The sequence below is a fragment of the Chlamydotis macqueenii genome, chromosome Z (genome assembly GCF_036417535.1).
Source record: "Chlamydotis macqueenii isolate bChlMac1 chromosome Z, bChlMac1.mat, whole genome shotgun sequence".
In the NCBI taxonomy this organism is placed as follows: Eukaryota; Metazoa; Chordata; class Aves; order Otidiformes; family Otididae; genus Chlamydotis; species Chlamydotis macqueenii.
Window position 1 is genome coordinate 52943222 of NC_141593.1, and position 121896 is coordinate 53065117.

At 46.2% G+C, this 121896-nt stretch overlaps 2 protein-coding genes across 4 annotated transcripts; both read right to left on the reverse strand.

The window, feature by feature from the left end:
• Positions 1–27285: 27285 nt before the first annotated feature.
• Positions 27286–27969, reverse strand: LOC147596348 (cytochrome c oxidase subunit 6B1-like). The gene is made up of 3 exons (XM_086771027.1): positions 27864–27969; positions 27716–27754; positions 27286–27404 (listed from the first exon to the last, which is right to left on the reverse strand). The coding sequence occupies exons 1-3, from the start codon at positions 27967–27969 to the stop codon at positions 27286–27288; spliced, it is 264 nt and encodes an 87-aa protein (XP_086627153.1).
• Positions 27970–74394: 46425 nt separating this feature from the next.
• LOC104473273 (serine palmitoyltransferase 1) lies at positions 74395–114592 on the reverse strand. 3 transcript variants are annotated; one of them, XR_015261440.1, is made up of 16 exons: positions 114500–114592; positions 112478–112585; positions 105725–105819; positions 102081–102174; positions 101524–101596; positions 89681–89813; positions 87900–88029; positions 85995–86084; positions 85171–85278; positions 83670–83765; positions 83262–83358; positions 81934–81988; positions 78986–79103; positions 78047–78120; positions 77315–77596; positions 74395–75862 (listed from the first exon to the last, which is right to left on the reverse strand). XR_015261440.1 is itself a non-coding variant. In XM_086770476.1 (15 exons), exons 1-15 carry the CDS (start codon positions 114557–114559, stop codon positions 77503–77505), a joined length of 1425 nt encoding a protein of 474 aa, XP_086626602.1. In that variant the 5' UTR covers positions 114560–114592; the 3' UTR covers positions 76961–77502. The 3 variants fall into 3 exon arrangements, 2 of the variants coding, with proteins under 2 accessions (XP_086626602.1, XP_086626603.1); XM_086770476.1 differs by lacking the exon at positions 74395–75862 and having other exon boundaries at positions 76961–77596; XM_086770477.1 differs by lacking the exons at positions 74395–75862; positions 87900–88029 and adding an exon at positions 89448–89523 and having other exon boundaries at positions 76961–77596.
• Between the last annotated feature and the right edge of the window lie 7304 nt (positions 114593–121896).

Genomic DNA, 121896 nt, shown 5'->3' on the forward strand with positions numbered 1-121896 from the left:
TAGTTGTATTAGGTTCCTGGTTTTGTGTCGTATTGCGTTGCTGCTGCGGTATTTTATTGCTTGTATTGTACTGCTGGTACGTTTTTGTGTCTGTATGATATGGTATTGCAGGTATTGTATGGTACGGTGCTGTTCTGTGTATATATATATAATGGTATGGAAGGATTGTATTTGATATTGTATGGCATGTTTCGTATTGCATTTTATGTAGTGCATTTTGTATTGTGTTTTGTGATGCATTTTCTATTGTGATTTGTATTAAATTTAACGTGTTGTATTGCACGTGTTGTATTTTCTGTATTGTCTGTTATGCTGTTTATTGTGTTGCACACTGCAATGTATTTTGTACAGCATTGTATTTTTTTCCTATTTTTGCTGTATCTTGTAATGTGTTTTGTAATTTATGTTGTATTGGGATGTGTTTGCATTGTACTTTGGATTTTATTGTCATTTGTGTTTTAGTGTAATTGGTGTTGTATTTCCTCTTGTGTTTTCTGTGCTGTACGGCTGGAATTGCACGGCTGGTACTGCGCTGCAGCGTGTTGTGCATTGCACTGCAGCATTGTACAAGATTTTGTATCGCACTGCGCCCCACCCAGTGCAGCTCCGGCACCCTCCAACACCTCCTCCCAGCAGGCTCCAGCACACAGCCCTGCTCGGGAGCCAACCCCACCGAGAGCAGGCGAGCGCCCGCCCGGCCCAGCTGCTGCTCCGGGCCCAAAGCTCTGCTCTTCGGTTGCCTCCAGGGCCCGTGTGTGTGGAAAAAGTTCCGATAGTGTAGTCTTTTGTAATATATTGCGTTTTGGTCATGTACATCATATGGTGTGGTATCATATGGTGTGGTATGACGTGAATGGTACTTATTATATAATACTGTATCGTATCTATTCTGTTATATTGGACAATACATCATATGATTGATTCTGTGGTATAGTGTTTTATAGTATTTATCATATGGTATTGTATTTACTGAGTTGTGTTTGTTGTATGGTATGGATTGCCTAGTATGGTATGGATTTTGTGGTATGGTCTTTATTATATTTATTCTATCAGTTCTATTGTATGTTTTGTACGTAGTGTATGGTATGTAATGCATCCTATGGTATTCTGTTGTATTGTGTGTGTTGTATTTCGTACAGTATTGTGTGTAGTGCCCGGTGCTGTATGTATTCTGTGATATGTATGGTATGTGGTGTACGTTATAGTACGTATGGAAGGGCACGTATTGCGGGGGTTCAACCCCCCCGTACTCCTGAGGCAGTCGGTGCTTGGTGCAATTCCTCTTTTGCTGGGCCTCACACGGACCCAGGGCGAGTGAGGAACCCACCGTGAGGGCGCTGAACCGGAGCTTTAAGGCGTAAATAGCAGGAGGCTGTGGTTGTTGCTGGTTTGATGACCTGTGAGCAAAATTTTCTTAATAAATGTTTGAGCCACAGCTTCTGGTCCTCAACTCTGTGCCTTTTATGTACACTTTCTACACTGCGTATTTGCCAGATGTACACTGAGTGATTTTCCTCTCATGTACAGGCATTATTTAAACTGCCTAAACAATCCATGGGAGCACTTATCAAAATAAGCTGGGATGACTTCTAGGCTCTAAAATCTTGCACATCTGCACCCGACACAGATTTACGGCCTCCCCTTGACCAACGTGTCTTGGAGAGAGGTGCTGCCGAAGGAAATCTGAGTTCTCCTTGTAATGCACAGTAAGCCCAGCTGGAGACACAGAGAAGGCCTGGATCAGTTTTCTCAATTTGGGTTTTAAAAAGTGCATAGATAACTTGCAGGCTGAGCTATTTTCTGTAAGTAAGGGAAGTAAGTCTGTAAGCAATCGGATTTCATATTTTCACATTGCAGGCTGCATATTCTGTACTTTACATGGTTTTCACTTCCCTGAGGGAGAGATTTGGAAGATGCATAAAGAAAATGCAACTTCTTCCTGCCTCTTTCATTACCTCTTTCTTGCTGCGTACCTGCTCCTGCGTATCTGCCATCCGGAGTGTCCCTGCAAAACGGGGAGGGAGAGCTGCTGAAAGAGTGGGGGCCGTTCAGCCTGGAGAAGAGAAGGCTGCGGGGAGACCTTTGAATCCAGCCTTTCATTCTTTCCTTCTCTCCTCTGCACATACCTACTAACACACAGCTCGCGTCTGACCCACTTGTGCACTTTACAAGATTTCAAGCTGTTTACTTTGAAAGCTAGATTTTTTTTGTCCCCCAGTCTTCCCGTCCTAGAAGGGATGGCTATGGTGGAGAAGGAGGTGCTCTCTTCTCAGGCATGCACAGAGACAGGACAAGAGGCAACAGGCACAAGTTGCTTCAGGGGAAGCTCCCTCTGGATGGATTCTCCTCACCATGAGAATGACTAAACCCTGGAAGAGGTTTCTCGTAGAGTGTCCCTCGCATGAAAGACATGCAGAAAGACACCCAAAAAGAACATGGTATATGAAAAGTCTCGCAGTCAGGCAAAATCCTTCACAGACTCCTTCTCCCATCTTGTCACAGCATCAGCGGCAGTGAGTGTCTCAGTTACTGCAGCCCAAGGTGCAACCCATGGTGAGGCCGGCTGTCCCCCTGCAGCCCATGGAGGCCCACGCAGGAGCAGAGATCCACCTGCAGCCTGTGGGGAACCCCACGCCGGGGCAGGCGGATGCCTGAAGGAGGATGTGGCCCGTGGAGGACCCACGCTGGGGCAGCCGTTCTGGAGGGGCGGCACCCCATGGAAAAGGACCCCACTCTGGAGCAGTTTGTGAAGGACTGTAGCCCGTGGGAGGGACCCCAGGCTGGAGCAGGGGAAGAACGCGAGGAGGTCTTTCCCTGAGGAGGAAGGAACAGCAGAAAACAATGTGTGATGAACTGACCATAACCCCTATTCCCTATTCTCCCCATGTGCTGCTTGAGCTGGGGAGGAGGTGGAGATAGTCCACCTCCTAGTTAAGCCCGGGAAGAGGGCAGGGGTGGGGGGAAGATTTTTTCCCCTCTCTCATTATCCTGCTTTGGTCTTATTATTAATAGATGGAAATAGTTTTCCCCAAGTCGAGTCTGTTTTACCCATCGCGGTAACTTATAGAATCATAGAATCATAGAATGGTTAGGGTTGGAAGGGACCTTCAAAAGTCATCTAGTCCAACCCCCCTGCAAGGAGCAGGGACATCCCCAACTAGATCAGGTTGCTCAGAGCCTCATCCGGGCTGGCCTTGAACGTTTCCAGAGATGGAGCCTCCACCACCTTTCTGGGCAACCTGTTCCAGTGTTCTATAACTCGCATCGTAAAAAATTTTTTCCTAATTTCTAATCTAAATCTACCCCCCTCTATTTTAAAAGCATTACCTCTCGTCCTATCGCAACAGGCCCTACTAAACAGCCTTTCCCCATCTTTCTTGTAGGCCCCCTTGAATGATCTCTCCCTGTCCTTATCTCAAACCTGGAGCTTTTAGTTATATTCTCTCTCCCTCATTCCCTTGGAGGGTGGGGGAGCGAGTGAGAACCTGAATAGCTTGGTCCGGAGTGGGGCTAAACCACAACAAGTGTATTCAATTATTTGTGTACACTGGAATTAGAAAGCGAGGACAAGAAAGCCTTTTGCTTTGTAGCCCCGAGTCTTGTTAGTTCCTACCACTACAAGTAAACAGCGTAACCTGTAACAGCTTTGTCGTCTTCAGCCCATAGGTCGTTCTAAACAAACCTTCAGCTAAAACCACTGAACATCTGTTTTGATCTGATAGGCCATTGGCAGATAATTAAATTACTATATAGTATGACTGTAACTCAATACCATTAGATCTTGTCCCAGTTGCAGGTCTCTGCTTTCTCCAAGGAGCACACAAGAAGTCTTGATTTTCATTTTAGGTGTGCTGGTATTTCTCTTCTAAAGAGCTAGAGAAGGCCAGGTTGGATGAGGCTCTGAGCAACCTGATCTAGTCAGGGATGTCCCTGCTCCTTGCAGGGGGGTTGGACTAGATGACCTTTGAAGGTCTCTTCCAACCCTAACCATTCTATGATTCTATGATTTTTTGGTTAACCTCTTTGGTTTTATTTTTTCACAGATAGATTGGCAAGTCAAAGATAATTTATTAAGTTCTGCAGTCGTGTAAGTTCAAAGAAAAAGCCAGGACAAAACGGTATCATAATCAAAGTAAACCTTGTAGAAGTCCTGCTAGCCTTTCTGGCTTGGTGCTAAATAAGCAGTGATAGGGTTTGCATTTCTGCAGTGCCTTTCGTCCCAGAGATCTTAACAAAACTGGATGGATACACACAGCAAGCTCCTGAACTCAGCAGCTGCTCCTGAGAGCTTTGCTAGCAGACGCAGCGTGAGTTCGGTTACACCAGGACTAGGATTAGCTCTGGCACCAAATACAACATCCTTTTACCGACGGAACGCACAAAGACCCTGACACATAAAGTATCACTCAAAGTGCTGAAAGCCGTGAGGCTAAAGGACGGAATTTACTGAGTCTCCTTTCCTGTGACTGCCCAGATATTTATCTGTTCACGTACTTGGAACGCTCTCTCTTATAACAGAGCTAGAAGTCTTGATGTCCAAATACAAATCAACACTATACACTTTTGGAAAAAGTACAGTCAGACTAAGAAAGGGTGTTTGAAAAAGGAACAAACTGCAGCAGGGGAATAAACAGGTTCAGCAAAACCCATGAGAATGTTCAGCTTTCTCCTGAGGCGGTCATGCTGAAGGTCCAGCGACCTCCCAAGCAGCGAGTTGAACTTTGTGTGTGCGTCTGCAGGGCCCAGGTTCACCTAAATGCAGATCTGGGCTGAAAGCTTCCGTTGCGAATCCTGCCTGGTTTCCCCTCTTGTGCAAGTGGGCAGAACCTAAGTGTGTACAGCTCTGTCTGGGAGGCTCCTAAGACACTTTAGAGCACAAATCGTGTTTTTATCTGAAAACGATCCAAGCTCAGACAGCTGTGTGTAGAGGTTCCCGGTCTACATTTTAGCAGTGATGGGCTGCGTGGCCTTCCAGTTGCACCCAGTAGGATCTTCTCCATCATTTCTCCAGGTACTGAGCTTAGACTATGAGGTCTGTAGTTTCCTGGCTCTTCCCTCACACCCTTCTTGGAAATGGGAATCACGTTGGCCAGCTTCCAGTCAGTGGAACGTCCCTAGAGCTCAACTGGTCTGGCACCACAGTGGACTAAAGGATCGTGATTGAAGAGTTTGTATCAAAAACGCATAAAAGTTCTGGTGACTGCCTCAGAAACGGAATTACATAGGATGTACCATCCAAATTACTGATAGACGCCAGCCCCTCTGACCATTTTGTGACGGTGTACTCCAAAGCCCCTCCCCAAGCTGACCGCTTTTCCCAGAACCCTGCTCACGTGACAGAGATAACCAGCAGTGGCATCTGCCAGGTCCTCATGGCACTGGTGGCATCTGACTCAAAGTGGATTTGAGGGAGACAGAGAACAACACAATAGCCAAGGGGTGGCGGTGCACCCCCCGAACCACAGTGCTGGTCAATGTCTCACTCAGACCAAATCTGGGAGCAACCAATGTCTCCAGGCGGTGTGCAAATCTGACTGTGAGTCCATTGTCTTACCCCCTAGAGCATGAGCAGCCCAGGAACCCTTTGAGCTCTCCTGCATGGCAGTGGGCTGCACGTCGGGGTCTCCCGGTGGGTGGGGACGCCTCTCAGGCATCTCTCTCCTTGAGGCTGAGAGATTCCTTGCCCCCAGAGATGCTTGGGGAGTGGCTCAGAGCACGCTAAACTGTGAAATCTGGGCTAAGTGATTGAAAGGCCTGGTATATAGGCTTCTTCCAATTATAACACATACAACTCATTACAGTAGTATGTATTTTTACCACCACATCAGTGAGATGCTGGGAATTTACATAGCTCGGTATTTTTTCCGTAGACGAATATGTTCAAGAAATAGCTGAGATCATGAAGGAAGCAAAAGTAACACTTCTCATTTTATTAGTAATCAGGACATTTTCAGGGAAAACAGCTAAGACAGAGTACAGTTTATAAATACTCTTTCTGTTATTAAAAAATACCTGAAGGTTAGAAAGCAGCTGGTAGGCTTATGGAATGAGTGTGTATATATATCTCTCTTTATAATTGTATTTGTATTTTTGTATCTATAACTTAGATGATCATAAAATGATAACAATTTTCCAGAAAGCAGGTTTGTATGCTAGGCAGTTTAAGAATCTTCACTTAACTTTCCTAGCGAGCCCCTCAGCGTTGCATATTACCTGGCGCAGGAAGCTGTACATACTTGCAAATTGTAAAATGTCTTTTAACATGAAACACAACACATATTTTGAAAAGAAAAACATATATCCTACATTTGGAATATTTGGATTCTTTTTTTTTTTAATTTCACTATCACCTTTGTACAGTTTAAATTAAATACAAGCAGATTTGACCTAAGGGCCTCTCTGTACCATTGACATCATTTTCAGACTTCTGTTATTGTTCAAAGGACCTAATTAGAGAAGATCTTGAACTGCTAACAACTCCATCCAACACTAATTCCAGGCAGGATGTGGCACAGTTACTGAAATGTCATCCTGACAGATTTCAGGGATGTTTTCTTCTACTGTGTCAAAATTATTGCTTCTGTTCTGCATTAGAACTTAAACGGATAAATGATTGCAAATGTACTCGTGAAACCTGATGTTTATTTCAGAGGCCAAAATCATGCCTTCCTTTCACAAATCCACTTGAAAACTCAGGGCAATGCAATATTTTCTCAAGATCTCTTCATTCAATTTCCTGTTATATAGTTTTATCATTCTAGAGGAGTTGGTTACTAAGCCTTGCACAGAATATCTAACAGCTCAAACCTGAAAGACATTATTGTCATCATTGACTATTGCTATATGTACGCATTAGTACTGGTGACAACAACACTACGTAGCTATTAGCACATAAGCCTATCCGTTAACTTCTCATTAGGGCCAAGTCCCCACGGAGCTCTGCAATGATGTCGCTAACCTGCTTGGTACTCAGTGCAGTCAGTTTAAAGCAAGCTCAGCTATCTCTACTAAGCTCAGGTATCTCTACTATGTTGCTGTCATTTTCCTTCATGGAAGGATCATCTGATACATAGCTGTCAAAAAAAAAAAAATAAAAGCATCTTCTTTCTTCTCATTCATGCACATGGACACCAACCCATTTCTCTGCCCTCTTCCCCTTTGTTTTCTTACATTTGCCTGTCAAGTTGCTCTGGGATTTCTTGCTCCAGTACTGTTGCCTCCGTCCCAGCCACAACAGGTTGTCAATCGCTCACTCTGAAATGGCAGTTCTCATCTGAATGTATCTGGAAAACAACGTCAGCTAGCAGAGGCTACTTGTCGTTTCAATACCTAAGGCAAATCCCTGAAATACGGGTGCAAAATTAGCACGCGTGGGATGTGGCATATGAAATCAGCACCTCCAGCATTACCAATACGTAAATGCAACAACCAACAGATATTTCTGGAAGTGTTTCACAGGCTGGGCTGCTTTTGGGCAGCACGCCCTAGTTAAGTCCTCCTTTCACCTGTATAGCCAAACTTCCACCCCAATTCAGTCCAGCTAACATCCTTTCTACTTCTCTGCGTGTTTTAGGTATACTTTACTCAACAAGAAACACTGCTTATTGCTTATATCGCATGCTCAAGACCAAGACTCAGAGGCCTGTGCTGCTGGAACAAAATCCATTACCTAGGACTTCTGTTGTTGGAGCCCTGCTGAGCATCGAAAATTTGGTGGCTCGCAAAACAGAACCACACCGATGTTTCCATTTCTTTCCAAGTAGAGCACTGATCTGTGGAGTGCTTTCTCAGTGTAGGAATATTACTAGATAGGCTGTGAAACAAACTGTAGTGATTTTAGAGTTGGCTTGAAAAGAATAAATAAAACAATGGAGTGCAAGCAATGGCATCATTTGTAATTATGCCACTGCCTGACTTTTGTGACAGGTGTGGCAGGATTTTGTCAAAATGCCATGAGTGACAGTGACACTCAAAGGTGTCACAGAGCACCTTCCCCATCCCCACCCCTGGTACCAGGAGCCAGGTACACAGGGGCCCAGAAGATGTGACACTGGAAGGTGCTCAGAATACTGTCTCCTTATTGAGAGTCATCTGCACTAGCAGAAAGAGAGGTGCGTAGGGCCTCCAGAAGTGACTAGCAGGGCCCTCATTTCAGAACCAAATTGAAACAACACATCTTAGGTTTCTAAACTTCAGGAGACCAGGCTGGCAAAGCCCTACCTGAGGCACTACTTGAGGTCCAGGTCAATTAGATTCTTGTAATCCATATTGTTGGATTCTGCAAGAAGCTGCTGGAAGTTCCCCCTTTGTCTGGTGGACTCGGCCGGGCCTAGGGCGGACCCGCTGCTGGGCAGGGCCAAGCCAAATGGTGTTGGAATGTCCCCTGACAAGGCCTCTGCCATAACATATTTAAGAATGGGAAAAACAGAAAAAAAAAAAAAGGAGATGTGAAGACATTGAGTGGGGACAGAGGGGGAGGCGCGAGCCTGGTGGGCCTTGCGGCCCTCACCCTCTGGGCTCCTGCCAGGCGCCATCTGGGCCCAACTCGGCCCGGCCCGGCTGCAAGAAGTGGAGAGGAGATGAGATGTGAAGAGATCCTGAGAGGCGTCTGCCTGAGCCGGTTGTGAAAAATTTCTTGTGAGAGGAACAGCTGCAGACGCCAAGGTCAGTGACGAAGGAGGGGGAGCAGTAATGCTGCCCCTGGCCAAGATTCCCCTGCAGCCCAAGGTGCAGCCCATGGTGGAGCAGGTTGTTCCCCTCTGTCCCCTGTTCCCTCGCACGGTGGGGGCAGTGAGAGACAGACTGCGTAGTCTGGTCCCCAGCGGAGCTAAACTACAACAGCATGTAAAATGTCCTGGCACATGCCAAACCTGTTGGCCCGCTTGTGCAGGAAGAAATCCGTGGGCAACTGCATGCATGCAAAATTCCCCAGCGCATACGCGTGTGCAAACCCCATCCCTGTCCTACATGCACATCCAAGGTGGGCGGCCAGCGCTACACGTTGCCACTGGCGACAGAGGACAGAAAGCTACAGATTGGCCAAGAATGGACAACATCATCCTCCAGACCGCCGCCAGCCTCTGGCTCCTCTACAATGTGGTCACCTACCTCCTTGTCACCATTCCTGACACCTGCTGGGGCCGTGTGTGCAGACTGGGTGGTAACTACAATGGCGATCCCGGTGATGACTTCCAACTGCCTGGCAGGTGCCTGGTGCAGAGCACCAAGAAATTTGTCACCTCCTGGAAGATGCTGGAGGAGGACAGACCATGCACTGACAGCTGCAATGGCAAAGTCCACCGCGTGTATGATGCCACTGACACTGCTCCCTATGGTGCCAGCGACTCCTGCAGGCTCATCTGGGACCCAGCAGGACCTCTCAGGCCATGTCACCCACGGGTGAGCCTGGTGGAGTATTTCAGCCACTGCCTTTACAACGTCTGTGCTGCCGATGGTGCCTGTGAGGTCCTGTGCCATAGCCTCCAAGCCTCCATGCTTAAACACCCCCAAAATCAATCAAATACCCAGAAATAATTTTTAAACCTCCTCCAAAACCTCATTCTGGGGCTTCAATCACCTCTTTCACACCAAAAACACTCTGGAAAAAGAAATTCCAGCTCACCACCTCCAAAATAGCAATATTTCTGTCAAATTAGTTCAAAAGAGGTGTCCCTCTATTTTGCCTTGAAGTGATTAACAATATGCAAATGCTTTAACTTGGATGTTAAAAGCAGGATTTGGTTGGTTTAGCATCTTTTGGAGCCACCAAAGATGCCCATTGGCTGCCCATGGGTCTCCTGTCACCCACAGGCATGCCACACTGGATCCAGAAAAAGACAGTCACAATTTTTGGGGGGTAAAACCGGTATTTCTCCCTTTTTTCCAGCCCTCTCTGGCCCACCCCACAGCCACGATGAGCTCTGCATCCATACCTGCGACTTCACCTGCGCCAGCCTCTCTGTGTCGGCCCTGTGCAGGTGGACCTGCTTCAAGGGTTGCCAGTGCGACGATGGGTACCTCTTCGACGGAGAAGCCTGTGTGTCCCTGGAGCAGTGCGCCTGCACTGCACCAGGGATGGTATTTCAAGGTGAGGTTGGCCATCAAGGCTTAGCATTGGCGTTTTTGGTGGAAATCAAGTTGAGAAAGGATTGTAGGGTGAGTTGTCCCATCCCAATGATGCAAGTGGTTTGTGGCCTCAATTTTTGATGAGCTGGCTGGTCCCATTGAGTCAATGCAACTAGCTTGGGGTCTCACTCTTCAGTGAGGTGGCTTGTCCCATCTAGATGATGCAATGGATTTGGGGAGTCCATCTTTGATGAGGTTGGTTGTCTCCCTTAGTCAACGCAACTGGTTTTGGGACTCAATGTTGATGAGGGGGGTTGCCACTTCACTTTAAGGACACATGTCTGAAATAATGCAATTAACAGCATCCTAAAATGCATATTTTGCTCTGCTGGACCAGGGGAAAAAGGAGAATTAATTTGCTAAATTGCACAAACTCCACCAAATCCACCTCATGGTTGTTCTTTCTCTCTCTGGGATTTCTTCCCCCCTGTTGAAGAAAGGAAATTCCCCTAAAATTTGGAGACGGTGCCCATGTGGATTGACCTCTGAGCCTTTCCTTTCCAGGTGGGCGAGACCATCACCTCCAGCAACTGCTCCACAAAATGCAATTGCCACCTGTCCCAGGGACTTGTCTATGAGGACATACGGTGTCCCCCGGATTAAGTCTGCACCACGCAGGACAGGGCACAGCGGTGCGGCAAGCAGGAAGGCCAGTGCCGCGGCTTAATTTGTTCAACCCTCCGTAATTAATTACCTGAATAATTGGGGGTTTCTGTGATATATATATGTGTAGTGATTTTGCCAAATAATGAGCAGTCTTGTCCAATATAGAGCCCTTTTGCCCAATATAGAGCCATTTTGACAAACCCCAAAGCCACCGCCCAAGGTGGTGGATCAGAATCAGAAGATTCCTCCAAGGGCCATCCCAGCTCCACCTTCTGCTCGCTTGCCCGCACACCACGGCCTTGTGCGCCCACGGGCCTGCCCTTGCTCCACCGCCTTCCGCAGCCCCTCCGCCACAGCACTGCCTGTCCTGCACGGCACCTCCACACCAACGCCTAACACTCAGACGTGCCGTAACACAACCATTTAACCCCTACGTCCCCTCTGCTGCTGGCTACAAAGATGGCCCGGAGGGAGATCGGACAAGGTTGCAACAACGAGGTGGTGGGGTGGGGAGGGAACTGCAATTTTTTGGCGACATCCGTGATGCGTAAGATGAAGCCAACAACACCATAAAGCAGTAGCCAGGCTTGGAAACATTTTGAGCGCAATCCCATGCACGGGGACAGGATCAGCCCTGTGAAAACATGGTTGCATTGAGCAAAACTCACCCTTTAGGAAGGGGACCGTGTAATTTTCTGCCTCTCCGCAGGGATGCGATGATGAGGGTGAGGAAGGGCTGTTGCTTCCTCTTCAAAAAGGGGGATCCTGAACGCCGCCTGCCTTTCATCTCTTCCAGCCACGCCTCCAACCTCGTACGGATGGAAGTGGAAGCCCCGGTCTCCGCTATGCAGTAGGCGAAACCAAGCGGAGACGGATGGTGAGAGAACAGTTTCCGTGCGCACACGCAACACCAGTTCATGCACTTCTTGTAAATACTCCTGCAGAGGTCTTCATGCCTCTAGAGGCATCAACCGGCATCTCAGGTTGAGTTTCTGCAAGGGCACAAGGAAAACCAGCACTGAGCTATGATGGACGTCCACAGTAGCAGGTCGCACAGCCTCAAAGACCTGCAAAATAAAAAAAGTGCAAGTGCTTGATCTGGATGGATGGATGGATGTAGGAATCGTTAGATGGATGACTGGATGTCTGGAGGGATTGTTGGAGGGATGGAGCAATTGTTGTATGGATGATTGGATGGTTGGAGGGTCGGTTGGATGGATCACTGGATTGTTGGATTGTTGGATGGTTGGACGGATGGTTGAATGGTTGGAGGATTGTTGGATGGGATCATTGGAGGGGTCCGGGACAGACAGACGGACGACGCGCCATTGGGTGGATGGAGGCACCACCAGCAGGGATGTCCCTCCAACCCCCCATCACCACTCTGCTGGCGCCAACCCAGCCCCGGATGGATCCAGCCCCAGATCTTATCTCTGCCCTCCCCTCCCCCACCTCGGGTTCCATCCCTTTCACATGGAACAATGGGGCAGCACGGCAGGGGCGGAGCCAGAACACCACTGGTGGATTCCACCTCCCATTGCTATCTACAAAAACCCCAAAGTCCTCAGAGGAGAGGCAGCACTGAGATGGTGAGTCCCTTGCTATGGGGTAACCTGGAAACCTGGGTCCCCTGTGGGATCTATGGGGCAGGGTGGGCCCCGGATATCTGGGTCCCCTGCCTCGCTATGGGGCAGAGTGGGTCCCAGATGCCAGGGTCCCCTCCCTGCCCCCTAACTGAAGATCTCTTTCTCCCACGTGTGGGGCAGATGCGGTCTCTGTGGTGGCTGTTGCTCTTGACGTGCTTGCTGTGGCAGTGCGGTGAGTCCCGTTGACCAAAATCCCCATTTCTCCACCCAAATTCCACCCAGCTCCTCCTTCCCTTGCCCTGTCCCACCTCTACCTTTTCCCCTCCAGCCCCAAATTTGGCGTTTGCAGACCCAAATCCACCCACGCTTTCCTCGCAGTTCTCTCTTTCCATGCGCAACCCCAGATTCAGCATTTCTAGCCCCAAATCCATGCACCCTTTCATTCCGCCTCTCGCTTGCCATCTCCAACCCCAAATTTGGTGTTTCCAGCCCCAAATCCATGCACCTTTTCCTTGCACCTCTCCCTTTCCAGGTCTAACAACAAATTTGACATGTCCTACCCCAAACTGACGCACCTTTTCCATACACATGTCCTTTTCCATTCCTGACCTCAAATTCAGCATTTTCAGCCTCAAAGACACACCTTGTACCTCTCGAGCCCCAAATTTGGCATTTTCACACCCAAATCCACCCATGCTTTCCTCGCAGCTCTCCCTTTTCCTCTCCAACCCCAAATTCATCATTTCTAGCCACAAATCCACCCATGCTTTCCTTGCAGCTCTCCCTTTTCCTCTCCAACCCCAAATTCATCATTTCTAGCCACAAATCCACCCACTCCTTCATTCCACCTCTACCTTTCTTTCTGCAACCCTAAATTTTGGCAATTTTGTCCCCATATCCACCCATCCTTTCTTTGCAGCTCTCCCTGTTTCCCTCCAACCCCAAATTTTGCATTTCTAGCCCCAAATCCACCCACCCTTTCACTCCACCTCTCCCTTTTCCTTACCAACCCCAAATTTGGCATTTTCACCCCAAATCGCCCACTCGTTCATTCTACCTCTCCTTCTCCAACCTAAAATCTGCTGTTTCCAGCCCCAGATCCACACACCTTCTCATTCCACCTCTCCCTTTGCCCCTCCAACCCCAGTTTTGGCATTTCCAGCCCTAAATCCATACGCCTTTTCCTTGCACATCTCCCTCTGCCTCTCAAACCCCACATTCAGCATTTCCAGCCTCAAATTCCCTTTAGAATGCGCAGCAGTGCTTGCTCAACACCTATGCAAGCCCCTGGAGAATCCCCACCCTTAAATCCTCCTCTCATCATGGACCAAAAAAAGGAACCACTGGGTCTGAGTGGGGAAATTCTGCCTCACAGGAGAAGAAAGAAGCTGCCCCACCCAGCAGTGGATTCTCTGCTGTCTGATAAGGGGTTGGGCTGTCGCTCACTGAGGCCCTGGTTCTATTCCGCAGGGGCTGAACCGCAAGGCGCCAAGCTCTGCCTTGGGATGCAATGCGGATCAGGCAGCACATGCGTCGTGCTGGCCACAGGACCCAAATGCATCCCATTGCCCTCGTGCAAAAACTACCGGTGCAGGAAGGGGACGCAGTGCAAGATGGTGGACGGCTGGCCCAAGTGCATCCCCACGCCCTCGTGTCGCCACCTCCGCTGCCACGAGGGCATACAATGCAAGATTGTGGGTGGTTGGCCGAAAGGCGTCCACCTCTTGCCCTCCTGCCAGCCCATTCTCTGCCCGAAGGGGACCCAATGCACGATGGTGGATGGTTGGCCGAGACACGTGCACAAGAAAGTCTTCCAGAGGGAAGCGCCACCAACTCCAGGGCCTCACGTGCCACCTTCAAGCCACCATCATCCCTGTACCAAAGAGTCCATGTGTGAGGTGGTTGATGGTTGGCCTCGGTGCGTCCCAATCAAGGCATCCTCAAGACAAACTTCTTGCAGTGACATCCACTGCCCTAAAAGGACCACATGCAAAATAATGGACAGTTGGCAAAAATCTGTCCACATTGGACCCTCCTGCGAGGCTATCCAATGCCAGACGGGTAATGACTGGACATGGTGTGTCCAAATCAAGACTTCCATTATGACACACTCTTACAGTGACTTCCAGGGTCCCAAAGGGACCAAGTGCAAGATCACAAATGAGCAACAACGGAGTGTCTACAGGCCGGATTCCTGCAGAGACATCCAGTGCCAGGAGGGAACCACCTGCCAGATCATAAATGGTGGGCCACAATGCAGCCAAGTCACGACCTCCAGTATGACACACACTGGCAGTGGCCTCCAGTGTCCCAAGGGGACCAGGTGGAAGATCATAAATGACCAACCACGATGTGTCTACAGCCCACCCTCCTGCACAGACACCCAGTGCCAGGTGGGAACCACCTGCCAGATCATTAATGGTTGGCCACGATGCAATCAAATCAAGACCTCTAATATGACACCCACTTGCAGCGATGTCCAGTGTCTGAAAGGGACCAGGTGCCGGATCATAAATGAACAAATGCGGTGTGTCTACAGGCCGGCCTCCTGTAGAGACACCCAGTGCCATGTGGGAACCACCTGCCAGATCATTAATGGTTGGCCACGATGCGCCCAAATCGCGACCTCCATAATGACACACACTTGCAGCAACGTCCAGTGTTCCAAAGGGACGAGGTGCAAGATCATAAATGACGAACCACGGTGTGTCTACAGCCCACCGTCCTGCAGAGACATCCAGTGCCAGGTGGGAACCACCTGCCAGATCATTAATGGTTGGCCTCGGTGCGTCGAAACCAAGTCCCCTCATGAAAGATCCACATGCAGTGACCTCCAGTGTTTCAAAGGGACAAAGTGCAAGATCATAAATGACAGTCCACGGTGTGTCTACAGCCCAGCCTCCTGCAAAGACATACAGTGCCTGGTTGGAACCACCTGCCAGATCATTAATGGCTGGCCACGATGCAGCCAAATCGCGACCTCCAGTATGACACACACTTCCAGTGATGTCCAGTGTCCCACGGGGACCAAGTGGAAGATCATAAATGACCAACCACGATGTGTCTACAGCCCACCCTCCTGCACAGACATCCAGTGCCAAGTGGGAACCACCTGCCGGATCATTAATGGTTGGCCACGATGCAATCAAATCAAGACCTCTATTATGACACCCACTTGCAGCCATGCTCAGTGTCCGAAAGGGACCGGGTGCAAGATCATAAATGAACAAATGCGGTGTGTCTACAGGCCGGCCTCCTGTAGAGACACCCAGTGCCAGGTGGGAACCACCTGCCAGATCATTAATGGTTGGCCACGATGCAGACAAACCGCGACCTCCAGTATGACACACACTTCCAGTGATGTCCAGTGTCCCAAGGGGACCAGGTGGAAGATCATAAATGACCAACCACGATGTGTCTACAGAACGGCCTCCTGTAGAGACACCCAGTGCCAGGTGGGAACCACCTGCCAGATCATAAATGGTTGGCCAAGATGCAGTCAAGTCAAGTCCACCATTATGAGATTGACTTGTAGTGGCCTCCAGTGCCCAAAACGGACCAAGTGCAAGATCATAAATGACCAATTGCGGTGTGTCTACAGCCCAGGCTACTGCACAGACATCCAGTGCCAGGTGGGAACCACCTGCCAGATCATAAATGGTTGGCCTCGGTGCGTCAAAACCAAGTCCTCCCGTGGAAGATACACATGCAGTGACCTCCAGTGTTTCAAAGGGACAAAGTGCAAGATGATAAATGACAGTCCACGGTGTGTCTACAGCCCGGCCTCCTGCAAAGACATACAGTGCCTGGTTGGAACCACCTGCCAGATCATTAATGGCTGGCCACAATGCAGCCAAATCGCAACCTCCAGTATGACACACACTTCCAGTGATGTCCAGTGTCCCAAGGGGACCAGGTGGAAGATCATAAATGACCAACCACGATGTGTCTACAGCCCACCCTCCTGCACAGACATCCAGTGCCAGGTGGGAACCACCTGCCGGATCATTAATGGTTGGCCACGATGCAATCAAATCAAGACCTCTATTATGACACCCACTTGCAGCCATGCTCAGTGTCCGAAAGGGACCAGGTGCAAGATCATAAATGAACAAATGCGGTGTGTCTACAGGCCGGCCTCCTGTAGAGACACCCAGTGCCAGGTGGGAACCACCTGCCAGATCATTAATGGCTGGCCACGATGCAGCCAAATCGCGACCTCGAGTATGACCAACACTTCCAGTGATGTCCAGTGTCCCAAGGGGACCAGGTGGAAGATCATAAATGACCAGCCACGATGTGTCTACAGAACGGCCTCCTGTAGAGACACGCAGTGCCACATGGGAACCACCTGCCAGATCATTAATGGTTGGCCAAGATGCAGTCAAGTCAAGTCCACCATTATGAGACTGACTTGCAGTGGCCTCCAGTGCCCGAAACGGACCAAGTGCAAGATCATAAATGACGAACCACGGTGTGTCTACAGCCCAGGCTACTGCACAGACATCCAGTGCCAGGTGGGAACCACCTGCCAGATCATAAATGGTTGGCCTCGGTGCGTCGAAACCAAGTCCTCCCATGGAAGATCCACATGTAGTGACCTCCAGTGTTTCAAAGGGACAAAGTGCAAGATGATAAATGACAGTCCACGGTGTGTCTACAGCCCGGCCTCCTGCAAAGACATACAGTGCCTGGTTGGAACCACCTGCCAGATCATTAATGGCTGGCCACGATGCAGCCAAATCGCGACCTCCAGTATGACACACACTTCCAGTGATGTCCAGTGTCCCAAGGGGACCAGGTGGAACATCATAAATGACCAACCACGATGTGTCTACAGCCCACCCTCTTGCAGAGACATCCAGTGCCAGGTGGGAACCACCTGCCAGATCATTAATGGTTGGCCACGATGCTGTCAAGTCAAGCCCACCATTATGAGACTCACTTGGAGTGGCCTCCAGTGCCCAAAACGGACCAAGTGCAAGATCATAAATGACCAATTGCAGTGTGCCTACAGCCCGGCCTACTGCACAGACATCCAGTGCCAGGTGGGAACCACCTGCCAGATCATTAATGATTGGCCTCGGTGCGTCAAAACCAAGTCCTCCCATGGAAGATCCACATGCAGTGACCTCCAGTGTTCCAAAGGGACAAAGTGCAAGATCATAAATGACCAGCCACGGTGTGTCTACAGCCCGGCCTCCTGCACAGACATCCAGTGCCAGGTGGAAACCACCTGCCAGATCATTAATGGTTGGCCACGATGCAGCCAAGTCAAGACCTCCAATATGACACACACTTGCAGTGTCCTCCAGTGTCCCAAAGGGACCAAGTGCAAGATCATAAATGACCAGCCACGATGTGTCTACAGCCCACCCTCCTGCACAGACATCCAGTGCCAGGTGGGAACCACCTGCCAGATCATAAATGGTTGGCCACGATGCAGTCAAGTCAAGCCCTCCGTTGTGAGACACACTTGCAGTGCCCTGCAGTGCCCAAAACGGACCAAGTGCAAGATCATAAATGACCAATTGCGGTGTGTCTACAGCCCAGCCTCCTGCACAGACATCCAGTGCCAGGTGGGAACCACCTGCCAGATCATTAACGGTTGGCCACGATGCACCCAAATCAAGATGTCCCTTATGACACACACTTGCAGTGGCCTCCAGTGTCCCAAAGGGACCAAGTGCAAGATCATAAATGACAGTCCACGGTGTGTCTACAGCCCGGCCTACTGCAGAGACGTCCAGTGCCAGGTGGGAACGACATGCCGGATCATTAACGGCTGGCCGCAATGCATCCAAAACAAGACCTCCTTTATGACACACACTTCCAGTGATGTCCAGTGTCCCAAAGGGACCAAGTGCAAAACCATAAAAGAGCGACCAGAGTGTGTCTACAGCCCGGCCTACTGCCGAGACATCAAGTGTCATGTGGGAACCATCTGCCAGATCATTAATGGTTGGACACGATGTGGTCAAATCAAAACCTCTATTATGACACGCACTTGCAGCCACTTCCAGTGTCCCAAAGGGAGCAAGTTCAAGATGACAGAGGAGTGGCCCCAGTGTGTCCACCACCACCCTTCCTACAGTAATGTCCAGTGTCCCAAAGGGACCATGTGTGACATCGTCAGTGGCTGGCCCCAGTGTGTTCACCACCAGCCTTGCTGCAGCGACAGCGAGTGCCAGAAGGGAAACACCTCCCACATGGTTGATCGTTGGCCCCAGTGCATCGAAACCAAGACCTCAACTGGAAGACCTTCTTGCAGTGACGTCCTGTGTCCCAAAGGGACCATGTGTGTCATGGTCAATGGTTGGCCCCAATGTGTCCAGAACCGATCATCCTGCAGTGACATCCACTGTCAGAAGGGAACCATGTGCCAGACGGCTGATGGTTGGCCACTGAGTGTCCAAAACAAGATCTCAATTTTGAGAGCCACTTGCAGCAACATCCAATGCCCTAAATGGACCACGTACAATAGGACAGATGGGCGGCCCCAGTGTGTCCCCCAACAGGCTTTCTGCAGCGACAGTGAGTGCCAGAAGGGAAACACCTCCTGGGTGGTTGCTGGTCGGCTCCAGTGCATCCAAACAAAGACCTCCATTGGAAGACCTCCTTGGAGCGACCTCCAGTATCCCAAAGGGACCACCTGCAGCATGGTCAATTGTTGGCCCCAGTGTGTCCAGAACCAATCATCCTGTCAGGACACCTGGTGCCAGATGGGAACAACCTGCCAGATGGTTGATGGTTGGCCTCGCTGTCTCCAAACCAAGACCTCCACTGGAAGACAGACTTGCAGCGACATCCAGTGTCCCAAAAGGATGAAGTGCAAGATCATAAATGAGCAACGAAGGTGTGTCGACCGCCAGTCCTCCTGCAACGACACACAGTGCCAGAAGGGAGACACCTCCCTGATGGTTGTTCCCTGGCCCCAGGGCATTGAAAACAAGACCTCAGCTGGAAGACCTTCTTGCAGTGACGTTCAGTGTTCCAAAGGGACCACGTGTGACACAGCTAGTTCTTGGCCCCAGTGCCTCAAAACCAAGACCTCCACTGGAACACATTCTTGGAGCGACCTCCAGTGTCCAAAAGGCAGCACCTGCAATTTGGTCAATTGTTGGCCCCAGTGTGTCCAGAACCAATCATCCTGTCAGGACATCTGGTGCCAGATGGGAACCACCTGCCAGATGGTTGATGGTTGGCCTCGCTGCGTCCAAACCAACGCCTCCAGTGGAAGACCCACTTGCAGCGACGTCCAGTGTCCCAAAGGGACCAAGTGCAAGATCATAAATGAGCAACCACGGTGTGTCCACCGCCACATCTCCTGCAGTGACATCCAGTGCCAGAAGGGAGACACCTCCCTGATGGTTGTTCCCTGGCCCCAGGGCATTGAAAACAAGACCTCAGCTGGAAGGCCTTCTTGCAGTGACGTCCAGTGTCCCCAAGGGACCACGTGTGACATGCCCAGTTGTCGGCCCCAGTGCATCCAAAACAACACCTCCACTGGAAGTCCTTCTTGGATCGACCTCCAGTGTTCCAAGGGGACCACCTGCAATTTGGTCAATTGTTGGCCCCAGTGTGTCCAGAACCAATCATCCTGTCAGGACATGCAGTGCCAGATGGGAACCACCTGCCAGATGGTTGATGGTTGGCCTCGCTGCGTCCAAACCAAGACCTCAGCTGGAAGACCTTCTTGCAGTGACGTTCAGTGTTCCAAAGGGACCACGTGTGACACAGTTAGTTCTTGGCCCCAGTACCTCAAAACCAAGACCTCCACTGGAAGACCTTCTTGGAGCGACCTCCAGTTTCACAAAGGCACCACCTGCAATTTGGTCAATTGTTGGCCCCAGTGTGTCCAGAACCAATCCTCCTGTCAGGACATCCAGTGCCAGATGGGAACCACCTGTCAGATGGTTGATGGTTGGCCTCGCTGTCTCCAAACCAAGGCCTCCACTGGAAGACCCACTTGCAGCGACGTCCAGTGTCCCAAAGGGACCAAGTGCAAGATCATAAATGAGCAACCACGGTGTGTCCACCACCAGCCCTCCTGCAGCGACTTCCAGTGCCAGAAGGGAGACACCTCCCTGACGGTTGTTCCCTGGCCCCAGGGCATTGAAAACCAGACCTCAGCTGGAAGACCTTCTTGCAGTGACGTCCAGTGTCCCCAAGGGACCACGTGTGACATGCACAATTGTCGGCCCCAGTGCATCCAAAACAACACCTCCACTGGAAGTCGTTCTTGGATCGACCTCCAGTGTTCCAAGGGGACCACCTGCAACTTGGTCAATTGTTGGCCCCAGTGTGTCCAGAACCAATCATCCTGTCAGGACATCCAGTGCCAGATGGGAACCACCTGCCAGATGGTTGATGGTTGGCCTCGCTGCGTCCAAACCAAGACCTCAGCTGGAAGACCTTCTTGCAGTGACGTTCAGTGTTCCAAAGGGACCATGTGTGACACAGTTAGTTCATGGCCCCAGTGCCTCAAAACCAAGACCTCCACTGGAAGACCTTCTTGGAGTGACCTCCAGTGTCCCAAAGGCACCACCTGCAATTTGGTCAATTGTTGGCCCCAGTGTGTCCAGAACCAATCCTCCTGTCAGGACATGCAGTGCCAGATGGGAACCACCTGCCAGATGGTTAATGGTTGGCCTCGCTGTCTCCAAACCAAGACCTCCACTGGAAGACAGACTTGCAGCGACGTCCAGTGTCCCAAAGGGACCAAGAGCAAGATCATAAATGAGCAACCACGGTGTGTCCACCGCCAGTCCTCCTGCAACCACATACAGTGCCAGAAGGGACACACATCCCTCATGGTTCTTCCTTGGCCCCAGGGCATTGAAAACAAGACCTCAGCTGGAATACCTTCTTGCAGTGACGTTCAGTGTTCCAAAGGGACCACGTGTGACACAGTTAGTTCTTGGCCCCAGTGGCTCAAAACCAAGACATCCACTGGAACACATTCTTGGAGCGACCTCCAGTGTCCCAAATGCACCACCTGCAACTTGGTCAATTGTTGGCCCCAGTGTGTCCAGAACCAATCATCCTGTCAGGACATCCAGTGCCAGATGGGAAGCACCTGCCAGATGGTTGATGGTTGGCCTCGCTGTCTCCAAACCAAGACCTCCACTGGAAGACCCACTTGCAGCGACGTCCAGTGTCCCAAAGGGACCAAGTGCAAGATCATAAATGAGCAACCACCGTGTGTCCACCGCCACATCTCCTGCAACAACTTCCAGTGCCAGAAGGGAGACACCTCCCTGATGGTTGTTCCCTGGCCCCAGGGCATTGAAAACAAGACCTCAGCTGGAAGGCCTTCTTGCAGTGACGTCCAGTGTCCCCAAGGGACCACGTATGACATGCCCAGTTGTCGGCCCCAGTGCATCCAAAACAACACCTCCACTGGAAGTCGTTCTTGGATCGACCTCCAGTGTTCCAAGGGGACCACCTGCAACTTGGTCAATTGTTGGCCCCAGTGTGTCCAGAACCAATCATCCTGTCAGGACATCCAGTGCCAGATGGGAACCACCTGCCAGATGGTTGATGGTTGGCCTCGCTGTCTCCAAACCAAGACCTCCACTGGAAGACCTTCTTGCAGTGACATTCAGTGTTCCAAAGGGACCACGTGTGACACAGTTAGTTCTTGGCAGCAGTGCCTCAAAACCAAGACCTCCACTGGAAGACCTTCTTGGAGCGACCTCCAGTGTCCCAAAGGCACCACCTGCAATTTGGTCAATTGTTGGCCCCAGTGTGTCCAGAACCAATCCTCCTGTCAGGACATGCAGTGCCAGATGGGAACCACCTGCCAGATGGTTGATGGTTGGCCTCGCTGTCTCCAAACCAAGACCTCCAGTGGAAGACCCACTTGCAGCGACGTCCAGTGTCCCAAAGGGACCAAGTGCAAGATCATAAATGAGCAACCACAGTGTGCCCACCACCAGCCCTCCTGCAGCGACTTCCAGTGCCAGAAGGGAAACACCTCCCAGAAGGCTGACCTTTGGGCCCAGTGCATCGAATCCAAGACCTCAGCTGGAAGACCTTCTTGCAGTGACGTCCAGTGTCACAAAGGGACCACGTGTGACATGGTCAATGGCTGGCCCCACTGTGTCAAGAACCAACCATCCTGCAGTGACATCCACTGCCAGAAGGGAACCACCTGCCACATGGTTGATGGTTGGCCACAGTGCATCCAAGCCGAGATCTCCATTGGAAAACCTTCCTGCAGCAACTTCCAATGTCCCAATGGCACAACCATGACAGATGGGGGGGCTCCCTGTCTTCCTGCCTATGCCGTCCTCGCAACTCTTCCCTGGAGCCACCATGCTTCCTTCTCCCCATTTTCCCCTGGCATCTCATCACCTCCCATGCCTCGCGTCAGCATCAACTGTATCACCAGCCCCGCATCCTGCCAGCACGTTGCCTGCAAACCTGGCACTGCTTGCGTGGTGGTGCACGGTCATCCTGCCTGTGTCTCCCAACCTTCCTGCAAGAACCTCCACTGCCAGGTGCGAATGAGCTGCAAAGTCCTGAATGGGTGGCCTCGTTGCATCCGTGTACGCTCCTGCGGTGACCTGCAATGTGCAAACGGGACAACGTGCCGGGTGGATCAAGGGTGGCCCAAGTGTGTGCAGATGAGAAGGAGCGTGACTGCAGCATCTTGCGTCGAGCTCTCCTGCAAGTCCGGGACTGTGTGTCATGTGGTAGAGGGCGTCCCTCACAGCGTGACCCGCACCACAGTGCATTGCTTAGAAGGTACCACGTGCCAGATGGTAGAAGGTTGCCCCAAATGCCTGCCCAACCAGCCCACCTGCAGCACCATCCGCTGCCCCATGGGCACCACCTGCCAGATGGTAGGAGGTTGGCCTACGTGCGTACCCATCAAGCCATCCTGCGGCACCATGCATTGCCCGCCTGGCACCACCTGCCAGATGGTGGAGGACTGGCCCGAATGCATGCCCAATAAGCCATCTTGCAGCGAGATACATTGCCCGGTGTGGACAACCTGCCAGATGGTGGAGGATTCGCCCGAATGCATGCCAAACAAGCCATCCTGCAGCGAGATTCACTGTCCGCCTGGCACCACCTGCCTGATGGTGGAGGACTGGCCCAAATGCATGCCCAACAGGCCATCATGCAATGACACATATTGCGCAGTGGGGACAACTTGCCAGTTGGTGGAGGACTGGCCCAAATGCATCCCCAACAAGCCATCATGCAAAGACCTGCATTTCCTGAAAGGCACAACCTGCCAGATGGTGAAGGGTTGGCCCAAATCTGTAGCCAGCAAGCCGTCCTTTAATGACCTGCATTGTCCATCTGGAACCACATGCCAGGTGGTGGAAACCTCCCCCAGATGCCTGTCCGTCTCGCAGCCCCGTCTCATCTGCCATGTCTTGGGGCATTGGTGCTACCAAGCCTTTGACGGGAAGAACTACGGCTTGACCGAACCTTGCACCCAGACGTTGGTGACCACCTGCGGCAGCCACTTGCTCACCCTCCAAGTCACGGCGAGTGGCCAAGTGGGCAGGGGACCAGCTGCCACCTTCAGCCACATCACGCTCCGTGGTGACAGCTACGAGGTGGTCCTGCTCCGCGGAGAGGAGACGATGGCAAGGGTGAGTATACAGCCTTTGGCAGAGCGTGGGGTGAAGGGTGTCTTCTCCAGGAGGGGACCCACGCATCTGGGGCTTCTTGCCACATTTCCAACCCCCAGACCCCATAACTGGGGAGGTGATCCAGACATCCAGGTGTCATAACCGCTGTCCCCTCCCTGCAGGTGACCGGGCGCCAGGCCCACCTGCCTCTTCCGCTGAAGGGAGGTTGGGTGCGCCTGGAACGTCAAGGGGGTCAGCGACGTGTGGCAATAGCCATGGACATGCAGGTGGTCTTCAGCAAGGACGGCGCAGTGATGGTAACAGCACCAGCGATGCTACAGGACCAACTCTGCAGGGTCTGCATCCAGCTTGAGGAGGGGCACAGCAGGGGACAGGGGATGCCATGCCGTGAGTGGGGCATTGCAACAGGGGACATGAGTGAGGGATGCGGGGAAGCGGTGGGAGGAACGGAGATGTGGGTGGTGGGATGGAGATATGCGTGAAGAAGGATGGATGGAGGGCTGGAGAAACAGTGGAAGGATGGTGAAGGGATGTAGAAATGGATGAAGAAGGATTTAGGGATGCATGGACAGTGGAAGAAGGATGAAGAGATGGAGAAGAGGCGAAGAAGGATTTAGGGATGGAGGAAGGGTGAAGAAGGATGGAGAAACAGTGGAAGAGGATGAAGGGATAGAGAGATGAAGAAATGGGTGAAGAAAGATGGATGGCTGGATTAATGGATGGAGAAACGGTGGAAGAAGAAGTACGAAGGGATGGAGAAACAGATGAAAAAGGACAAAGGGGTGGAAGGAGGGATGGAGAACTGGGTGAAGAAGGAGGGATGGAGAGATAAATGGGTGATGGTGGGGTGGAAGGATGGAGCGAGAGATGGAGGAACAGACTGAGGGATCATTGGAGGGACAGAGGGAGGGAGGGAGGGATGAAGAACCCTTTCAGAAGAACAACTCAACTAACCACTGCTCCTCCTGTCCCCACAGATCCATCCTGCTCATCCAAACACCCCCAGGAGCCCTGTGCCACCGCCCTCATCCCCACACCTGTCCCCAAACCTGTCCCCACGGCTGCCACGTGCTCCGCCCTGGGCATGGGTCACCTCCACACCTTCGACCGCCTCCACCGCGACTTCCCCGTCTCCTGCATCTACCTCCTGGCCAGGCTCTGCTCTGACGCCGGGAGCGCTGAATCCTTCAGCGACCTGGTGCAGGGCAGCCCCAGTGGCATTGTCAACATCGAGGTCCTCATACATGGCACGCACATGGGGCTGGAAGCCGGGCAGGTCATGGTGAGTAGCTCTAGGGGTGGGTAAAGGAAGAGCAGGGCATGAGTACGGCAGCACGAGGTTGGGGAGTGGGTAAGAGCTACGAGGATGGAGTTGTGAGAGTGGAGTAAGGGCAGGAGGAAGGCTTGGATGCTGAGTAGCACTTTCTGCCTGTGCTGGCAGCAAGTGGGGACACATTTGTTGGCCAAGTGATGAGTAGCAGGTGAGTAGTGGGCGTAAAGTGGTAGCTGGGCTGCATAGCTCAGGGAGTGAGTAGTAAGCAAGTACCAAGTAAGTAGTGGGTAACAAGTGAGCAGAAGAGCAAGCTGGGAAGATATAGAGCTGCCCAGGGATGTATATCGAGTTAAGAGTGAGTAGCGAGTGTGTAAGCAAGAGCTAAGAAGAGATTAAGTGGGAAAATGTTGTAAGGTGGAAGTGTTGAGTAGTGAGTGAGTAAGAGGGCTCAGTCCTGTCATTCCCACTGCAATCAGTGGCCAAATCGTGAGCTAAAGACAAGTGGTGAGTGAGTGAATAAAGTGAGTAAACTATGCATGGCAAGTGAGTAAACTACAAGTGGCAAGTGAAAAAACTATCAGCGGCGCATGATAAAATTACAAGTAGCTTGTCAGTACACCTTGCGTAAGAAGCGTGTAAACCATGAGTAGCAAGGAAATGAGCTCCAGGATGGCCAAAATGCAGATTCTATACTTTGTAACCCCCGTTCTCCACCATTTCCACCCTCCTAGGTAAATGATACGCCTACATGTCCATGAGGACCTCTCTGCGTCCATCTCCGATGTCCTCCACCTCTTTCTCCATCTGTGACAACCTTATGTGTCCCTCCACCGTGTCCCCTCTGTGGCTGTCCATCTGTGGTGTCATGTCTGACCAACCGTGACATCCCTATGTCCCTCCATGACATTCTCCATCTTTCCATCCCTCCGTGACATCGCTATGTGTCCTTGATGACCTCTCTGTACCTATCCACGGTGTTCCCCACCCGTGACATCCCTAGGCGTCCCTCCACAGTGTCGTCATTGTGTGTGTCCATCTGTGACACCTCCACATGGCCACCCATGATGTCCTCCACCTCTCTGTGCATCTGTGACATCCTCATGTCTCCCTCCACCATGTAAAAATCCATTGAGAAATGATAGAGATGGACGGTTGGGTGGATAGATGGTGAAACCACTGAAGATGGACAGGTGGAGAGATGGCTGGATGGAAGGAGAAGGAGAAACCACAGAAGATGGATGGACGGAGATGGAGAAACCACTGAAGATGGATGGCTGGATGGCTGGAGAAACCACTGAAGGTGGAGAGATGGGGAGATGGAAGATGGGGAGATGGATGGAGAAACCACAGAAGATGGATGGAGACACCATAGAAGACGGACAGATGGAAGAGGACGACAAGATGGAGATATGGATGAAGAAACATGGAGATGGATGGAGGGAAGGGATGGGGAGCAGGATGGAGATGGTGGGACACGGAGATGGCGAGATGGAGAAGAAACTCTGATGCCGTGTCCTCCCCACTGCGAGGCCTTGGCCAGATCCTGGTGCCCGTTCAAGAGGCCGTGGCCAGATCCTGGTGCCCCCCATTCTCCAGCCCCTCCAGGCTCTCCCCTTGGGCCCCTAGTCCCTCTGTCCCCAGCGAGCACTCACAATGGGGGACAACCCAGGCATCCAGGCAGTGGGTTGTCCCCCTCCCCAACACCACCACCCGCCCCCCGCCTCGATCATCCCACCACCGTTTTTAATGAATAAAAACCTTTTGAGTCCAGCTCAGGGAAGGGGTCTTTGATCTGTCCCCTCTCCCCACCAGGGGACCCCCACCTTCAGGAGAACTCCATCCCCCACTCCCCAGCAAAACCCATACCCAGGACCAGTTCAACCCTTTATTGGCCGGTGCCACTGGCCCGGTGACCACTGTGTCCCCTTCCCCATCCCAGTGACAGCCACATTCCCCCGCACCCCGGGGTGGGGGGTTGTTGTGTCACTCCCTCCCCTCAATGGGTGATGGCCGTGTCACCCCTTATCCCCACCTCCCGGTGACACGGGTGTTCCCTCCCCGGGGTGGAGGTTGGCAAAGTTCAGATCTCGCCAGGGAAGGTCCCCTCCTTGCGGTACTCGTCCCACACCGTCACCTGTGGGGTGACACCAGTGACAGCATGAGCGACAGGAAGGGACCAGGGACACCGTGATGTTGTGGGGTAGGAGGGGAGGCACGGTATCAGCACAGGGGATGCAGGGACCTCTGAGATATCATGGGGATGTGGTGACACCACAGAGATTGCAGGGATCACAGTGATGTCATGGCGGATTTGGTGACACCCTGAGGTAGGTGGTGACACCATGAGGGTAGTGGTGACACCAGGGGGGTACAAGGACTGCAGCGAGAAACCCGAGGACCGTAGGGACCCCAAGAGGGACGCAAAAACCATGGGGACACTGTGGGGATCCTGAGAGCTGCAGGGACACCATGGAGAGCTCGAGGGGACCCTGATGGCCATGGGGACACCACCCCCTTGGCTGCCATCGCCTTCTGACAGCAGTGGAAATCTGGGCTGGGGGGAGGGGACATGATGGGACAGGAACGGGGGGACCCAGGAGTCCCTCCCCCACCCAGAGGGGACCCTGGGGTCCAGAAAGGGCGGGGGAGGGGCAGCACCCAGGTAGTTCTGCCAGCAGCTCTTGGTCTGCTTCTGTGTGGGGAAGCAGCTGTCAAACGGGGCGGTCTTGTAACGCTCCAGCTTGGCCTTGATGTCCTCTGCCATGGCTGTGGAGTAATTAATGGGGTAATTAACCCCCCTCCAAAGTAATTACCCCCACTAGGATTAATTAAAACCCCCCCAGAGGTTAATTAAACTCCTCTGGTAAAAATTAATCCCCTCCAGGAAAGAGAAGAGGGATGCTAACACGCAAACAGTAACATGGGGGGAGTGTGGGGGAAAGAAAGCCCCTCAAAGGGATCATTAGTAAGGCTAATTAACCACCCCTGCAAATCATTAATATCCCCTGTGTTCTGGTTTTGTTAGTGAGGGGGGGCCTAAGGTGGTAGCTTCTCTAGGAAACTGTTAGAAGTTGCTCCCCTTTGTTCAGTGGACTCGGCCGGGCCTAGGGCGGACCCGCTGCTGGCTAAGGCCGAGCCAATTGGTAGCAGAATGTCCCGTGATAACGCCTCTGCGATAACGTATTTAAGTAGGGGAAAACAGGAAAAAGAGGAGGAGAACATGTGAAGCAGCTGAGCGGGGGGCAGAGAGGGGGAGGCGTGAGCCTCATGGGCCTTGCAGGCCTCACCCTCTGGCCTCCCGCCAGGCAGCCGACTGGGCCCAACTCGGCCCGGCCTGGCTGCAAGAAGTGGAGAGGAGATGAGAAGTGAATAAGATGTAAAAAGGATCCTGAGAGACGTCTGCCAGCCTGTTGTGAGGAACAGCTGCAGACGCCAAGGTCAGTTCAGAAGGAGGGGGAGGAGTAACGCGGCTCCTGGCCAAGATTCCTCTGCAACTCGTGGTGAAGACCATGGTGGAGCGGGTTGTCCTCCTGCAGCCCATGGAGGTCCACGGAGGGGCAGAGATCCACCTGCAGCCCGTGGAGGACCCCACGCCAGAGCAGGTGGAGGCCTGAAGGAGGCTGTGGCCTGTGGAGGGCCCGCTGGGACAGCTGTTCTAGAGGGACTGCACCCCGTGGAAGAGATGACCCACGCCGGAGCAGTTTCACGAAGGACTGTGGCCCGTGGGAGGGACCCCGCGCTGGAGCAGAGGAGGAATGCGAGGAGTTCTTCCCCTGACGATGATACAGCGGCGTAAAACAACGCGTGATGAACTGACCGCGACCCCCATTCCCTTTTCCCCCCCCGTGCCGCTCGGGACGGGAAGGTGGTAGAGATAATGTTAAGCCCGGGAAGAGGGAGGGGTGGGGGGAGGTTATCTTGTTCCCTGTCTCATTCTCCTGCTAATTTTAGAAATAAATGAATAGTTTTCCCCAAGTCGAGTCTGTTTTGCCCGTGACGGTAACTTTAAGGATTTCTCCCCGTCCTTATCTCAAACCTTGAGCTGTTTTTTTCCTTATATCATCTCCTCCTATTCTCTCGGAGGGTGGGGGGAGCGAGAGACAGACTGCGTAGTCTGGTCCCCGTTGGGGCTGAACTACGACACCCTGGGATTAATTAACCACTGCTGGGACTAATTAACCCTCCATGGGTACAGCATTGTATTTCCCCTTGCGTTTTCTGTGCTGTACGGCTGGAATTGCACGGCTGGTACTGCGCTGCAGCGTGTTGTGCATTGCCCTGCAGCATTGTACAAGATTTGGCATCAGACTGCGCCCCACCCAGCGCAGCTCCGGCGCCCTCCAACACCTCCTCCCAGCAGGCTCCAGCACACAGCCCTGCTCGGGAGCCAACCCCACCAAGAGCAGGCGAGCGCCTGCCCGGCCCAGCTGCTGCTCCGGGTCCACGTAAGGGCACAGTGGAGCTGCGGCCCCTCAGCATCCACCTCTGGTGCCCCCAGTAAACACCGTGACGCCTTCTGGCGCGCGTGTGTGTTTATGGAAAAAGTTCCAGTAGAGTGGTTGGTAATGCGTTTTTGTTTGTCATGTGTTGCGGTTTGTATCATATGCTACGGTACGACACGTGTGGTATGGTATCACATAACGTGTATGGTATTTATTGTATTTCTTCTATGAACCATATTGTGTGGTGTGTTTTGTGCACAGGGTACGTATGGTATGGTACGGTATGGTATGTATCGCATGGTACGGTGTGTATGGTACGGTAGGTACTGCATGTTACGTATCAATTGTACTGTTTCGAATTATCTATTTTTTCTCTTTTTTTTTTGTATTTTATTTATTGTATGAATTTTGTTGTATCTACTGTATTTTGTATGCATTGCATGTATTCCATTTAGTATGTGTTGCTTTTTATATTGTGTTGTATTTAATGTTGTGTGTGGTCTGTATTGTATTTTGTGTTGTAGCTGTTGCCTTTTGGGACGTCTGTTATGTGTTTTATTGTATGTCTTGTTTCGTATTGTGTGGTATTTTGTATTCTATTGTGTTTTCTATTGTATAATATTCTTCTGTATTGTATAATATGTATTGTATGCTATGGTATGGTACCTATAGTATTAAAGAGTATAGTGATTGTGTTCTGGTTTTATTTAGGGAGGGGGGGCCTAAAGTGGTAGCTTTTGTAGGAAACTGCTAGAAGTTTTTTCCCCTTTGCCCAGTGGACTCGGCCAGGCCTAGGGCGGACCCACTGCTGGGCAGGGACAAGCCAATTGGCAGCAGAATGTTCCCTGATAATACCTCTGTGATAGCGTATTTAAGAAGGGGAAAACAAAAAAAGGTAGAGAAGATGGGAAGGAGCTGAGCAAGGGTAGAGAGGGGGAGGCGCGAGCCTTGTGGGCCTTGCGGCCCTCACCCTCTGGGCTCCTGCCGGGTGCCATCTGGGCCCAACTCGGGCTGGCCCGGCTGCAAGAAGTGGAGAGGAGATGAGATGTGAAGAGATCCTGAGAGGCGTCTGCCTTAGCCAGTTGTGAAACATTTCTTGTGAGAGGAACGGCTGCAGATGCCAAGGTCAGTGATGAAGGAGCGGGAGCAGAAACGCTGCCCCTGGGCAAGATTCCCCTGCAGCCCGAGGTGCAGCCCATGGTGGAGCAGGTTGTCCCCCTGCAGCCCATGGAGGCCCACGCAGGAGCAGAGATCCACCTGCAGCCCATGAAGGACCCCATGCCAGGGGAGGTGGGTGCCTGAAGTCAGCTGTAGCCCATGGAGGGCCCACACTGGGGCAGCTGTTCTGGAGGGACTGCACCCCATGGAAGAGTTGACCCACGCCAGAGCAGTTCATGAAGGACTGTGGTGCGTGGGTGGGACCCCACGCTGGAGCAGGGGAGGAACGTGAGGAGTTCTTCCCCCAGCGATGAAGTAGTGGTGTAAAACGATGTGGGGTGGACTGACCGTAAGCCCCATTTCCTCTTCCCGCCTGTGCCGCTCAGGGGGGAAGGTGGTAGAGATAATGTTAAGTTCAGGAAGATGGAGTGGTGGGGAGAAGTTATCTTGTTCTCTGTTTCATTATCCCGCTGTTTTTAGTAATAAATGGTTTTTGTCAAGCCGCGTCTCTTTTGCCCAAAACGGTAACTTTAAGGGTTTCCCTCTGTCCTTATCTCAAACCTCGAGCTGTTTGTCTTGTATCATCTCCCCCTATTCCCTCGGAGGGCGGGGGGAGCGAGAGAGAGACTGCGTAGTCTGGTCCTGAGCAGGGCTGAACTCCGACAGTCAGGCCCCACTGCACAGCACCAGGATGTCAACGAAGCAGCCCGGTGCAGGAAGAAAGGGTGAGGGGCTCTCTATGTGTCCCCGGGCACATGGAACTTAGAATGATTGGTTTTCGACTTGCAGGGGCAACACAAAGCCGTCTGCACATTTTGCAACCGGCCTCGGAGACAGGGCAAGGCGCAGCAGCAGCCGGAACCAGCAGCGCAGGGCAGGTGAGCTCCCCCCCAACGCCCGGCCAAAAACAGGTCGGAGGACAAGAGGCGGGCCCGAGCCATGGGGCCCAGCCCTCTGATTGGATGAGACCGTAAGGGACAGAGCCAGCAAGGGACAGATCCGGTAATGGGCGGAGCTGAAATGGGTGGAGCCAGCAACAGGCAGAGCCGGGAGTGGGCGGAGCCAACAGCTTGTAGAACCAATACTGGACGGAGCCAGCACCGGGCGGAGCCGGCAATGGGCGGAGCCTGTGCCCGGTTGCCCGGGAGATGGAAGCAGCCAAAACAGTCACCACAGCTGATGCCAAGGGAGGTGGCCGCCTCGACACCCGGCTCCTGCAATGGTGCCTCCGCCGAAACTCGGGGGGCTTCCAGCACGGAGGAGCCTTCAAGGCACAAGGTGCGCGGGGGCCTGACGGGATCCGCCTCTCCCGGCGGGGAAACCGCATCCTGATGGATGGAGAGGGCTTGGAGCCAGAAGCCAGGGGGGCAGGGGACAGCGCAGGAGAGCTGAAGGAAAGCCCGGGGCTGGCATGGCACTGGCTCAGGGTGCCGGTGCTGCTGGGAACAGGGATGCCGCTCCCGGCGGCGTGGAGGGCTCCGGAGCACGGCTGAAACGCTTGTCCACCCAGGCAGGCAGCCTGAGAAACAGCGAGGAGGAGCTGGAAGCGCTGGGGGCTTCCCAGAGCTCTGCTGTGGCTGCTGAGACTGGGTGGCAGAAGTCCCACCAGTGGGCTCTGGGATGGAGGGCGGCAGGCCGTGTCCGATGGGTTGTCCTTTGCATGGGACTGTGTTTTTTTGTATGCGAGTGTTTGTATTGCATTGCACATCTTGTAGTTTCTATGCTGGTTTTTATTTGTTATTTATACGACGTGTGTATTTTACGTGTTGTAGTTTATTGTACAATGTGGTGTTTCTTCTATTGTCTGTGTTGTGATGTCTCGTATGTTTTGTGTTGCATTGTATTGTTTGTGTTTTGTCTTGGCTTGTTCTGTATTTTGTGTTGTCTTGTATTTTCTATTGTGTGGTTTGGTATGTGTGGTATGGTATTGTGGGTAGTTTATTGCTTTCTGTTGTGTGTATCACATGGTGTTGTATGTAGTGGGGGTATATATGTTTATAAGTGGGTATGTGTGTGTTTATTATTGTATTTTCTATTTTCTGTTGTGTTTTGTATTGCAATGTATACATTGCTTAGTATAGCATGCTGTTGTACTGTATGTATTGTGTTATTTTTTGTATTGTAATCTATTTTCTATTGTAATGTATTCTGCATTGTATGGTTTGAGTTCTATGTTTTGTATGGTACGGTATGTATGTTATTGTAGGGTATTTTGCATTTGGGACAGTATTTGGAACGGGGTGGTTTGTGGTTTATGGTATAGTATGGTGTTTATTGCGTTCTGTGTTGTATTTGTGGTATGGTATGCACTGTACAGATTGTATCTTATCTTGTATGTACGCATTGTATCATATTTTATGTCGTACGGTATGGTATGTGTCCTATGGATTGTGTGGTATTGTATGGTATGGTATTTATTGTATTGTACGTGTTGTCCATAATGTGTTGTATTGTATTTCATATTCTATTCTACGTATTGTATGTAGAATATAGTATGGTATGGTGTGTATTGTAGAATGTATTGTACGTAAGTTATTGTATTACATTTTGTCTCTTTCGTGCGTATTGTACTTTGTGTTGTGTATCCTTTGTTGTATTTTATTCTATTTTATATTGCATTGTATTGTTTGCATTGTGTGCTTTGTGTTCTATTCTATGGTATGGCATTTCAATTATTCTATGTATTGTATTCTATTGTACAATATGGTCAATTTTTTTAGATAGCGTATATATTGTATGATACGGGATGCTTTCCACGGTGTTTTATGCATTGCATATTGTATTGTTTGGTATGTATTGAATGGTATGTGTTGTAGGGTATGTATAGTATGGTAGGGCATGTATTGTACTGTATTTTGCATTGTGGTACTGTATTTTATGATGTATTTTGTGTTGCATTTTATCTATTGTATTTTATAAGTTTTCTTTAATGTGTTTTATGGTATGGCATTTATTTTATTGTATGTGTTGTATTGTGCATAATGTATAGTATGGTATTTATTGTATTGTATTTTCTGTTGTATTCTGTTTTCTATGGTATTGCCTCTTCTATTGTGTGCTTTTTATGTATTGTATGTAGTGTACTCTCTTCTAGGCCTTGTACGTAGCATCTCGTATGTATCGTCTCGCATGTGTTGGACTGTATTTATTGTATTGCATATATTGTATAGTGCATATGTACTGGGTTCTCTGTTGGTGTTTGTGTGGTACGTACTGTGCCTTGTGTGGGATGTACTGTCTTGTGTATATTACGCGGTTTGCGTGGTAGGTACTGTATTTTGTATTGTATGTAATAGATGTAGTGTAAGGTAAAGTACATCTTGAACTGTACGTATTCTGTTTTCTAGCGTAGTTTATTTTCTAGTCTATTTTCAAATTGTGTTGTCTGTATTGTCAGTATTATATTTTCAATTGTACGCATTGCGTGTGTTGTATGCTATATATTGTGTTGTATTTTGCATTGTACGGTATTTGTATTGTTGCGTGTGTACTGAGGGTATGGCATTCTGTGTAGTGTAAAGTATGTACTGTATGTTGTATTGTACTGAATGCTGTATTCCATTTTGGTTTGGCTTGCATTGTATTCTGTAGCGCGTGTGCGGTATTGTGTGTAGGATCTTGTGTGCATGGTGTTGCATGGTATTTTTGTATTGTATGGTACACGTTGTATGGTATGACATGGCACCTATTGTACGGTACTCTAGGGGATGTACTGTATTTTTTTCTATTGTATTTTATATTGCCCGTTAGGGATTGCATTTTATTTTATGTGTTGTCTTCAGTTTGTTGTATTGTATGCTCTGGTTTGGTATTTATTCTGTGTCTTTTACTGTGTGTCTTGTCTCTGTCGTATTTTGCGGTTTGTTGTACACGGTGAGGTGGCAGGGGCGGAACCTGTGCGAGCGCCCTCGCCGAGCTCGGCTGGACCAAGCCCGCGCCTCAAGAGCTGCAGTACGCCCAGCGCCGAGAAGAAACAACGGCGAGTTATGGTCATGGGCGACTGCCGCCAGAGGGGAAGGGAGGCCCCCATGTGCAGACCAGAGCCTCTTTTCGGGGAAGTTTGCTGTGTCCCTGGGGCCCCCGCACGACTGAGGAGCCCAGCGCAGCCTTCGGACTAGGACCCACTCCTGCTCTTTCCTGCGGGTGCTGATGAGGTGGCAGCGGTGTTGCGTTGTATTCTGTGTACTGCACGTGCTGTGTTGTACAAATTGTGTTGAGTATCTGTACACCATATGGCACAGTATTTATTCTGTCGGGTGTAGTGTATTGTATTTATTGTATTTTATTGTCTTGCGTTGTGATGCACATGCTTTATATCGTATAGCGTGTATAGTATGTATTACACTTTTAATAATTTTTTATTGTATTTTTGCATTGACTCTCTTTTAGTTTTATGTATTCTGTGTATTTCATCATATTAGTTACTGTATTCAATGTATTCTGTTGTATTATTTTGTTCATATGGGCTGTATCGTATTGCGTGTACCATAATGTATTTATTGTGTGTATCGTAATGTATTTTGTATTGTATTGAATGGTTTGGTATGTGTTGAGCGGTATATATTGTGTGGTTTGTATTGCACATGCTATGTATTTTGCTTTGTATTGTGCTGTGTGGGTTTTTTTTAAATGTTCTCTTTTTCATTATCTTGCACGCCTTCTATGTGTTGTCTTTTATTCTATGGCATGGTACGTATTCTATGGTTTGATATGGTTTGATGTTTATTGTACTGTATGGTAAGTTTTATGTTGTGTCATGTGTTGTATTTTGTATTCTGTTTTGTATTGTATTTCCGAAAGTATTTTATGTATTGTACTGCTTGTATTGTATTTCACGTATTCGATTTTATGTATTGTATTCTACTGTGTATTGTGCATCCTAGGTATTGTAGGACATATGACATTGTATTAATTCAAAGTTCTGTATTGTGTGTAGCTTATGGTAAACATTTCTCTTACTGTACAGTACGTGCTCTATTGCTTGTATTGTATTATATCCTTGTATCGTGTGGTATGTGTTCCACGTATTGTGTGGCTTGCACTGCATTGACTTGCTTGTGTTTGGTATTGTATTTATGATATGGTTATTGCAGGTATTCTACGGTACGGTGTTGTACTGTATATATTGTGCGGTATGGAATGGATTGTGTGTATTTTATTTTGTATGGCGTGTTTCGTATTGCATTTTATGTAGTGCATTTTGTATTGTGTTTTGTGTTGCATTTTCTATTACAAATTTCTATTACAAATAGATGCAATGCATTTTGTGTGTTTTACTCTATGTATTGTGTTCCCTGTATTGCATGTATTGTCTGGTATGCTATTTATTGTATTGTACCTTGTACTGTATTTTGTATCGTATTGTATTTTTGTTCTGTTGTACGACTTGCTTTGTATTGTGTTGTATTTTGTATTCTATTGTATTTTCTATTGTATAATATTCTTCTGTATTGTATGTTATGGTATGGTACGTATTGTATTAAATACTATGGTGATTGTTGTATTGTATTGTGTGCCACCTCTCTGGGCACCCTCTTCCAGTGTTCTACAACTCGCATTGTAAAAAATTTTTTCCTAATATCCAATCTAAATCTACCTCCCTCTACTTTAAAATCATTACCCCTCATCCTATCACAACAGGCCCTCCTGAACAGCCTCTCCCCATCTTTCTTGTAGGCCCCCTTGAGGTACTGGAAGACTGCTATAAGGACTCGCCGGAGCCTCCTCTTCTCCAGGCTGAACAGCACCAACTCTCTCAGCCTGTCCTCACAGGGAAGGTGCTCCAGCCCTTTTATTATCTTTGTGGCCCTCCTCTGGACCCTCTCCAACTGGTCCATGTCCTTCTTATGTTGGGGGCTCCAGAACTGGACACAGTACTCCAGGTGGGGTCTCAGCAGGGCAGAGCAGAAGGGGAGAATCACCTCCGTTGACCTGCTGGCCACACTCCTCTTGATGCAGCCCATGATGCGGTTGGCCTTCTGGGCCGCAAGGCCACATTGCCAGCTCATGTTGAGCTTCTTGTCCACCAGCACTCCCAAGTCCTTCTCCTCAGGGCTGCTCTCGATCCATCCTCCACCCAGCCTGTATTTGTGCCTGGGATTGCCACAACCCACATGCAGGACCTTGCACTTGGACTGGTTGAACTTCATGAGGTTGGCACAGGCCCACCTCTCCAGCCTGTAAAGGTCCCTCTGGATGGCATCCCTCCCTTCCAGCATGTCGATGGCACCATACAGCGTGGTGTCACCAGCGAACTTGCTGAGGGTGCGCTCTATCCCACTATCCATGTCGCCGACAAAGATGTTGAACAGGGCTGGGCCCAACACGGACCCCTGAGGGACGCCACTTGTGACCACTTGGACATCGAGCCGTTGACCACCGCTCTCTGAATGCAGCCATCCAGCCAACTCCTTATCCACCGAGTGGTCCATCCATCAAACCCGTGTCTCTCTAGTTTAGAGAGAAGGATGTCATGTGGGACAGTGTCAAAAGCTTTGCACAAGTCCAGGTAGATGATGTCCGTTGCTCGTCCCTTGTCCACCGATGCTGTCACCCCATCATAGAAGGCCACCAAATCGGTCAGGCACAATCTGCCCTTTGTGAAGCCATGTTGGCTGTCACCAACCACCCCCTTGCTCTCCATGTGCCTTAGCATGGTTTCCAGGAGAAGCATGGTTTCCAGGAGAGCTCTTTCTCCAAGAAACAAGTGCTAGGATGAGAGGAAATGGCCTGAAGTTGTGCCGGGGGAGGTTTAGGTTGGATATGAGGAAAAAGGTCTTCACCAAACGCGTTACCAATCATGGGAGCAGGCTGCTCAGGGAAGTGGTTGAGTCACCATCCCCGGAGGTATTTAAAAGAGGGGGAGATGTGGCACGCAGGGACACAGTTTAGGGGTGGATTTGGCAATGTTAGGTTAGTGGTTGGACTCGATGATCTTAAAGGTCTTTTCCAACCCACGTGATTTCAGGATTCTGTGATTCTGTATGGCATCACGTAGCTGGCCTCCAGACAGCTGCCCAGGCAGGTGGGACAGTGCTCCTCCAGCTGCGTGGCCATGCTCTCCTCTGGCTGTGGTGGGCTGGGGCCAGCTGGGGATGTGGAGCCGCTCCCTCTCACCGCTGCTGCAGCAGCAGGGATCACACTGGAAAAGGAAGAGGCCATTGTCTGGCCCGGGGAGAGGTGGAAGAAATGCCTCGCTTCCTCAACAAAGAAACTCTTCCCAGCTCTCCAGGCAGCTCACCCCTTCTGCTGCGAGCAGAGCTGCCTGTCCAGATGCTGGGGGACGCCCTTCAAAAATCGCAGGGCAACAATTGTGCAACAGCATGCACGTGTTGCTGTGCAATGGTGCAGCAGAGAGGCTCCCAGCCCCTCTGCTTCCCGAGGAGGGTCTCTTGCCCCCTGCCTCGCCCCCTGTGTCAGCCTTGCGAGATCCAGCGTGGACTAGCTCCCTGGCACCTCATCCACTGCCATTGGTGGGGGTCCCAGCAGCCACCCCTCTGCTCCCACCGCCAGACCTGCAGGCCCCGGTGGAGCCACAGGAGGCCGTGCCAGGACCCTCCACTTCCAGCCGGGGCAGTGAACGCTCCCCTGGGGGCCCACAGCCACCCCCAAAGAGGAGGACTGGCTGCTGCGAGGCCTCTCCAACCAAGAAGAGGCCAGCACCCTGTTGGTGACCCTGGAGGGCGCCTCGGGGGACAGCCAAACCAGGACCAGGCCATCAGCCGGGGTGTGTGCCAGCCCTCAAGGGCTCCTGGCGCTCCCAACCCAACTCTCCAAATAAAATAAACACGTGAAAAGTACAGAAAAAGTCTCCGTCTTACTAACAATGCTGGTGACCTTGCTATCTTTGCCCATTTTTGCTGGGAAGGGTGGGATGTTTACGCTGAGGGGTCCTTCTGCATGTGCCAGGTAAGATTTTGTTGCTCTCCCCGAAGGCAAGCGCTGCCCAGCTCCAGGCCTGCATCTCTGCAGCTGGTCCCGGGGCACATGTTTCCAGCCGGGGGTCTCCAGAGCCAGCGCGTGCCCACCGCTCATCACTCCTGGCCTGGCCTCCTCCTCACACTGTATTTGTCTACTTTGGAGAAAACAAGGCTGAGAGGCAACCTCATCACTCTCTACAGCTTCCTGAGGAGGGGAAGTGGAGAGGGAGGAGAAGGAAATGCTGATTTTCTTTTTCTTTTTTTTTTTACAGTGAGGGTGGTGAAACACTGGCACAGGTTGCCCTGAGAGGTGGTGCATGCCCCATCCCTGGAGACATTCAAGACCAGGTTGGATGGGGCTCTGAGCAACCTGATCTAGTGGAAGATGTCCCTGCTCACTGCAGGGGGGTTGGACTAAATGACCTTTAAAGGTCCCTTGCAACCCAAACTTACTACTTTTCAATACCATACACTCAGTGCTGTTTGCCTTTCTCCAGTTCTTTTATTTTTCACTGCCATAAACATTGTCTGATGAAAGAAGCCAAAACCTCTTCTTTTTTAAAGAAATCTCATTCTTCTGACAGAAAGCGAGAAAACAGACACAACTCTTTCCAGCCCCATACAACGCTTAGAGGCCATGTGTGTTGTCTAACTGCTGTGGTCTCTTGCCCAATACAGTTTTGCTGACATAAGTATTTTTGACATCTGCTCATTCACATTCACAGCAACCAGGCTTTTAAAACACGTGTGTCGCCAAGACCTTTGTTGAGAATGGGAACTCAATACTTTGGGCACATCAATTGGCTGTTGAGGTGACTCGTGTGGACGTAGAGTTTCACGCGTACTTCTAACTTCTGTGTCAGCCCTGGGGAGTTTAAGATTCACTTTTGTTCTCCTCTGAACTGCCTCTAGCATTTCTAAATCCTTAAAGGGAAGAAGGCCCAGCGAAAGGAACGCTCTGTTCTGCTGCAATGCCCCTCATTGCGTTTTATCGCCTTGTCAGTTATTGTAGATGGGACACTACCACGCTGTGGTATCTTCCGATTGTTACACAGACCATTGATGTCCTGGCTCTTAGGGCTGCGTGACACAAATCCGTGGGAATCAATGCAGTATGTCCTCAGTACATTTGTGGACATAATGTATTTCATATAGTAAACATACCGCGCGCAACAAGCAACGCATTGCACTTTATTTTGTCTTGAATTGTCAATTGTACGGTACGGCACGGCATGGTACGGTATTCATTGTATTCCAATTTTTATTTTACAGGCTGTATTGTCTGCATCGCATGGTGTTTATTGTATTGCACATATTGTATGGTACAATATGTAATCTATCTATTGTACTGTATGTATTGCATTTTGTATTGTACGTATTTATCGTATGCATCACAGTGTATGTGCTGTACGTCTGGTGTGGTATTGTGTGGTACGGGAGGCATTGCATTGCACTTGGCACTGTGCGGTACGGTACGTGTGGGATTGTATGTGCTGTATGGTGTGGTACGTACTGTATGCTATGGTACGTATTGTCTCGTGTTGGCTGCGTCTGATGACGGCATTGTCCTGGAAATGCCTTCCAGTAGCATCCAGTAGGATCTTCTCCATCATTTTTGCAGGGGCTGAGGTTAGACAAGCAGGTCTGTAGTTTCCCGGGTCTTCCCTCACGCCCTTCTTGGAAACGGGAGTCGCGTTGGCCAGCTTCCAGGCGGTGGCAACGTCCCTGGAGTTCAACGGTCTGGCACCAGAGCGGACCACAGGATTGTCATGGGAGAGATGGTACCAAAACCGCACGAAAGTTCTGGTGACTGCCGCAGAAACTGAAGGACACACAAAGTAGGGACTCAGTTACTGAGCTGGCAGCAGCCAGCCCCTCTGCCTGCTTGGATGGATGAAGGTCAGTGGAGAACCCCATTTGCCCTCTGGAGCCTGAATCGGGCTGAAGCCCACCTGGCAGCAGATGCAGGCGGGAGGACTTTGCTTTCAGATTCCCCTTGGTCTCCCCTCACTTTTACAGGACACCTTTTGTTGTTTGCAGAGGGAAAAACTGCACAGGGACGCAAGGCACAGGGGTGAAAGGCAAGGAGCTTGTTCTGCGCGCTGCCTAGAAACCGACTGCGCTGGTGTCCTCAGAGAGCTCCAGAACAGCCCGTTGTGGGGACGCGTCTGCTTCCTGCAGAGTCAGCAACAGGCAGAGCCGGCGAAGGGCGGTGCCGGCAGGGGGCGGGGCCAGGAGAGGGCGGTGCCGGCAAGGGGCGGGGCCAGGAAAGGGCGGGGCCGGGCGCAGGCAGAGCCGGCAACGGGTGGAGCCGCCAATGGGCGGAGCCAGCAACGGGCAGAGCCGGCAAGGGGCGGAGCCTGTGCCCGGTTGCCGGGGGGATGGGAGGGGCACAACAGTCACCACAGCTGATGCCAAGGGAGGGGGCAGCGCTGACACCCGGCTCCTGCAATGGTGCCTCTGCCGAAACTCGGGGGGCTTCAGCCGCGGAGGAGCCTTTGGTCGCTTCCCAGAGCTCTGCTGTGGCTGCTGAGACTGGGTGGCGTAAGTCCCCCCAGCGGAGCTCTGGGGTGGAGGGCTGCAGGCCGTATCCGACGGGCTGCGTTTTGTATGGGATTGTGGTTTTGTATCGTTTGTGTTGCGTTGTACGTCCTGCAGTGAGTACGCCGGGCTGCAGTGTGTGTGTTTTGTGTGTCGTGGTTTATGGCCCGGTATGGTTATTCCGTCTGTTGTCTCTCTTGTGATGCCGTGTCCTGTCTGGACTGTGTTGTGCTGTTTGCATCGTGTGTTGCTTTGTGTTGTATTTTGTGCCGTGCTTTGTATTGCATTTGTGTGGCACGGTTTGGCAGGTATGGTGTGGCCTTGTGAGTACTGTGGGTGGTTTAGAGCTTTGTACTGCGTGCGTCCTGTGGTATCGCACGTATTGTGGGTACACGTGGCATTTATTATTGTATTTTCTATTTTGTATTGTATTTGGTGTTGCATTGTACGCATTGTAGGGTATGATATCGTACTGTATGTGTCGTGTACCGCAATGGATTTTGTGCTGTATGGTTTTTGCTCCGTGTTTTGTATGGTACGGTATGTATGCTATGGTATGCTGTAGTTGGGCTGGTGTTTGCTATGGGGGGTTCCCAATACTATTTTATGGTATGGTTTACATCGGTTTGGGTTCTGTTCTACGGTATGGCAGTTCTTTATTGTATATACCGTATTGGACGGTATGGTAATTTTTTTTGTAGCTATTGTACGGTGCGGTATGCTGCATGCTATTCATTGTATTGCATTTTCTATTGTATTCCATTTTATGTTTTGTATCTATTGTGGTGGGTTTTTATGCACTGTATGTGTCATATTGTAGGTATGGTATTGCATGTCCTGTATGCCATGGAGGGTCTGGGTTGCGTACTGGTGTCTGTGTGGTACGTGCTGTGTACTCTGGGGTATGTATTGCCTTGTGTATATTACGTGGTTTTTGTTGTAGGTATTCTATTGTATATTTTATTGTGTTTTGTATCGTATGTAATACACGTAGTGTATGTGATGGTACGTATTGAACTGTATGGATCGAACAGTACATGTTCTTTGTTCTGTTTTATTTTTTAGTTGACTTGTATGTATCGTCTGTGTTGGCTTTTCTATTGTAGCTGCGGGATGTGTTGTATTTCCTACTGCACTGTTTTGCACGTGTTGTGTGCGTTGTATGGTTTTTATTGTGTTGTACAGCATGGAGTGTTTGGCATGCTAGCAGATCTCTTTTAATGTGTGTGGTGCATTTTATGTGTTGTAACATCTATACCGTATGTGTTGTGTTGTATTTTGCACGCTACGGTTTGGTATTATGTGTCTTTTAGTGTATGTCAGGTCTCTATTGCATGCTGTGTTTTATTGTGCAAAATGAGGTGGAAGGGGTGGAACCTGTGCGAGCGCCCTCGCCGAGCTCGGCTGGCCCAATCCCGCGCCTCAAGAGCTGCAGTACGCCCAGCGCCGAGAAGAAACAACGGCGAGTTATGGTCATGGGTGACTGCCGCCAGAGGGGAAGGGAGGCCCCCATCTACAGACCAGAGCCTCTTTTTGGGGAAGTTTGCTGTGTCCCTGGGGTGCCCGCACGACTGAGGAGCCCAGCGCAGCCTTCGGACTAGGACCCACTCCTGCTCTTTCCTGCGGGTGCTGATGAGGTGGCAGCGGTGTTGCGTTGTATTCTGTGTACTGCACGTGCTGTGTTGCACGAAGTGTGTTGCGTGTCTTGTCTTGTACTGTCGTTTCTTTGGTACTGACTATTGTATTGTTTATTGTATGGATGGTATGGCATGGTATTTATTCTCTTGTACGTACCGCACTGTACGTATCGTATCGTATTGTACGTATTGTATTGTATTTTCTGTTGTATTCCATTGTATCTGCTGTACTTTGTACTGGTTTGTGTATTGTATTTTTTGTGCTTTTTAATTATGTCTGCTATTTATTGTATCGTATGGTATTGACTGTACGGTATGTATTGTGTTTAATTGTTTTGTATGTACTGTGCTGTATTTTGTTTTTATGTATGATAACGCATTTTGTATTGTAATGTCTTTTGTATCATATTGTATAGCTTGGTATGTATTGCTGGTATATACTCTGTGGCATGTATTGCGTGGCATGTATTTTGGGGTGTATTGTGTGGTATAATTTTTCACATGTGCTTTGTCTTTCATTGTCCTGCACGTATTGGCTGTTGTTTTATGGTATGGTGGTTGTCGTATAGTTTGGTGTTTATTGTATGTATTGCCTTGGTTGGTAAGGTACCAACTTGCTGTATCGTGTGATATGTACGGTATGGTACGTATCCTTTGTACCACATGTACGTTATTGTTTGTAACGTATGTATCATATGGCTAATACGTATGGTCTTTGTAGCATTTTCTGTTGCATTTGGTACTGTATTGCATTTTGTATTTTGTATTGTAATTTGTATTGTATTTTTCTTCTGTATTTCGTGTGTTGTATTGTCTGTGTTTCGCGTACTCTACTTTTTGTTTTCTGTTTTGTATTGTGCACTGTGCGTATGGGGCTACATTTATTGTACTTTATTGCATGTATTGTATCTCCTGTATGTATCATCCTGTTTGTCGTGCACTGTACTGGGTTGCGTGGTGCGTATTGTAGGGCACGGTACGCACAGTACGCCATGTGCTGTACGGTGTGGTATTGTTTGTATTGTGTGTATTGCATGGCATAATATTTATCGTCTGTTACATATTGTATTAGTTCAAAGGCTTGCATTCTGTGTCGTTTCTGTAGTGTATGGTATGATATTTATCTTGTGGTACTACGGCGTGTATTATATGGTATGTGTTGTATCGCTGTAGTTGTATTAGGTTCCTGGTTTTGTGTCGTATTGCGTTGCTGCTGCGGTATTTTATTGCTTGTATTGTACTGCTGGTACGTTTTTGTGTCTGTATGATATGGTATTGCAGGTATTGTATGGTACGGTGCTGTTCTGTGTATATATATATAATGGTATGGAAGGATTGTATTTGATATTGTATGGCATGTTTCGTATTGCATTTTATGTAGTGCATTTTGTATTGTGTTTTGTGATGCATTTTCTATTGTGATTTGTATTAAATTTAACGTGTTGTATTGCACGTGTTGTATTTTCTGTATTGTCTGTTATGCTGTTTATTGTGTTGCACACTGCAATGTATTTTGTACAGCATTGTATTTTTTTCCTATTTTTGCTGTATCTTGTAATGTGTTTTGTAATTTATGTTGTATTGGGATGTGTTTGCATTGTACTTTGGATTTTATTGTCATTTGTGTTTTAGTGTAATTGGTGTTGTATTTCCTCTTGTGTTTTCTGTGCTGTACGGCTGGAATTGCACGGCTGGTACTGCGCTGCAGCGTGTTGTGCATTGCACTGCAGCATTGTACAAGATTTTGTATCGCACTGCGCCCCACCCAGTGCAGCTCCGGCACCCTCCAACACCTCCTCCCAGCAGGCTCCAGCACACAGCCCTGCTCGGGAGCCAACCCCACCGAGAGCAGGCGAGCGCCCGCCCGGCCCAGCTGCTGCTCCGGGCCCAAAGCTCTGCTCTTCGGTTGCCTCCAGGGCCCGTGTGTGTGGAAAAAGTTCCGATAGTGTAGTCTTTTGTAATATATTGCGTTTTGGTCATGTACATCATATGGTGTGGTATCATATGGTGTGGTATGACGTGAATGGTACTTATTATATAATACTGTATCGTATCTATTCTGTTATATTGGACAATACATCATATGATTGATTCTGTGGTATAGTGTTTTATAGTATTTATCATATGGTATTGTATTTACTGAGTTGTGTTTGTTGTATGGTATGGATTGCCTAGTATGGTATGGATTTTGTGGTATGGTCTTTATTATATTTATTCTATCAGTTCTATTGTATGTTTTGTACGTAGTGTATGGTATGTAATGCATCCTATGGTATTCTGTTGTATTGTGTGTGTTGTATTTCGTACAGTATTGTGTGTAGTGCCCGGTGCTGTATGTATTCTGTGATATGTATGGTATGTGGTGTACGTTATAGTACGTATGGAAGGGCACGTATTGCGGGGGTTCAACCCCCCCGTACTCCTGAGGCAGTCGGTGCTTGGTGCAATTCCTCTTTTGCTGGGCCTCACACGGACCCAGGGCGAGTGAGGAACCCACCGTGAGGGCGCTGAACCGGAGCTTTAAGGCGTAAATAGCAGGAGGCTGTGGTTGTTGCTGGTTTGATGACCTGTGAGCAAAATTTTCTTAATAAATGTTTGAGCCACAGCTTCTGGTCCTCAACTCTGTGCCTTTTATGTACACTTTCTACACTGCGTATTTGCCAGATGTACACTGAGTGATTTTCCTCTCATGTACAGGCATTATTTAAACTGCCTAAACAATCCATGGGAGCACTTATCAAAATAAGCTGGGATGACTTCTAGGCTCTAAAATCTTGCACATCTGCACCCGACACAGATTTACGGCCTCCCCTTGACCAACGTGTCTTGGAGAGAGGTGCTGCCGAAGGAAATCTGAGTTCTCCTTGTAATGCACAGTAAGCCCAGCTGGAGACACAGAGAAGGCCTGGATCAGTTTTCTCAATTTGGGTTTTAAAAAGTGCATAGATAACTTGCAGGCTGAGCTATTTTCTGTAAGTAAGGGAAGTAAGTCTGTAAGCAATCGGATTTCATATTTTCACATTGCAGGCTGCATATTCTGTACTTTACATGGTTTTCACTTCCCTGAGGGAGAGATTTGGAAGATGCATAAAGAAAATGCAACTTCTTCCTGCCTCTTTCATTACCTCTTTCTTGCTGCGTACCTGCTCCTGCGTATCTGCCATCCGGAGTGTCCCTGCAAAACGGGGAGGGAGAGCTGCTGAAAGAGTGGGGGCCGTTCAGCCTGGAGAAGAGAAGGCTGCGGGGAGACCTTTGAATCCAGCCTTTCATTCTTTCCTTCTCTCCTCTGCACATACCTACTAACACACAGCTCGCGTCTGACCCACTTGTGCACTTTACAAGATTTCAAGCTGTTTACTTTGAAAGCTAGATTTTTTTTGTCCCCCAGTCTTCCCGTCCTAGAAGGGATGGCTATGGTGGAGAAGGAGGTGCTCTCTTCTCAGGCATGCACAGAGACAGGACAAGAGGCAACAGGCACAAGTTGCTTCAGGGGAAGCTCCCTCTGGATGGATTCTCCTCACCATGAGAATGACTAAACCCTGGAAGAGGTTTCTCGTAGAGTGTCCCTCGCATGAAAGACATGCAGAAAGACACCCAAAAAGAACATGGTATATGAAAAGTCTCGCAGTCAGGCAAAATCCTTCACAGACTCCTTCTCCCATCTTGTCACAGCATCAGCGGCAGTGAGTGTCTCAGTTACTGCAGCCCAAGGTGCAACCCATGGTGAGGCCGGCTGTCCCCCTGCAGCCCATGGAGGCCCACGCAGGAGCAGAGATCCACCTGCAGCCTGTGGGGAACCCCACGCCGGGGCAGGCGGATGCCTGAAGGAGGATGTGGCCCGTGGAGGACCCACGCTGGGGCAGCCGTTCTGGAGGGGCGGCACCCCATGGAAAAGGACCCCACTCTGGAGCAGTTTGTGAAGGACTGTAGCCCGTGGGAGGGACCCCAGGCTGGAGCAGGGGAAGAACGCGAGGAGGTCTTTCCCTGAGGAGGAAGGAACAGCAGAAAACAATGTGTGATGAACTGACCATAACCCCTATTCCCTATTCTCCCCATGTGCTGCTTGAGCTGGGGAGGAGGTGGAGATAGTCCACCTCCTAGTTAAGCCCGGGAAGAGGGCAGGGGTGGGGGGAAGATTTTTTCCCCTCTCTCATTATCCTGCTTTGGTCTTATTATTAATAGATGGAAATAGTTTTCCCCAAGTCGAGTCTGTTTTACCCATCGCGGTAACTTATAGAATCATAGAATCATAGAATGGTTAGGGTTGGAAGGGACCTTCAAAAGTCATCTAGTCCAACCCCCCTGCAAGGAGCAGGGACATCCCCAACTAGATCAGGTTGCTCAGAGCCTCATCCGGGCTGGCCTTGAACGTTTCCAGAGATGGAGCCTCCACCACCTTTCTGGGCAACCTGTTCCAGTGTTCTATAACTCGCATCGTAAAAAATTTTTTCCTAATTTCTAATCTAAATCTACCCCCCTCTATTTTAAAAGCATTACCTCTCGTCCTATCGCAACAGGCCCTACTAAACAGCCTTTCCCCATCTTTCTTGTAGGCCCCCTTGAATGATCTCTCCCTGTCCTTATCTCAAACCTGGAGCTTTTAGTTATATTCTCTCTCCCTCATTCCCTTGGAGGGTGGGGGAGCGAGTGAGAACCTGAATAGCTTGGTCCGGAGTGGGGCTAAACCACAACAAGTGTATTCAATTATTTGTGTACACTGGAATTAGAAAGCGAGGACAAGAAAGCCTTTTGCTTTGTAGCCCCGAGTCTTGTTAGTTCCTACCACTACAAGTAAACAGCGTAACCTGTAACAGCTTTGTCGTCTTCAGCCCATAGGTCGTTCTAAACAAACCTTCAGCGAAAACCACTGAAGATCTGTTTTGATCTGATAGGCCATTGGCAGATAATTAAATTACTATATAGTATGACTGTAACTCAATACCATTAGATCTTGTCCCAGTTGCAGGTCTCTGCTTTCTCCAAGGAGCACACAAGAAGTCTTGATTTTCATTTTAGGTGTGCTGGTATTTCTCTTCTAAAGAGCTAGAGAAGGCCAGGTTGGATGAGGCTCTGAGCAACCTGATCTAGTCAGGGATGTCCCTGCTCCTTGCAGGGGGGTTGGACTAGATGACCTTTGAAGGTCTCTTCCAACCCTAACCATTCTATGATTCTAAGATTTTTTGGTTAACCTCTTTGGTTTTATTTTTTCACAGATAGATTGGCAAGTCAAAGATAATTTATTAAGTTCTGCAGTCGTGTAAGTTCAAAGAAAAAGCCAGGACAAAACGGTATCATAATCAAAGTAAACCTTGTAGAAGTCCTGCTAGCCTTTCTGGCTTGGTGCTAAATAAGCAGTGATAGGGTTTGCATTTCTGCAGTGCCTTTCGTCCCAGAGATCTTAACAAAACTGGATGGATACACACAGCAAGCTCCTGAACTCAGCAGCTGCTCCTGAGAGCTTTGCTAGCAGACGCAGCGTGAGTTCGGTTACACCAGGACTAGGATTAGCTCTGGCACCAAATACAACATCCTTTTACCGACGGAACGCACAAAGACCCTGACACATAAAGTATCACCCAAAGTGCTGAAAGCCGTGAGGCTAAAGGACGGAATTTACTGAGTCTCCTTTCCTGTGACTGCCCAGATATTTATCTGTTCACGTACTTGGAACGCTCTCTCTTATAACAGAGCTAGAAGTCTTGATGTCCAAATACAAATCAACACTATACACTTTTGGAAAAAGTACAGTCAGACTAAGAAAGGGTGTTTGAAAAAGGAACAAACTGCAGCAGGGGAATAAACAGGTTCAGCAAAACCCATGAGAATGTTCAGCTTTCTCCTGAGGCGGTCATGCTGAAGGTCCAGCGACCTCCCAAGCAGCGAGTTGAACTTTGTGTGTGCGTCTGCAGGGCCCAGGTTCACCTAAATGCAGATCTGGGCTGAAAGCTTCCGTTGCGAATCCTGCCTGGTTTCCCCTCTTGTGCAAGTGGGCAGAACCTAAGTGTGTACAGCTCTGTCTGGAAGGCTTCTAAGACACTTTAGAGCACAAATCGTGTTTTTATCTGAAAACGATCCAAGCTCAGACAGCTGTGTGTAGAGGTTCCCGGTCTATATTTTAGCAGTGATGGGCTGCGTGGCCTTCCAGTAGCACCCAGTAGGATCTTCTCCATCATTTCTCCAGGTACTGAGCTTAGACTATGAGGTCTGTAGTTTCCTGGCTCTTCCCTCACACCCTTCTTGGAAATGGGAATCACGTTGGCCAGCTTCCAGTCAGTGGAACGTCCCTAGAGCTCAACTGGTCTGGCACCACAGTGGACTAAAGGATCGTGATTGAAGAGTTTGTATCAAAAACGCATAAAAGTTCTGGTGACTGCCTCAGAAACGGAATTACATAGGATGTACCATCCAAATTACTGATAGACGCCAGCCCCTCTGACCGTTTTGTGACGGTGTACTCCAAAGCCCCTCCCCAAGCTGACCGCTTTTCCCAGAACCCTGCTCACGTGACAGAGATAACCAGCAGTGGCATCTGCCAGGTCCTCATGGCACTGGTGGCATCTGACTCAAAGTGGATTTGAGGGAGACAGAGAACAACACAATAGCCAAGGGGTGGCGGTGCACCCCCCGAACCACAGTGCTGGTCAATGTCTCACTCAGACCAAATCTGGGAGCAACCAATGTCTCCAGGCGGTGTGCAAATCTGACTGTGAGTCCATTGTCTTACCCCCTAGAGCATGAGCAGCCCAGGAGCCCTTTGAGCTCTCCTGCATGGCAGTGGGCTGCACGTCGGGATCTCCCGGTGGGTGGGGACGCCTCTCAGGCATCTCTCTCCTTGAGGCTGAGAGATTCCTTGCCCCCAGAGATGCTTGGGGAGTGGCTCAGAGCACGCTAAACTGTGAAATCTGGGCTAAGTGATTGAAAGGCCTGGTATATAGGCTTCTTCCAATTATAACACATACAACTCATTACAGTAGTATGTATTTTTACCACCACATCAGTGAGATGCTGGGAATTTACATAGCTCGGTATTTTTTCCGTAGACGAATATGTTCAAGAAATAGCTGAGATCATGAAGGAAGCAAAAGTAACACTTCTCATTTTATTAGTAATCAGGACATTTTCAGGGAAAACAGCTAAGACAGAGTACAGTTTCTAAATACTCTTTCTGTTATTAAAAAATACCTGAAGGTTAGAAAGCAGCTGGTAGGCTTATGGAATGAGTGTGTATATATATCTCTCTTTATAATTGTATTTGTATTTTTGTATCTATAACTTAGATGATCATAAAATGATAACAATTTTCCAGAAAGCAGGTTTGTATGCTAGGCAGTTTAAGAATCTTCACTTAACTTTCCTAGCGAGCCCCTCAGCGTTGCATATTGCCTGGCGCAGGAAGCTGTACATACTTGCAAATTGTAAAATGTCTTTTAACATGAAACACAACACATATTTTGAAAAGAAAAACATATATCCTACATTTGGAATATTTGGATTCTTTTTTTTTTTAATTTCACTATCACCTTTGTACAGTTTAAATTAAATACAAGCAGATTTGACCTAAGGGCCTCTCTATACCATTGACATCATTTTCAGACTTCTGTTATTGTTCAAAGGACCTAATTAGAGAAGATCTTGAACTGCTAACAACTCCATCCAGCACTAATTCCAGGCAGGATGTGGCACAGTTACTGAAATGTCATCCTGACAGATTTCAGGGATGTTTTCTTCTACTGTGTCAAAATTATTGCTTCTGTTCTGCATTAGAACTTAAACGGATAAATGATTGCAAATGTACTCGTGAAACCTGATGTTTATTTCAGAGGCCAAAATCATGCCTTCCTTTCACAAATCCACTTGAAAACTCAGGGCAATGCAATATTTTCTCAAGATCTCTTCATTCAATTTCCTGTTATATAGTTTTATCATTCTAGAGGAGTTGGTTACTAAGCCTTGCACAGAATATCTAACAGCTCAAACCTGAAAGACATTATTGTCATCATTGACTATTGCTATATGTACGCATTAGTACTGGTGACAACAACACTACGTAGCTATTAGCACATAAGCCTATCCGTTAACTTCTCATTAGGGCCAAGTCCCCACGGAGCTCTGCAATGATGTCGCTAACCTGCTTGGTACTCAGTGCAGTCAGTTTAAAGCAAGCTCAGCTATCTCTACTAAGCTCAGGTATCTCTATTATGTTGCTGTGATTTTCCTTCATGGAAGGATCATCTGATACATAGCTGTCAAAAAAAAAAAAAAAAAAAAGCATCTTCTTTCTTCTCATTCATGCACATGGACACCAACCCATTTCTCTGCCCTCTTCCCCTTTGTTTTCTTACATTTGCCTGTCAAGTTGCTCTGGGATTTCTTGCTCCAGTACTGTTGCCTCCGTCCCAGCCACAACAGGTTGTCAATCGCTCACTCTGAAATGGCAGTTCTCATCTGAATGTATCTGGAAAACAACGTCAGCTAGCAGAGGCTACTTGTCGTTTCAATACCTAAGGCAAATCCCTGAAATATGGGTGCAAAATTAGCACGCGTGGGATGTGGCATATGAAATCAGCACCTCCAGCATTACCAATACGTAAATGCAACAACCAACAGATATTTCTGGAAGTGTTTCACAGGCTGGGCTGCTTTTGGGCAGCACGCCCTAGTTAAGTCCTCCTTTCACCTGTATAGCCAAACTTCCACCCCAATTCAGTCCAGCTAACATCCTTTCTACTTCTCTGCGTGTTTTAGGTATACTTTACTCAACAAGAAACACTGCTTATTGCTTATATCGCATGCTCAAGACCAAGACTCAGAGGCCTGTGCTGCTGGAACAAAATCCATTACCTAGGACTTCTGTTGTTGGAGCCCTGCTGAGCATCGAAAATTTGGTGGCTCGCAAAACAGAACCACACCGATGTTTCCATTTCTTTCCAAGTAGAGCACTGATCTGTGGAGTGCTTTCTCAGTGTAGGAATATTACTAGATAGGCTGTGAAACAAACTGTAGTGATTTTAGAGTTGGCTTAAAAAGAATAAATAAAACAATGGAGTGCAAGCAATGGCATCATTTGTAATTATGCCACTGCCTGACTTTTGTGACAGGTGTGGCAGGATTTTGTCAAAATGCCATGAGTGACAGTGACACTCAAAGGTGTCACAGAGCACCTTCCCCATCCCCACCCCTGGTACCAGGAGCCAGGTACACAGGGGCCCAGAAGATGTGACACTGGAAGGTGCTCAGAATACTGTCTCCTTATTGAGAGTCCTCTGCACTAGCAGAAAGAGAGGTGCGTAGGGCCTCCAGAAGTGACTAGCAGGGCCCTCATTTCAGAACCAAATTGAAACAACACATCTTAGGTTTCTAAACTTCAGGAGACCAGGCTGGCAAAGCCCTACCTGAGGCACTACTTGAGGTCCAGGTCAATTAGATTCTTGTAATCCATATTGTTGGATTCTGCAAGAAGCTGCTGGAAGTTCCCCCTTTGTCTGGTGGACTCGGCCGGGCCTAGGGCGGACCCGCTGCTGGGCAGGGCCAAGCCAAATGGTGTTGGAATGTCCCCTGACAAGGCCTCTGCCATAACATATTTAAGAATGGGAAAAACAGAAAAAAAAAAAAAGGAGATGTGAAGACATTGAGTGGGGACAGAGGGGGAGGCGCGAGCCTGGTGGGCCTTGCGGCCCTCACCCTCTGGGCTCCTGCCAGGCGCCATCTGGGCCCAACTCGGCCCGGCCCGGCTGCAAGAAGTGGAGAGGAGATGAGATGTGAAGAGATTCTGAGAGGCGTCTGCCTGAGCCGGTTGTGAAAAATTTCTTGTGAGACGAACGGCTGCAGACACCAAGGTCAATGACGAAGGAGGGGGAGCAGTAATGCTGCCCCTGGCCAAGATTCCCCTGCAGCCCAAGGTGCAGCCCATGGTGGAGCAGGTTGTCCCCCTCTGTCCCCTGTTCCCTCGCACGGTGGGGGCAGTGAGAGACAGACTGCGTAGTCTGGTCCCCAGCGGAGCTAAACTACAACAGCATGTAAAATGTGCTGGCACATGCCAAACATGCTGGCCCGCTTGTGCAGGAAGAAATCCGTGGGCAACTGCATGCATGCAAAATTCCCCAGCGCATACGCGTGTGCAAACCCCATCCCTGTCCTACATGCACATCCAAGGTGGACGGCCAGTGCTACACGTTGCCACTGGCGACAGAGGACAGAAAGCTACAGATTGGCCAAGAATGGACAACATCATCCTCCAGACCGCCGCCAGCCTCTGGCTCCTCTACAATGTGGTCACCTACCTCCTTGTCACCATTCCTGACACCTGCTGGGGCCGTGTGTGCAGACTGGGTGGTAACTACAATGGCGATCCCGGTGATGACTTCCAACTGCCTGGCAGGTGCCTGGTGCAGAGCACCAAGAAATTTGTCACCTCCTGGAAGATGCTGGAGGAGGACAGACCATGCACTGACAGCTGCAATGGCAAAGTCCACCGCGTGTATGATGCCACTGACACTGCTCCCTATGGTGCCAGCGACTCCTGCAGGCTCATCTGGGACCCAGCAGGACCTCACAGGCCATGTCACCCACGGGTGAGCCTGGTGGAGTATTTCAGCCACTGCCTTTACAACGTCTGGGCTGCCGATGGTGCCTGTGAGGTCCTGTGCCATAGCCTCCAAGCCTCCATGCTTAAACACCCCCAAAATCAATCAAATACCCAGAAATAATTTTTAAACCTCCTCCAAAACCTCATTCTGGGGCTTCAATCACCTCTTTCACACCAAAAACACTCTGGAAAAAGAAATTCCAGCTCACCACCTCCAAAATAGCAATATTTCTGTCAAATTAGTTCAAAAGAGGTGTCCCTCTATTTTGCCTTGAAGTGATTAACAATATGCAAATGCTTTAACTTGGATGTTAAAAGCAGGATTTGGTTGGTTTAGCATCTTTTGGAGCCACCAAAGATGCCCATTGGCTGCCCATGGGTCTCTTGTCACCCACAGGGATGCCACGCTAGATCCAGAAAAAGACAGTCACAATTTTTGGGGGGTAAAACCGGTATTTCTCCCTTTTTTCCAGCCCTCTCTGGCCCACCCCACAGCCACGATGAGCTCTGCATCCATACCTGTGACTTCACCTGCGCCAGCCTCTCTGTGTTGGCCCTGTGCAGGTGGACCTGCTTCAAGGGTTGCCAGTGCGACGATGGGTACCTCTTCGACGGAGAAGCCTGTGTGTCCCTGGAGCAGTGCGCCTGCACTGCACCAGGGATGGTATTTCAAGGTGAGGTTGGCCATCAAGGCTTAGCATTGGCGTTTTTGGTGGAAATCAAGTTGAGAAAGGATTGTGGGGTGAGTTGTCCCATCCCAATGATGCAAGTGGTTTGTGGCCTCAATTTTTGATGAGCTGGCTGGTCCCATTGAGTCAATGCAACTAGCTTGGGGTCTCACTCTTCAGTGAGGTGGCTTGTCCCATCTAGATGATGCAATGGATTTGGGGAGTCCATCTTTGATGGGGTTGGTTGTCTCCCTTAGTCAACGCAACTGGTTTTGGGACTCAATGTTGATGAGGGGGGTTGCCACTTCACTTTAAGGACACATGTCTGAAATAATGCAATTAACAGCATCCTAAAATGCATATTTTGCTCTGCTGGACCAGGGGAAAAAGGAGAATTAATTTGCTAAATTGCACAAACTCCACCAAATCCACCTCATGGTTGTTCTTTCTCTCTCTGGGATTTCTTCCCCCCTGTTGAAGAAAGGAAATTCCCCTAAAATTTGGAGACGGTGCCCATGTGGATTGACCTCTGAGCCTTTCCTTTCCAGGTGGGCGAGACCATCACCTCCAGCAACTCCACAAAATGCAATTGCCATCTGTCCCAGGGACTTGTCTATGAGGACATACGGTGTCCCCCGGATTAAGTCTGCACCACGCAGGACAGGGCGCAGCGGTGCGGCAAGCAGGAAGGCCAGTGCCGCGGCTTAATTTGTTCAACCCTCCGTAATTAATTACCTGAATAATTGGGGGTTTCTGTGATATATATATGTGTAGTGATTTTGCCAAATAATGAGCAGTCTTGTCCAATATAGAGCCCTTTTGCCCAATATAGAGCCATTTTGACAAACCCCAAAGCCACCGCCCAAGGTGGTGGATCAGAATCAGAAGATTCCTCCAAGGGCCATCCCAGCTCCACCTTCTGCTCGCTTGCCCGCACACTACGGCCTTGTGCGCCCACGGGCCTGCCCTTGCTCCACCGCCTTCCGCAGCCCCTCCGCCACAGCACTGCCTGTCCTGCACGGCACCTCCACACCAACGCCTAACACTCAGACGTGCCGTAACACAACCATTTAACCCCTACGTCCCCTCTGCTGCTGGCTACAAAGATGGCCCGGAGGGAGATCGGACAAGGTTGCAACAACGAGGTGGTGGGGTGGGGAGGGAACTGCAATTTTTTGGCGACATCCGTGATGCGTAAGATGAAGCCAACAACACCATAAAGCAGTAGCCAGGCTTGGAAACATTTTGAGCGCAATCCCATGCACGGGGACAGGATCAGCCCTGTGAAAACATGGTTGCATTGAGCAAAACTCACCCTTTAGGAAGGGGACCGTGTAATTTTCTGCCTCTCCGCAGGGATGCGATGATGAGGGTGAGGAAGGGCTGTTGCTTCCTCTTCAAAAAGGGGGATCCTGAACGCCGCCTGCCTTTCATCTCTTCCAGCCACGCCTCCAACCTCGTACGGATGGAAGTGGAAGCCCCGGTCTCCGCTATGCAGTAGGCGAAACCAAGCGGAGACGGATGGTGAGAGAACAGTTTCCGTGCGCACACGCAACACCAGTTCATGCACTAACTAGGAATCGTTAGATGGATGACTGGATGTCTGGAGGGATTGTTGGAGGGATGGAGCAATCGTTGTATGGATGACTGGATGGTTGGAGGGTCGGTTGGATGGATCACTGGATTGTTGGATTGTTGGATGGTTGGACGGATGGTTGAATGGTTGGAGGATTGTTGGATGGGATCATTGGAGGGGTCCGGGACAGACAGACGGACGACGCGCCATTGGGTGGATGGAGACACCACCAGCAGGGATGTCCCTCCAACCCCCCATCACCACCCTGCTGGCGCCAACCCAGCCCCGGATGGATCCAGCCCCAGATCTTATCTCTGCCCTCCCCTCCCCCACCTCGGGTTCCATCCCTTTCACATGGAACAATGGGGCAGCACGGCAGGGGCGGAGCCAGAACACCACTGGTGGATTCCACCTCCCATTGCCATCTACAAAAACCCCAAAGTCCTCAGAGGAGAGGCAGCACTGAGATGGTGAGTCCCTTGCTATGGGGTAACCTGGAAACCTGGGTCCCCTGTGGGATCTATGGGGCAGGGTGGGCCCCGGATATCTGGGTCCCCTGCCTCGCTATGGGGCAGAGTGGGTCCCAGATGCCAGGGTCCCCTCCCTGCCCCTTAACTGAAGATCTCTTTCTCCCACGTGTGGGGCAGATGCGGTCTCTGTGGTGGCTGTTGCTCTTGACGTGCTTGCTGTGGCAGTGCGGTGAGTCCCGTTGACCAAAATCCCCATTTCTCCACCCAAATTCCACCCAGCTCCTCCTTCCCTTGCCCTGTCCCACCTCTACCTTTTCCCCTCCAGCCCCAAATTTGGCGTTTGCAGACCCAAATCCACCCACGCTTTCCTCGCAGTTCTCTCTTTCCATGCGCAACCCCAGATTCAGCATTTCTAGCCCCAAATCCATGCACCCTTTCATTCCGCCTCTCGCTTGCCATCTCCAACCCCAAATTTGGTGTTTCCAGCCCCAAATCCATGCACCTTTTCCTTGCACCTCTCCCTTTCCAGGTCTAACAACAAATTTGACATGTCCTACCCCAAACTGACGCACCTTTTCCATACACATGTCCTTTTCCATTCCTGACCTCAAATTCAGCATTTTCAGCCTCAAAGACACACCTTGTACCTCTCGAGCCCCAAATTTGGCATTTTCACACCCAAATCCACCCATGCTTTCCTCTCAGCTCTCCCTTTTCCTCTCCAACCCCAAATTCATCATTTCTAGCCACAAATCCACCCATGCTTTCCTTGCAGCTCTCCCTTTTCCTCTCCAACCCCAAATTCATCATTTCTAGCCACAAATCAACCCACTCCTTCATTCCACCTCTACCTTTCTTTCTGCAACCCTAAATTTTGGCAATTTTGTCCCCATATCCACCCATCCTTTCTTTGCAGCTCTCCCTGTTTCCCTCCAACCCCAAATTTTGCATTTCTAGCCCCAAATCCACCCACCCTTTCACTCCACCTCTCCCTTTTCCTTACCAACCCCAAATTTGGCATTTTCACCCCAAATCGCCCACTCGTTCATTCTACCTCTCCTTCTCCAACCTAAAATCTGCTGTTTCCAGCCCCAGATCCACACACCTTCTCATTCCACCTCTCCCTTTGCCCCTCCAACCCCAGTTTTGGCATTTCCAGCCCTAAATCCATACGCCTTTTCCTTGCACATCTCCCTCTGCCTCTCAAACCCCACATTCAGCATTTCCAGCCTCAAATTCCCTTTAGAATGCGCAGCAGTGCTTGCTCAACACCTATGCAAGCCCCTGGAGATTCCCCACCCTTAAATCCTCCTCTCATCATGGACCAAAAAAAGGAACCACTGGGTCTGAGTGGGGAAATTCTGCCTCACAGGAGAAGAAAGAAGCTGCCCCACCCAGCAGTGGATTCTCTGCTGTCTGATAAGGGGTTGGGCTGTCGCTCACTGAGGCCCTGGTTCTATTCCGCAGGGGCTGAACCGCAAGGCGCCAAGCTCTGCCTTGGGATGCAATGCGGATCAGGCAGCACATGCGTCGTGCTGGCCACAGGACCCAAATGCATCCCATTGCCCTCGTGCAAAAACTACCGGTGCAGGAAGGGGACGCAGTGCAAGATGGTGGACGGCTGGCCCAAGTGCATCCCCACGCCCTTGTGTCGCCACCTCCGCTGCCACGAGGGCATACAATGCAAGATTGTGGGTGGTTGGCCAAAAGGCGTCCACCTCTTGCCCTCCTGCCAGCCCATTCTCTGCCCGAAGGGGACCCAATGCACGATGGTGGATGGTTGGCCGAGACACGTGCACAAGAAAGTCTTCCAGAGGGAAGCGCCACCAACTCCAGGGCCTCACGTGCCACCTTCAAGCCACCATCATCCCTGTACCAAAGAGTCCATGTGTGAGGTGGTTGATGGTTGGCCTCGGTGCGTCCCAATCAAGGCATCCTCAAGACAAACTTCTTGCAGTGACATCCACTGCCCTAAAAGGACCACATGCAAAATAATGGACAGTTGGCAAAAATCTGTCCACATTGGACCCTCCTGCGAGGCTATCCAATGCCAGACGGGTAATGGCTGGACATGGTGTGTCCAAATCAAGACTTCCATTATGACACACCCTTACAGTGACTTCCAGGGTCCCAAAGGGACCAAGTGCAAGATCACAAATGAGCAACAACGGAGTGTATACAGGCCGGATTCCTGCAGAGACATCCAGTGCCAGGAGGGAACCACCTGCCAGATCATAAATGGTGGGCCACAATGCAGCCAAGTCACGACCTCCAGTATGACACACACTGGCAGTGGCCTCCAGTGTCCCAAGGGGACCAGGTGGAAGATCATAAATGACCAACCACGATGTGTCTACAGCCCACCCTCCTGCACAGACACCCAGTGCCAGGTGGGAACCCCCTGCCAGATCATTAATGGTTGGCCACGATGCAATCAAATCAAGACCTCTAATATGACACCCACTTGCAGCGATGTCCAGTGTCTGAAAGGGACCAGGTGCCGGATCATAAATGAACAAATGCGGTGTGTCTACAGGCCGGCCTCCTGTAGAGACACCCAGTGCCAGGTGGGAACCACCTGCCAGATCATTAATGGTTGGCCACGATGCGCCCAAATCGCGACCTCCATAATGACACACACTTGCAGCAACATCCAGTGTTCCAAAGGGACGAGGTGCAAGATCATAAATGACGAACCACGGTGTGTCTACAGCCCACCGTCCTGCAGAGACATCCAGTGCCAGGTGGGAACCACCTGCCAGGTCATTAATGGTTGGCCTCGGTGCATCGAAACCAAGTCCCCTCATGAAAGATCCACATGCAGTGACCTCCAGTGTTTCAAAGGGACAAAGTGCAAGATCATAAATGACAGTCCACGGTGTGTCTACAGCCCGGCCTCCTGCAAAGACATACAGTGCCTGGTTGGAACCACCTGCCAGATCATTAATGGCTGGCCACGATGCAGCCAAATCGCGACCTCCAGTATGACACACACTTCCAGTGATGTCCAGTGTCCCACGGGGACCAAGTGGAAGATCATAAATGACCAACCACGATGTGTCTACAGCCCACCCTCCTGCAGAGACATCCAGTGCCAGGTGGGAACCACCTGCCGGATCATTAATGGTTGGCCACGATGCAATCAAATCAAGACCTCTATTATGACACCCACTTGCAGCGATGCTCAGTGTCCGAAAGGGACCAGGTGCAAGATCATAAATGAACAAATGCGGTGTGTCTACAGGCCGGCCTCCTGTAGAGACACCCAGTGCCAGGTGGGAACCACCTGCCAGATCATTAATGGTTGGCCACGATGCAGCCAAACCGCGACCTCCAGTATGACAAACACTTCCAGTGATGTCCAGTGTCCCAAGGGGACCAGGTGGAAGATCATAAATGACCAACCACGATGTGTCTACAGAACGGCCTCCTGTAGAGACACCCAGTGCCACGTGGGAACCACCTGCCAGATCATTAATGGTTGGCCAAGATGCAGTCAAGTCAAGTCCACCATTATGAGATTGACTTGCAGTGCCCTGCAGTGCCCAAAACGGACCAAGTGCAAGATCATAAATGACCAATTGCGGTGTGTCTACAGCCCACCCTCCTGCACAGACATCCAGTGCCAGGTGGGAACCACCTGCCAGATCATTAATGGTTGGCCTCGGTGCGTCAAAACGAAGTCCTCCCGTGGAAGATACACATGCAGTGACCTCCAGTGTTTCAAAGGGACAAAGTGCAAGATCATAAATGACAGTCCACGGTGTGTCTACAGCCCGGCCTCCTGCAAAGACATACAGTGCCAGGTGGGAACCACCTGCCAGATCATTAATGGCTGGCCACGATGCAGCCAAATCGCGACCTCCAGTATGACACACACTTCCAGTGATGTCCAGTGTCCCAAGGGGACCAGGTGGAAGATCATAAATGACCAACCACGATGTGTCTACAGCCCACCCTCTTGCAGACACACGCAGTGCCACATGGGAACCACCTGCCAGATCATTAATGGTTGGCCACGATGCAGTCAAGTCAAGCCCACCATTATGAGACTCACTTGGAGTGGCCTCCAGTGCCCAAAACGGACCAAGTGCAAGATCATAAATGACCAATTGCGATGTGCCTACAGCCCGGCCTACTGCACAGACATCCAGTGCCAGGTGGGAACGAGATGCCGGATCATTAACGGCTGGCCGCAATGCATGCAAAACAAGACCTCCTTTATGACACATATTTGCAGTGGCCTCCAGTGTCCCAAAGGGACCAAGTGCACAATCATAAATGACCAACCACGGTGTGTCTACAGACCGGCCTACTGCAGAGACATCCAGTGCCAGGTGGGAGCGACATGCCGGATCATTAATGGCTGGCCGCAATGCAGCCAAATCGAGACCTCTGGTATGACAAACACTTCCAGTGATGTCCAGTGTCCCACGGGGACCAAGTGGAAGATCATAAATGACCAATTGCGGTGTGTCTACAGCCCACCCTCCTGCACAGACATCCAGTGCCAGGTGGGAACCACCTGCCAGATCATTAATGGTTGGCCTCGGTGCGTCAAAACCAAGTCCTCCCGTGGAAGATCCACATGCAGTGACCTCCAGTGTTCCAAAGGGACAAAGTGCAAGATCATAAATGACCAGCCACGGTGTGTCTACAGCCCGGCCTCCTGCACAGACATACAGTGCCAGGTGGGAACCACCTGCCAGATCATAAATGGTTGGCCACGATGCAGTCAAGTGAAGCCCTCCGTTGTGAGACACACTTGCAGTGCCCTGCAGTGCCCAAAACGGACCAAGTGCAAGATCATAAATGACCAATTGCGGTGTGTCTACAGCCCAGCCTCCTGCACAGACATCCAGTGCCAGGTGGGAACCACCTGCCAGATCATTAACGGTTGGCCACGATGCACCCAAATCAAGATGTCCCTTATGACACACACTTGCAGTGGCCTCCAGTGTCCCAAAGGGACCAAGTGCAAGATCATAAATGACAGTCCACGGTGTGTCTACAGCCCGGCCTACTGCAGAGACGTCCAGTGCCAGGTGGGAACGACATGCCGGATCATTAACGGCTGGCCGCAATGCATCCAAAACAAGACCTCCTTTATGACACACACTTCCAGTGATGTCCAGTGTCCCAAAGGGACCAAGTGCAAAACCATAAAAGAGCGACCAGAGTGTGTCTACAGCCCGGCCTCCTGCAGAGACATCAAGTGTCATGTGGGAACCATCTGCCAGATCATTAATGGTTGGACACGATGTGGTCAAATCAAAACCTCTATTATGACACGCACTTGCAGCAACTTCCAGTGTCCCAAAGGGAGCAAGTTCAAGATGACAGAGGAGTGGCCCCAGTGTGTCCACCACCACCCTTCCTACAGTAATGTCCAGTGTCCCAAAGGGACCATGTGTGACATGGTCAATGGTTGGCCCCAATGTGTCCAGAACCGATCATCCTGCAGTGACATCCACTGTCAGAAGGGAACCATGTGCCAAACGGCTGATGGTTGGCCACTGCGTGTCCAAAACAGCATCTCAATTTTGAGAGCCACTTGCAGCAACATCCAATGCCCTAAATGGACCACGTACAATATGACAGATGGGTGGCCCCAGTGTGTCCCCCAACAGGCTTTCTGCAGCGACAGTGAGTGCCAGAAGGGAAACACCTCCTGGGTGGTTGCTGGTTGGCTCCAGTGCATCCAAACAAAGACCTCCATTGGAAGACCTCCTTGGAGCGACCTCCAGTATCCCAAAGGGACCACCTGCAACTTGGTCAATTGTTGGCCCCAGTGTGTCCAGAACCAATCATCCTGTCAGGACATGCAGTGCCAGATGGGAACCACCTGCCAGATGGTTGATGGTTGGCCTCGCTGTCTCCAAACCAAGACCTCCACTGGAAGACAGACTTGCAGCGACGTCCAGTGTCCCAAAGGGATGAAGTGCAAGATCATAAATGAGCAACGAAGGTGTGTCGACCGCCAGTCCTCCTGCAACGACACACAGTGCCAGAAGGGAGACACCTCCCTGATGGTTGTTCCCTGGCCCCAGGGCATTGAAAACAAGACCTCAGCTGGAAGACCTTCTTGCAGTGACGTTCAGTGTTCCAAAGGGACCACGTGTGACACAGTCAGTTCTTGGCCCCAGTGCCTCAAAACCAAGACCTCCACTGGAACACATTCTTGGAGCGACCTCCAGTGTCCCAAAGGCACCACCTGCAATTTGGTCAATTGTTGGCCCCAGTGTGTCCAGAACCAATCATCCTGTCAGGACATGCAGTGCCAGATGGGAACCACCTGCCAGATGGTTGATGGTTGGCCTCGCTGCGTCCAAACCAACGCCTCCAGTGGAAGACCCACTTGCAGCGACGTCCAGTGTCCCAAAGGGACCAAGTGCAAGATCATAAATGAGCAACCACGCTGTGTCCACCACCACGTCTCCTGCAGCTACTTCCAGTGCCAGAAGGGAGACACCTCCCTGATGGTTGTTCCCTGGCCCCAGGGCATTGAAAACAAGACCTCAGCTGGAAGACCTTCTTGCAGTGACGTCCAGTGTCCCCAAGGGACCACGTGTGACATGCCCACCTGTCGGCCCCAGTGCATCCAAAAAAACACCTCCACTGGAAGTCCTTCTTGGAGCGACGTCCAGTGTTCCAAGGGGACCACCTGCAACTTGGTCAATTGTTGGCCCCAGTGTGTCCAGAACCAATCATCCTGTCAGGACATGCAGTGCCAGATGGGAACCACCTGCCAGATGGTTGATGGCTGGCCTCGCTGCGTCCAAACCAATGCCTCCACTGGAAGACCTTCTTGCAGCGACGTCCAGTGTCCCAAAGGGACCAAGTGCAAGATCATAAATGAACAACGAAGGTGTGTCGACCGCCAGTCCTCCTGCAACGACACACAGTGCCAGAAGGGAGACACCTCCCTGATGGTTGTTCCCTGGCCCCAGGGCATTGAAAACAAGACCTCAGCTGGAAGACCTTCTTGCAGTGACGTTCAGTGTTCCAAAGGGACCACGTGTGACACAGTTAGTTCTTGGCCCGAGTGCCTCAAAACCAAGACCTCCACTGGAACACATTCTTGGAGCGACCTCCAGTGTCCCAAAGGCACCACCTGCAATTTGGTCAATTGTTGGCCCCAGTGTGTCCAGAACCAATCATCCTGTCAGGACATGCAGTGCCAGATGGGAACCACCTGCCAGATGGTTGATGGTTGGCCTCGCTGCATCCAAACCAATGCCTCCAGTGGAAGACCCACTTGCAGCGACGTCCAGTGTCCCAAAGGGACCAAGTGCAAGATCATAAATGAGCAACCACGGTGTGTCCACCACCACATCTCCTGCAGCGACTTCCAGTGCCAGAAGGGAGACACCTCCCTGATGGTTGTTCCCTGGCCCCAGGGCATTGAAAACAAGACCTCAGCTGGAAGACCTTCTTGCAGTGACGTCCAGTGTCCCCAAGGGACCACGTGTGACATGCCCAGTTGTCGGCCCCAGTGCATCCAAAACAACACCTCCACTGGAAGTCCTTCTTGGACCGACGTCCAGTGTTCCAAGGGGACCACCTGCAACTTGGTCAATTGTTGGCCCCAGTGTGTCCAGAACCAATCATCCTGTCAGGACATGCAGTGCCAGATGGGAACCACCTGCCAGATGGTTGATGGCTGGCCTCGCTGCGTCCAAACCAATGCCTCCACTGGAAGACCTTCTTGCAGCGACGTCCAGTGTCCCAAAGGGACCAAGTGCAAGATCATAAATGAGCAACCACGGTGTGTCCACCACCAGCCCTCCTGCAGCGACTTCCAGTGCCAGAAGGGAGACACCTCCCTGATGGTTGCTCCCTGGCCCCAGGGCATTAAAAACAAGACCTCAGCTGGAAGACCTTCTTGCAGTGACGTCCAGTGTCCCCAAGGGACCACGTGTGACATGCCCACCTGTCGGCCCCAGCGCATCCAAAACAATACCTCCACTGGAGGACCGACTTGCAGCGACGTCCAGTGTTCCAAGGGGACCACCTGCAATTTGGTCAATTGTTGGCCCCAGTGTGTCCAGAACCAATCATCCTGTCAGGACATGCAGTGCCAGATGGGAACCACCTGCCAGATGTTTGATGGTTGGCCTCGCTGCATCCAAACCAATGCCTCCACTGGAAGACCCACTTGCAGCGACGTCCAGTGTCCCAAAGGGACCAAGTGCAAGATCATAAGTGAGTAACCACGGTGTGCCCACTGCCAGCCCTCCTGCAGCGACTTCCAGTGCCAGAAGGGAAACACCTCCCAGAAGGCTGACCTTTGGGCCCAGTGCATCGAATCCAAGGCCTCTACTGGAAGACCTTCTTGCAGTGACGTCCAGTGTCACAAAGGGACCACGTGTGACATGGTCAATGGCTGGCCCCACTGTGTCAAGAACCAACCATCCTGCAGTGACATCCACTGCCAGAAGGGAACCACCTGCCACATGGTTGATGGTTGGCCACAGTGCATCCAAGCCGAGATCTCCATTGGAAAACCTTCTTGCAGCAACTTCCAATGTCCCAATGGCACAACCATGACAGATGGGGGGGCTCCCTGTCTTCCTGCCTATGCCGTCCTCGCAACTCTTCCCTGGAGCCACCATGCTTCCTTCTCCCCGTTTTCCCCTGGCATCTCATCACCTCCCACGCCTCGCGTCGGCATCAACTGCGTCACCAGCCCCGCATCCTGCCAGCACGTTGCCTGCAAACCTGGCACTGCTTGCGTGGTGTTGCACGGTCATCCTGCCTGTGTCTCCCGACCTTCCTGCAAGAACCTCCACTGCCAGGTGCGAATGAGCTGCAAAGTCCTGAATGGGTGGCCTCGTTGCATCCGTGTACCCTTCTGCAGTGACCTGCAATGCGCAAGCGGGACAACGTGCCGGGTGGTTCAAGGGTGGCCCAAGTGTGTGCAGATGAGAAGGAGCGTGACTGCAGCATCTTGCGCCGAGCTCTCCTGCAAGTCCGGGACTGTGTGTCATGTGGTAGAGGGCGTCCCTCACAGCGTGACCCGCACCACAGTGCATTGCTTAGAAGGTACCACGTGCCAGATGGTAGAAGGTTGCCCCAAATACCTGCCCAACCAGCCCACCTGCAGCACCATCCGCTGCCCCATGGGCACCACCTGCCAGATGGTAGGAGGTTGGCCCATGTGCATACCCATCAAGCCATCCTGCGGCACCATGCGTTGCCCACCTGGCACCACCTGCCAGATGGTGGAGGATTGGCCCGAATGCATGCCCAATAAGCCATCTTGCAGTGAGATACATTGCCCGGTGTGGACAACGTGCCAGATGGTGGAGGATTGGCCCGAATGCATGCCAAACAAGCCATCCTGCAGCGAGATTCACTGTCCGCCTGGCACCACCTGCCTGATGGTGGAGGACTGGCCCAAATGCATGCCCAACAGGCCATCATGCAATGACACATATTGCCCAGTGGGGACAACTTGCCAGTTGGTGGAGGACTGGCCCAAATGCATCCCCAACAAGGGGATGGTGTGAGTACACAGCCTTTGGCAGAGCGTGGGGTGAAGGGTGTCTTCTCCAGGAGGGGACCCACGCATCTGGGGCTTCTTGACACATTTGCAACCCCCAGACCCCATAACTGGGGAGGTGATCCAGACATCCAGGTGTCATAACCGCTGTCCCCTCCCTGCAGGTGACCGGGCGCCAGGCCCACCTGCCTCTTCCGCTGAAGGGAGGTTGGGTGCGCCTGGAACGTCAAGGGGGTCAGCGACGTGTGGCAATAGCCATGGACATGCAGGTGGTCTTCAGCAAGGACGGCGCAGTGATGGTAACAGCACCAGCGATGCTACAGGACCAACTCTGCGGGGTCTGCGTCCAGCTTGAGGAGGGGCACAGCAGGGGACAGGGGATGCCATGCCGTGAGTGGGGCATTGCAACAGGGGACATGAGTGAGGGATGCGGGGAAGCGGTGGGAGGAACGGAGATGTGGGTGGTGGGATGGAGATATGCGTGAAGAAGGATGGATGGAGGGCTGGAGAAACAGTGGAAGGATGGTGAAGGGATGTAGAAATGGATGAAGAAGGATTTAGGGATGCATGGACAGTGGAAGAAGGATGAAGAGATGGAGAAGAGGCGAAGAAGGATTTAGGGATGGAGGAAGGGTGAAGAAGGATGGAGAAACAGTGGAAGAGGATGAAGGGATAGAGAGATGAAGAAATGGGTGAAGAAAGATGGATGGCTGGATTAATGGATGGGAAATGGTGGAAGAAGAAGTACGAAGGGATGGAGAAACAGATGAAAAAGGACAAAGGGGTGGAAGGAGGGATGGAGAACTGGGTGAAGAAGGAGGGATGGAGAGATAAATGGGTGATGGTGGGGTGGAAGGATGGAGCGAGAGATGGAGGAACAGACTGAGGGATCATTGGAGGGACAGAGGGAGGGAGGGAGGGATGAAGAACCCTTTCAAAAGAACAACTCAACTAACCACTGCTCCTCCTGTCCCCACAGATCCATCCTGCTCATCCAAACACCCCCAGGAGCCCTGTGCCACCACCCTCATCCCCACACCTGTCCCCAAACCTGTCCCCACGGCTGCCACGTGCTCCGCCCTGGGCATGGGTCACCTCCACACCTTCGACCGCCTCCACCGCGACTTCCCCGTCTCCTGCATCTACCTCCTGGCCAGGCTCTGCTCTGACGCCGGGAGCGCTGAATCCTTCAGCGACCTGGTGCAGGGCAGCCCCAGTGGCATTGTCAACATCGAGGTCCTCATACATGGCACGCACATGGGGCTGGAAGCCGGGCAGGTCATGGTGAGTAGCTCTAGGGGTGGGTAAAGGAAGAGCAGGGCATGAGTACGGCAGCACGAGGTTGGGGAGTGGGTAAGAGCTACGAGGATGGAGTTGTGAGAGTGGAGTAAGGGCAGGAGGAAGGCTTGGATGCTGAGTAGCACTTTCTGCCTGTGCTGGCAGCAAGTGGGGACACATTTGTTGGCCAAGTGATGAGTAGCAGGTGAGTAGTGGGCGTAAAGTGGTAGCTGGGCTGCATAGCTCAGGGAGTGAGTAGTAAGCAAGTACCAAGTAAGTAGTGGGTAACAAGTGAGCAGAAGAGCAAGCTGGGAAGATATAGAGCTGCCCAGGGATGTATATCGAGTTAAGAGTGAGTAGCGAGTGTGTAAGCAAGAGCTAAGAAGAGATTAAGTGGGAAAATGTTGTAAGGTGGAAGTGTTGAGTAGTGAGTGAGTAAGAGGGCTCAGTCCTGTCATTCCCACTGCAATCAGTGGCCAAATCGTGAGCTAAAGACAAGTGGTGAGTGAGTGAATAAAGTGAGTAAACTATGCATGGCAAGTGAAAAAACTATCAGCGGCGCATGATAAAATTACAAGTAGCTTGTCAGTACACCTTGCGTAAGAAGCGAGTAAACCATGAGTAGCAAGGAAATGAGCTCCAGGATGGCCAAAATGCAGATTCTATACTTTGTAACCCCCGTTCTCCACCATTTCCACCCTCCTAGGTAAATGATACGCCTACATGTCCATGAGGACCTCTCTGCATCCATCTCCAATGTCCTCCACCTCTTTCTCCATCTGTGACAACCTTATGTGTCCCTCCACCGTGTCCCCTCTGTGGCTGTCCATCTGTGGTGTCATGTCTGACCAACCGTGACATCCCTATGTCCCTCCATGACATTCTCCATCTTTCCATCCCTCCGTGACATCGCTATGTGTCCTCGATGACCTCTCTGTACCCATCCACGGTGTTCCCCACCCGTGACATCCCTAGGCGTCCCTCCACAGTGTCGTCATTGTGTGTGTCCGTCTGTGACACCTCCACATGGCCACCCATGATGTCCTCCACCTCTCTGTGCATCTATGACATCCTCATGTCTCCCTCCACCATGTAAAAATCCATTGAGAAATGATAGAGATGGACGGTTGGGTGGATAGATGGTGAAACCACTGAAGATGGACAGGTGGAGAGATGGCTGGATGGAAGGAGAAACCACAGAAGATGGATGGACGGAGATGGAGAAACCACTGAAGATGGATGGCTGGATGGCTGGAGAAACCACTGAAGGTGGAGAGATGGGGAGATGGAAGATGGGGAGGTGGATGGAGAAACCACAGAAGATGGATGGAGACACCATAGAAGACGGACAGATGGAAGAGGACGACAAGATGGAGATATGGATGAAGAAACATGGAGATGGATGGAGGGAAGGGATGGGGAGCAGGATGGAGATGGTGGGACACGGAGATGGCGAGATGGAGAAGAAACTCTGATGCCGTGTCCTCCCCACTGCGAGGCCTTGGCCAGATCCTGGTGCCCGTTCAAGAGGCCGTGGCCAGATCCCGGTGCCCCCCATTCTCCAGCCCCTCCAGGCTCTCCCCTTGGGCCCCTAGTCCCTCTGTCCCCAGCGAGCACTCACGATGGGGGACAACCCAGGCATCCAGGCAGTGGGTTGTCCCCCTCCCCAACACCACCACCCGCCCCCCGCCTCGATCATCCCACCACCGTTTTTAATGAATAAAAACCTTTTGAGTCCAGCTCAGGGAAGGGGTCTTTGATCTGTCCCCTCTCCCCAGCAGGGGACCCCCACCTTCAGGAGAACTCCATCCCCCACTCCCCAGCAAAACCCATACCCAGGACCAGTTCAACCCTTTATTGGCCGGTGCCACTGGCCCGGTGACCACTGTGTCCCCTTCCCCATCCCAGTGACAGCCACATTCCCCCGCACCCCGGGGTGGGGGGTTGTTGTGTCACTCCCTCCCCTCAATGGGTGATGGCCGTGTCACCCCTTATCCCCACCTCCCGGTGACACGGGTGTTTCCTCCCCGGGGTGGAGGTTGGCAAAGTTCAGATCTCGCCAGGGAAGGTCCCCTCCTTGCGGTACTCGTCCCACACCGTCACCTGTGGGGTGACACCAGTGACAGCATGAGCGACGGGAAGGGACCAGGGACACCGTGATGTTGTGGGGTAGGAGGGGAGGCACGCTATCAGCACAGGGGATGCAGGGACCTCCGAGATATCATGGGGATGTGGTGACACCACAGAGATTGCAGGGATCACAGTGATGTCATGGCGGATTTGGTGACACCCTGAGGTAGGTGGTGACACCATGAGGGTAGTGGTGACACCAGGGGGGTACAAGGACTGCAGCGAGAACCCCGAGGACCGTAGGGACCCCAAGAGGGACGCAAAAACCATGGGGACACTGTGGGGATCCTGAGAGCTGCAGGGACACCATGGAGAGCTCGAGGGGACCCTGATGGCCATGGGGACACCACCTCCTTGGCTGCCATCGCCTTCTGACAGCAGTGGAAATCTGGGCTGGGGGGAGGGGACATGATGGGACAGGAACGGGGGGACCCAGGAGTCCCTCCCCCACCCAGAGGGGACCCTGGGGTCCAGAAAGGGCGGGGGAGGGGCAGCACCCAGGTAGTTCTGCCAGCAGCTCTTGGTCTGCTTCTGTGTGGGGAAGCAGCTGTCAAACGGGGCGGTCTTGTAACGCTCCAGCTTGGCCTTGATGTCCTCTGCCATGGCTTGGGGGTAATTAATGGGGTAATTAACCCCCTCCAAAGTAATTACCCCCACTAGGATTAATTAAAACCCACCCAGAGGTTAATTAAACTCCTCTGGTAAAAATTAATCCCCTCCAGGAAAGAGAAGAGGGATGCTAACACGCAAACAGTAACATGGGGGGAGTGTGGGGGAAAGAAAGCCCCTCAAAGGGATCATTAGTAAGGCTAATTAACCACCCCTGCAAATCATTAATATCCCCTGGGATTAATTAACCACTGCTGGGACTAATTAACCCTCCATGGGTACAGCATTGTATTTCCCCTTGCGTTTTCTGTGCTGTACGGCTGGAATTGCACGGCTGGTACTGCGCTGCAGCGTGTTGTACATTGCCCTGCAGCATTGTACAAGATTTGGCATCACACTGCGCCCCACCCAGCGCAGCTCCGGCGCCCTCCAACACCTCCTCCCAGCAGGCTCCAGCACACAGCCCTGCTTGGGAGCCAACCCCACTGAGCGCAGGCGAGCGCCCGCCCGGCCCAGCTGCTGCTCCGGGTCCACGTAAGGGCACGGTGGAGCTGCAGCCCCTCAGCATCCACCTCTGGTGCCCCCAGTAAACACCGTGACACCTTCTGGCGCGCGTGTGTGTTTATGGAAAAAGTTCCAGTAGAGTGGTTGGTAATGCGTTTTTGTTTGTCATGTGTTGCGGTTTGTATCATATGCTACGGTACGACACGTGTGGTATGGTATCACATAACTTGTATGGTATTTATTGTATTTCTTCTATGAACCTTATTGTGTGGTGTGTTTTGTGCACAGGGCACGTATGGTATGGTATGGTATGGTATGTATCGCATGGTACGGTGTGTATGGTATGGTAGGTACTGCATGGTACGTATCATTTGTACTGTTTCGTGTTATCTATTTTTTCTCTTTTTTTTTGTATTTTATTTATTGTATGAATTTTGTTGTATCTACTGTATTTTGTATGCATTGCATGTATTTCATTTAGTATGTGTTGCTTTTTATATTGTGTTGTATTTAATGTTGTGTGTGGTCTGTATTGTATTTTGTGTTGTAGATGTTGCCTTTTGGGACGTCTGTTACGGGATTTATTGTACGACTTGCTTCGTATTGTGTTGTATTTTGTATTCTATTGTATTTTCTATTGTATAATATTCTTCTGTATTGTATGTTATGGTATGGTACGTATTGTATTAAATACTATGGTGATTGTTGTATTGTATTGGGTGCATTGTTAGGTACGGTGTGTATTGTCAGCCGTAGGAGGAGCGGCTGAGGGAGCTGGGGTTGTTTAGGCTGGAGGAAAGGAGCTGAGGGGAGAGAGCTTATCGCTCTCTACAGCTGCCTGAGAGGATGTTGTAGTGAGGCGGATGTCTATCTCTTTCTCCAAGAAACAAGTGCTAGGATGAGAGGAAATGGCCTGAAGTTGTGCACGGGGAGGTTTAGGTTGGATATGAGCAAAAAGGTCTTCACCAAACGCGTTACCAATCATGGGAGCAGGCTGCTCAGGGAAGTGGTTGAGTCACCATCCCCGGAGATATTTAAAAGAGGGGGAGATGTGGCACGCAGGGACACAGTTTAGGGATGGACTTGGCAATGTTAGGTTAATGGTTGGACTCGATGATCTTAAAGGTCTTTTCCAACCCACGTGATTTCAGGATTCTGTGATTCTGTATGGCATCACGTAGCTGGCCTCCAGACAGCTGCCCAGGCAGGTGGGACAGTGCTCCTCCAGCTGCGTGGCCATGCTCTCCTCTGGCTGTGGTGGGCTGGGGCCAGCTGGGGATGTGGAGCCGCTCCCTCTCACCGCTGCTGCAGCAGTGGGAGTCACGGAAGAAAAGGAAGAGAGGCCATGATCATTGGCTGGCCCAGGGACGGGTGAAAGAAATGCGCAGGTCGCTGCAGAAGGAAACCCTCCCAGCTGCCCAGGGTGAGGTGTCCCCGGCCAGCTCACCTCTGCTGCTGTGAGTGCGCCTCCTGGGTGCCCCGGGGGCCTGAAGTGGAGAGCTGGGCTGGAGGGCTCTGGGCTGTCCGGGAGGGACGGGCAGGGCAGGCAGGGTGGAGAAGCGGCACCATGTGTCAGAGAGAGGTTTGACTGCACAGCCCTTACAGGTAGGGCTGATGTGGCTGAGAGCCTCTGGGGAAGGATGAGGGGGATGGGAAACAAAGCCGATGTCGTCCTGGGGGTCTAGAGCCGATTGCCCAGCCAGGATGTAGCACGGATGAGGTATGCTATAGGCAATTAGGAGAATCTATTGTATTGTATTGCATTGCATTGCTGGTATGGTGAGTACTGGTTAGTCTGGTGTGTATTGTGTACAGTCTTTTGTACTGTGTGTTGTAACTATCGTAGTGTGTGTTGTGTTTATTGTATGGTATGGTATACTGTGCTATATTGTGGTATGTACTGTACGGAATATTTATATTTATTACCTCTCCAGGAACCCTGTTGCAGAGTTTGACCACCATCTCAGTAAAGAAATCTTCCAATGGGTTGATGCCCCGTGCCTGTCAGTGGCTTAAAAAGAGGCGTGGGAATGGTTTGTTCAGGTGCTGCACGCGTGGCCCTGCATCGTGTGGTAGGGTATTGTACGTGTGGTATTGTGTGGCATTTATTCTACTGTGTTGTCTGCGGAGTGCGGTATGGCATTTATTGTATGTATTGCATTGCCTGTATTTTACATATTGTACTCATGCTATGTGTTGTACGCATTTTATATATTGCATTACTTCTATGTAATGCAATGACTATGTTGTATTGTATGTTGTGGTATGTATTGTCCTACATGTGTCATATTTTTCATAGTTAATAAAGTTAATATGTGATCCTTCAGCAATTAACTGTACAGAACAGCCATTTCATTACCTTGTTATATGAAAGAACAGAAAAAGTTCAATCCTCTGAAAAATGATAGGAAGTCAAAATCACCTTTCAGATTATCATGAAGTGCTGATGTTATTTCACCTTTTTAATCTTCCCTCTTTAGCATCAGTCTAACATGTACTTATTGTACTGCACTAAATTTAAATTCTTTTTCTTGCATTCCCCACAACAACTACGGTGACATTCTTCAGCAATCAATAAAGGGCTTGCTTCAAAAGAAACCCAATTTTGAATAGTGCAAGTGTCAAAAATTATTGCCACTTCCTGTCTTCAGTTATAATAATAGATCTAGAGAATCACAGAGCAGCCCAAGGACCTCAGAAGACTGTCCAGTCCAACCTTGCATGGGAAAGGGATCCTAGATGATATTTCCCAGCACCCTGTCTAGTTGTGTCTTAAAAACCTCCAGTGATGGGGACTCCACCACATCCCTGGGGAGGTTGTTTCCCAGTGATGGACTGTTGTTCTCACTGTAAAACATCTCTTTATGTCAAGACAAAACCTGTGCAACTTGTACCGATTGCCTCTTCTCTTCTCCATGTGGGTCCTTGCGAAGGGAGAGCCTCTGCCCCTCTATTGTAGATGCCTTTTAAGTACTGAAAAACTGTAATGAGGTTCCCATTGAGCCTCCTCTTTTCCAGGGAGAAGACCTGAATCCTTTAGTCTTTCCTCACAGGGCCAGTTCTCCAGCCCTTTGGTCATCTGCATGGCCCTGCTTTGGACCTTCTCCAGTCTGTCCTTGGCTTTCTTGAATCGTGGGTATTGGAACTGGACACAGTACTTCAAGCACCATCTGACAGGTGCTGAGTAGCATAGGATGATCACATCTCTTTCTGTTAGCAATGCCCTAAAAATGTTATCATTTTCGGCCTGTATCAAATCCGAGTTAACCAATGGATTATACATTTCCAATTCTACTTAAGTTTTTCATACTGAGTCACAGTAAAACTGTACCTGGCCGAGTGTCCAGTTTCTAGTAGCAGTTTTTCATAAGTATCTGCTACTGAAGTATTAGAAACTGGTCATGTTGAGAACTGTCCTTCCTCAACAGATACTTCCACCAATCTGCAGCTCAGCTGATTAATTAGTTTACATGACTTTCATTATGCATATTTTGCAGTGACCTAGCACACACCAGACAGGAAACAAAGATCTGAAAAATCCACCAACAGCAAGACAGACTAAGCCCATTCTCTTAATAGCATGAAAACTGCCAAAGAATATAAAAACACAACAAGAAATGTTATCCAGACACTTCCTTTTATTAGAGCACTGAAACAGTTTAATGTACAAATGCTTTGTGTTAGTTGTAAATATTGTTTCTGTTTAAGGAGCATTTATAGCTCATGTACATTTCTCAAGTTATCTTAAAATGCAAGACGCTTCTGTATTCGCAGCTTCATAGATCAGTGAATGCCAACACTCCACAACCCTGTTTAAAATAATAAAGTCCAGATGGAGTAACAGAAAGGAGATAGTATACCATTCTGTGCAGTGACTGGGATAGTATTTTAAAAATGAAAAAAAAAAGGTCATTCAGTCACAGCTCTCTTTCTTTCTTAATACTCCCCTATGCATTTCACCTCCTATCAAAAAATAATAATTACTATAATAAACAGCAGGCATCTGTAGGTTTTACTATAAAAACAATTAACCTATGCAAATAACAGTCTTTTTTAAATATCCAAGGAAAATAGATCTCTGTTTTAAAAAGAGTACATGTATGTATCATGTAGACATGTTTCTTCAAGCCAAAATACCTTCACAGTTTAAATTCTTTCCAGCCCGTCCCAGTCTCCACATATTGCAAACAATTTGAATAAATGGCCACCTTATTACAGTTAAAATGCATTACTTCTTAACTACCAGATACTAATCTTCAGTAAAAAAAAAAAAAAATTTAAACAACATTTATTTTTGATCACTGTCTACTATCCCGATGCCTTCACCTAGCTGAAGCTCTATTCCAAATACTTGGCAGGGCAAAATACATAAATTGGTTGAATTAAGAATCCAGGTATTTCTTTTCAATAGAAGTTTGGGATAAGGGCCTTATGTGTTTGATTCCCATCACAGTATTCTGCTGAATAGCCTTCCATTTATTTACCATGACCCTAGTCTCACTTCCACATCTGAAGAACCAGATTAAAAAGTCCCATTTTATCCAAACACAACCACAAAGCAACTACAAGAGGCTTGTTTGTATCAGCCTAGATCACTGACAACTTAAGCACCTTAATGGACTGCAAATTTTTTAATGTCAAAGTTTAACCAGAACCACTGGCTGTCTCCCCTAGCCCCAAAGAACTTTTTTCCCCAGAGCCATCCCCCCACTTCATCTATTTGCCACATCAGAGACATTTATCAAAAAAGCCAAAATGAAGAGGGCCAGACATGCTTAAACTGACTAAGGATATCTCTCTTCACCAGCTACCTCGCATAAGCATCTTAATTTCTCACAGCGACCATGTACACAACGTGTCAGTAAAACACACATTATAACAGTACTTCACTATCAACCATAAGGTGTTCACTTCAGTGTGATTTAAATGCTTCTTTTCTATACACTGGTAAACAACAAAAATGGACAAAGGCAGTTTTACCAATGTTTTAATGCCGGGTATGTGCTTGGCAAATGAACCAGATGACACTGTCTCTTAGCAACATACTTGAAGTTTTGTTTCATCACAACCACTTAGTCACAACATTGAAACTGCCAGAAATTTCACTCTGCTTCCTGCCAGTTTAGATGTTACCACTTCATTTTAAAGCAAAAAAAAAAACCAAAACCAAAACCAAAAAGGAAACCTGTGTATTTGAAGACTCCCACTAGTTCTCAAAAGGGCAACAAAAAAAATTCCCCTCATTTGCAGACGACCTAAACCAAAATGATGGAAGTGAATATAGATTCTGCAACCTAGTATTTCAATGCTAACTGGTGATCTGTGTACCTTCACAGGTTTACCTTGAACTTCAAAACCATTTATTATGCTGCACTGGAATCAAAGTACCTCATTTGTTCCCAGCTTATACATCAAAGGTTTGAGTTAACTTGAATATTCAGGTTTCAGCTGTCAAACCAAAAATGGCTCATAAGTTCAAAGTACAGTGGCAAGTTTTAATTTCCATTTGTCACAGTCTCTGAGAGTCTTGAGAAGGTTGATTGTTCTGCACTTCAGATCCAGTCTGTAAAATGGGAATCAGCTTCCTTCCCCACATTTTCACTCTTTAAAATTCTTGGATTCTCACAGGCTTTTACTTACAGTTAATAGAGAAAAACAAATGTCAGTGAAACAGGAATGCTCTTTCACATTGGGATGAAGGTTTCTCTGCATTGCACAGATAATAATTTGACTATTTCAAATAGTCAAGCAACAATCACAAAAGTGCCTCAATGCAACTTAAGCTGCTTTATCTGAATGCATGCAGGTGAGAAGTTTGGAAAGTCAGTGTAGAGACAGTCACTATGAACTGAAGGAGGCAACATAAAATATGCTTATCTGATGCAGAATATTTAACAAAATATGGTTGATCTTGCTATGAAATCCAATTACATAATAGGTAAAAATCTGAATCAAACATGATTAACTTTTTATTTAAAGAATCATGTCTCTCAAAAATAGTCCTGTAGTCCTTCTGGTAGCAACCAAAAAGGCACATAAGTACAAAACAACTTAGAATATAGATCAGGCAGAATGTAACAGTGTTAAACTAGTAGTCTTAAAGCAAAATCCTGAATTACATAGCTATAGGTTTTATTTTATATGAAGGTACAGCTTACTGTCATCCTTCGTTACCAGTTTCCTCTTACTGGTGTAACACCTCCACCTGTGTAAAGTCCATCTGCGCTTATTGCAAATCCTGATAGCATAACCTCCAAATATTACTGTCCAATTATGTGGGGATTTTATGTGCACATGTTGACTTGTATTTCAGTAGTATTTGTACTATCTAAGCTCTTATTAGCTATCTGTTTAGAGATGAAACATTGCACACACCATTCTAGTCCTTCAAAGCAGTTTGACTAAGCTAGTATTTAGTTACTGTTTCAAAATCTTGGTTCTTTCTTCATGCTGCTTATGACTCCTCTTCAAGACTAGTGCAAAGCCTGACTGACCATACTGTAATGGAATTATACCAGTTTAATAAGTCAGAGTTTTCAGTTTAGATGTTATAAAGTTAATAGTATGAAAAACCTCACCCAAAATACCAAACATGCATATAATTACATATGAAATGTAGGATGCAAGTAGTATTTAATATGAATCTAGCATTTAGATAATGGAATTCTCTCTCCAGGCATTCTTAAAAATTGGCTTCCAAAAATGGTTAGAGAAACATACAAACAAAAAAGAATGGAAGTTCCTCCTATAATTCAATAACAAATGACTTAATATAGCACAAAATTATCTCAATGTGTTATTTTCTCCCTTTTGGCAGTACTAGGAACAGTATATCTTCATTTGGGGTTTGGGAGGGAAATAATTCCTTGAAATTTATTTGAAGTTCCTACATTCTGAGAATATGCACAGAAAATGATAACTTTTTGATGTTTTTAGGGAAAACTGAATGTTCATATACGTTTTTGAAAACGTTTAAGAGTCTGAAGAAACTTTTTAAGATACAACTTAGGAAAGAGTCTTGTATGCAACAGTGATATCCCATTTTAAGGAATGGTAGTAAACGGCAGAGTTTGAATTGCAAGTATACCGTGTCATTCACCAGTTCCAAAATTCAGCATTATTCCCCTCACTGCACTTGTACCATTCTGGAACAATCTTGTCAGTCAGTCGGGTTTCAATGCCATCAGTGGAAGAACCTGAATACCTGAAGTGAAGCCACTATATGGTGTAAAACACTTATCCTGATTTGGGGAAAGAGAAATCCAAAAGAGCAGTCTAATTCAATACAGACTGTGCAGCTTCCTTAAGAAGTGATGCAGCTTTGTCCAGTTCTTGTTCTGTTTGTTCCACTGTTATCACTACTCGAATACTAGAAAGAGAAAATCAGAACATATAGAGTAAACTTTACTCCTTGCCTTCCGCTTTAGACTTTTCCTGTACTAATTTTAATATGTTAAAATCACTATCTCTAGGGAAATTTTTAATTCAAACTCAACCAGAAACAAGACATATGACTAAACAGAAATGATCAGACTACTTTTTTTCCCCCTCAATACACCATAGAAATTTGATTGTTATCTTTTGTACCTGCATACATGCAGCTCACGGAAATATGCCTGGTAGTAGGCAGCATGCTGATGACTGAGATTCAGGTAGTAATGACACAGTTATTTCTGGGTATTAGCATCCTGTAACACTCAGTGAAAATACAGCTCAAAATGCAGCCTTTCCCATTTTTTACAGGACCACTTACATTGTGTAAAAAGTGACAGAGGGTCATATCCAATAAAACGATATAATGTATTGACTTTCTACTAACCTGGGAGGAGGAAGACATTTTTCTTCTTTCTCCAGATAGCGGGCCTGAGTTAATGCAATACCACTATGCATGCACTACAGAGGAACAAAATACAGCAGTCATTGATGTGGGAAGTTCTGATGGCATATTCTTTTGATCACCAAATACATATAACTAACTTTTACGAGTTTAACTGTTAAGTTGCTTCCCAAATGGAGGTTTTGAAGGTTGTGCAAAATCATCTGTAATTTTAACACAGCATAAACATATGAAACAGGTTAGCGTGTAGCTTCTTTAGCTTTCATCTCTAAGTAAGAAAACCAAAATGCTGTATTAAGCAGGCTATTAAATCATATTTAAGTGTATTTTCAAGGAAATCAATTTCAGAGTTTTTTTGTTGTGTAGTCTTGTTTACCTGCCACCTGAAATATAACACTTCTTCATCAACCTTCATCTCCTTCATAGGGGAAAAAGAGAACCAATGTGTATTGAAGACTGAAAAAATACTACTTATAAAACATTAGGTTCTTCCCACAAAAAGCAAGTTCATGACTCAACAAGCAGAACTACATAAAGCTAGACCTCAAATGGTTAAAATACACCACTAGAACTCAGTTCATAAGAATAAAGGCTAAAGGTTTGAACAATCATGAAGTTTTCTAAGCCAGTTTTATATGCAAATTTAACTTGACTTTACATAACAGGAAATAACTATTTTCTGAAGTAAAAGGTCAAATATATACTTTTATCCAGTGCTACAGACCTAAAAATCTGCAGCAAGAAATGGTACGAAGATGGTTTTAATACAGCTCTATAGTCAGCAAAGAAAATTGATTTCTTACAGCATTACTGCAAGACATTCCAACAAGTCACCCAACAAGCCTCCCTACCCATAGGCACTTCATTCACTATTCACATTCAAAGGCAATGATCTATTTTAATTGCTATAGAGATACTTACATAATCCACAACTCGTTTGAGTAACTTCACATCATTTTCTCGAGATCCACAACTCTCTTCCAACTGAAGGTGCAATGCTGGAGAAAAAGATTCTCCCACGACTTTTAAGCCAGAAATCCTAAAATGAATAAAAAGCCTTTAATGCATATCCTGCTTGAACAAATGTGTTCAAGTTCGAGATAGTAAGTGTTTCCCCTTCCTAGATGGCAAGTGAGAAGGGAGGGATATTTCACTTTACTAATACTAATGCAGACAAAACACGTGCCTTTCAGTTTGCAATAGGTAAAGAAAACAAAACTTATCAAGTGAATGTCTTTTCTAAGGAGTTTACTAAATGTAGTTTGAGCAAGTTTGTGTCACAATAGTAACTCCTCCTTTTGCAAAAGTGATTAACAATTTTGAAAGAATCCTTACGAAGATATAGAAGAAACGTTAGTCTGTATGTTGCTGACAAAAACACAGTTAGTTAAGTCAAGTCTTTGGAGCAAACTAGAACAAGGTCTCCTTTCAAAAAACGTCATGTTTCTCTGGAAGGGAAAAATCTTTAAAAATAATTCTGCTTTTCCCCAATGAAAACTTGCTTTATTGGAAAATTCTCAGCTGGCGTAGGATATGCAATAAGTAGTGAACTATATAAGGAATACTACCTGCTACTGTCATGCTTTTTAAAAAAACCACAAAATTCTGTCCCATTCATCCTGTCTCCCTGCAACAGAGACACATTGTATCTAAGACACTAGATATTCTTAAATACAAGACAGAAATGTACTTTATCTAAGATCAAGAAAGTTAAGAATATTCCTGTGTTAATCATCCCCTCTTTTACATCATTCTCTTATGCTTCATAAACTGCCACAGACAGTAAGAAAGTAGTTCTATGCAGGATTCAGAAGAATTCTTCCATTTCTTCCACAAATTGGCACTTGGCTTGTACCCAGAACAGAAATAAACATCATTCATTCCTCTAGCTAACAACACTATGTTTTCTTCTCCCACCATAGTCCATAACCAACATTTTTCTGGAATGCTAATCATGCACTGGTCCTTATATGTCAAGTCCTAAATCTCATGTGTTATTTACACTTCGGCTAAAAGAAAGATTTCCTTTACTTTTAATTTGTTCCTCTTGCTGTATTTGTTCTATTACGAGAAAGGAGAAAAGCTGTGTATTCTTTCCTACTTTCTTTGTGTACAGTTCTACCACCATTTTACACTCTCTTTTAAACCAAGAGTTAGTTCCATTCATAGTGAGAGCACCATAAAGAATTCAAGTCAAGAAACAGCCATGGTTAGGCAGGGAAGATGAGTGCATTTAACACGACAGCATTTAAAAAGCTCTTTCTGAAAACTATGCCTCCTCTTCAAACCATCGCATACTTTTTCTAGTGTGGTTATTCATTAAAAAAAGAAAAACACAATGGATTCTGCAAACATTACTTCAAATCTTCTTTCTGATACTGCTTTATGCAATTGTTAGGATAGTTCTCCTACTACAGGGCTGCCCAATTCCCTGGTTTTGTTAAGTCTTTCAAGGTCTTTCCAGTATGATCTAGAAGAACTATTTCCTTTTTTGGACCTCTATCTTGCCACACAGTTTTCCGTAAGGCAAGAATACAAAAGTCCTATTACAGACACTCAGGCCTTTTTTCTACTTCTTGATTTGTCACTGTACTAATCACTGAATTTAAGTGAAAAAGTAGAATCAGTCACAGGACAGAAAAGTACTAGCCATGCCTTATTGGCTTCTGTTTTGCAGTGAATACTAACAAATAAAAGGTTGATAGTTTTTCCTTATTTTTTTCCCTGTATTTTAAAAGTATTTATAATTATCACCTAAAAATGACTGGTAGAGAAGAACATGACAATTATTCTTCTTTTACTTTAATCATAACACTCTATTACTAGCAAAGAAGAGCCCCTAACAGTTTTCAAGTTACTCTAAAATTTTGATTTCAAGTGTGGGGTCATCTGAGTGTCTTTGATCTGAAAGTTTATGCATTCTAAACCCATGTTGAAACAGAACACAGCCAAAGGAGACAGGGATTATTTGATGGTAGTATCATTCCAAATAAATTGAATGTAGCTAAATTTCTAACACAAAATATCAGCTAAGCCGGAAACTGTTGATTTAAAATAATGAATAACTAAGTGACTAATACTAAAAAAAAATCAGCTAGTATAATCAATCATGCATTATAAATTTTGTGTGTTCTTAAGTGTTATTCATTTCTGCAGTATCTAACAGAAAACTGTTGAAGAAAATAAATTGTAAAATACCAGCTAACATATCTATTCTGCACATTAAACAGTCATTGAATAGTCACAGTAATTTATATATATTTTTAGTATCAAAACCTGTCAGAAAAAAATAATTATTCAGTATAGCCATCTTTTAAAATGGGATAGTGTTAGGAAATTTTAAACAGCATCCTTATTTTTCAGATAAATTCTAGTAACTTTCTGTGTATTATCCAGAATAATGAACACTTCTATTACCATTTAACATTCAAGTCTCATATGTAAGAACAATATTGTATAAAAGGTGAATGCAAGGTGCATTGAACTGTCCGAAAGAGCTAAGCTACACCCCAAATACTTTTACTTAGACATTTTTTCAAAATGCTTATCAACACTTCATACCATTGAAAGTTACCACACTCTCCTGAAGACTTAAATGTGTAAGGATGTGCAAATATCTTCACTAGCATTAAGGTATAATCTTATTTCAATGAGGTTTAAACTCATTTTCGTAGCATAACAGAGACAGCTAGAAAGGGATTCCTTTCTTCTTTTAATACACACAAAATTTAGTGCACATATCCCAGTCCAAGTATTTGTAAAACCAGGAATAGATTAGGGCAAGGAGAGTTCTTTAAAGTTGCCATTAAAAAGGCATGCTCAAATCAATAACAGTCAAAAAAAAACCAAAAAAAAAAAACCATACTTACCCCTGCAAAGCTCTGTGAATTCGTTCACATTTAGCCCGGAGAGTCTGAAAAATGTCTAAAGGCACAAAAAGAAAAAAAAAAAAAAGAAAAAAGAAAAGGCTTAGCTATCCTGTTTCTACTTTACATTTTTGTAAGTTTAAGATTTAAAAAAATACATTTCGAAGGAAAACTAAGATATACATATCCATTGAAGTACTCTTTTCACTGCTGTTCATACTGATTCACATTTCTGCCTGGACATGACAGACTTAAGATCTGACAAATGCATTACTTCCCTTTATCTCATTACATCAGCTGCAGTGGTTCATGATGATGTGGAAAGGATAACACAAACACTTGCTATTGAGATTGAAATGGCAGGTCCAATTTATTTATATCTATAAAGTATACACAGCTATGCAGACTCTGCTCCTTGATCCTTTCACCAAGTCACTGCAGATTCAACAGAAAACTCTGACTCCTGGATCTGCAAACCTTGGTTCTTTTCCTTGGTAAAGGAAACAGTCCCGCAATTTACTCTTATTTTTTTTCTTGCTTTTGTTTAACTTCTGAGGACTAGATGTAGGCTACCCAGTAGTTTTTACCTATTTGTAAGAAATTAAATACTGCATCTCTCTGCAGAAGTCCTCCAATCTGTTGAGGCTAATGAAGGTTAAAAACAACTACACAAAGACTTGGCCAATTTTGTCCTTCTCATACACCCCTCCACCTCCCGCCAAAAAAAAAAAAAAAAAAAAAGTCTTTCTTAGGTTCTGGCAACAAGGGCAATTCTCTGATCCCTAGCGCAAAAACTCCTGCTTGCTAACTTTATCCAAATATCTGGTACTTGGTCCTGCCAAAATTGTGGGTGTTTGCACTATGATCATTCCTGAGATTCTTACCTGGATGCTTACTTGGAGAAGAAAAAAACCTTAATTGTGCAGTGCAAGTGTAAAGGAAAGGGTTTTTCAGTTCTCAGGAAATAAATTCCCATTTGTTTCGCTTTAACCTTCCCTCCCGTCTGGAAGGAATTTGCTTTCAAGGAAGAAGCATATCACTAGTCTATAAAGCAGAATAATAATTTCTTATCTGCTTAGTCATAACCACTTCTGTCCCTCCTAGCCTCAACTAAGTTGCTCATTTTCAGCTGGAAGAAGGAAAAGGGAGGAAACACTGAAGAACAAAAGCAGTATGGGAAATTATATGAATCATGCCTGTAAAATTAAGTAGCTGAAAAAGAGAGAGGACTTAAAAGAGTAAAACAGTGAGGAATCAAAGTAGGGAGAAGTATGAGTTATTAGTTTTGGGTGATGAAAGACTGAAGAATAAGATTTTCCTGAATTAAATACCTGGATTATCTTCCATAATATTCAGAGCCTCAATAGCAGCAGCAGCTAACAAAGGAGGTAGGGATGCAGAAAAGCAGTAGCCTTGACCAGACAACCGCTGTAGGGGAAAAAGAAAAAAGTTTAAAAAAAAAAATTGCTTTTTTTTTTGTTTATAGCAGTATAGACAATGTTTTAAAAGTAAATTAATGAACATTTAAGCAACCTCTCCTCCACACATACAAGCTCATGGAAGGATTTAAAAGTAGGTCTCCAATTCACCTACAATATTTCTTAGAACCAGTCCCTGTATGGAATCAAATGTTGCATAATAATTTATATCATAACACTCCTTGCAAATTGACATGAGTAACTAACTCTCATTTATGAGTCAGTAACTAACACATCATATAAAAATCACACCTGGCTTACCTGATGGTCAATAATAAAAGATCTTCCACAGCAAAATCCTCCAATAGAAGCCAGAGAATTTTCCATGTTTGCACTAATAAGATCTATATCATCAATCTGCCAGTTAAATTAAAAAGTTATTCAGAGACACTTTTATTACATTTTATTACATTAAGACAAATCTATTAAAGAAGTATCTTGTTTCATATTATGATTAATACTACAGAAGATTTGCCAAACTATCACATATTAAAATGAAGCTACAATTGAAATAACAACTTTAAGCAATACAAGAAAACCTCAGAAATTGAGATTTATGGATCTCCAGATAATTTACATAGGATGACTCTCTTCCAGGCATTTCAATGTAAAGAACACAAACAGAAGAAACAAATTATATAGATACTGGTGACAATTCCTCAAAGCACTCTGTGTGACAGTGTCCTTTAAGAATGTAAGTAGTCCCACTGCAGACAGCAGGAGTTAGAACTAGTGGCTAAAACTAAGCATAAGCCTAGTTAAATCAGAGTTTGAACCTTAGAGACATAAGTGTCTTATTTGACTTGTTAGCTGCAAACGCTTTTTTGCCATGCTCTGTAATGCATGCTGATGACCATTGCTACAAACTCATATTCTGAGCAGACAAAAATGAAAGATTATATTTGTAAATGAATTTAACATAGACACAAATTATTCAGCTGATACTTGGCAAGCATCTGTTTGCTTCCTTTTCTAAAGCTGTTTACTATCCATTTTCTCTTTTCCACGTTTGGTAGTAAGACACTTAAAGTGAAAACAATAGGAGATAGGGGAAGACAGAATGAATTCTCAGAATCTGATATTTCACTTCCACGCTGAACTCAGACACTATCAAAATGTAGTAAGAGATGCTCCACACTAAGACATTGGGAACCAAAAGAGCACTTCTTGCTTTCCCAGCTCAAGCAGCTGTGGTAGCAAACAACTGCAAGGCTACTGGTTTGGATTTCCAAAGTACTCCTCAGCTGAATAAACACCACAAAAGGTAGACTCTTGGAAAAACAGTTTGGCTTATCTGCCCGTAAAGTAGTAAGACCATTTTTGAAAGGACCATCAAATCTTTATCTTATTTTTCCCCACTGAAGTAAAAGGCAATAGAGCAAAGTAGGCTGGCTATACACTGAGATTTTTCCGAGTTACCCCTAGCCCCTAAATATTTCTGTGTAAGTATGACAGTTTTAAGGGTATGCATCTGAAAAACACTACAATCATCATCCCACTGAGTGTCCGAAGAAAGGACAAAATTATGCATTGTAAAATTATTTTATATCTTTCCACTAAAGGTAAGTAAAATTATTTCAAGTAAGCACATGAAAGAAAAGTTCCAAACCTGAACATTTTAAGACTGAAAAAGAATAGTATGTTTAAATTTCTGTCATGCACTACTAAACATTGTTAATGCCACAGGTATAAGAAATCAATTGTGCAATTTGCTTCCATACAAGTCTCTTGTTCACAACAAAACTCACAAAAAGGCACTTACATTTATTCCAAAGTGCTCAGTAATTCCTCTTCCATGTTCTCCAAGAACTCCAAAGGAAAGGCTCTCCTCCAAAAATATTCTAACTTTGTATTTATACTTCAATTTTATCTAAAACAGAGCAAATTATATAAAATACAAGTCAAGTGAATCAGAATTTGTTTACCTTATCTTCCTCACCCATTTTGCTAAGACAGGTTAAGTACAGTATCTAGAGTACTGCAAAAATGTCAGCCCTAGAGTTGTGTTCCGTCACTAAGACATTTTAAAAGTCTTAAAAATTCTTTCACCATGTAAGACTAGAGTGTATTTCATAAATGTTAATGTATCTTTTTTTTTTAAATAGACTATCAAGTACCTTCAAGATTATGCATTTTCACAGCATTTCTTCCATTATCTCTAGAATATAGCCTGCACAAAAAGCCAATTTATTCTGAATAGCAAATATTTTCCTTCGAGTCACTGTTTATGACAGTTGTTTGAAAGCTGCTTTGAAACTTTGCATTTTTTTTTAGCTCTAACTCTAGGTTAACGATTTAGTATCATACAGCATAACTGAAAATATAGTATATTTTACAGGTTAAAAACTAAGACCATAACCAGATACTCATTTGCAAGTCCTATCATATATAGCTTCAAAATCCTAATCCTGACCAGAAGTTTAAAAACAATGTAAGATAACCATTTCAAGAACATTTGAGAAAGCAAGAAGGTAAACAAAAATCACGCATGCAGAGCTTTTCTACATAGGCTTAACTATATGATACTATATTATATTAGCCACACGTTTTCATACGCAGTTTAAAAGGCAAACTGAAACCACTTACTAATTCTGGAAGAGGGCAAACGTCTCCTGTGTTCATATACAATCCTTCCACTACAATAAACCTTCGAGTTACACGAGCCTTGCGAGGATTCTTCAGAGAAAGATATGGTTTCAGTTCATATCAATTGCTACTAACAAGCGAAACTCTGAGGCTTTTTGGAAGGGAAGGACAGTAATGGGAAGGGAAGGAAGATAATGTCTATTTTTCAAGTAAACTTTTACTTTAGTGTAAACTTAGCATTTTTCATTTGTAACAAAAGCCGAAATGCCTCATTGGACTCGTTTTTCTTTATTTTTTAATAATTTTAAAGATTTAACTCTTACACAAGATTTAAGATGCTTTGTTTTGCAACAAATATTTGCAAGCTTTTGAACTCTATGAATAAAATACAAACAATACAACTACAGAACAAATACTGTAAATCTTGGTCACACTTATCATTAGTCTGAGCGTTTAGAAAGCTTTCCAACAAGTGGTTTGTGCACTAGGATTCTCAGTGCAGCACAAACCTCTCAAGCAGTTTCTTCATAAAACACAATCTAGAAGTATTCATAACTTTCAAGTTACAATCTCATTGTCTGATCTCTGGACAATATGAACCATAATATCCTGCACTGGTTTCTGTTTAAACTTCAGTGGTATGATTTGAGTTTTGTTATTTTCTCTTGGTATTTACTTTAAATCTTATCGATATCTTCTGATCAAGAATATTAATATATACCTTTTTCAGTTCTTGTAAGAAGACTGAGAGAACATCTAATGGACTTTTGTGAGTGGCAGGCACCAAAACCAAGCACAGTCCACTCCACAGGTTGGACCAACAGTAGTGGTAAGATCTACCCTTTCCTAGTCAGTATGTCTTAGTTATACACACATGGTCTATATAAAGCTCTTGGCCACCAACTTTATGTTCACATTCAGTTTATTATATTAAGAAACTTTAACCATGTAGCTAAATCTGCTCTAGCAGAACAAATGTGTTACACAAACAGATACAATTTGTCTGTCAACCACATCTAAAAACTCATGTAAAGATTATCTGACAAAATGTATTTTCCTTGAAAGTATGTTAACTAGTATATTGTCTGTAAATTTGCTGTTAATCAGATCCATTACTGAATTAGACTAATGTTAAGCTGATTGGCTTACAACTATGCAGTTTATCTACTTTACTTTTTCTATGTTTTAGCACAAAATCAGCTTTCTTCCAATTGTCTGTAACTTTCCAGTATTCGGAGGACGAGGTACATGATGGTGATGGGTTTCAGATAATTCTTTTAAAATTAAGTTAACCAACTCATCTGTACTTGCTGATCCTGATTTTAGTAGCTGCTTTTGGACATCCTTTTGTATGTCAGAATGAGAAACAAGCCATCAAATTGATCCAAATTTTTCAAGCGAGAGGACATTTAAAGACTTGAGTGCAAGACAGGGGAAGAGTCTAAGAAAAAAAAAATACCACGTTGATTCTATAAATGAAAGGGTCAGGACTAGCTGCTTTATGCTGATTTTACAGTGTGGCATTTGAGCTGACAATTAACTTGCATGACTTATTAGGTAAATGTAGTTACACAAATTTCTAAAAGATAAAAAAAACCTCTGTAATAGTATTTCTTAAAAATAAAATAATCTCACATTTCAGTCTTCTGCCTATAAAGATATTCCCCCACCACCAATACCTGTGAGCTCATTTCCAGTGGTTATGCAGACAAATGCAAATAAATAAATAAATATTTTTTTAAAAAACTATCGTAATTACATAAGCAACATTAACTGCTCAATAAAAATTTATGAAAACCAAATAACTGCCTATAAGCATTGCATCTATTTCACTACATAACCCAGTAAAACACGCTGGGGGAGGTGGCACAAAAGGGTACAAATATTTCTTCAAAGGAATGGTACCTTTTGATCTTCAGTCTCTTGCTCTTTCAACAATCGTTCAAGGTCAGACATATCATTATGTTTAAACAACTTGATGTTACTACGAGATGCCTGTAATCCCTTCTGAATAGCAAAGCAGGCAGCTTCATCTCTGTAAACACAGCAAGTCCTTTCTAAGTTTGCACTCAGTTTAAGAACTACACAAAGAAAGTTGTAGTTTTGAGCAGACATCTGTACTCAGGTGTGATTAAAAATAGATTTATTAAAGCATCATCTATTTTGTTTATCATTTGAAAACTCATTTCCAAAGCTTCTCAACTTTCCTATGCACTATAGGCACTAAAAGCAAGCCAATGTTTTTTCCTCGATGTGTACACGAGTCCTTTTGTTTGTATGTGACAGCATTCCATGGACCGGGTACAATAACATGGTAATCATCACAGAAACCTCTCACTCATTTTGCTCTGGGTCTTACAAAAAAGGCGCAAAGATGTGCCTGTAACTTTTAGTGGTCCTCCAAGTATTCAAAACCTGCTTTTTAATATCCTTTGGGAATTACTATCTCAGTGTTCAAAGAGGCATTAGCCATTTTTACGTGTTGAAAAGCAAATCTCTGAGCATGACGGGGTATGCAATTTCACAGTTGCTTGTTGAGTAATCTTTTAAAAATGGCAATGAAATCAAACCTTCTGCACATGCTAAATGCAATAATTCCAACAAAGTTCCTTTTAAATATAGTGAGATCCTGAAGCAGTCCAAGATAGCTAAATCCAGGATACACTGGCGTCTTGAAAAGTGCACAATCCTGGTCGTTTATCTCAAAAAAGCTGACCCAGAAAATGTTCAAGGATGACCAAAAAACTTGATCAAAGTTATGAAAGAACTTCTGTAAAAGTTAAATAGGCTGCAAGCCTTACACTTAGAAAAGACATTACTGAAGAAAGGTTTTGGCAGACAAATACAAAAATATCAGTGTAACCCCAGCAGGTAGCTAAGCCCCACATAGCCACACACTCAGTCCCTGCATGGAGAAGATGCATCAGTTCACCGTCTAAAAACCAAATGCATCAATTGAAATTAACAGGTGTTATATTCAAAACAGGTGTTTTTCGTGTTTTTTTTTTTCATAAAATGTTCAAGTTAAACTGTAAAATTACATGTCATAGAAGCATTGTGGATATTAAAGATTTACAAATGTATTAAAAGAATAGGAAGCATTAAGAAAAATCCATCAACTCCTACTAAATTCAAACCCTCTTCTTTGGCCCAGAAAATTTTGTGTATTGTTACATTGTTTCTCCTGGTTTTTTACTCTTCCCTAGACAAATTATGACTGGCTACTCTCAGGGACTATATACCGGGCTTGCTGAATCCTTAGTTTGACCCTGCAAAGCTTTTCTTGTGTTATTTTAACATGTACTGATATTTATCCCACTAAATATGCAGGAGGGGAACAACTGTCCTGCAAGAAAGGTGAAAAGCCAGCAGTGAACAGGAGAAAAGCAAATGACTGCACAGTTTCTTAAGAAGAAAACTAGGTATCAGACTTCTGTTAGTTCTTGCACGCACAGGTTTGAGGGTGTTTTTTTTTCCAGCTGAGGGCCCAAGTCTGCTCTTCCATGATAAAAGCAGTAACTGATTTGATCTGGAGCATTTGGCAAAAAAAAGATATTTGAGCTTTGTACAACAAAATACTTGATCAAAACCAGCATCATTTTCTAAATGGTTAACTTAATATGATTAACAGCAAAAAAAAAAGAAAAATTGAATCTGGAATTGCCCAAGTAGAAAACAATACTTACACAAACACAATATCCCCTCTTTTAGAATATGCAGGAATAGCACTGGCAATTGTTGCAAATCCATATGAGTATATAATAGCTTCCTCTGTCCTCATGAATTTTGCTAGTCGTTCTTCTAATTCTAAGTGCACATCTATTTTAGATAAAAATTGAAAAGATAATTGACTTGTTTTCATATCAAAAAGCCTATCATTGCTTTTAGCAATTGTCTAATTGATGCAAACAGAATGTTAACTTTAAGGAAGAGTGTTATAAAAAAGAACTTCCCAAAAAACAACCAATCCAGCCTTATTTAAACCGACACAGAACACAATATTAATCAGAAGCTTTGACAGATGTGAAAATACTTATGCAATATAGTTCTCTTATGTTCTTACGCAATGGTAATTAAAATCTGCTTGTGATTAGACCACAAGTAAATGATGCAGCGTTCCCGGACTGTCACTAGGGAGCACAGTCACTACAGTCAGACAACAAATAGCTATGTAATATATGGCAATTAATGAGGTCCTGTTGGGAGACTGTCAGTTTTTCCAAGCTGATGCTTCCACTGCATACAGCACAACTATCACTGTAACAAAAAAATGCTCTGGTCAGGCTACAATCACATACAATCTCCTGAATGCACTTCAGCCAATTGAAAAGGTCACCATTTCCATGCTAGAGATTACTCACCCTTAAGATAAACTGACACAATTACACACACAAGCATTTCCCAAACTAATTCAGTCAAAGTGACCCATGTTAGAAACCAAACATCACTAAATTAAGATTAAGAAGGGTAATTCCACATGGTGAGTGGATTGTTGCTGCAGGAGAGTGACCACAGTAGTAAGTATTCTGCCTAAGCAAAATAAGCCGTGTGTCCTGGTTTTGGCAGGGATGGAGTTAATTTTTCCTCTCAGTAGCTGGTATGTTTTGGATTTTGTGTGTGAAGAATGTTCATAAACACCCTGATGATACCAGTTGTTGTGAATGAGACCAAGGACACCGTCCTGCTTTCCAAGTCTCGCTAATTTGCAGATGCAGGAAGCTGGGTGAAAGACAGACAGAATAATTGATCCAAACTGGCCAAAGAGAGTATTCCATGCCATAAACGTCATGCTCAGTATATAAGTGGGGGCAGGCGAGGGCGGGTATCTGCCTTCCTGGCATCCATCCTTCCTGCTTGTTTTTGCTGGCATCGTTCCCCCTACCTTGCTGGCTCCCTTTTGCTCCTTTGCTTGCTGCTCGGTTTTGTTTTCCGTGATCGCTGCTCGGGACGGGCTTTATCGGTCATTGGGACATCGGGTGGTGAGAAAGCACATATTGTTCACTTTGTGTATTTTTAATATCCTTATATTCTGTTATTATTGTAGTTTTCCCTTTTATTTTAGTAAATTGTCTTCATCTCAACCCACGAGTTCTCCTTCCTTCCCAATTCTCTCCCCATCCCCCTGGGGAGGGGGAGAGTGAGCGAGAAACTGTGTGAGGTGATTCGGGCTAAACCATCACAGTCATTTTGGCGCCCAACGTGGGGCTCGAAGAGTTGAGGTAAGGACAGATCTGACTAGAGTGTGTTAAAGTTGTTACAAGTGCTCATTATTTTATTTGAGTCCCTGGTCACAATGTTGTACTACGTGTTCACATGGTTGTGTTATGTCTCTCCTAAGTTGCATCACATATTTCCTTTGGTGTTGTTTATCACTTCTCGGAAATGGATGAGAATTCTCATTTTGATTTACTGGGCACTACTGGCTTATGATACGGTATCATCACTGGTCATGAAATTAATCTGGTCCTTGTTTTCGGCATTGCTGGCAACTCCGTACTTTGGATGCCATTTGGTAAGAATTATTAATAATCACACATTTTTCTTTTTGTCCCCGGAGAACCAATCTATGGGGAAGTCAGAGGAGGGTACCTTCCCATACTCCTTTACCTTCCCTTTTTCTTTTGAGCGAGTCACATCAGCTCTCGAGAATTTTGAATATCCTTGGGATGTGCAAGCCAGCATACTCCTATTGCTCTGTGTCCTAAATGGGTTTCAGATGTTGTTTAGGATTAAACAATTATTTACAAAATTCACCCGGAGATCTACCTTGAGGTTGGAGGGGCAGGGGTGGCATGGTATGTGGGAGAAGACAGGCAGGTACCTAGAGAACTTCTCACCTCCAATGGTCTGGAACTTCACTCCCGAACAACTACAGAATCCAGATGAAGTGATCGAATATTTGAAAGAAAAATGCCATAGCTATTCTAAAGAGGCAAAGCTTACCGCTTTGTGCTGGGCACTGGCTAGTATCTACCAAACACTGCTTAACGTGCAGCACCCTCAGGAAGAAGGGAGAAAAAATCAACCGACCGATACCATGGCTACTCCAGCCCCAGCTACCGGCACTGCGGCTACTCCAGCCCCGGCTACCGGCCCTGCGGCTACTCCAGCCCCGGCTACCGGCCCTGCGGCTACTCCAGCCCCAGCTACCGGCACTGCGGCTACTCCAGCCCCAGCTACCGGCCCTGTGGCTACTCCAGCCCCGGCTACCGGCCCTGCGGCTACTCCAGCCCCAACGACAGGCACTGCGGCTATTCCAACTCTAGCTACTGGCACTGCAGCCGAATCAGAGAACCAACGTGTGTCAGTATCAGTCGCCCCTGTACAGAAGAAGAAATCTTGGAAGCGAAAGTCAGCTCGTTTAGTAAGGGATGAGGGAAAACCAGGACCATCACGAACAGAGGAGGAAGAAGAGGAACTTATGAGAGAGAACTCATGAGAGAGGAACTCATAAATGAGACTGAAACCACCCGATCCTTATCCCTGAATGAGTTACGAGACATACGAAAAGATTTTGGCCGCCGTCCAGGCGAGCACTTTCTCACCTGGTTGCTTCGATGCTGGGATAATGGGGCCAGTAGCCTGGAATTAGAAGGTAAGGAAGCTAAACAGCTGGGATCCCTTTCTAGGGAAGCAGGCATTGACAAAGTGATTGGAAGAGGTGCACAAGCTCTCAGCCTCTGGAGGCGACTCCTGTCAAGCATGAAGGAAAGATATCCCTTCAAGGAAGATATTACTTATCACCCAGGCAAGTGGACCACTATAGAGAGAGGTATCCAGTACCTAAGGGAATTAGCTGTGCTGGAAGCCATTTATAGTGACCTAGACAGCGAGGAGTCACCCCAAGATCCAGATGAAGTCCGGTGCACATGGCTCATGTGGCGGAAGTTTCTACGGAGTGTACCATCATCGTATGCCAATTCATTGGCAATTATGCTCTGGAAAGAGGGAGAAGGACCAACAATAGATGAATTGGCTACTCAGCTCCGGCAATATGAAGACACTCTCTCTTCTTCCCTCGTCTCAGCTGTGGAGAAACTGTCTCGGGAGGTCCAGCAGTTAAAAGAGGATAGGTCCTACTCCCCGCCCATACAGAGCAGTATTTCAGCTATTAGGAGTAAACGTTTCCCTGCTCAAGAGAGACGGTACACACGGCGAGGTATCCTGTGGTTTACCTTGCGTGACCAAGGAGAGGACATGAGAAAGTGGGATGGGAAACCTACCTCAGACCTAGAGGCACGGGTACGTGAGCTGCGGGGAAAAACATTTGCAAATAGAGGTTCTCCCTGGAAAACTGCTGCTCCGGTCTCCAGTGGACAGTTCCCCAGACGGAATAGAAGGGCTGATCTTACCTATGAACCTATGGAAGGGAATTCTAATTCATATTCACAGGAAGTGAGCGATGAATATTATGAACAGGACTAGAGGGGCCCTGCCTCCAGCCAGGCGGAGGAGAGGGACAACAGAGTTTATTGGACTGTATGGATTAAATGGCCTGGCACATCAGACCCACGAGAGTATAAGGCTCTAGTAGACACTGGTGCACAGTGTACCCTAATGCCATCAAGTTATAAAGGGGCAGAACCCATTTGTATTTCTGGAGTGACAGGAGGATCCCAAGAACTGACTGTATTGGAGGCTGAAGTAAGTTTGACTGGAAATGAGTGGCAAAAGCACCCCATAGTGACTGGCCCAGATGCTCCATGCATTCTTGGTATAGATTACCTCAGGAGTGGGTATTTCAAAGACCCAAGAGGGTACCGGTGGGCTTTTGGTATAGCCACTGTGGAGACAGAGGAGAATAAACAGCTGGCCACCTTGCCCAAGCTCTCAAAGGACCCTTCTGTTGTGGGATTACTGAAGATTGAGGAACAACAGGTACCAATTGCTACCACCACAGTGCACCGGCGGCAATACCGCACCAACCGAGACTCCACAATCCCCATCCTCAAGCTGATTCGTCGACTGGAGAGCCAGGGAGTGATCAGCAAGTCCCGCTCACCCTTTAACAGTCCCATATGGCCAGTGAGAAAATCTAACGGAGAATGGAGACTAACAGTGGACTATCGTGGCCTGAATGAGGTAACACCACCAATGAGTGCTGCCGTGCCAGACATGCTAGAACTTCAGTATGAACTGGAGTCAAAAGCAGCCAAGTGGTATGCCACCATCGATATTGCCAATGCGTTCTTCTCCATCCCTTTGGCACCAGAATGCAGGCCACAGTTTGCTTTCACTTGGAGGGGTGTCCAGCATACCTGGAATTGATTGCCCCAGGGGTGGAAACACAGCCCCACCATTTGTCATGGACTGATCCAGACTGTACTAGAAAAGGGTGGAGCTCCAGAGCACCTGCAATACATTGATGACATCATCGTATTGGGCAATACAGCAGCAGAAGTTTTTCAAAAAGGAGAGAAAATAATCCAAATCCTTCTGAAAGCCGGTTTTGCCATAAAACAAAGTCAAGGGGCCTGCACAAGAAATCCAGTTTTTAGGAGTAAAATGGCAAGATGGACGTCATCACATTCCAATGGATGTAGTCAACAAAATAACAGCTATGGCTCCACCAGCTAACAAAAAAGGAAACACAGGCTTTCTTGGGTGTTGTGGGTTTCTGGAGAATGCATATTCCAAATTACAGTATGATTGTAAGCCCTCTCTATGAAGTGACTCGAAAGAGGAATGATTTTAAATGGGGCCCTGAACAACGACAAGCCTTTGAACAAATTAAACAGGAGATTGTTCATGCAGCAGCCCTTGGGCCAGTCCGGACAGGGCAAGATGTTAAAAACAATCTCTACACCGCAGCTGGGGAGAATGGCCCTACCTGGAGTCTTTGGCAGAGAACACCAGGGGAGACTCGAGGTCGACGCCTAGGCTTTTGGAGCCGGGGATATAGAGGATCTGAGGCCTGCTATACTCCAACTGAAAAAGAGATACTGGCAGCATACGAAGGAGTTTGAGCTGCTTCAGAAGTGATTGGTACTGAAGCACAGCTCCTCCTGGCACCCCAACTGCCAGTGCAGGGCTGGATGTTCAAAGGGAAGGTCCCCTCTACACATCATGCAACTGATGCCACATGGAGTAAACGGGATCACACAGCGAGCCCGAATAGGAAACCCCAATCGCCCAGGAATCTTAGAAGTGATCACAGATTGGCCAGAAGGCAAAGATTTTGGAATGCCACCGGAGGAAGAGGTGACACGTGCTGAAGAAGCCCCACCATATAATAATTTACCAGAAGATGAGAAGAGATACGCCCTGTTCACTGATGGGTCCTGTCTTATTGTAGGAAAACATCGGAAGTGGAAAGCTGCTGTGTGGAGTCCTACACGACGAGTTGCAGAAGCTACTGACGGCCAAGGTGAATCGAGTCAGTTTGCAGAGGTGAAGGCCATCCAGTTGGCTTTGGACATCACTGAACGGGAAAAATGGCCAAAACTCTATCTCTACACTGACTCATGGATGGTGGCAAATGCTCTGTGGGGGTGGTTAAAGCAATGGAAGCAGAGCAACTGGCAGCGCAGAGGCAAGCCCATCTGGGCTGCCGCACTGTGGCAAGATATTGCTGCCCCGTTAGAGAATCTGGTTGTAAAAGTACGTCACGTAGATGCCCACGTACCCAAGAGTCGAGCCACAGAAGAACACCAAAATAACCAAAGGGTGGATCAGGCTGCTAAGATTAAAGTTTCCCAAGTGGACCTAGACTGGCAACACAGAAGTGAACTATTTTTAGCCCGGTGGGCTCATGATACCTCGGGCCATCAAGGAAGAGATGCAACATACAAATGGGTTCGTGATCGAGGGGTGGACTTGACCATGGATACCATTGCATAGGTTATCCATGAATGTGAAACATGTGCTGCAATTAAGCAGGCCAAGCGGTTAAAGCCTCTTTGGTATGGGGAACGATGGCTGAAGTATGGAGAGGCCTGGCAAATTGATTACATCACACTCCCACAAACCCGTCAAGGTAAGCGCCATGTGCTTACAATGGTGGAAGCCACCACTGGGTGGCTAGAGACTTATCCCGTACCCCATGCCACTGCCCGAAACACCATCTTGGGCCTTGAGAAGCAAGTTCTCTGGCGACATGGTACTCCAGAAAGAATTGAGTCAGACAATGGGACTCATTTCCGAAACAATCTCATAGATACCTGGGCCAAAGAGCACGGCATTAAGTGGGTATATCACATCCCCTATCATGCACCAGCCTCTGGAAAGATTGAACGGTACAATGGACTGCTGAAAACTACACTGAAATCAATGGGTGGTGGGACCTTCAAAAATTGGGATAAACATTTAGCAAAAGCTACCTGGTTAGTTAACACTCGGGGATCCACCAATCGAGCTGGCCCTGCCCAGTCAGAACTGTTACATGTTGTAGAGGGTGACAAAGTCCCTGTAGTGCATCTAAGGAATATGTTAGGAAAGAAGGTCTGAGTTATTCCTCCCCTGGGCAAAGGCAAACCCACCCTTGGGATTGCTTTTGCTCAAGGACCTGGATGTACTTGGTGGGTGATGCGGGAGGATGGGGAAGTCCGATGTGTACCTCAAGGAGATCTGATTCTAGGTGAGAACAGCCAATAATTTGAACTGTATATAATCATTTCCATAGTTCTTATATGTCATATCAAAGGTATTGCAGCAAGGAACACCCTGATCAGTGAAGAATGAGCTTCAATAAAACCAAGAGAGATGCAACGATGATGGAACAGGAACTGGCGCCCAACAATTTCCTCAAGATTTCCTCAACATCTTCAACTTGCAGACCATGGACATGATACACCAGCCACGCCAGATGTACCAACTGCGAGTTCCAGATGCAGCATGCAACAGTCCCATACTACATACCATCTCTCTTGTCCTGAAAGACTGTATGACAGATGGAACCCAAAGTCATGAACTAAATGAACTCAGACTTTAGAGAGATAGCCCATAGATTGAAGGAGTTACATCTGTGTGTGTGTGTGTGTGTGTGTGTATATATATATATATATATATATATATATGTATACGCATGATGTAGATGGTATGGAATAAGGGGTGGATACTGTCCTGGTTTTGGCAGGGATGGAGTTAATTTTTCCTCTCAGTAGTCGGTATGTTTTGGATTTTGTGTGTGAAGAATGTTCATAAACACCCTGATGATACCAGTTGTTGTGAATGAGACCAAGGACACCGTCCTGCTTTCCAAGTCTCGCTAATTTGCAGATGTAGGAAGCTGGGAGAAAGACAGACAACATAATTGATCCAAACTGGCCAAAGAGAGTATTCCATGCCATAAACGTCATGCTCAGTATGTAAGTGGGGGCAGGCGAGGGCAGGTATCTGCCTTCCTGGCATCCATCCTTCCTGCTTGTTTTTGCTGGCATCGTTCCCCCTACCTTGCTGGCTCCCTTTTGCTCCTTTGCTTGCTGCTCGGTTTTGTTTTCCGTGATCGCTGCTCGGGACGGGCTTTATCGGTCATTGGGACATCGGGTGGTGAGAAAGCACATATTGTTCACTTTGTGTATTTTTAATATCCTTATATTCTGTTATTATTGTAGTTTTCCCTTTTATTTTAGTAAATTGTCTTCATCTCAACCCACGAGTTCTCCTTCCTTCCCAATTCTCTTCCCCATCCCCCTGGGGAGGGGGAGAGTGAGCGAGAAACTGTGTAGTGATTCGGGCTAAACCATCACACCGTGTCAGATAAACTGCTATTTTAATTGTGTAACTGTCTTGCAACTAACTGTTTCTGCTTGGAAAATGTTAGAGAATTATGCCTTTTATCAACTGGAAATAAGCAAGATTAAAAGGCAAATAGAGGCCCTTAGTTTGTGACTTGAAAGATCACCGTTAGCCAAATGTTACCTTTTTGCCATTATTGAAAGTTCATTGAAACAAAAAATCAAATAAGGCAACATCAGCTAAGAACACAGATTCCTCAATAGCCTATGACGCACGGTTGTGTCAATGTTACTATTTCTGGTCAGGTACCAACAGCAAGGGTGTAGCAAGAAAGGGCTTTGTAAAAACCTTACCTTTGCCATACTAAACAAATATCTAGCATAACATTTCCATAAAAGGCACATCCATCTGATCCATACATTTACAAAACAAAAGCAAAAGGTATGTCTTCAAACAACAGTCTCCCCATCACAACCAAGAGCAATTTTATCCACAGACTGCAAACTATACATCTTCAACAATCCTTTCCTGATGTTTACCTGAGCATCAAAAAATTGAACAGTAAGTAATTATTTTATTTGGTTTTCCACTAGTTTTAAATAGAAAGAAACAGTTTAATCACTTACTATCTGAAAGTTTTCTTTTCCTATCACTTTGCTCAACTGTATTAGACATAATACACATTCAGAGAAACCTAGAATAGCCTTTCTTCTCCAAAGTCTTTGGAAGGAAGGATACTGATTGGAGTTATTTAATCTACTTTCATAAAGAGATTTGAAGTAGTCCTTTTTCAGAATATTTGTTTCTTTTTCTTTATTGTTTATTGCTACATGAACTTCAGGACCAATGAAATAATCTCCAGTCAGGTTTCAAAACAGGATGGATGAAGTTTGAATCAATTACTGAATAAAAAGCCAAAGAAAGATCTTTTTCTGGCAGCAAGCACCAAAAATAAAACATGCTATATAAACAACATACAGCCAAAAACATCCCTTCTTGAAGCCTTTTCAGTAGAGAATAACAAATTAGAGGAAACAAGGCCTGAACTACTACTTTGAGTGCTCAGCTATTGACATCTAATGGAGAAAAATTATTTGTCTGAGTGTAAAAGACCACCTACATCCTTCAACTAAAAATTGGAAAAGATTACAAGATCATCATAGTTAAAAATGAAAACTTGCATGCTTCTCACTGAGCTTTACTCAGCATCAACCACCACTACACTGAGCAAGGACTAGGTAAAAACAGTGAGCAAAAGAAATACTGTTAGTAATAATGAGCTATTGAATATAATCAGGCTAAGGAAAAAAATTCTACAAGCCTAGTAAATTTTGCCAAGAGTAAGAATATTTAACTTCAGAGTGACACACAGCATACACAAATTTGATACATCATTACATAAGGGAATGAATGTGTTGTATAACTGTGAGGTTAAAAAGCTTAAAACAGTATCAATTAAGGCTTCGCTACCATTCCACCGTGATAAAAACAGAATACTATCCGACTCTCCTGTTCTTCATTGCAATGATTCACTTTAGTCTGGTTACATCACTGGGACTATCCTAGCTTAAGTGATAGCTGCAAACACTACCCAGAGTACATTTGTATAGAGGAAGATAAGACTGGAACAGCTTTCTATATAATTCTGAAACCTTAATAAAGCTATTATTGTCATCAACTGCTATGAAGTGCCAGTTTAGTGCCTACGATGTGCTTGCACATAAGTCAAAAGCAAAACTGAGACCAAATTATTATCTTTTATATATTTTATTGCGTAGCCAGTCCTGATCTTCACAGTAGTACTGAAACTGTGGCTGCCAGGCAATCAACAGTAACCTTAAAAAAAAACCCATCACCAAAAAAGCGATACACCCCTCAGATGTCATTATGGAGAAAGTAACCAGAAAGATTCAGTTATGTGTGAATATACTAGTATTTCAAGTTTATCACAGGATAAAGGCATGGATGTAGTTTTCAGATACAGCACAAAGCAAAAATGTCTTAATATGGACTCACTAAACCTAAAAAATCCCTTAAAACAGAGATATGAAGAATCAAGTCTCCATTTAAAATAAATTATAACATGATATCTATGTTTCGAAGTAGAGATCTCAAATATCAATACAAAGTATAAGGCTATAAGAGGGGATAATTCTGAGTGACAACAATTGACTATGATCAATTAAATCCTATATACTTAAGTGAAAGGAAACTATGTCGTTCTAGACACAACATGACTCATTTACCAAAGTCACAGCAAACGAAAATTGTGTGACAAGTTTGAGGCACACAACATTACTGATGTAAGAAGTGTTTCTTATTAGACTCATAATCCTGTAATACTCAAATGTTTAAAGACAAAGGAAAATGGGAAGACAATTTGGGATCCAACAACACCAGCAGGTGTTTGTCTCAATTTTAAAACTAATTCTCCACTACATTATCTGTAAGAGACAGTAACTCAAATAGGTGAGTATAACATCATTTCTTCACTTAAGATGTCATGCAACAATACCACAGATTATATCCCTTGCTTTGTGAAATGGCGCATTTACCCAAAAAATTCAGAAGCCAACGAACAGCAATCAAATTAAATGCAAAAGCTATACAGTTTGGATCTTAGGATTAGACCTCTAAAGAGGGCAGGAAATAACACAAAGAATCTCTTGCTTACCAGAGAAAATAAATCTTTAACCAGTCTGTTTTGAATAATTGCTAGAAAGAAGCTGTGTGAAAGATTTCACAAAACTTAAAATAAGCCTTAAAAGCACTTAAAAGGCAGGAGGCATCAGTCCACAAGTTTCTTGGAGATTTTAAGTTTTCTTGGGAAAAAAAAAAGTCTGTAGGAATTCCAGTAGATCACTGCTGAACTGCGATCACCGAGGGAATCTAGCTTCGTAAAAGCCCTCTATTAACGAATGGGCTAACACCAACTTCTTCAGAAATGAATTACAGTTTGAGACTAAGGAACAATCTATAAGACTGATATCAAAGACTCAACTTTGTTCTGATATACAGACTTCTAACAAATCAAAATAGGTACACTACATGGTTGAGCACTTAAAGGACTAATTTAACTGAGAAAAGCTCAAGTTAGTCTTCAATTCAAGGCTATAGAAAGCAAACTCTATGAAAACATTTCAGTACAAACACACTGCGAATTCCATTACCTCCAGGAAGAGATCACAATGTGCACAAGATGATGAGTCGACGGTTTTAGCCTGCAACTATGCAGCTATTCATGTATTACTCTTGCCTTCCATGCAGTATTTCAAAATACCAATGCCTGCAAAGAACTGTTTCCAGAAGTTGCTACTTAACAATTTACTACTTCTCAAATAGAATGAAAAAGCCCTTAGTAACAACCTGCTTACATCATAAAATCTCTTAAGTACAACATTAAGTTATCAGTAAAGGAAAACATCATTCTGATGACAGCATTAGATAAATCTAACCAATGATCTTTATCATAGAAATCAGACTGCCCTCTTGGGATCTACTTAGAAACTTATTATTAATTAACACTTAAATTCAGCATGCACATGATTAAATTCTAATATGCTTATTTTCTCTTTCTAGTATGTTGACTAGAATTAAAACAGATTATATTTAACTTTGCAATTGTCCTCCAAGACTAGCATGAGAAAGAGTATGAAAACACATAAAATGAATAAGAAACAAAGCTACGAGCAATAAATGCCACCAATCCTTAAGAATTACAGTAAGAAGTGTTAGAGGCTAACTGTTCTTCACAGTGATAGAAATAACTTTCTGCTTACATATCGGACTATTTTGGCTGACTTTCTGAACCAGCCTGAACACCTCTAAAGGAAGATCAAAGAACATAACTCACCAAAAGTACCATAGAATCCTCTAGGTCCACAAGTCCCAACACCATATTTCTTCAGAGACGCCTGAGCTGCACTCTGTAACAGAAAAGAATTGAAACATGAAATAATTATACCTACACTAGATCTCTAACACTTCTATACACTTCACATTGACAATTTTATACCACTGTACAAAGGCCAGTTCTTGCATCATGTAACATGACCTGCTTTGCAGAAAGTATAATAATGTACTGAATTCTACAAATTTATTTCACATCAAAACTATTTTAGACAAGTGTTTAAGTATCATTCTTTGTATGCTAATGATAAAGGACATTCAATACTAGGCTAACCTGATAATCAGCTAGTATGCCATAAGTATATCAGATCAAACTTTAGTAAAAAGATAAAAAGACTAACTTAAATAGCACAAAATTACAAGGTTCATAATCTTCCTTGCTGCTTTAGAAGTATACTTCCTCGAAAAAATTTGTGCTTTCTGAAGTCATTCTTAATTTCCAGATGACATACAAAGTAAAAGAAGAATAATCACACAAATACAATAACTGGAAGAACTCACCTTAACCTTTTCATTATCCAAAAGCCCAAGAAAGTTAAATGATGCAAAGTTTATACATTCCTTCCCATTAACAGTGATTATATGGGTGGGAGGACTGAAAAAAAAAATTACAGATCTATTGTTATGAATGAATAGTTGCCATTTCATGAACAGTCAAACAGTACAGAACTTTTGTTTCTCAACAGTAAAAGGCACACAGCTTTTTCAAACATTCCTTCTTTCCAACACTTCCTTTGCAGCTGTTAATCAATATTTAAGATCAGTGTAAAGTCAAAAATATACTACAATATTCAGCAAAAACTGTATTTCTGTAGTTAATAAGTAAATAGTAAATATCTTCCTGAGATACTTATTGTAATGTTTCCTTTCTGAAAATTTAATTCAAAGATGACTTATGATAAGACAAATAAAGCTTCTCCTTTAAAGGCAAGATGATATGTACTTGAAAGAAGAAAAGAAGGAAATTTCATTGCTACTTACTTCCATAATAAAAATTAAATTAAAATAACTCATGTAATCAGGAAACACAGAAGTGTGAAAACATCCCATATTAACAAATTAACAAGAGTACAATATATATGAAGCAAAGAGGAGAGAAATCTTCTGCCCTAAAAAATTATAATTTAGATAAAATTATTAAAAAATAGAAGATAAAAATAGCTATTACCCCTTCAAATGCAAGCATCACAACTTTGTGCTGTATTCTAAAAGCAATGATGTTATGGCAATTATACACTTCAATATTACAAAAGTCAAAGTTTCAATTGATCACTCAGAGTGTAGAGAAGTCTCAAAGCTAAGCCAAATACAAAACTTTATGTCTGCCCATTTCTGTATGTGTTGTCAAATACGCTCCTCAATCACAATAGTTTCAACAAGCTTTCCCCATGTGGAAAGTAGCACTAAGCAGTTTTCACAATCAAAATTTAAAAGGGCTGCTCAAACATCAAATGTCTGTGCATAGCTGCTCCAAATCTGGTTGCTGACAATATTTCAACAGCTACATTTGCTGTGCAAAGGAAATAAACTTGAAGTCCAACCTATTCACTATAAGTTAAGAATAATACCAAACCACCTGAACTTCACTGAAAAAAAAAAAAACCTCCATAATTTTGTTTCATATCTATTCATTTTAAAAATTAAGCACATGTTGCTTCAATCAAGCAATTGCAAAGCTTACAAAACAGCTTTGGAAAACTTTCTATTAACACAGTGCATGTGCTATGCATCTTCATCAGTGTCATTCCATTAACCCTAAACCGACACAAGCTGAACCTGACCTCACAAAGGAGCAGTCCTGCGGTAGTGCAGTACATCTTCTGCACAGTAGTAGCATTATACAAATGCGCAAACAGTCTTAGGGAACTCACTGCCATTAAAAATATACATTGATCTGTTCCTCTGTATCGCTCATCAACAAGCTGTACCAAAGTAACTAGTTAGGCTTGCAGATATTCACAAAAGCTATATCTATGCATTTTGGCACTAACACAAGGTTCAGTATATTCCCAGTATACTAATAAATCTGGTAAATTTACAACAATTTGCCCCCAGAGTTCCATCTCTCAAACCTAGAAAACACACAACTTGCCCCTAACAAAGCTGCAGCTTAGGAAAACAAGGCCACACTTTGCTATGAGAATTTTACTCAATCTTCTAAAGGAACACTCACGGTTAGCCAGGAAACACTCATAGGAAAGCTTATTCCAGTGAATGATTATATTCAAAACATGGATGCTAACAGTATCATAAAACCTTCCTCACAATGCCAAAAGCAAGTCTTTGCAAAAGGAAAACAGTGGAACACTTAATTTCTTCATAGTTACCCATATCTCCCTTCCCCTAGTATAACATAGTTCATTAGGTATCATGGTAAAGGACAGCAGTTACGAGATACTGAATGATCCAGCTGAAACCGTAAATAAAAACATGATTTCAAGCTACATTCAAAGAACTTGCAATTAAGTCCTTCAGACATAGTATCTTTTAAGGACCAAAAGTACTTCATCTTTACTTGGACTCCTCACTTATCTCACAAGTGTTGCATGTATTGAAAAAATCAGTTGCAGAAGATAATAAAAGCGAGATCACTAGTGCCTTTTTATTTTAAAGCAAAATGAGAATCAGCATGAGAATTTTGCAGACACACTGTTTACATTTTCTGAATGAGATCTTCTACAACTAAGCTTCTTGCACAGATTAGTTCACAGAAAGGCTACCACAAGAAGTAACTGATTTCTGGACCGTAACTGAGTTGTCATGGCTAACTTCTTCACTACTCATTCAAGAACAGTCACTTTTTTTTGGACAAGTCTCTGCATTATTTGATTTGCTTATCACTTGGCAACATTACTGGGACTATGCAAGTGTTCAGCAGAAATGTGCCTAACGTAAGGCACAAACTGCCTACCATACTGAGGGAGGAGGAAGACTGTCTCCTCCCACAGTGGGCCAAAATTTTTACTGAAATATTTAATGCTTCTTATGTGGTTATGAGCCTATATAAACCCTATCCACATATGGGTTAAGTTTATAGCCCAAGTTACAACCTCATAGCTGTTGATCAACTTACAAGAAGCTAGGTAGTTGGCAATTTAAACCTTACAAGACAAATGCCAAGTTTTCCATGTAGCCATTATCAAGTTTAACAGCCACAACCCATTAACACTCTGTCACAATACATTCCCTAGCTGTAAGCGCTGGAAAATTCTAAATAATTTAAACATTTTCTGAATTAACCTAAAAAGATATATTTGTCCAGATTTTTTTTTTTTTAAACACCCTACACTTCCTTTAACTCCACAGTACTGCTTGTTTCAAAATCCTGAACAGTAACTGAAGGATTGTTCAAAGTTGATTAAAATAGGCATCTCTTTTCTAAGGCAGACTTCTCGTGGTGGCAGAGCCATCAAAACAGAGCTCCCTATGACAGCACACAGTCATGCTCAGTCACTAAATTATTTTAAATTATTAGTGTCACTAGTAAGATATTAAGAATGCTGTTATTGTAAAAGTTACTGATATAAAAAAATCTGAAACTTGTGAAAGAAAGTTCAAAGCAATTTCTGAAAGACTGTGACTCTTGCCTAAGTCAGCAAAAAATTTTAAAAGCCTCGTAACACACGAAAAAGTAATGCTAAGCTATAACTTTCTCACAAAACAACTTTGCCATCAAGCATTTCCACCACTTCTGATTGTCCAAAGAGGGAAAACTTCTCAAGAAGCGCCAGGTGGCTAGCCACAAAATCACACGTTTCCCCCCAACCCCTACATAGAAAATGTTAACAACTTGTAGAGGTCTAAGTCTACATATTCAGAAAAAAATAAAACAAACTACTACCAAACAATACAGACTCACAATGAAGGCAAAGATAAAGTGCCCCTCTTCCCACTCTTCCCTCCCTTTTAAAAAAAGAAAAAAAAAATCGCAACATTTAAAGTAAGAAAGATTTTCTTAACAATATAGTCTCGATAATGTTCCAAAACCAAGACCACCTCTTCCGTGGCAAATCCAGTCTTGATATCTAAAAACGCAATTCATTTATGAAAGGTTTTATAGATATGGAAATACTTAGTAAGATATACACTTAAAAATATGGACATCAAGTATTTGAGTTTAAATAAAAATTTGGTTACACATTTACCCTGAAACAACATTGTAGTTAAGAGCTGGGTGGTCTTTTGGTACAGAAGGTACAAGAGGTTCTGGCTGCCATTCTTCAATTAACTCTTCTTTTTCCTGAAAAAGAGAAAAGAAACATTGCTCAAAAATGACTTCTGTTAGAAAAGACATTATGCAATAATAAAGAGTTGGTAATAGTTGTCACAATACTAATACGTGTCACCTTTCTGAGACACTTAGAACTGATATTGTTTTACTATGTTCAACTGAGGGGCTCTAAATTCTTCAAAGGGTAAAGAAAGATAGCCCAGTTCTCCCTATGCATTAAAAATCCCATTATACAATCAAGATAAGAATTACTAACTTGTTGTCCTTTCCAAATTTTAAACAATACTGGTTCATTCAATTAATTATGAAAAACCTCCTCTATAGTTTGTGTAATTGAATACAAATTACAAAAAAAAAATTGAATTTCAATTACATCATTTTGCATCCTCAAGTCTTTTTAAACAACCATGGCATTAAAATACTTAGCAAAGTAACACATACCTAAGCAGGACACAATGGAGAAAAACTGACAAATGCTCAATAAATGGTAACAACTACTAAACCATTTAACCTCAACCTAACCATGAAGGAATACCTAAGGCACATTCGTTTTCAAAGTGCTTTAAACTATTTGGAAAACCTCTGTTAGATTATTTTCCAACGAACATGCAGTGGACCAGCATAACAGGTGCATTAGACTAGTTCCACGTAAAATAGCAACCACTCAGGCAAATGATCAAAATCATCCCTCATGCCATAAAAGCAGAACTTTCCTGAAGGATTATTTACTAGTACAGCAAGATACACCTGATAACTTATTTGTTAACACACTAACTTTGAATAGTATGACTACGATTGGCTTATATTTCTCTATTATTTCAAAAAGCAGTAGAATATTTAAGGCTACTTATTTCAATATCAAAACACAAATTCTGCAATCAATATCTTCTTCCTTTTTTATTTTTCCTAAATACACTTTTCAAGGCCTTCAAACTACAAAAACAAATTAAGATACAAAAAAAAATCAAAACAAAACTACATGCAACAATACAATTAGTCTCTTGTATTTTCATCACTTTTTTTTTTACTAAGCTAATGAGTAACTTTGTTTCTAGGTATTTCCAGAGCATTAATTAATATCCCAGCAGCTCCACAAAGGTCTATTTCAAGACACAAATGGAAATTCCAATAACCTTGTATTTCAGAAAAGATCCATTTTATACAAGCATAGCCACTTGTCTTTCCAGTATTTTACAGATGTACTTTAAATACCTTTTTATTTAACTTTCTTATGTTCAATTTCTTACTGAAATTTAACCTATGGGGCATATATTTTAAAGGGAATAAAATGCCATTAATATATGCAACAGAATTGAATATATGCAATATTTTGAAGTAGCTACACTTATGTTAGAAAAAGTGCTTAGTTTCTTCAGACACCACAGGACAGATCCCAGCTGGGACAATACACACAGCTGCGTATGCGTTGAAATGCTGTTCCACATATTAAGGAAAGCATCCAAGCTTACCCTGTACCATTCATAGCATGTCAAACAGTAGATTTTAAAGCTTCACTTAAAAAAATCTAGACAGATAACTAAGCACCAAAGAACAAAACCAAGTTAAGCTGTGTGTAAATACAGACTACTATTCATTACTGCATTCTAATATCAAACCTTATGCTTGACAAGACTCAACAAGTTTAGTTTGTTAGAGCTGGATTGTGAACCTGCAGCTAAACGATGCCATGCAATTTCCCACAGCCTGCTCCAGTCTTTCGTGGCACTTTGCCACTTTTCTATAGATTCTATTTTGGGTAAAAAGCCCACAAGAATCTGTATGTCTAGCACCTTGTCTTGTACTTCCCAAAATCCTAAACTATCAGGAACTTAGAGTCACACAGAAGTACTCCATCTTTTTAGTTAATTATTTGTGAGAGTTCATTATTTTGGACTAGAACCAATAAGAATACCAGTAAACGCTGTTACTAAATGATGACAGACAGCTGAGAGCTGGATTTTGTAGTACTCTTTCTACATATCTTCCTTCTAAACCCAGAAGCCACCTGTGGAGTGGATTTCTTCACTGTTTTGGAAGTGTGACTCCTCAGCGTACTAGGTTGCACAATATATCATCTACCTCTTGTTCCCCAGGACAGACTTGTCCTGACAGATCACACTAAGATTGCTATGCAATAGCAGTATCCTTCAGTAATATTTATTACATGAAGCCAGCTTTGTTCTGGCAGCATCCCCAACAATAATTCCCTGAGAAACTCCAAGTATCATTACACAACTGACTGACATAAAGGTATCCTGAGCCGGATCATCTCCAGGGCCTGTACCTGAGCAACCTAGCATTCTCTGTGGTGTCGTAAAGACTGGACACCACAGCACAAATCAAACTAGAACAAATCAGAAGGCAAATCAGCAGTTTTCTCACTGAACACCTGGCATGTTACCACATGCAGCTCAACATGCACAGAGAAGCCTGGCTGTGTGGGATCCCATACTGTATGAAACAAACTGCACTGGGTCTGGCTGGGATGGTGTTAGTTTTCTTCATAGCAGCTCATACAGCACTGTTTTTCAGACCTGTGACCAAAACAATGCTACAATAACGTAGCTCTTGCTGAACAGTGTTTGTACAGGCCTTCTATTCCTCATTCTGTCCCCACAGTGTGAGGACTGTACAACAGGGTGGAGTGGACACAACCAGGCAGATGACTCAAATGAACGAAACTGATACTCCACACCAAATAACGTCACACCCAGCAATAAAAGGGAAAAGACGGGGTTTAGGGAAGCGTTGTGGTTTAGCCCTAGCCACCACACAGTTTCTCGCTCACCCTCCCCCTCCTCAAGCAAGATGGCGGAGAGAACTGGGAAGAAAGGAAAACTCATGACATGAAGACAGTTTACTAAAATAGCAAAGGAAAACTAAAATAATAAGAGAATATATGAATATTAAAATACACAAAATGAACAATGTACATTTTCTCACCACCTAGTGTCTCAATGACCGATAGAGCCTGTCCCGAGCAGTGATCAAGGAAATTAAACCGAGCAGCAAGCAAGGGAGCGAAAGGGAGCCAGCAAGGTAGAGTGAACAATGCTAGCGAGCAAGAAAGAGGGATGGATGCCAGTAAGGCAGATACCTGCCCCGGCCAACCCTCACTTGTACTCTAAGCAGGACGTTATGGCATGGAATACTCTCTTTGGCCAGTTTGGGTCAATTATTCTGTCTCCCAGCTTCCTGCACCTGCACATTAGCGAGACCTGGAAAGCAGGATGGTGTCCTTAGTCTCATTAGCAACTACTCATATTACCAGAGTGTTTTACCAACATTCTTCATACACAAAATCCAAAACACACCAGCTACTGAGAGGAAAACTAACTCCACCCCTGCCGAGGAAGTTAGGCATCTTTTGCTTGGGAACTGGCTAGATACTGATCCATCCATCCGTGGTGGTGAGCAATTGCTTCCACATCACTTGTTTTGTTTCTCTCTTCCTCCACTTCTCCTTTGCTTATTAAACAACTTTAACATCACTCACAAGTTTTCTTGCTTTTAATCTTCCTTTCCTCTTCTCCTGTCCCACTGGGGATGGGGGACAAACTGAGCAAGCAGCTGTGCGGTGCTTAGCTGCCTACTGGAGTTAACCCACAACACAGACCAGTGTCAGCTATCCGTGCATTTTTAGCGAAGATTAAGGTGTTGTTTTTTTTTTTTTTCCCCACAGCTATTCCCCTACCCAAAATAAATGAGCTCTTTTCACAGCAACTAACTAGATAGTAGAAAAATAGATGGAGTCACTCCACATTTCAGATGTATCAGTCTACTAAGTTTTCCAACTGTAGAAGACACATTCACACTTTAACTGTGGTATTTATGCTTAATTTCAGTAAACTATCTGTAGACAAGATATTGCCTTTCAAATACAGTTCTTCCTCTGGAAAACACTGCTTCCATCATCAGAGGTCAATGGCAAAGCCAACTCAGACTAAATCTTCTTCATTGTCAGCCAACCTGAACACATCATCAGCCCAAAGAGCATTCCCCCATACTATTCTTTTTGTCATCAATATATAGGTAATAAAAAGCTAGAGGTGTTAATATCTTTAACATCTCAAATCAAATCCTTTGCTCTTCGCACTTTTCACATTTTTTTCTTCTATGCCTTGCAACTGTGAATCAATGTATCCAGACCACGAAGACAATCAGAGGGCTGGAGCACCTCTCCTATGAGGACAGGCTGAGAGAGTTGGGGCTGTTCAGCCTGGAGAAGAGGAGGCTCCGGGGAGATCTGATAGCGGTCTTCCAGTACCTCAAAGGGGCCATACAAGAAAGATGGGGAGAGGCTGTTCAGTAGGGCCTGTTGTGATAGGATGAGGGGTAATGGTTTTAAAATAGAGGGAGGTAGATTTAGATTGGATATTAGGAAAAAATTTTTTACAACACGAGTTGTAGAACACTGGAAGAGGGTGCCCAGAGAGGTGGTGGATGCCCCATCCCTGGAAACGTTCAAGGCCAGGCTGGATGAGGCTCTGAGCAACCTGATCTAGTTGGGGATGTCCCTGCTCCTTGCAGGGGGGTTGGACTAGATGACCTTTGAAGGACCCTTCCAACTCTAACCATTATATGATTCTATACGGCACAATTCTTGATCATTTTGGATTCTTGCTAGTATTCACATTCCTTTCCACACATCAAGCTCAGTAAAGTTTCTCTAAATCTCCTCAGAAGTATCACAGCAATAATGTATTTGCATGCTTCTATTTTTCAAAAAGTCTGCTACTGTTGTCCTGACAGTGAACTTCACCGTCATCCTGCAAAAGTAGGATTGTTATTAAGCATGAGACATTTCCAAATGCTTTTCCCCTTTTTGACTCCCTTCTTCTAAATCTTCCACTGAGCTGCAGCAGATCAGCTACATGTGCAAACTCCCAGTTGCTCATTGCTGCCAGTTAAGAAGACACAGAACAATTTTCTTCCCCACATCCCACCATTCCAGATTCATCTGAGCACTTCAGCTTCAGCAAAATAGTCTGTTAGTGAATGAAGGAGATGACCTGTAACTGGATGATAACATTCAAGAAATATCTGAATATAATCCTTACTCTGTAAGGAAGAGATAGGTTTCAGCTTTTTCAGGTCACCAACTATGCAAGAATAGCAAAGAGCCTTTTCCCGCCATCTACTGCAGAGAGAACTAATCTTTCAAAAGAAAAAAAAATGTTATCCTCCAAAACACCAGAGATCAAAACCATCTGATGCAGGAACATGCTACTAAATGAACTATCATAGTTTCTGAACAGACAATCAAAGGCAACTTTGAAGTTGCAGTATGTCTTCCTAGATGATCTTCCTAGAGTTAGTGCTTTACCACACTGGACATCCTTTTATGTTCACTCTTCCTCTGTATTCTTATCAAAGGTGGCAAACTTCAAGAATCTCAGGATCAATTCAAACACTTCCAAGCACAAAACTGAACTGGCCTTTCTTGATTCCTGCTTAGCTCACTTCTTGCCTCTAGTATTAAACACCTCTAACACATCCTACAGTGTTCCCTAGAACACTCCAAGCTCATTTAATAAGTATTCCCCCAAAAAAGACACTGCCTACACATCTGCTCACATTTACAGCCTTGTCCCTATAGTCCCTGCGTCCTGTTCACTGATGCATCACACCAAACCCACCTGTTTAACACGTATCTTTAGTAAGAAGATCAAAAAGCATGTAAGTGCATGACATAGATGGGAATGACAAAGAAAAATACCCATAAATCCGTTTCACAAACCTTCCTCAGTAACACGAAGTATACCACTTCTCTGAAGCTTCACCTGAAGTATACCATCTCTCTCATACGCATATACCACAAAGTACACCACTCCGGAAGCTCTAGCAAATTAAACTTGTTTATTGTATGGGACTTTGCACTGTTCAGATTAACCCCTCACATACGCAAGCTGATTGTCACATTGCAATACATTGCTATATTTCATCCTCGACTGAGCAAAATGAGTGTGGTCTTGTTCACCTCACTGTTTTCACATTCAGAGAATGCATTCAATCATCCTCTGAGTATATCCAACGGCATCCTCTGATATTATGCAGCAAGCCCAATTAGAGACCATGTCTCAGAGAAGCTAGTCGAGGGACATCACCAAAACAAACTCTACCCATTCCTGACACTCCCTAGCCAGAAGTCAGGGAGAAATTCTGGTCTTCACAAACAATTACAGCCTTTTTTTTTTTTTTTTTAAAGACAAATGCATTGCAAAAGAAGAAAATTGCCACTAAACTACAAAGTTTTCTGGAACCCACTTAACACTGTAAACTCTCAGTTATTACTCACAGATACACATATACAGGCTGATCGTTTTCCTACTCTCTACACTCTTATAGCTCTTTTTTTTTGGTTGGGTTTTTTTAGTATAGCTTGCATTTTTAAAGCAAAGCCATCCATTAAGTAGAGCTAACGTCGGCTTTTCACAGCTTAGCAGTCACGGTCACATCAGTTCTTTCCTATTTCTCAAATACAGTGCTACTTCAAAAGCAAGCACTGAAGTATTTAAGCAGTAAGAAGCTTCTTAGTCCAAAGGAAGCTTAGCCTCTGAAACCCTAAGAAAAACCAGCACAGTTTCTGAAGCAGCAGAGGTTCAACAGCCAAACACAACAATAGCTATGAACTGCTTCTCTAAACAAAAATATTTTTCCACCATACCTTAGCTGTTAGATCAGATCGCTCTTGAAGCTTATAAGTCTTGGAGAAAAGAAGTCTGATTATCCACAGAATTAGAATTCCTTCCAAAATGAGATGGTAAGCTGGAGCCTGAAAATAAAAGCAGAAAAATAACTCTACATAGAGTTCTATTTGAATCAATGTGACACTATGAACAGTTTTGTCTCTACTAGTACATTTAGAAAAAAACCAAAGCAAATCATCAGCTGATATGCATTTCTAAATCAGTAAAAATTATAATTACATTTAGTGGATTGCTTTGCAACTACTACTTGTAGCTGTTAACTTAAGTTTTAATGGATTTATTCTGTTGTTAATGAACAAGGCACACTCTAAATTGATAAGCAGTTTCAGTCCCACATATGCACATAAGCTGAATATTAAGAGTAAAAGCAGACAGGTAGTACAGGTTGCACCAGTATCTGTGATGCCAGAAAGCTTTCACAACAAGCAGAAGTCTCCTGATAGCCTGAAGGTCTGTGTCATCTACATACACCCACTTCAATCCTATATTCTTACATCTTACAGTCCACCAGCAGCAACAGCTACTATTACTTACAAGGAAACATAATACTGACCTCATAGCCCATTTTTGTTAGTTTCACAGGCACTTTGAGCAGGTATAACCCAACACAGTCACCAGAAGCATTTTTGCCCCTGTGTCATTTACTCTCTTGTGTGGACAGAATACTTAGGAACATATACAGCAAACCAGAACAGAGAGTTGATCCAAGTTAAAGTTAGCCTCTTTGGGTGCTTGGAGTGAGGAAAGTCAGTTTCCTCTAGCAGCACAGCTAGCTTACAGCAGATGTGGAGTTATGGCATCAGCACTTGACACCTAGTTTTAACTATGAGGTTATTTATTCCATTTCAGAAAGGCTCCTGTCTACACTCTGGATGTCTACTATTTTTAAAAGACTCAAAGTGCACACACACTAGTGCACTCCCTCTTCAGCTCGGTGGAAGAGTTCCCACACATTAACATTTTCTGCTGAGAGGTGACCTGCCAACAAAGGAAACGCAATGCACCACACAGCCAGAAACTGAAAGAAATTGAAGACAAGTTTTTAAAATCAGTAAGGAGTCCTACAGCATACTGAACTGCAAATAACAAATTTGTATCTGCAGAATACTTTTCAGTTCCCCAAACGTACACCGTGGCATCTAAAGAACACATAGTATAGCAGCAGTAGAGGTCTGCACAAACTATCTCCTTGTGATTTTCAGTGCCTGCAATGATCCTGAATTCAGGGTACTAGACTGTCCTACCAGCTTCAGTAGCTGCATGCTTCTATATTAGTACTGCAAACCCTAGTACAAACACTTAACAAGTTACCAACCTTTGACAAAGGAAGGGAGGGAAACAGACTGTTGATACAAGAACACCGCCTATCACCACGACATCCTTTTTGACATCAGGAAACAAAGCCTGGACACAAACATGCCATGCTGATGCCCTCCAGGAGCAAAGTCAAGCATGAACATTTAAAAGTTGTTTCTTCCTTTGTAAACAGCACTTATAAGTGCCCTTGTACTCAACATTGTGAATCTTATTTAATGCTCCGGTACACACCTTAAATGTAGCTTTATAAAACAGAGAAAAACGTAAGTCCGTGCACCCACTTTTTTCAGTACATGGATATGGTGCACACATACATTCAGGATCTTGCGAGCGCAGCCCCACACAGGCGGCACCGACCCACAGCCAGCTCCAGGTGAGACCGGGCACCGCCCTGCCAGCCTCCACCCGCCCCCCGCCACCGAGCCAGGCTCGCTGCTGACCAGCCGCGGGGCAAGCCCGGCTCCATCTGCCCGCTGCCTGCGCCCCAAACCAGCGGCCCAGGGAGGCCCAGCGGCCTCACACCCAGCCCCCCAGCTCCGACACCCACCGGGCGCCCGGGGACCCCGTCCCCCTTAACGCGGTGCGGGCCGGCGGTGCGATCTTGCGACCCCCCCCTCCATCCCCGGTGGCAGACGCCAGCTGCCCCGCGCCCCAGACCGCACCTCGTAGAAGGCCTGCACCATCTCCACCAACACCCACTGCTGCCCCGCGCCCGCCGCCATCGCCGCGCCCGCCCGCTTCCGCCTCTGCGGCCCGCCCGGGCGTCGCCCACGCCATCGTACGCCGGCGTCAGGGGCGGGCCCACAGCGGCGAGAGAGCACCCCCTCCCGGCCCGGCGGCCGGCCCGTTACCGGTCGAGGTCCGGGGCGGCCTGACCCGGGCCGTGCTCCCCGCGCCCCTGGCCGCGGACTAGGGTGCTGAGTGGCGGCTCTTCTTAAATTCCGTGATGGAAATGCCTGTTCTGGCGGTGCGTGTGGCCGCCCCGTGCTCCTGCGTGGGTGACTTGGCGGTTCCCAGTCCCTGCCATCGCCACAAGCTGCTGCTTTCTCTGCGGCCCTGATCAGGGAGCAAGGCCGAACTGGGAGGATGCGCTCTTCTCTATTAAACAAATGAAACAGTAGTCAGTTGAACTTGCATAAGAAGACACTCTTGGATGCCTTGGGTTTTGCTTTCTCACTGAACTTCAAACTCGGTTTCATGAGCTGGACGTGCTCATGTAACCACGGTGTTGCTTTCTCCACAGCCATAGGCTTCTTTGGCCCCACACCGTCCCAGGCCGGAATGGGCCAAGGGGCAGAGCCTCTGCTTTGGTACCTCATCCACACAAGTTACACTTGCTGCCTCTGTACCTGTAACTTGTGACTTTGTGGCTGTATAACACAGTTGTTGAGATACTTCGCTAATGAATGGCAAAAGCAAAACCAGAGTATAGTGGAAATAATGACTAAATTCAAATAAGAGAAATTACAGCTTTAAGAGCCTTGCCAAAGCTAGCAGCAATAAAAGCTGAACATTGTTGAGGAGAGAGAAACTCCACAAAGAAAAAGTAATAGTGAAGATGTTGCATGGATGCACCAGAGTGTGGGTCGATGACTGAGTCCCTGTGCACAGCTGTTGTCTTCCCCCATCTCCTCCAGTTGCACAGTATTCCTAAACTGCTCTTATTCTGGACCTTCCTCATCAACCCACACATTGCCCACACCTTGCTTTGAATTCCCAGCTCAATTTCTCTGGGTCAGCACTGGCATGCCAGTTGTCTGCAGTTGTTCTCAGGTCAGTCCAGAAGCAGAAAAATGGGACTTGGTATGGCTATCAGGAATTTTATTTTTCCAAAATATCAGGGAGGTAGCCAGTGCCAGTTATCTTTGATCATCTTTGTTCTATTAGCTCTTCCTCTGGCTTCTTTTTTCTTACTCTGTCAAGTATGAGACAGATAGTAGGAGCTGAAAGTGGAAGTGAAGGAGTGATGTCCACTCTCTTTCTGTGCTCTTGGGTGTCATCCCTGGCCTCTTTTGACCTGGTACTTTGTCAACTAGGAATGGGGGAGAATGGCAGTCGGAAGTGATGCATAACTGTGAGGGGCTGGCAGTGGTTGCTGCCGTTCCGCTTATACTGCTGGGCTGGAGATGGGTTCACAGAGAGGATGGTGGGAAAATAAAGACAGGAACTGGTGGGAATAGGTCCTGAGAGTCATCCACTTCCTGTTGCCTCCTCCAGCCACACACACAGAAGGAGGATGATGGCCAAGGAGATTAAGGACATAAGGGAGTTTTGCAATCATTCTCACACGTTCAGGGTGGTGAAAGCTTGACTTACATTATTGTGGCTTTAGTGTGCCTAGTTGTAGCTTGTTGGCTCTGTGGCTACCATAAAATAAAAAAAAAATACAGCATTGGGAAAGCAATCCTGTACTGGCAATGAGAATAGCAGGATTGTACTGCTTAGTCTTTTTTTTTTTACTTTTTGTTGTCTTGAAGCCTGGTGCTCTACCAAGATGATGCTGTCAGCAAGCACAGAAAATGTCTGATGTCAGTTGGAAGCTTAGTGTTAAAACCGAAAACTGTGTCCCAACTCCTACTGGGAAGCAGAAGGATGTTGCAAGAGTACTGTGCAAGTGCCAAGAAGAACGTGAATATCCAGTTCTGTAATTTCCCTGATATGTGGAGGAGTAATTGTTCACAAGGCAAGTGGAGCACAGGATAAATGTAGTTTTATCTCAGGCCATGCACCACTGCATCTTGGAAATATGCTTAATCCTAGTTCTGTAGTGAATTAGCTCTGGATTAACTTCCCCAGCAGAAACCTGTCTTAGATCTGCCTGGGAAACACCTGTAAATCACAACCTTTGAAGCTTTGCATAGCAGTAGTGGTACCTACTGGTCAGAGCGCTGACGCATTCTAGCTATCCCAGACTGTGCCGTGGCACTCTGCACAACTGTAGTGAGAAAGTGGCATAAAGTGGAAAATTACATTATGTTTTTCTCGTATGCAAGGAGGATCAAATTTGACCTCAACTGTTTGGAGTTAATGACTATTGCAACTGTGCAAAGAGTGGCCAGAGTCCTCTTTTTAAAGCATATTCGGCCAAACGTGGACCTTTGGAACAAAAAGCTAACATCACAGAAATGGGTGTAGGCACAGCAGCCTGTCTGCTGCTTACGCTTCTTTTCAGTGCCTGTTCCCCAAGTGGGCTTGGCAGCGCTGGGCTAAACACCTCATTTTCCAACACAGAGCAGAAGCGTATTGAAATTGAATTGACAATAGGTAGGCCCATTTCTGTGATGACTAAAGACAACTTGTATTACAAACTTGTAAGAGCTGCTCAGCCAGCCTGCTGGGACTACTAGCAGAGCGGACACTGTTTAAATGGGAATGTTTGCCTTGCAGAGAGCCAGTTACCCATATGTGGTGTTGCAATATTGCTGTTGCCAAGCTAGATTTTGTATCCTTTGTGGTTAAATCCCACATATCTATGAGTCAAGACTTCAGACATATTCAGGTTGTGGACTGGCAGCCCAGAACTTTCTACTGGGCTGGTTGCTTATACTGCAGAAGGAAATAGATGAGTAGTTCACCTGTTTCTCTCGCCCACCTCAATATGCAGCTCAAATGATGTCCACCTTTTACTTCAAAACCTTAGTCCAAAGAGCACCTAACTTATTCCAAAATGTGTCAGTTTAAATCTCATTTCTTTTATAAACATAAGCATTGTATTAAATAGGACAGCTTGGAATTTGTGTTCTTCACTTCTTCTCCCACTTTTTGGTCACACTGAATTGACTACTTGCTGTTTCCCATAGCATATTAGTATTAGAAACATGGCAGACACGATGAGCAGACTTGTACCCAAAATCATTCTGATGGAGTTAAAGCAAGTTGACCACAATTAAGCTGAGATGACTACAGGAAGAAAGTAATTCAGTCAAGATAAATAATGCAGTTTATTGTGAAATACTATCTGCTCTTCACATGCAAATTGTCCAAACTGACTAGATTCAATGTGCATGCAGAGTGGTATCTTGTAATGGTATGTGTCTGCATCAGACTGGAAAACTTTTTCTAGGCTGAAAAGTACGTTTCATGAGGTTTGACTCTGAAGGTTCACATTCCACACCTCCTTTAACTGCACCATGCAGGCCTCCTCTCTTGAGAGTGAAACTAGAAGAGAAGCAAAGGCATATTAACCCTTAGTCAATTCACCTTATTTACCTGAAGATTTGTACTCCAGTCTAAAACAAAAAGTCTAAGAAGCTTTCTTTTCAGCAGTGTTTTCTATACTATTTTGTCATAGAAGTTTTAAGGCAGATCTTCATCTTCTGATGCTCTGACTAGGTAAAAGGCTGTTTCTTAATGCAGCCTGAATAGCCCTTTAACCTCTGTGTGGTTACAAAAGTCTCTACTTTTACAGTATGGTTATCCACTGGCTGTCTTAGGTAAAAATGGGATCTCTAATGAGTGTTTTTATGACAACAAACAGTAGAACCATCATTTGCATACAGCCTTAAAAATTGTAGTAATGAGAAGCACAAAAGTGTGATGTATGCAGCCTCTACTTCACGTAGTTGTAACTAGATGCCTCAAAAAAGAATCCATTAAAAAAGTAAATGAGCAGGAAGCTGCCCATTTAAAGAAATTAGGGTACTATTACTCTTTGAGTCCTAGACGGAGGTGAGAACTTGGTTGTTCTAGTCAGATATTGGAATTTTTGGAAGTAAGATAATTCAGTCCATTTATTGAAAATGGAGCAATGTATATTGTAGAGATCATTTGCCTGCAAAGAACAGGCAGAAGAATAGACAGTTACGTAGTCATGATGTAGATAGGTGGCTACCTCCTACTTCAGTTTCGAAAGAGATCTTATGTGGAACCTGTGAAAGAGTGTGTCCATATCAGAGATAAGCTACACTGGACTGTGACTGTAAATGTCTCCCAAAATTTAAGGTTTAGAGTGTGGTTCAAGTGCACTGAACCTTATGGGAACAGAGTGCACTGGATTTAAAGCTGCATTTTTAAAGATTAAAATGGCAATTTTGTCCTCTTCATAAAAAGAAATGTAATAGATGCCTACCTTCTGGCACCAGCTGGAGGCTGGTGAGTTGGCCTTAGATCAAGTACTGCAAACTCAGTTAGAATCTTAGAATCCTATAATCATTGAATAGTTTGGGTCAGAAGAGACCTTTAAAGGTCATCTAGTCCAACACCCCTGCAAGGAGCAGGGACATCTTCAAACAGATCAGGCTGCTCAAAGCCTCATCCAACCTGGCCTTGAACGTTTCCAGGGATGGGGCCCCTACCACCTCTCTGGGCAACCTGTTCCACTGCTTCACCAATCTCATTGTGAAAATTGTTTTCCTTACATCCAGTCTAAATCTGCTTCCTTCTACTTTAACACCATTGCCCCTCATCCTATCACAACAGGCCTTGCTGAAGAGTTTCTTCCCATCTTTCTTATAAGCCCCCTTTAGGTACTGGAAGGCCACTAAAAGGTCTCCCTGGAGCCTTCTCTTGTCCAGGCTGAACAGCCCCAACTCTCTCAGCCTGTCCTCATAGGAGAGGTGCTCCAGCCCCCTCATCGTCTTCGTGGCCCTTCTCTGGACTCACTCCAACAGATCTGTGTCCTACTTATGTTGGGGTCTCCAGATCATACTTAAAGATTGACAACAGATTTATCCTCCTCATTCTTCCACAGTTAATTGCCAACAAATCTCTCTGATGAATAGTGGAAAAGAACTATTTAACTTTTTCGGGCCTGCAATATTGCAGAACTCAGATCAAAACTGGAATGAAGTCGTGCTGTGTACAGTTGCTATTTTTCTTTGCCTTAGGAAGAATGGAATGACAGCAAATAGTTGCAGATTTTGGTCAACGCGAAAGCATCTCTTAATTATACCTTCACCGTGGTGCACATGGCTCAATTTCTGGTAGCTTCTTACATCCATGGGACATTAAAGTTTTTTGCTATCCCATGCTGTTTTAACATCCTCAAGCTGTCAGAACTAAATGTTTGTTTCAAGTTTTAAGCGAGCTGTAAATCTTCACAAACCATTTTCAGAAGCTTTGAGAGCAGGTTGAGCTGTCTATGAGAACATAATCTTTGTTTTCCTCCTTAATTGCTGTTTTTTGTCACTAAGGTCTGAAGAATATTCAGTGCTTGCAGTAACTTCATTGTGTTTCCTGTAGCAAGCATTGATTACTTCTGTATTAATTGACGCTGTGACACCTTCTGCAGATGTTGGTGGGGCTTTTTCTGTTTGTTTTTCTCCCTAGTTCAGCTCCTTTGCAGTTTAGGTCATTCTGCATTTTCATGGTAAAAATGTAGTCTGCAGTGTGTGACTGTAAAACTCTTACTAGCATGTTTGAGTTTAGAAACAAAAGACTTCAGATGGAGTTCATGGAATCATAGAATCCTAGAGTGGTTAGTGTTGGAAGGGACCTTCAAAGGTCATCTAGTCCAACCCCCCTGCAAGGAGCAGGGACATCCCCGACTAAATCAGGTTGCTCAGAGCCTCATCCAACCTGGCCTTGAACGTTTCCAGGGATGGGGCATCCACCACCTCTCTGGGCAACCTCTTCCAGTGTTCTACCAGCCTCAGTGTAAAAATTTTTTTCCTAATTTCTAATCTAAATCTACCTCCCTCTATTTTAAAACCATTACCCCTCGTCCTATCACAACAGGCCCTACTGAACAGCCTCTCCCCATCTTTCTTGTAGGCCTCCTTGAGGTACTGGAAGACTGCTATAAGGTCTCCCCGGAGCCTCCTCTTGTCCAGGCTGAACAGCCCCAACTCTCTCAGACTGTCCTCATAGGAAAGGTGCTCCAGCCCTCTTATCATCTTCATGGCCCTCCTCTGGACCCTCTCCACCTGGTCCATGTCCCTCCTGTGTTGGGGGCTCCAGAACTGGACACAGTACTCCAGGTGGAGTCTCACCAGGGCAGAGTAGAGGGGCAGAATCACCTCCCTCAACCTGGTGGCCACGCTTCTCTTGATGCAGCCCAGGATGCGGTTGGCCTTCTGGGCCGCAAGGGCGCACTGCCAGCTTGTGTTGAGCTTCTCGTCCACCATCACTCCCAAGTGCCTCTCCTCAGGGCTGGTCTCCATCCATTCTCCATCCAGCCTGTATTTGTGCCTGGGATTGCCACGACTCACGTGCAGGACCTTGCACTTGGACTGGTTGAACTTCATGAGTTTCTCACAGGCCCACCTCTCCAGCCTGTCAAGGTCCCTCTGGATGGCATCCCTCCCTTCCAGCTTGTCAAGGGCACCACACAGCTTGGTGTTGTCGGTGAACTTGCTGAGGGTGCACTCTATCCCACTGTCCATGTTGCTGACAAAGATGTTGAACAGGGCTGGGCCCAACACGGACCCCTGAGGGACGCCACTTGTGACCACTTGGACATCGAGCCATTGACCACCGCTCTCTGAATGCAGCCATCCAGCCAACTCCTTATCCACCGAGTGGTCCGTCCATCAAACCCATGTCTCTCTAGTTTAGAGAGAAGGATGTCGTGTGGGACAGTGTCAAATGTCTTGCACAAGTCCAGATATATGATATCCGTTGCTCGTTCCTTGTCCACCGACGCTGTCACCCCGTCATAGAAGGCCACCAAATTGGTCAGGCACGATCTGCCCTTGGTGAAGCCATGTTGGCTGTAACCAACCACCCCCTTGCTCTCCTTGTGCCTTAGCATGGTTTCCAGGAGAATCTGCTCCATGACCTTGCCAGGCACAAAGGTGAGGCTGACTGGCCTGTACTTGCCCAGGTCCTCCTTCTTACCCTTTTTAAAAACGGGGGTTATGTTCACTCTCTTCCAGTCATCGGGGACCTCACCAGACCGCCATGACTTCTCAAATACGATGGCCAGTGGCTTGGCAACTTCATCCGCCAGTTCCCTCAGGACCCGCGGATGTACTTCATCAGGTCCCATGGACTTGTGCTCCTTCAAGTTCCTCAGATGTTCCCAAACCTGCTCTTCCAGTACAGTGGGCAGTTCTTCATCCTCGCAGTCCCTGCTTGTGCCTTCCACAGCTTGGGAGGCAAGACAGGAGCCTTTATCAGT

Bases quoted from the DNA above. Each gene is read 5' to 3' on its own strand.
- LOC147596348 (XM_086771027.1), bottom strand. From the start codon at position 27,969: ATGGCAGAGGACATCAAGGCCAAGCTGGAGCGTTACAAGACCGCCCCG. The intron at 27,755-27,863 runs GTGCTGCCCCTC...CCCCCAGCCCAG, and splicing joins CTGCTGGCAGAACTACCTGG to ATTTCCACTGCTGTCAGAAG. The intron at 27,405-27,715 runs TGGTGTCCCCAT...TCCCCTCCTACC, and splicing joins GGCGATGGCAGCCAAGGGGG to CCACAACATCACGGTGTCCC.
- LOC104473273 (XM_086770476.1), bottom strand. From the start codon at position 114,559: ATGGCGGCGGGCGCGGGGCAGCAGTGGGTGTTGGTGGAGATGGTGCAG. The intron at 102,175-105,724 runs GTAAATGTGTAA...TTTTTTTTTCAG, and splicing joins AACTACAATGTTGTTTCAGG to TCCTCCCACCCATATAATCA. The intron at 89,814-101,523 runs GTGAGTTATGTT...TATCTAAAATAG, and splicing joins AGGATTCTATGGTACTTTTG to ATGTGCACTTAGAATTAGAA.